Source organism: Eretmochelys imbricata, chromosome 8, assembly GCF_965152235.1.
Source record: "Eretmochelys imbricata isolate rEreImb1 chromosome 8, rEreImb1.hap1, whole genome shotgun sequence".
Taxonomy (NCBI): domain Eukaryota; kingdom Metazoa; phylum Chordata; order Testudines; family Cheloniidae; genus Eretmochelys; species Eretmochelys imbricata.
The window spans coordinates 45,530,977-45,675,155 of NC_135579.1; the positions used below are offsets into that span (position 1 = coordinate 45,530,977).

Consider the following 144,179-nt stretch of genomic DNA (forward strand, 5'->3'; position numbering starts at 1 on the left):
TTAGGAAAGGGTTAAAAGAGTGGCAGAGGGGAGGGTTCCCATCCTCCATTCAGCCAGGTGCTGTGTAACCACATTAGAGCACAAACCTGCCTGCTCCTCCACCACCTATTTCCAACAGCCTACGCTGGTAGCGCTGCACCATCCCACCTCAGCAGCTGTTGACTTTGAAAGCTAGACATGGGCCTGGGCATGGAGCAGGAGCAAACGAAAGGCAGGACAGTCTGGGTTTTAAGGCACTGGGACCCACAGAGCTTGGTTCAATGCCTATGTGACCTTGCGCAAGTCACTTAACTGCCCTGTGCCTCAACTCCCCCAGCTGTAAAATGGGGATAACAGCACCTCCATTGGCTTGCCTAGTGTGAACACTGAGGATGGGGACTGTGTCTCTGTACAATGGCTAGCACAATGGAGCCCCAGTATCAGCTGGGGCTTCTCGGGGCTACCCCAGTGCTAATAAGATCAATACACCTGGAATAAGCAGCTCGCCGGTTTGCTGGCCTTCTATATAGATCACTGGTGCCATCATTCCACCTACATAACGCGAGCACAGCCAGTGGGTGAGAGAGCAGAGAAGCAATGAATTTTGAGGCAGGAAATACACATCTGTTGGAACAGAGATCCAAAGTCTCCTCTCAAACCATCCTTCCACTCCCACCCCATGCGACTGCTTTCATTAACTAGCTAGTGATGGGAGAACCCCAAAGAGTCAGGGTTGGGCAGCCAACAGCTAGGACACTTATTGTCATCAGCGTACTCAGCATGACCCCAGCTGAACATCAGGAGCCATCCAAGATGGCTGAGCAGGCTCCCTCTTGAATCCTACTGACCTGCACAGTTCGCAGCCTAAACTTTTGCCTCCCTGCTCTGTAATGCCTGGACCCTCAAAGGTAAAAATGACTGCAGCATATCTACATGATTCATTAGACTTTTAGGCATTCAGCACATTGCAGGGATCAAAATAGTCCAAACACACAGAGAGCATGATGTGAAAAGCCATGCCAGTTCTCCAGCTGCAGAGTGAAATATATTTCAGCAGCAGATGCAAGCAGGCTTTTCCCAGCCTTCTGGCTCAGTTCTACTTTCTACCACTCGAACAGTTGTCAGACTTGTCCTCAAAACCTTGACGCCAACCCCAGCAACCTCCCTGCCTTTTGAAGATGCTCACCACAGTCGTTCACTGAAGCAGTGCTTTGCAGTGAATGAGGTTTTGGAAACCCATGCAGGAACCCCTCATAACCTATATTTCTTTATATATAAAGACATAAAACCACCAGAACCCAGCGCTGTTTCCTTAAGCTCCTCCAAGTTCCCCCACCCCAACCACCCCGATCACTGAGGTCCTATCTACGCTGTTAAACTTGGCTGTGTCCCAGTGGAGTTCTGATGCTGCCCACATTGGTGAGCCAAGCTGAGGTCAATCATGTCAGGACTGTGTTCTCGTGTAGGTATGGGCCTCATTACAGCATGACATTATTATGGTGTTTGAACTAGAGAATGGTTTCACCCAAGCCTTAACTTCCTAGCAGTTCCAGGTGGTTTGGATCTGATGTTCTGGCTTGAGTCCACAGCTAGTAGTTTGGCTCTTTTATACCAAGTTTTTAAACTAAGCTGGTCAGCCATTGTAGATAGGGTCTAAAGCACACCCTGTTCTGCCAATACCCCCTAGGCTGAGAAAATAAGATCTGTCGCTGAAGAGGGACAAGTGGATTAAAAGCTATTTTCTTGGGCCAACAAAACTGTATCATAAACCTCCCATCCCCAAAAGCGCCCAGCCTGATTGGAGGCCACCCCTCCCCCACCTGAATTATACTTTATTTGACCATTGGCTTCACTGTTGGGCACTACCTATCTGTAAATACAGTGCATGCCCATCAAGATATGGAATGTTACTAACAGCCCTGAAGGAGGAGTGAATAAAAAACAGTTGGGAGATGATGCTTTGACCCACCTAGCTGTACCAAATGGAGCAGAAAAAAATCATCTCAAACTTTTGGAGTGTCATGTCCATTTCCTGGCTATTAGTACAATGGAAAGGCTAAATTTCCCACCTATATCAAAGCCAGCTGCCTACTTACAACCAACTGGGATAGTGCCGCAGATTTCCTATCAGCTGAGCCGCACCGCACTGGTTAGACGCGTTACTTCCAGCTCCCATTGATGTGACCGTTTTCATTTGTTTAATTGTTACTAAAGTACAAGAGAACCCTAGATGCAGGAAGGAGGGGAGAGAAAATGTTACTAGGTGTTATGCGGGTGCGGGTGCGGAGGGGGGAAGAGTTGGAGCAGGAGACAAAGGGGCTATTTTGGTCTCTGCCAATGATTGTGTGGGGTTCCTGGGACAAGTCCTTCATATTGTCTGTGCATCACCTCACCTGTGAGTAAAATGGATATTTCAATATTTACCTCCCTTCCAGGATGCCTGGAAAGTGCTCTGAGATCCTTGGATGAACTAGGCTCTCACTCATATTTATTATTGATCATTTATAAGCAAGACCACACACCATGATTTAAGCTTCCTGCATTAATATTGTTCTTCTACCCCGCATTCTATAACCTATGTTTTAACCCCACATGTTGGCTGTTACCAGGTTGGGTGGCACACTACTGAATGTATAACTGGTAGCCAGTATTATTTCATAAACCTTCAGACAATCAGCAGTTGCACAACTCAGGCTAAAGAGCACGTGCAACTATCCTTTTTTTCAGTGCTAGATACTGTGCTTAGTGCAGCGATGCTCGTTTGGGTGAGCTTGTGGGCAGGACAAAAGCACCGACAGCTTATCTTAAATGTCAAAAAATTGTTTGTTTGTCACCCACTGCTTCCTATTAGAACACATCTAATTTTGTTTGGGTGGGGCGACAGCGATAAGCTGATGAAAGCTGCTGCAGCTAAGCCCTTAGTGGGCTCTTGATCTGCAGTTGCAAACGAGAAGCACTGCAGCAAACACCACACAATATAGCTAGCTAAATCAGCTGATTGTTTTAGCATCAGGGAAGCTGTTTGCAGTGAACATTACCATCTCTTCTGGGCGCACGCTACCATGAGGATCACATCCCTGAGATGAGAGATCCTGGAGAATAATGGCAGCACGGTTGCTCCAAGGTACCATGCCACGAAGCCTTCTGGCTGCGAGCCTCCCTGGGATCCTGTTCTTCAATCAACTACACCCAGCGGTAGTATACACAGCCCTAAATAACTGTAGACTGAGCTCCTGAAGATGAGGCTGAGCCATGAGATTCAAAAGCGCAGGGCTGAATCTTTTCTGGTTTGGAGCCATTAGAAACAGGCCAAATACCAGATTGGTTCTGGATCCATTTGGGGCAGGCCCACAGCTGCCAGGCAGAAATGGGGATATAAAGACAAAAATGGGGGGGGCCCTCTTCTCTCATCAGGTCCCATCTACATTTGAACATCTGCCTGTGCTGGGGGACCCAGTGATATTGATTATGAAATGCAAAATTGAACAGAAGGAAATATCGAAATATAAAAATGTGAACAATAATTGGGAATTGTTTAACTATGCTTTATTAGATGCTCCAAAAAGACCCCAAAATTCCATAGATAAGAAAGGAGGATTATTTGGTTAAAAACCATCCTGGTTAAGAGGAAAGGTAAAAGCTGCAATATGAAAAAAAATTATTTTAATTTATCAAATGGAAAAAATGGGGATAGCCAGGAATACAACTCAGCAGCTGGGAAATAGAGACAACAGATAAAGGAAGCTAAAGGTATCAACAAAAACTCTTGGCCAATAGGGTTAAGGACAACTAAAAGGAAATCTTCAAATATATCAGCAACGAAGTCATAGCAATGGGATAGGTCCAGTTCTAGATAAAGACGATAAAATTATTAATCATGATGGAGAAAAGCCAACAAATATTTCTCTTCTGTGACTGGAAAGAAGCAGGATGATGTATTTATACCTTACAGTGACAATTATATACTTTCTATTCCATCAGTAACGAGGGGGGGATGTTAAACAGCAACCATTAAAGATAAATATTTTTAAATCTGCATGACTGGATAACTTTCACCCATGAGTATAAAAGAACCAGCAGACGCACTCTCTGAAATCATTCATGTTGATTTTTAACAAATCTTGGAACACTGGGGAAGTTCTAGAGGAATGGAAAATACCCAATGTTGTACCGCTGTTTAAAAACATGAAATAGAATGTCCCAGGAGCCTATAGGCCAGCTAGCCTAACCTCACTCCCAGGCAAAATCATGGAAAGACTGAAGTAGGATGCAATCAGTGAAGAATTAAAAGTAGGTAATGTAATTCATGCCAATCAATATGGTTTTATGGAAGATTGGTCTTTTCATACTTGAAGTTTGGTTAATTAAAGCAACGGTGGTGACAATCTACTTGGACTTCTGTAAGGCATTTGACTTAGTCCTGCATAACATTCTGATAAAAATAGCTGTATACAAAAATCAGTGCAACCCATGGATTCAAAACTGGCTAACTGATAAGAGTACAAAATGTAACAGTAAAAGGGGAATCATTATCTGCCAGGGGTGTTGCTAGTGGAGTCCTGCAGGGCTCTGTTCTCAGCTGACTGCTGTTAAATAGCTTTGTCAATGATTTGAGAGCAAAGATAAAATCATTGCTGGTAAAATCAGCAGGTGAAAAAAATTGGTAGAGCGGTAAATAATGATGGGGATAGATCAGGTATACACAATGACCCGCTTAGTGAGGCGGGTTCATCAGGACAGCATGCATTTAATACAGCCAGAACATACATTTAAGAACAAAGAATGCAGGTCACACTTTGAGGCTGGAGAGCTGTATCCTGAAAAACTGTGGCTCTGAAACCAATCGAACCTGAGGCCCTGGTGTTATGCTGTAGCTACAAGGGCCAACATGCTCCTTGGATATATGAGCAGGAGAATATCAAGTAGGAGCAGGAAGGTGTCTTCTCTCTCTACACACAGCAATAATGAGACCATTACTGGAATAGTGTGTCCAGTTCTGATATCTGCACTTCCAAATTGGAAGGGTGTTGATGAATTGGAAAGGGTTCAGAGAAGAGCCACAAGAATGATCTGAGGGCTGGAAAACAATCTGTATAGTGAGAGATCAAAGACGCTCTGTCTATTTAGTTTATCCAAGAGAAGGTAAAGAGGTGCCTTTTAACCTGGTGTAGAAGTACCTGTCGGGGGAAGAGATTTTGAACAGCTTTTACTGTAGCAGAAAAAGCCAGACTACGATCCAATAGTTAGTAGTTAAAGCTAGACACATTCAGACTAGAAATAGGGGGGCACATTTTTAACAGTGAGGGTGATTCACCATTGGAACAACTTATCTAGGGGTAGAGTCACTATCACCTGATGTCTTTAACTCAAGACTGGATGCCTTTTAAAGTATATCCTCTAACTCAGTCAGGAATTATGGGATTGATGCTGGGGTTACTGGGCAACATTCTCTGGCCTGTGTTATGTAGGAGATCAGTCTAGATTATTGTAATGGTCTGTTCTGGGGTATTAACTGGGGTGCGACCATGTTGCAACTCGGTCATCCACTGTGGAAGATTCTGTAGTGTAGAATTTATTCCTTTAACACATGACTCTTTGTCCCCCCTCATTCTCTCTGGTAGTCTCTCTACCTGTCGCCCCTCTTGTTTATGGATAGATGCCAGGAGAAGTGGCTGCGCGTCCCTAGCGGAGAGCACTCGGACCTAAATCTTGGAAAGAACCAGGCCTGAAAAGCAAAGCACCAAAGGGGGCTGCCTATTTCTGACATAGCACTGAGCTTGTGCTCCAGTGTCTAAGACTCTGTGGTGAGCACCACAGGTTAGGTTTTGTTTCGTAATCACAGGGGTTTTAACACTTCACTTTGCCTTGGCAACGGCGCTTCGTTTCCTGAAGTACTGATCATTGAGGCATATTAGTGAGCAGAAGTGACGTGTTTAGGGGGAACTTGACCCCCTGAATCAGCAGCCCTCCGGGAAGTCACACTTTTGACTCAATTGTGAAGCTCTTTTAAACAACAGCAGGGCACTTTGCCTTCCCACAGCACCTTTGCTGCTGCGAGCACAAAGCTCTTCCCTTACACCGCCCCCAGGCAGTTTGCTTAATGGTATTCCTATTTTACAGAGAGGGAAACAGAGAGAAAGGGGCAATGCCTACCCAAGGTCACACACCCATCAAATAGCAGAGCTATGAATAGAACTCAGAACCAACAACTACCAAGCTTACACAATGGCCACTAGCCAGCGCAGGCTCCCCTTTCCTGGGATGGCTATTGAGCAGCAGCACCTGCAGCTATCAGTGCCTCTTTACAGCTCAATCGCCTGCCTGCTGCCCTCCAGTTTCGACCACATTATAAATGATAAAAGAACAAGAGACTCCAGGCAAAAGTGAGAAAGAGGGTAAAGGACTTGGCAGCAGGGCCCATGCATTGCCCATTTAGCAACTTAGAAGAAAAGCAGAACCGGGGGTGGGGATTGGAGATCCACTCACATACAAGGAGTAACAATCAGGGGAAAGGAATTATTTGCAGGGACCCACAGCTTGAAAGCACAGGGAGAAAATAGATCTAGGCATTGCAGAACAACTGCACAACGTAAGGAGTTGCCAGGAGGGATTTAGAGGCTGCAGAAAGGGGGACTCATAAGCTGCATAAGAAAAGAAGTTTATCCGCTAATTAAACTTCATGGCTAAACTGCAGACTAAGTGGCACTTCTGAGATAGACCAGCTTGGAGACTCAGCAGTGGGTTACAGGCCCTTTTCTCCAGCTTGGTGGTTCCAATCCAGTCTAGTTCAGTGGGAATGGGATGCTGTTGCCAGCTCGACTCTTCGTTGGCCTATGGGAACTCACTTTGCAGGGCTGGTCTTAGCATGTTTTGCTGGGCCAGTCAACTATTTATGCCCCCACACCTAACAAAATGTACACGCCTGACTCTTGTCCACTCCCCCCACCCCCCACCCCGGGTCTGTAGGAAAAATCATAACATGATTACAAGCACAGTCATTGGTTTGCAGCCACTACCCTGCCTTTGCCAGATTGGAGTCAGGGACTATGCTTTCCTATGTGTTTGTAAAGTGACCATCTCCAGTTTGAAACCTACAGCAACCACTTACTTCAATATAAATGATTAACAATAAGCCAGGAGCTTCCATTAAAACAGTGGAAGACAAGATTCTCATTTCTACATCTTGCTCCCTAAAATGAGGTGTGGGGGGAGGGCAGGGTTTGCTGGCTTTATCTAATAAACTATATACTACAAACAGCTTGCCTGCTATCGTCATAACAACACTGTGAGTAGTGGTACCCACAGCTTCCAGGCTGTCTGCATGCTAGAGGGGGTGTTAAAAGAAGACAGGCTACAACCCTTAATTACGGAGCATTGCCCAAGGCATAGAGAGGACAAGGAATCTTTTGCTAGTGGCCTCATTTTTTTTAAATGCACACAGTAGGAAAACTTAAGAAGGCATCGTTCAACTTGCACTTGTCTTCAATGAGGCAAAGGATTTAATCCAGCCCAAGCTCTGTGAGCTTTCCAAGTTCTTCTGGAGCTGGAAGGACACCTCTCACTTCATTACACCGCACTGATGAGCTGACAACTTGAAACTCAGGGTTTCCAGATGATATGAGAGACTTTTCTTGATGATCTGCCCACAGCATTTTGTGGTCTGAGCTCAACCCTTCAAGTGTTCCAAGTGAAGTGGAACATACTTATACTTAACCAAGTGAAACCGATATTAAGCTGTTCCATATTATTTCACTGTGCGCAGTGAAATAATCAGCAGAACCCACTGCAAAACTGGTTGATATTTAAGATGCATTAGTCTCAATTCACAGCAACACCCACTGTCTGGATGGTTTGCTTCGCTTCTGATATTTTCAATATTTCTGCACAGTGGAAATTGGATATTTGGGTCTACACATTGGATGATTAAAATACACATATGTGGGGTGCATGTGATTGTGAATGGAGAAAAATACCACCAGCAGCACACTCGTCCATGCTGCATATGCATAGGAATACATAAGTTCCTACTGTCTGGTGCCCTGCCTTTGACAACAGCCACTACTCAGTGCATCAAAGGGGACCCTCCTCCTTCTACTTCTACATGCAGCTAACCTCATCAGTGGGGAATTCCTTCCTACCTGAACTCCAGCTGTGAACAGCATAGGCTCTGACTCATAAAACTTGGTTACTTTACCCTTGCTCACCTACGTACAAACATTAGTGATCAAATTAAAATCATCCAGTCCTTTTACAGTATAGCACAGCAGTGTCTGTATTACTGCCTGGTATGGTGAATTCCACAGCTTGGCTACATGCTGCATTTCAGTGGTTCTAGGGTACGTTTACATTGCAAAAAACCCTACCGCAGCGAGTCTAAGAGCCCAGATCAATTGACTCAGGGTCATGCTACATGGCTAAAATAGCCATGTAGATGCTCCTGTTTGGGCTGGAAACCATAAGAACATAAGAACAGCCTTACTGGGTCAGACCAAAGGTCCATCTAGCCCAGTATCCTGTCTTCCGACAGTGGCCAATGCCAGGTGCCCCAGAGGGAATGAACAGAACAGGTAATCATCAAGTGATCCATCCCCTGTTGCTCATTCCTAGCTTCTGGCAAACAGAGGCGAGGGACACCATCCCTGCCCATCCTGGCTAATAAGGCTCTGAAAGCTGGCAAGGGAGGGTGGGTTTCAGAGCACGGACTCCAACCCAAGCAGGAATGCCTACATTGTTATTTTGAGCCCCGTGAGTTGACTCTGGCTCTGAGACTCAATGCTGTGTTTTGGGGTGGGGGGTTTTGCAGTCTACTGTCATTTACTATCATTTAAATTTCATCAGTGCATTCTTGTTCTAGTGTAGTACCGGCTAAAAGTGGGGTTGATCAGTTTCCACTGTATCCTTGGTTCATTTTGAATGTTTCATACTCAAGGCCCCTCACAACTCTGTTTCCCGGCTAAATACTGGGAATTTTTTCCTCTCCATTCATTTTCTCTGAGATCTTCTGCACTAGTCCACAGCTGCTTGAGTTAGCTCCTCAGTGCTACGTATGAAGATAATAAACAGAGAAATAAATACCTAGCTCTTCCTTAGCACTTTTCATCAGCTAATCCCAAAGTGCTTTACCAGGGAAGTCAGCATCATTAGCCTCATTTTACAGATGGGACAACTGAGGCAGAGAGGGGTGAAGTGACTGCTGTGGGTTACCCAGCAGAGCCAGAACTAAAACACAGATCTCCTGAGTCCCAGTCCACTGCTCTATCCACTAGGCCGCAGTATATGGAATTAGGGCATGGACGTGATTCCCTTAACAAAAGAGGCTTGCTGGGTCACTAGTGTCAGTCAAAGATGTTGGAAACCCCACATTAGACCTGAACAACAACTTGAAAACCTGTATGTTTGAAAAAGGAATTGGAAAGAAAGAGACATACAAAGATGCTAACCTGAAAGTAGAGGGAGTCCAGGGGTTGTGATATGCAGGAGGTCAGACTAGATTATTAATGGCCCCTTAAACTCTATGGGGTGGCATAGAACATCTTAAAAATAGGCAGTCAGGTGGGACACTCTTCTAATTGTCTTTGGTTTGTGCCACACCAGATGCTTGGGGCCACCAAAGTCAGTCATGGGGCGAGCATCCCCCCACAGACTGCAGGGGCACCTTCAGAAGGCTGTGTCAGCCCATGCCTGAGCATTAGCCCTGTGAGCCTGACTCTGCCATCCCTAATCACACTGAGTTGTTCTTCAATCCCCAAGTAGGATCATTTATTTCGCGGGACTCCTGATTTCAGCAGGGGCCTTCCGCAGAGTAAATACTAGTCATGGTGCATAAGGCAGGCAGAATCCCACCCTGAGTGCTCAGAGACAGTGTGAAGTAGAGTTCAGGAGGGCACTTCACACAGAGAACAGAGATCACACTGAGAACAAACTATTTAGAAGAAGAGGGTTTATTAGTACATAGCTAAATTATGTGACACTTGGCATCACATGGACTTGGTGGGATAAATATCATGACTGGGATATTGGCATAGAGGGGTGTAGCTTATTCAGGAAGGACAGGCTGGAAAAAACAGGAAGAGGTGTTGCATTACACATCAGCAATATATAGACTGGTTCTGATGTCCTCAAGGAAGTGAGAGGCGGAACAGTTAAAAATCTCTAGGTGAAGATAAAAAGGAGGGCAAAAACAGTGGCAAAGTCATGGTAGGGGAGCCCTATAGACTATCATATCAAGAGCAGGAGGTGGATGAGGTTAGGTGTCTATTACAAGAGTGGGTGGGTGAGGTTCTATGGCCTGTAATATGCAGGAGGTCAAACTAAGGTCAGAAGGGACTATCGTGATCATCTAAAGTCTGAGTCACGAGGCATTTGTAGAACAAATCACAGAAATATCCAGAACACAAGACCTGGTAGTAATGCGGGACTTTAACTACCCAGACATCTGTTGGAAAAGTAATATGGCAAAACACAAAATGTCCAGCACGTTCTTGGAACGTATTGGGACAATATTTTGTTTCAGACAATGGAGGAAGTAGCCGGCAGGCACACCTTTTAGATTTGATTCCCACAGTGAGGAATTGGTTGTGAATCTGAAGGTCAAAAGCAATTTGTGTGCAAGTGATCATGACATGATCCATTTAATGATTGTAAGGAAAGGCAGGAGTGAGAGCAGTAGAGTAAGGACAATGGACTTCAGAAAAGCAGACCAACGAACTCAGAGAACTGGCAGGTAAGGTCGCTCAGCAAGAAAATCTAAGGGAAAAAAAGGAGTTCACGAGAGCTGGCAGTTTGTCAAAGAGACAATATTAAAGGCACAACAGCAAATGATGCAAAGCAAAGATAGAAAGAATGGTAAGAGGCCAATATGGCCCCATCAGGAGCTCTTTAATGACCTGAAAATGAAAAAGAAATCCTCCCAAAAGTGGAAACATGGGCAAATTGCTAAGAAGGAGTACAAAAGAATAGCACAGGCATGTAAGAACAAGATTAAAAAGGCTGAAGCACAAAATATGTTATACCAAGAAAGGCAATAAGAAGAGGTTATATAAATACTTTAGGAGCAAGAGAAAGATGAAGGAAAGTGTAGGTCCTCTGCTTAGTGTAGAAGGAGAGCTGATAATGGATGACACCAATAAGGCTGAGGTGTTTAACGCTTATTGTGCTTCAGTCTTCACCAAAAAGCTAAATTGTGACCAATACTTATCATAAATATTAACATGGATTAATATTAAGGAACACAAGCCAAAATAGGGGAATTACAGGTTCAAAATATTTAGATAAGTTAGATGTATTCAAGTCGGCAGGACCTGTTGAAATTCACCCTCAGGTACTTACAGAACTAGCTGAAGCAATCTTGAAACTGTTATCTTTGAGAACTCATGGAGGAGGGGTGAGGTCCAAAAGAACTGGAGAAGGGCAGATATTGTACCTTTAAAAAATGGGAACAAAGAGGACCCGGGGAATTATAGACCAATCAGACTAACTTTGCAGCCTGGAAAGACACTGGAACAAATTATTAAGTTTGTAAGCACATAGAGGATAATAGGCTTTTAAGGAATAGTCAGCACGGATTTGTCAAGAACAAATTGCTAAGAAGGAGTACAAAAGAATAGCACAGGCATGTAAGAACAAGATTAAAAAGGCTGAAGCACAAAATATGTTATACCAAGAAAGGCAAACGAATTTCCTTTTTCAACAAGGTTAATGACCTAGTGGAAAGGGGAAAGCAGTAGACTTGATATATCTTGATTTTAGTAAGGCTTTTGACACTGTCTTATATGACATTCTCATAAGCAAATTAGGAAAATGTGGTCTATGTGAAATTACTATAAGGTGGGTACACAACTGGTTGAAAGACTGTACTCAAAGCATAATTATCAGTGGTACATTGTCAAATTGGAGGGACGTATCTACTGGGACTCCACAGAGATCTGTCTGTGGTCCAGTATTAAATTTTTCTATTAATGACTTGGATAATGGAGTGGAGAAGATGCTTACTTACTTTCTGGATGACAAGTTGGGAGGGAATGTAAGCAGTTTGGAGGACAGGATTAGAATTCAAAATGACCTTGACAAATTTGAGAAATGGTCTGGCAACAGGAGGAGTTTTAATAAGGGCAAGTGCAAAGTACTCAGTACTTCACTTAGGAATGAAAAATCAAATGCACAACTACACCATGGGGAAGAACTGGCTAGGTGGTCATACAGCAGAAAAGGATCTGGGGGTTACAGTGAATCACAAACTGAACATGAATCAACACTATGATGCAGCTGCAAAAAAGACTAATATTCTGGGGTGTATTAACAGAAGTATTGTATGTAAGATATGAGAGAGAATTGTCCCATTCCGCTTGGCACTGGGGAAGGCCTCATCTGGAGTACTGTGTCCAGGTCAGGGTACCACACTTTGGGAAGGATGTGGGCAAATTGGAATGAGTCCAGAGGAAAGCAACAAAACTGATAAAAGGTTTAGAAAACCTGACCTGTGAGGAAAGCTTAAAGAAATTGGCCCTGTTTAGTCTTGAGAAAATAAGTCTAAGGGAGGGGGGACCTGATCATTTTCAAATATGTTAAGGGCTGGTATAAAGATGACAGGGAGCAATTGTTCTCCATGTCCCCTGAAGGTCAGAGAAGTTGTAATGGGCTTAATCTGCAGCAAGGGAGAGTTAGGTTAGGTACTGTATTAGGAAAGCTTTCTAACTGTAGGGATAGTTAGTTAAACTCTGGAACAGGTTTCCAAGGGAGGTTGTGGACTCTCTGTCATCAGAGGGTTTTAAGAATGGGTTGGACAAACACCTGTCAGGTATGGGCTAGGTTTACTGGGTCCTGCCTCAGCATGCGGGTGGGGGGGGAGGGGGAATGGGACTAGATGGCCTTTTGTGGTCCCCTCCAGCCCTCCCTTTGTGTGATTCTATATACAGAATGATTTCTGAGTGAGAGCGTCTTAATCAGATACAGGCACAGAGTGTATTGGCAAGAAAGGAAGTGGCTGGTTTCCCACCTCCCTCCTGCACCCGAGGCTCTCCTGTGTGGGCCCAGTTTTCCATGACACAAGGAGTGCCAAGTGCTCAAACCACTTATTACCAAATAGAGGGCTGCAGAAAAAATGACATAAAACCTCACTCCTTCTGAAGAGCATTTTCTGACCTTCAACCCCTCACTCCAAACCCATTTTGGCAGCCCTTGCTAAGCCCAGGGAAAGCAGCAAGGCACATGCAATTTTACTCCCAAAGTCCCTCTTGTTCAGGTGTATAAAAGTTCAGTCCCAGACAGCAAGTCAGCCAGCTCTCTGGATATTAACTACTTACTTATTCTCCCTCTTGCTGAGATACAATAGGGAGAGAAGGAATGTGGGATCACCATGCCCGAGTGCTCACAATTATGACTCAGCTACCACAAATCATGACACTGGCTTAAAGATCACAGGATTATAAGAAATAATACATTTAGAATTTGGTGGGGGAGGGGGGAATGTCTGCTTGTACAGTGACTAGCACAGCAGGGTACTGGGCCAGGACTGGTTGTCCTCAGCACAACAATTAAATAATTCTGGATTTTGCACCTTTAGGTTTTCTAGAATTTCTCTGCAACCATGAGGGCTAGAAAGTTGGGGGGGGGGGGTGGTTTGATTTTTATAAACAAAAGCTGTGATTCTGAAGTATTCACATGACTCCAGGGTCTAGGACTTTACAAACACTAAATATTTCAAGACTTGTGATAAAAATCACAAGAATTGGCAACATGAAGTTAGAGCTCACCCCAATGCAGCATATTGGCATTGTTGGGCGTCCCATCCAAGCCTGTCCGTGCTTAGTTTGTGAGACATCACCAGATGAAATGAGACCCTTCTTTTACAGTAATTTCAGGTAAGACTCTGTTGAGCACTTTGAATGAAAGATCTATAATCTCTATAAACTCGCATTATGATCAATTTGAGAAAAAGGCCTAGAAAGAAACCGACATTTTGAAATACAGCATCATGTTAATAAAACTGTGAAATAGGAAATGAAAGATGACTGGGGAGCCCACATGAAGAGAAAAACTAAGCAATGAGGGAGCTTGAAATTCTAAGAGGTTTTTCATCAAAGAGGTGTTGCTAATAGTAAAGAAAAAACTACCAGCACAGCAAAAGAGGAAGCTGTGGTTCACTCTGTCCTAGCTTTCGCTGAGAGAAGGCACTGAACGACTATCAGCAAAGTGGTCTCACATTTGAAAGTTCTTCGAGTGCTGGTCCTTCCAGCCAAAGCAGATGCAAGGTATACCCAAGGGACTAAAGGGGCCTACATTTCAAAATTTTGCTGCCATAACTCTGTTGATTAGGAGTGTGAAAAAAACAAAACAAAACAAAAACACCCCTCCTAAAACTGCTTGGAAAAGTTCTCTTGTAGACAACCTTGCCAGCAGAGCTTATTTTGTTTGGGAACCTGGTATAAGCTACACTGGGAAAAAAGGTCTCTCTCATTGGTATAAAATGTGTCTCCACTAGGAGGTTGGTATAGCAAACTCTTTCTAGGGTAGCCAAGGCCTTTGTTCTTACATGACACCAGTTGCTCAACACACACCCACTCAAGTACATCATGCGGTCAATAGTTATTGAACTCTCCAACGGGGCTGCAGGCCTCTGCTTCCCTGTTTCAATGGGCTGAGACTCCCAACAAATAATCTGATTACCTGACTATCAGTTGGTGGAGCGAGGCAAGAGCTAAAACCCATTATCTTTTGTAGCCTGGCATAGACAAATCACTGACAATGCTTCATTAAAGCAGTCCGATTGTATCCTGTGCCCTTCTAGCTCAAATTTCAGATGACACACAAGCTTCTGAAAAAACAGGGAATGAAGAGTTAAGATACCCACCAATGCACCTTAACTCTGCACCCTGGAGCTAGGAACAACTGTTAGAGCAGCTTGTCCAAGCTGTGATTGGAGTCTGACAACGTCTGTGGGGCTTTTCGCCTCTGGGTGGGTCGAACCCTTCCTCATGTGATCAGAGGAGAGATGTGCATGTGTGATCCAGGCTGCCTCAACTCACTGGTGAATAGTGTAGATTTTGTCAGTAGCGGAGCACAGGAGTCTTCTGGCCTTGGAGATTGTCAGCAGTGAGGTAGGAAACGAGAGAGGGCTGTGGAAGAGGAAGTACACTGTTAGATGGAATCCCCTAGGTAAGAGCAATGGGGCTGTCAAATTTAGCAAGAGAGGAGTTATTGCTGTGTTATGGGTGTACTGAGGCATTGCTCAAAGAAGGCAGAATTAAGGTTCTGTGGGCAGGTACCTTAACTCTTATTTCATGGTTTTTAGAAGTTAGAGTTCTGGAAAGGCACAGGACACTGCAGGGCAAACTTAACTCAGCATTAACAATGCTTTGTGTCAGTGAATTGCCCGATTTGTTTGGTATTGTTTTTGTTTTTTTTTTTAAAAACAAAGATGTTTTCTGTAGGAGTTTGTGGCCCTTCAGGCTGTTATAGTTATCACATAGGTTTGTGGTTGAGACACTGCTGAGGAGAGGTAATCAAACCTAGCTCTTAATATAGCACTTTTTATTAGTCCTTCTCAGAGCACTTTACACAGAAGGGAACCATCATTATCCCCATTTAACAGATGGGGAAACTGAGGCACAGATAAGTGAAATGACTTACCCCAGGAATAGAATGCAGATCTCCTGAATCCCCATCCAGTATTCTCTCCACCCAGGCCACATGGCTGCTCAGTGATTCCTAAACGCTCCTCCCCCCTCCTATAAACTGTTGTAGTGGAACAGGGATAACGGTCATGCTTTGAAATGTTCAGAGTGTGTCATTCCTAATGGGCAGGAGAGAAAGCGCCAAACATGGTCTATGGCACAGAATCCTGATAAAGTTTTTGTTTGTACTAAACTAAGCACATCCGAGAAGACTGGAATGTCTCTCCTTCTCCACCTCCCTCACCATTGCCCAAAACATATAGCCTCTCCTGCCACTTGCCAACATTTCCAGCTTGCCCTCCTCTTCCTCTCCCATTAAGCTATTGGCATGTGAAGAGTTGTGCTTGGCTATCTGGCAGTGTATACAGAAAGATGGTTACCCTTCCCTTTATATTTATGACACTCCCCCCAAATCACAGATAGGGTGAAACACTGGCTGTGATTTCTTCCTGGAGCTCTAAGAGAAAACAGAGTTAATAAGATACATGCACCTCTAAATATACTACTAACTGTATAAAGAGTAACAATATTTTCCACATCTCAAGGACGATTTTAACCAGTTGATTCTGGGAAACTTTCATGGGAGAGTGCATCAGCCACTTTGATAGAAGCTCCTGAAACATGTTGTATGTCGAAATCAAAATCTTGGAGAGCTAAACTCCACCGAAGATTTTTTTTGTTATTTCCTTTGGCAGTATGAAGCCACTGTAGTGCAGCATGGTCGGATTGCAGGTGGAAACGCCGTCCCCAAACGTATGGGCGTAGCTTTTCCAAAGTGTAGACAATGCCGTAACATTCCTTTTCACTGATTGACCAGTTGCTTTCCCTTTCAGACAGCTTCTTGCTGAGAAATGTGACAGGATGGAATTCTTGATTCGGTCCTTCCTGCATTCAGACTGCTCCCACACCATGCTCGGACGCATCTGTGGTTACTAGGAACGGTTTGTCAAAGTCTGGGGCCCTTAGAACAGGGTCAGACATGAGTGTCACTTTAAGCTGGTTAAAGGCCTTCTGACACTCTTCAGTCCACTGAACGGCATTTGGCTGTTTCTTTTTGGTTAGGTCTGTCAGCGGGGCGGCAATTTGGCTGTATTGCAGTACAAATCGCCTGTAATATCCGGCCAAGCCTAAAAAGGATTGAACCTGTTTCTTTGACTTTGGGACAGGCCACTTTTGGATAGCATCCACTTTGGCCTGTAGGGGGTTGATAGTTCCTTGACCCACCTTGTGTCCAAGGTAAGTCACTCTGTTGAGGCCTATTTGACACTTCTTAGCCTAACAGTTAGTCCTGCTTCCCTTATGCGCTCAAAGACTTTTTGTAGATGTTCCAGGTGTTCTGCCCAGGAATCTGAAAATATGGCCACATCATCAAGGTAGGCGACTGCATATTCTCCTAATCCCGCTAGGAGACCATCTACAAGTCTTTGGAAGGTGGCGGGTGCATTCCGCAGCCCGAAAGGGAGTACATTAAATTATACAGCCCGACATGTGTGGTGAAGGCTGACCTTTCCTTGGCAGATTCATCTAGCGGTACCTGCCAGTACCCCTTGGTTAAGTCCAAGGTAGAGATGAACTGGGCCCATCCCATTTTCTCCAATAGTTCATCTGTGCGTGGCATTGGATGGTTGTCTGGGCGAGTTAGAGCATTTAGCTTATGGTAGTCCATGCAAAAACACATCTCCCCATCTGGTTTGGGAACTAGAACCACTGGAGATGCCCAGGCACTGTGGGAGGGGCGGATTACACCCATCTGTAGCATATCCTGGATCTCCCATTGTATAGAAGCTTTAGCTTGAGGAGACACCTGGTAAGGTTGGGCTCTAATTGGGTGAGCATTACCTGTGTCAATGGAGTGGTATGCCCGTTCAGTCAGACCTGGGGTGGCTGAGAACGTCTGTGTGTAACTAGTGCACAGACCCTTGATCTGCTGTCGCTGCATATGCCCAAGGGTCATGGAGAGGTTCATAGAATCATAGAATATCAGGGTTGGAAGGGACCTCAGGAGGTCATCTAGTCCAACCCCCTGCTCAAAAGCAGGACCCATACCCAATTAAATCATCCCAGCCAGGTCTTTGTCAAGCCTGACCTTAAAAACGTCTAAGGAAGGAGATTCCACCACCTCCCTAGGCAACGCATTCCACTGTTTCACCACCCTCCTAGTGAAAAAGTTTTTCCTAATATCCAACCTGAACCTCCCCCACTGCAACTTGAGACCATTATTCCTTGTCCTGTCCTCTTCCACCACTGAGAATAGTCTAGAACCATCCTCTCTGGAACTACCTCTCAGGTAGTTGAAAGCAGCTATCAAATCCCCTCTCATTCTTCTCTTCTGCAGACTAAACAATCCCAGTTCCCTCAGCCTCTCCTCATAACTCATGTGTTCCAGACCCCTAATCATTTTTGTTGCCCTTCACTGGACTCTCTCCAATTTATCCACATCCTTCTTGTAGTGTGGGGCCCAAAACTGGACACAGTACTTCAGATGAGGCCTCACCAATGTCGAATAGAGGGGGACGATCACGTCCCTCGATCTGCTCGCTATGCCCCTACTTATACATCCCAAAATGCCATTGGCCTTCTTGGCAACAAGGGCACACTGCTGGCTCATATCCAGCTTCTCGTCCACTGTCACCCCTAGGTCCTTTTCCGCAGAACTGCTGCCTAGCCATTCGGTCCCTAGTCTGTAGCTGTGTGTTGGGTTCTTCCGTCCTAAGTGCAGGACCCTGCACTTATCCTTATTGAACCTCATCAGATTTCTTTTGGCCCAATCCTCCAATTTGTCTAGGTCCCTCTGTATCCTATCCCTGCCCTCCAGCGTATCTACCACTCCTCCCAGTTTAGTATCATCCGCAAATTTGCTGAGAGTGCAATCCACACCATCCTCCAGATCATTTATGAAGATATTGAACAAAACCGGCCCCAGGACCGACCCCTGGGGCACTCCACTTGACACCGGCTGCCAACTAGACACCTCTGGTTCACCTCTTCCACACCACCATCACTTTTCCCTTCGTAGTAGACACCTTCAGGCCACTCGGTGTAATCTTCTCCCCGGGCTGTAAACTGACAAACCTTTAATTCTCTGGAATAAAAGGGCTTTAGAGAATTAATATGGTACACCTTAGGCTTTCGGTTTGAGGTGGGGAATGCGATGAGATAATTATCAGCTCCCAGGTGCTCTTGGACTGTGAATGGCCCTTCCCACAAGGCTTCCATTTTATGGGCCTGGAGCACCTTTAAGGCCACGACCTGGTCCCCTACTTTGAAGGAACGCTCTCTGGCATGTTTATCATACCATGCTTTTTTGCTCTTTTTGAGCATCTTTTAGGTTTTCTTTAGCAAGGACTAAAGAGGTTCCGAGGGTGTTTTGTAGATTGGTTACAAAGTCCAGAATGTTAGCTCCTGGAGAAGGTGTAAATCCCTCCCATTGCTGCTTCACCAACTGTAATGGCCCCTTAACCTCGCGGCCATGTTGCCAGCACCCAGTACCCAGAGGCAAACAACAGCAGGGGTTTGTTACCCGGTGTGCGTCACCCAATAAACACAACGGGGTGGAGAAGCAGAAAAGTTTATTTGGAATTCCAAAGAAAGGTAAGGGAGAGAAATCTCAAATCCTGCACATCAGAGCAGGTAATTACACACACTTTTATATTCCTTAATGCTACTGCACTACACATCAGCCAATCAAAGCTTTGCACAAATTCTCTTCCTTCCTTATATGGGTTACAACAACGTTTATTTCCTGCAACCTCTAACAAGCATTCCTAGCAACTTAAACAACCAGCACATCCTGTCTGGCCTTGTAGCTGTCTCTCCTGTTATCTTTAACTTGGCATCAGCAAACCTTACACTATGAGGCATTATCTACAACTGCAACATTGTTTTAAGAGCAAAAGAGCTTACTCAAACTAGCCAGGCCTGAGTTCTATTAAGGGGGGTTGAAAAGAAGCCCTTAGGCCTTCAGCAGGGAGACTTCCTTGACCCTTATGGCCTTCCATCCCCTCAACTTAACTAGTGGCCATGCCCTGGAGTCTCCAACAGCCATATACAAGTTCAAATGGTGAAAACCCTAAACTGGGATGTGGTACAGCTCTGTAGGCAAAGAGCAACTGCTGCAACACTAGGTCCCAATCATTGGAGTGCTCATTTACGAATTTACATATCATGGCCCCCAGAGTTCCATTAAATTTCTCCAGCAGGCCATTTGTTTGATGGTGGTAAGGGGTGGCAACCAAGTGATTCACCCCATGAGCTTCCCAAAGGCTTTCCATGGTTCCTGCCAGGAAATTAGTTCCTGCATCTGTGGGGATGTCGGAGGGCCAATCTACCCTGGCAAAAATGTCTGTTAGTGCCTGGCACACACTTTTAGCCCTGGTGTTGCTTAGAGCTACTGCTTCCGGCCATCGGGTGGCAAAATCCATGAAAGTCAATATGTACTGCTTTCCTCTGGGTGTCTTTTTCAGAAAAGGACCCAGAATATCCACAGCTACTCACTGAAATGGAACCTCAATGATGGGAAGTGGCTGGAGAGGGGCTTTGACCTGGTCTTGGAGTTTTCCCCACTCTTTGGCACGCCTCAAGACCGGACATAGGTAGAAACATCCTTGCCCATTCCCTCTCAGTGGACCGACTTTCCCAAATGGTCTTTGGTTCTGTTCACCCCAGCATGGCCACTAGGATGATCATGGGCTAAGCTTAAGAACTTTACCCGGTACTCAGTTGGAACTACCAACTGTCTCTGAGGATGCCAGTCTTCCTGGTATCTACCAGAAAGAGTTTCCTTTTATAAAAAAGTCCTGTTTCTACAAAAAACCTAGATTGATTAGAAGAGCTGAGAGGCGGTGAGTTGCTCCGTGCCGCCATCCAAGCTCTCTGGAGGCTTCCATCTGCTTCCTGTTTGGTCTGGAACTGTTCCCTTGATGCTGGAGACATCAGTTCCTCATTGGATTGTGGACCTGGGTTTGGTCCCTCTGGAAGCGATGCAGGTGATGGGGCTGTTTCCGTTGACTGTCAACTGCTCTCCGCTGGTGCACTATGTTGGAATTCAGGCTCCGGCTGAGCCTCTTATGTGGGGTTATCGGCTGCTGCCAGTGCAGGTTCGGTGGGGCCCTCTGGTGTTGGGGTTGCAAGCACTGGATTCAGCGCTGGCAATGGTTCTGGTGCTGGTTGTTCCACCGGTTCCGGTTCTGGGACTGGCTCTGTCTGGGTCTCTGGGACTGGATCCACTACTACTGTTGCAGACGTTGGCATGGGGTCTGGTTCCATCACCTCTGACCAGGTCCTGGTAGAAGTCTCCAGAACAGAGCTAAGTGTGACAGCTTGCTTAGCCTGGCTGCGGATGACCATTCCCACCCTCTTGGCTAGCTTCACATGATTGGCCAAGTCTTCCCCCAAACAGCATGGGGATGGGATAATCATCATAGACTGCAAAAGTCCACATTCCTGATCAGCAACTTGGCTGTAGGCAAGTCAAAAGAGTTTGACTTGAAGGGTTGAATCATCACTTGGACCTCTGGGTTGATTAAATTGGGGTCCACTAAGAAAGTGTGGATAGCCAACACTTGTGCTCCGGTGTCCCTCCATGCTGTAACCTTCTTCCCGCCCACACTCTCAGTTTCCCTCCACTCTGAGGGTATCTGGGAGGCATCTGGGCCCGAGGACCTTTGGTGGGACCCTAGTGCAATGAACTGTAATCTGTTGGGGTTCTTGGGGCAGTTGGCCCTTACATGCCCCAGCTCATTACATTTAAAACATCGCCCAGCTGACTGGTCACTGGGGCGAGGTGGGTTGCTGGAGAATGGTGCGGTGAGAGGATAAGGTGTTTGGGGTTTTTCTTGGGATGTACTCTGAGGGTGTCACTTCTGGTATCCGCTCAAACTGTGACCAGGGTTGTTTCTCTCTCCTCCCTCCACTTGTTTTGTTCCGGTTTGCCCCCGCCTCTCTGGCAGTCTGGGATGGCTCGTATTGATAAGCATAAGCAGCAAGACTTCCTGCTGAGTCCATTTTCTTATCCCATAAACACTGTTTTATATCATCCTTGGACATATTCAGGAATTGCTCCTGTATCATCAAATCCCGCATTCCTCCAAAGCTAGTTACATCCCGTCCTTTGAGCCATTTATCAAACAGATCTGTCATCTGGTTTACATAAGCCACATTACTTAGTCCAGGCCCTCTCTTAAGGGTTTGAAATTTTATTCTGTAAGTTTCAGGTGTAACTTGAAATTGTTTCAAAACCAAATCCTTGAATTTATCATAGAAGCCTCATCAATAGGCATCTTATTGAATATGTCCAGAGCTCTTCCAGTCAATTTTGTGACCAATGTGGTCATCTTGTGAGCATCAGGAATTTTATGGAGTGTGCACAGTCTCTCCAAGGTGAGAAAATATTCAGCAATATCACTGGATTCATCATACTGTGGACATAGTCGCTCCCTTTTGTGGATTGTTGGGGAAGGATTGTTAGGGTTATTCGGTATATTCTGCTGAGCCTTTGCCTTCTCTATCTCCAGTGCATGGTTCCTCTCTTTTTCCCTCTCCATTTCTTTTACTTTTGCCTCCATAGCTCTCTGGTGGGCAGCCTCCTGGGCTTTCTCTCCCTCTCGAGCTGCCTCCATAGCTCTCTGGTGGGCAGCCTCCTCCTCGAGTCATTTTAATTCAACCATTCTCTTCCACTTTTGCTCTGGCTAACTCCAGTTTCTGTTGGGCATTGCTTTCTGTCATCTTAGCCCCTCTGTTTTTAACCTAGCTATACCCAAGAGTTAGAAAGAAAAAAAAACCTGGCTTGTAAAATTTGCTGTGCTGTAACCTGATACCTTTGTCTCGGATATCTGTTCCCAGCCTACAGAAAAATCATTTTGTTATGGAGCTGCTCTGTCCCCAGGCAAAGAGACAGGACGTGCAGCTGTAATCACCTTTTAAAAAACCTTTTAAAATCCTGCTGTGCTTCTGGTTCAAAATGATCTCTGGTTCAAAATGATCCCACCACTCTGCCACCATGTCAGAGTTCCTTCCCCACTCTGAAGTCTAGGGTACAGATGTGGGGACCCACATAAAAGACCCCCTAAGATTATTTCTACCATCTTAGGTTAAAAACTTCCCCAAGGCACAAAGTCTTTGCCTTTGGATTAGGTAAAACCCTGCCACCACCAAGTGTTTTAGACAAAACAGGGAAAGGACCACTTGGAGTCCTATTCTCCCAAAATATTCCCCCAAGCCCTACACCCCCTTTCCTGGGAAAGGCTTGATGATAATATCCTCACGAATTGGTACAGGGGAACACAGACCCAAACCCTTGGATCTTAAGAACAATGAAAAAATCAATCAGGTTCTTAAAAGAAGAATTTTATTAAAAGAAAAGGTAAAAGAATCACCTCTGTAAAATCAGAATGGTAAATACTTCACAGGGTAATCAGATTCAAAACATAGAGAATCCCTCTTGGCAAAACCTTAAATTACAAAAAGACACAAAAACAGGAATACACATTCCCTCCAGCACAGTGAATTTACAACCCAAAACAAAGGAAAACCTAATGCATTTTCTAGCTGGATTACTTACTAACTTTAGAGGAGTTGAATTGTTTGCTTTCTTGATCTGTCCCTGGCAGAGGCATCGCACAGAGACAGACAGACAAAAGCCTTTTTCCCCCCCTCCAGATTTGAAAGTATCTTGTCCCCTCATTGGTCATTTTGGGTCAGGTGCCAGTGAGGTTACCTTTGCTTCTTAACCCTTAACAGGTGAAAGGATTTTGCTTCTGGCCAGGAGGGATTTTATAGCACTGTATACAGAAAGGTGGTTACCCTTCCCTTTATATTTATGACAGCATGGCTGTAGCTCATGTTTAATAGCCACAGCAAGTACTCTCAAGCCATCCAGGTCACGGACAACTGACTGGCTAGAAACCCTGTTGGCTAGCCTTTCTGCACATGTGCACTGTAATGTATTTGGCACGCACCAAGTCAGAGTGCCTAATTTTTAAAATCACATTTTCAATATTGCGTCCCCAAAGGATGCATTAGCTGGGATAAATGATGAGTAACAGATCAGTTGGGGGATGATCCAAGCCATGGTTTGAGTTCCAGGTGAATGCAATAAAATAAAATAAAATAAAATAAATAAATGGTGATAGATTGTGTCAACTTTAAGAAAAGCTTTGGGGGCTGGGGGGGACACGACTCTAGTGAACCCCTTGCTAGCAGATCACTAATTCGACCCCACATGGTACCCCAAATTTCAAGGCAAGTTAACATTCTGAGTAGACATGGAGATTTTAGAGCACTTAAAAGAGTCAACTTTTATGTAGTGATGGCTTCTCAACTTCAACTATAGTGCAGCTGGTGCTCCACTAAACTATGAACTTGCCAGGAACAAACCTTGAAAGACCACGATGTGAGAATTTTTAAATGAAGGAATTCAGTTGTAGCATAAGTAATTAATCCAGTGATGAGCCTCTTGTTGGTCATATGCAAAATCAGGGGATTAGTTGATCAGAACTAATTCAGAGTTCAGAACAAAGATTGCAGACCAAATTCTCCCAAGGATGCTGGTATGAACTGTGCTGAAGCCCTTGTGGTGGGTAGACAACCAGGTGCCGCATAAAGACTCCAACTTTAGGGTGGCGAACAACAGGGTGGTTAAAAATCAATGATTAAAAAAGTTTAACAAGCTTTATTTAAATTGAATTTTTATTTAAATTAAATTCATTTTTGTTTTAAAAAGTAAACCCATGTCAAATTAATTTTGAAATTATGACAACCCTACAATAAGGCCTAAATTGACTAATTACATAAAAAAATTAATATTACACAGTATGTTTGCTTCCAAACCTTTTTAAAAATAAATCAAACCACTGAAAACAGTGGAAGTCACTGGCCAAGCACCTAAAACCAGAGTTTGCTGAAGTCTGAAATCAGCTTTTGTAGCAGTGGCCTTTTCTGCAGGTTCAGTGAGAGTATTTTCTTAATTTCAGTTTATTCAACTTGTTCAGTTCAATGCTGAGTTCATTCAAAGTTAAGAAGCCAGCTGGGAGCTGAACAAGCAGGAAAACTTATTTTCCTCTTCCAATTTATGAATAAAAACTAGGTGTGAGATTATGAGACCTACTACTTCTAAAATCTTGAAGGACATGGCAACCAGAAACAACCAGTTCAATTCACAGTCAACACTTTTTATTAAATCAGTTTTAAAAAAAAACGTTTGGATAAATATTTTTCTTGTGTATTCAGCAATTTTAAGAGTAGCTTTATTTAATAGAATTAAAATGCTGTTTTTCTAGATTTTTAATTGAATTTGAATTTCCACCCAAAGAGCTTGACACAAGTCACAAATAAAAAAAATGAATCGTTGTTGGTAAGAAATGCATCATTCAGCTTTTTCTAACATAATAAAAAAATGTAAAAACTAAGATCTGAACGTACGTTAAGCTATATCATTACTTACATATGTACAGATATAGCATATTCCCCTAGTTAGCAAAAAGTAGAACCAAATTTAGCATAAAGACTAAATTATTTAGTTGCAAATCAACATGTTTTAATGGTTACTAACCAATGAGAATAAACTTTTCTTTAGGAAAATAGCCAAAAGTACAAATGCAAAATAAGATTAAAATCAATGATGTAAATCAAGGTTTCTTGCTTGCTGATTTAAATTGTTTTGATTTAAAACAATCCACACTGCTGACTAGTCAGACCAGTGCAGCCTGCAGAATAGTGACACTGACCTAAAAGGGGACATAGCCAAAGCTTCTTGGTGGTGGAACTCCAAATGAGACCTGATGAAACACGCAAACCATCCTCCTACTGGTGGAAAAAATAGGGGAGATCTGTTGTCAGTGGTGACAAGCCACTTAACCTCCCCTGGATAAATCCTCCCTTACACAGGTGGTTTTAGCAGGCACACAGACCTATAATGTGTGCCTGATGCCAGTTTTTCTGGATCTGGCTCAGTGTCCGCAACATTTAGGAACTGAAATCCTGACCATATCAGAAGTGATCTACCCACATATTGGGAAATTCAGATTTTTATCCTGCTTATACTATTTAATTAGAACATTCTACATTTTCGCTTGGACACCAGTTTGGAATAGCAGAATGAGTTTAACAGCTGTTTTTCAAACTACATAAGGAACCGTTACTCACCCTGTGCAGTAACTGTGGTCCTTTGAGATGTGTCCCCCTGTGAGTGCTCCTCTAGAGCACCTTCATCAGAGATTTCTAGGTAGCAGTGTCCATTTGGCCTGTGTATGCATCCTATGCCTCCTCATGGCGGACACCGAGGCTATATATGGGTGCGCAGGTGAACCACCCTCAGTTCCTTCTCTACTTGGTCATCCCCTTGGCCTAGGGAACAACCAAAAAAGAAAGAGAGGAAAGATGACAGATAGTGGAGCACTCATAGGGACCAGCATCTCAAAGAATTAGTTACAGCACAGGGTAACATTTCCTTCAAGTAGGGTCCCTATGGGTACTCCGATTCAGGTGACTTCTGAGCAGTATCCCGAGGAGGAGGAAGGCACTTCAGAACAGGTTCCAGAACTGAAGACAGTACTGCAAAGCCAAATGTTGCATCAGATCTGACGGCACAGAGCAGAGCATAATACACTGAAAACCTGTGGACTGAGGTCCATGTAGCAGCTCTACATAGCTCAGAAGTTCCCCTAGATCTATCTAGAAAGTCTAGATCAGAGGTGGGCAAATTACGGCCCACGGGCCACATCCGGCCCACGGGACTGTCCTGCCCAGCTCCTGAGCTCCTGGCTGGGGAGGCTAGCCCCCTCCCCCGCAGCCACATCGCCGTGCGGACAGCGCACCAGGCAGTGAGGCTGCACACTTCTGCAGGCCAGCGCGGCGGCGGGTCTGGCTCCGGCCAGGTAGCGTGGCTGCCAGACATGCCGCTCTGAGCGGTATGGTAAGGGGGCCGGGGGGTCGGATAAGGGGCAGGGGGTCCCAGAGGCAGTCAGGGGACAGGGAGCAGGGGGTGGTTGGATGGGGCGGAGAGCAGTCAGTGGATGGCAGGGGGAGCTGGATAGGCGTGGGAGTCCCGGGGGCCTGTCAGGGGGTGGGGGTGTGGATAGGGGTTGGGGCAGTCAGGGGACAGGGGGGTTGGATGGGTCGGGGGTTCTGAGGGGAGCAGTCAGGGGGCAGGGGCCAGGCTGTTTGGGGAGGCACAGCCTTCTCTACTAGGCCCTCCATACAGTTTTGCAACCCCAATGTGGCCGTTGCCCACCCCGTTCTAGATCTTCTGAACTGCTTAGTCCCACCCAGGTAGAAGGCCACAGCCTTTCTAACATCCAGAGTATAGGAATAGGATTCATGCTGAGAACTAAGAGGTTTTGAAAAAAAAATAACTGGTAGATAGATTGGTTAAGATGAAAATCCAATTTAGCCATTGGGAGGAGCTTATGATGTGAATGTAGAAACGTTATTAAAAAACATGGCAAATGGGGGGGGGAGAAGAGAGAAGATCTGCCCTCAAGTCTCCAATCTCCTTGACCCCACCAACCAACATGTTGGCAACTAAGAAGGCCGTCTTCATAGATAAATGGACCATTGGTTCAAATGGAGGTCTCATGAAGTGGCTGAGAATCAGGTTGAGGTTCCAGGATGGGATGGTGTTGGGGACACTGGGCACTACACTAGGTAACTCGGGAGGGTGGAAGACCATGAGTGTCGAGGAAGCCCTCCTGCTCTAGGCCCAGATAAACCAAGGCCCCTTTGCTTCTTGAACCCTCTGTGATCCTGCATAACACTGAGGAAGCTAGCACACAGACAGACAGGTTTGCACACAGCTCGCCAGCCAAGGCCAGCTTCGGCCTGGGAAACAGATAAGGCAGAAATGTTTAGCAAAAACCAGTAACAAATAGGACCAAATAAGGCAAGGCTCGGGCAATGCTACTGAGGAAAAACACAATTGGCTGCTTTAGCTGATTGGCTATGGTATTGTACGGGGCCACATGTAATTGGTTGCATAAGCTTATGTAGTGAAGTAGGAAAAGGTATAAAATATATACTGGAATCTGCTACACTGCTGCAGGATTTGAGACAGCTCAGTCTCCCTGCGCCCTATTTGGAGCTCCAAATAAATCTCTCTGCTTCTCCACCCCGTTGTGGTCATTGGCGCAACGCATACCGGGCAACGAACCCAGTTGTTGCTTGCCTCGGGCACTCTGTGCCGGCAACAATGGGGTGTCTAATGTATGGGAAGAGATTACCCAGACCCTTAATAAATCTGGACTATACTGCATGAGCAAAAATATAGAATCCATTGACCATGGATGAAAGGCTGATATGGCAGTCAGGTGTACCCTGATGGATAACCCAGGTGTCTTCCGATCTAGCAGGTAATGAGGGAAAGAGGAATGGATTCTGGTCAGAGGGAATAATGATCACACCAATAGATGAATCTCTTCCATTTCTTCAGGTATGTAATGTGCATTCATGTTTTTCTACTGTTTAATAACACCTGCCGCACCTCCTTAGAGCAGGAACCCTGCGCATAACTACCGCTGCAGAGACGGATCTGGCAGCAGTGTCTGCAGCATCTAGGGATGCCTGGAGAGCCATTCTGGCCAAGAGTTGGCCCTCCAACTATGGACTGGAATTACTCCCAAAAGCCATGTGGCAGCTGCTCAATAAAGGCTGTGAGCTTGTTGTGATTCGTAAAATTGTGTTTGACCATGACCACCTGATAGTTCGCCATCTGGAACTGCAGGGTTGTGGATGAGTAAGACTTTTGTCCAAAAAGAAGTCATTTTTGGTCCTTGTCATATGCTGTAGTTCTTGAGAAGTCCTACAAATTTGGAGTGCCTGTGGCTTACCATTACAGCCTCCTGGCAAGAAAGGCAACATTTGAAGACTGATAAACCAGGCATACCCTGCCAGGAGAAGACCTGTCTCCCCGGGGAAAAGAGGGGGAAAACAGTCCTCTCATCTAAAACAGTAAACAAAACTAAAACTACAAACTAACTTTGAGAAAGAGAAAAGGCAGAGTATGCTCTAGGAAGACGTGCTAGTGTTCTGTTTCAGGTCGAGGCAGTAGAGAAGTAACTGAAGGTGGTTTGCACATAAATCCCTGTGACACTGCACCTCATATTCTTCACAGTGATATTATGATGATGATTATGGCATAATTATGATGCATTTTGTACAAGATGGATCATGTGAGGTGTCATCAGAAAAGTTATGATTTGCTGAATATAATTATCCTATTTGTATGCATGTATCATTTTTGTATCTAAAGTTATGAATATTGACTATATATCTGTATTCCAATATGCTTTCTCTGGGTGACCCCCACAACTAGCCTTTCAGGTACAACAATGAAGAAGCCAACCAGTGGTGATGGCCCATCAGCAAAGACAATGGACCCTGGAAAAACTTAACCTTCCTGTAAGCATTCCAGACAGCTTGTAAGCAATGGTTGCTATGACTCAGCAAAGTATGCAGGGGCATGTAACAAGGCCACATGACTCTGGACTCCATTTTGGGATAGTCTGTATTTTTCCACACATTGGTCTGGAAACTCGTTTTGGAACAAATGGTTCCCGCCATATGCTAAAGCTATATAAGGCTGGGAGTGATATCATCATGTTGTTCTTCACTCCCCACACAAGACGACTCCTGGAAACACCTGAGGAACAAAGACTGAACTGGGGGAAGTGTCCAGTTTGCCCAATGTAATCACATCAGCCATACTATCAGAGGCTTGTTCACCTGCACACCTACTAATGTGATATATGCCATCATCTGCCAGCAATGCCCCTCTGCCATGTACATTGGTCAAACTGGACAGTCTCTACGTAAAAGAATAAATGGACACAAATCAGATGTCAAGAATTATAACATTCATAAACCAGTCGGAGAACACTTCAATCCCTCTGGTCACTCGATTTCTGACCTCAAAGTGACTATGCTTCAACAAAAAAACTTTGAAAACAAGACTCCAACGAGAGACTGCTGAATTGGAATTAATTTGCAAATTGGATACAATTAACTTAGGCTTGAATAGAGACTGGGAGTGGTTGAGTCATTATACTAAGTGAAACTATTTCCCCTTGTTTATTCCTCCCCCCACTGTTCCTCAGCCGTTCTTGTTAACTCCTGGAAATGTGCTGGAAATGGCCCACCTTGATCATCACTTCAAAAGGTTTTCTCTCCCTCCACCCCACTCTCCTGCTGGTAATAGCTCATCTTAAGTGATCACTCTCCATACAATGTATATTTTTTCATGGTCTGTGTGTATATAAAATCTCCTCACTGTACTTTCCACTTTATGCATCTGATGAAGTGAGCTGTAGCTCATGAAAGCTTATGCTCAAATAAATTGGTTAGTCTCTAAGGTGCCACAAGTACTCCTTTTCGTTTTGCGAATACAGACTAACACAGCTGCTACTCTGAAACTTGTTTTATATTTTCATTTAAACCCGGTGTGCCTTTAAGTGAAAGGGGCGGGGGGGGGGAGGGAAATTGCAGCTTGCTTTAACGCAGGCTTGTTGCATTTCCTCTGCCCACTGAGGGGGAGGCAAACTGGATGATAAATTCATACTGGTTGGGATATGGCCAGGGCAAGGTGGTACTGCTCTGCGGTCCTAGGCTAGGAAGCTAGTGGTTATTTTGGCTGTAGCCTCTCTATTGTTGATTCATGCAGTGGCTGGTCAGAGAGCTTGCACGTAACGGCAGCTGGGTGTGTCCCTGCCTGTGTGAATGCTGGTGGAAGTGTAAGGCTGGGAGCAGGTCTGCAGCTTGTCACAGCAGCACAGTGTGAGAGAGCACCCAGGCTGATAGGTCAGAGGGCTCAGTGGCACCCCAGTTCCAGGTGGCACCCCAAAGGGAACCCATCACAACCCCCATATGGCTTGTGTCTGCCATGAGGAGGAAGAGGGCACAGGTGTGGGCCGAACAGATCCTCCTAGCTATATATCTCCAATCGAGGGCGAGAAGTGCATGTGCATCTGAAGTGAAGCAACCACAGACACTATTTGAAGATGATGATGTAGTTACGTGAGCTCTCCTCTAATGGAAAGTCACTAAGCTGCCATTCTCTCTGGTTCTTTGAATCAGCGCTGCCAACTTTCACTCAGTCAAAGATGCCCTTTTATAAGAAGTTTAATGCAATTTTAAAAATCTTTATGAAGGATTTTGTTCTATTGCCCAAGGATTAGATATGGAACCCATCACTATGGTATCTGAGCACTCCCAGTTCTCTCTCTCTCTCTCTCTCATATATCGCTTTCGGCTTTAGGCTGCAGTGGGGAATTATAAGAGCCACACTGTCTTTAAAAAGTTTCCTCCATTCAAGTTAACTTGATAGCTCTGTTCCCTCCCCATTGTTGTGTATTACCTTTGATGCCTGTGCTCATGGAATGACCACAATGGCAGGTCAAATTCTGATGCTGCTCTTAGTACAGTACAACCAGTAGTATGCAGTGACTTCATAAAATATTCCAATACTGCTCATTTTAAACTTACCAGGAAGGCAAGGATCTTATTGTAGAAGACTCCACAGCATGGCATGCAATACTTAGCTTACCTGGATATTTATAAGACGTGCCTATCACAGTCTCTAGAGATGCTTAGAAAGGTAAGGACTTGTTTAAGATGAACAGTTAGTGCACGGCAAGCTAGGGTGTAAATCTACAGTACACCACCTGTCCACGTTGACCCTGCTGCCATGCACAACAAGTTCTCTAGTGCAATTTGATCTACTCTGCTTTGATACAAGGGTAAGTCACTATGCACTAGGGAACTTTTAGTGTGCAGTAGCAGGGTCCATACAGAGAGTGCACAGCATGCTAGTGCACTGTATATTTACACCCCAGCTTGCTGCACACTCTTAGTCTAGACAAGAGCTAAGACAGTATATACCACTTATTGAGAAGTGTCAAAGACTTCCACTCAAGAGTAAAGGTCACTGTATTCCTTGCAATTCTGTTCTCATGAAAGAATGTCCTGTCCCTGATGTAGAGAGAGAGTATAAATAAAACAGCCCCCACTGTCTCACCTATCATGATAGCACAAAGGCAGAGACTGGGCTTCTTGGACAGCTAGGATTTGAGTCATAAGGAATTTATTGATAATTTGAAATGCATCCAGAAATAGCTAGTGCTGCCTTTGGAGAACAGGTGTAATATGCTCCATGTGGCCAAAACAATTAAGCAAGCAATTAGCAATATTCTTCTCTAGCTGTAGTTTCCAAGTTCAAGGATAACCTGTTTGCACTTGGCAGTAATATTACAAAAAAAGAGAAGGCTATAGGAGACAGGGCAATAATTAAAAAGATGTCAAGATCAAGACTTTTTAAACACAGGCCTAACAACCTCTTGCCTGTGGAAATGTGACAGTATGCCCACTTTGTCTTCAAATGATGCTCCGGGTAAATTACAATTAAAGACACTGAACAAGAAAAAGTTGCACAAATTAAGTTTCTTACCAGTGAAGTTGAAATGATAAATCAAGATAGAAGTGGTAAAATAGGTTATTTATATTACAGCAACATCTAAAGGCCCTGAGATCAGGGCTCCCTGATGCAGGGTGCTCTTCAAAACAAATAAGAAAAAGTCCTTGTCCCAAGAGTTTACAATCTAATTAGAGAACACAGATGATGGGAGGGTAAACCAAAGCACAGAGAGGTAAAGTGACTTGTCCAAGATCACACAGCATATCAGTGGCCGGGCCAGGATTTAAAAAAAAAAAAAAAAGGTTACCTTTCGTAACTGTTGTTCTTCGAGATGTGTTGCTCATGTCCATTCCATTCTAGGTGTGTGCACGCCCATGAGCAGAGTTGAGACTTTTCCTTAGCAATATCCGTCGGGTTGTCTGTGGCGCCCCCTGGAGTGCCGCACTCACGCATTGGTATATTAGGCGCCACTGACCCTATGTCCTCTCAGTTCCTTCTTGTTGGCAACTCTGACAGAGGGGTAGGAGGGTGGGTAATGGAATGGACATAAGCAACACATCTTGAAGAACAACAGTTACGAAAGGTAACCTTTTTTCTTCGAGTCCTTGCTCATGTCGATTCCATTCCTGGTGACTCACATGCAGTATCTATGGAGGCGGGCTCGGAGTTCACAGTTTTGCGGCTTGCTATACTGCCCTGCTAAAGCCAGAATCGGCCCGGGCCTGCTGGGTAAGCACGTAGTGGGACATAAATGCATCGACAGACGACCAGCTGGCCGCCCTGCAGATGTCCTGGATAGGCACCTGGGCCAGAAAAGTTGCCAAAGAGGCCTGCACACTGGTTGAGCGGGTGGTGAGAATTGCTGGGGGTGGCACATGCAGGCAGTGATCCAAGAAGAAATTCTCTGGGTGGATACGGGGTGCCCTTTCATCCAGTCAGCCACCGCGATGAACAATTAGGTAGACTTACAGAAGGGCTTGGCCCTGTTGATATAGAAAGCTAGCACCCTCTTAACGTCATGCAGGCAAGGCATGCAGTGTATGTTCCTCCTCTGACTACTATGAGCTATGTACAGATTAGGTAGAACAAAAGACTATGAAGAACTGCTAACGCTCTTGCTAAAGGCAAGACAAGGCACTCCAACCCCCTATCATGGGCGGTAAGAAGGAACTGAGAGGGCATAGGGTCGGCGGCACGTAATATACCGACGCATGAGTGTGGCACCTACGGCTACTGCTCAGGCAAAAGTCTCCGAAAACTGTGCACGTGGACGCATATGCGCCTAGAATAGAATCGACTTGAACAAGCACTCAAAGAAGAGCCAGCCTAGTGCCCAGTCTAGTGCCCTATGAACTAAGCCACACTGCTTCATGAGTTTGAGCTTCAACCCATTAACATGTGATTTATAAAAGAAAAGAAATGCCACTAAATTTATAAGACAAGTGTTCAGATTTATTTGGAAATTCACAGTTTCTAAGGGCACTACAGCTCTGTAGTTACATATTCTTGTTCCACAATGTTGTATGCTGCACTCAGATAGTATAACATTTTTTCTTCATTCTTGTTTGGAGCCCTTTCTGAGAACATGTTCTATAAATCAGATCCATGTGTGCTGAATGACTAATTGTGCAGACCGACTCTAAAAGTCCATCATCTTAAAGTATTTATAAACTAACATGAAAGCAGCAAAAACAAAGGCTTTAAATAAGTCACATTACATACAATACCCAGAAAAGGCATTCGATCTGTTTTAAAAAGGGTACCACTGAAAGTGCTCAATAAGTTAACTTAGTTTTACAACATGAACCTATAACACCTCTCAAAAAGGAAGAACCTTTTGTCCCATTCACTCAGCTACACATTCACAACGTTTTATGCAGTCACACATTCTATTTTATCCAAATATACACTCATGGTCAAAATAAAAAACACTCAGATATGAAAGTAACAAACATACATACATACACACACTGCACATGTGTTAGCCAATACAAAAGCAAACTTTATGGAAATATCCACTTTTAAATAGACTTGAGCTGTTAGACTTCAAGGCTTGGCAAACTCACTTTCATTTGTCATGTGAACTTGTACCCAGCACTGGTTAGGATAGTGATATATTCAGTTGTACCTAGTCACCCTTACATTTCTCCTTGTAGATAGTCCCCAGTCTCCAAATTCTTAGAACAGAAAACAGAGTGACCAAAATAAAGCATCGATCCTTTTTGGTTAAATATCGTAACAGAGAATTCCAAAAGTCAGTCTGGGAAACAAAGGCATGTTTGTCAGTAGGAGACCCGTCACATACAGTGAGTGTTACTGTACAGCGGTCACTAATGTAACGCATCTAAATAAAATACACATCTGAAATTGATTACAAATGCAATTAATGGCATTACAATTCCTTCTAACAAGGTATTTTCCCCAAGTGAGTTTTCAAAATGGAGATCTAATCAACAAGTCTACCATGTTAGTATTTCTACAGTATGCAGCCCACATTACTGAATCCAGCTGAACGCCAACAAGTCCTTTTACAGCACTGTAGTGTTGCATCCTCAAAAAAGAGAGAAGTTACAAAAGAAATCAAATGACAATTTTATCTTTCTCCCTCTTCCAGTGGCATTATAAATAGACAAAAGGCACATAAATACGGGAAGGTGCAAGAAGTAGGAACAAAGCTAAAGGAAGAGGATTAAGCTTTTATCCTATTCCACCCAACAAACTGGGCTTCAACAATCTTTGCCCCAGTAATTTTGAAAAAAGCTTTATAAAATGATCCCTCCCACCCCCAAGCTGTCCACATAGAAAGTCTTCAGCCTTGTAAAGCTGAAACTCATAACCAAGATTGACACAATCCCATCTATTTAAAAAAGGCAGAAACCATAATTTCTGAATACTTTCCAGTTAGCTCATCTCTTCTCTCACCACTCTCCCACACGATACAACAGACTGTTCTCAGATGAACAAAAACTCTCCTGTATGAGAAGTTCGACTAGTTTTAGATTTGTCCAGAAACAGCTGTGACACCAAGTGTTCCCACTGTTATATCCTTGTTTCCTTTGATTATGTCATGTAGGCTTGGCATTGACCCAGTCTTAGTCTGTATTAGAGTTTTTATGAACTTCCCTTGGTCTGGAACTTTAGACTGCCTTCGTTTTAAAGCCCTCTTCTCCGTTTTTGTCTTTTGCGTCTGTCCATTGCACAGACTTGTGCATGCTGAAATGCCACAAAAATAGGATTCCTCAGATTGTGATGAGGTTTCGGAGCTTCCTTCAGATGGAGGACCCTTATATGAGGAGTGATATACCTCTCCAATATTCGAGAAATCTCTCTGGTTCGTAAAGGGTTTCCTTCCTTTTATTTCCCCATTGGCTAATGGCTGCAGAGGCTCTGATGCTGGTTTGATAGTCTCAATCTTTTCACTTTTATATTTGCAACGTTTCTTCTAAAGCAGAAAAAAGGAAACAATTAGCTTGTGCAATGCAAACAGGAAATAATATCCAGTATGAATACTGGTAGGTCATACATAGGCTGGGCAGAACTCTTGTAACTGATAGATAACACTGATGTTTATTTTTAAGCAGTTTTTAATTTTTAATTAAATTTTCACAGTTGCAGGAAATTGTGGGGAGGGGTTAGAATTATTTAATGATTGTAGATGCTGAAATTCAAAAAGTTAAAAAGTTTTAACCGTTAAATTATCAACATCACATGGCAAAATACACACAGTAAATATCTTTAAATCAAACTAAAGTTCTCAGGCAGCATTTTTCTTATTGTCCCTATCTGTAAATTTTTATCATTGATGTAAATGTTTATCATCAGCTTGTGTGTGTGTGTGTGTACGGTGAAGTCAGCATTTACTGACATTTACCGATAAAAACCTAATTCTTTCAAGACTGGTTGTAGAGAAGTGACTGACAAAAGCACCATCTACTGGTCGTGTTTTCAGAACACTTTCCCCTGGCAGAAACCGGAAGGAAGCTACTGTACCTTTTTTTCTGGTGAAAACTTTAGCGGTTCTACAATGTAGAAGTCATCTGGATCCACTGTAAGAAAAGAAAGGATACATATGAAAGGACAATAAAAATGTAATTGAAACCATAGACAATTTCTAAAACCATGAAACTACACAGGATATTTCATTCCTCCTCCCCCCAAGGACTATTCGTCTGCTTTCCATGCAGACATCTTAAGCTCCTATTAGATATCAACAGGATGCATGTGCATGGAAAGTAAACTCATCACAATGTTCAGTATAAAGTTCTATCTCCAGAGTAGCTAATTTCTACCCAATTATATCATTTTGCAACCGCAGATCTCATTTAAGGGATTAGACCATAGGCAACATTTGCAAAATACATTTTCAGAGGGAAGAGAGGGGAGTGTTCAAGGACCCTGTATTTGGGGCAGATTTAAGTATTACCTTATTAAATAAAAAAGTGCTTTTTTCTGGCCTCCTTGTACAATTCTCCTTAGAAGTTCACTGATCATCATCCTAACAAGCTCAGGATTAAACAAACTTGCTTGTGCTGAAAGACCATATAACTAAAGATTCTTCTGCAGAAATATTTTGGAAAAGGCTACATCACAGAAAGCCTGTCTACTGCAGGATATAATTGGAGGCATCACAATGTGTACCTAGGGCTGTAAGAAACAGACTGACACGACAGCAGCGTACCATGCCTTCAATATTTTCATAATCATGCTTCCAAGCACAAAGGTTTACCCCACCAAACATGGAGGATATTAGTAAAGAAAGTAATTTGGGCATTAGCTGGTCTCCATAACTACACTTTTGAAATTAACTCTCACTTTTGTTTGCATGGTTTCTTTTGGCTCACAGGTAGAAAAAAATCTCAAGTGGCAAAAAAAAGCATAACTTCTTGGTTAATTGGCGATTAGCAGCACTTCATTTATTTTAGCTGGGTGCTGACCTGAGGAAATTGGATTCAATTTTCCTTTAACATGAAAGCTGGAAAAAAGATTTTATCTGTGAAAGAGGCAAAGTCACTAGTGAATTTGGATGCTTTAATATTTTGATTGCTCAGCTTGTGCCACTTTAAGACAGGTGTTCACCGTCAGAGAGAGTTATGATCTTTTTTAAATGGTCTCAAGCTGGGCACCCAAAATGTTGAGGGAAATGTTTTTGGAACCTAAACCCCTTCAGGGTTGTTACAAATCAACGTATTATAGAATGCTAAATTTCATATTGGATTAATTTTTTTCAGATCTCTCACACACACAAACTGTAAACATACCAGTGCATAGAGAGTTGTGGATACTGACAAGTGTAAATTAAAGTTAAGGTCAACATTCTATCAGACTCAGATTTTTCCTTTCAGAGTTCCTCTTAGCAAAATATGGCTTAGTTCTGGGCCAATTCCCCCGACTTTAGAAGTGCTAGAGTGAAAATACATGGTCTAGGGAAGCGATCCTCCAAAAATAGCACAACTTACCAGCAGATTCCACAGCTAGGTGCAGATGATGTTAACCCCTTAAAGACAGTGACCCCAAATTTACAAGATATGAAGTGTAAATCTAACTATGGCAGTCTTCTTGGTATTTAGTATTATATTGTTGAACGTATCAAATAAAACATGTTTACAATATTTTTGCTTGGCCATTGCTGGTTGGGAGTAATGGAGGGGGTTGTAAATGTATAGTTAGTGTCATCAAGGACCTCCAAAAGAATTAAAAAATACTTTTTTATGTATATATTACTGTATAACAGACTAAAAGTCTAGCTAGCATAGCCATGGATAAAGGGAGTTCAAGTTTGCTAGAAACACCAGAGATTATTTTAACATCAATCAACAGCAATCTCTCAGAACATTACTTTTTTGAATTTAGTATCCCCCAGTTTATATAAACTCAACCAGATGCCTGATTTAACAAACACACATTCTTCTCTGCAGAGCATGGGGTACTGTAAGTGCACATTTCTGATGACGTATGGATTGAATGGGAGCTGCTGTGCGCTCACTTGTTTAGGAGCTTAAATTTAGGCTCACATTTCAGAAAATCTTGAACTTTGAGAAAAAAATTAAGCTTCCACCAGGTATAACAATACTCAAATTCAAGTTAAGTCTATAATTATACACAAGTTTTATATAGGAGTTCAGTTTACATATTCTGTGCCCTCATTTCATTGAAAAATATTTGGCAATATTCTTTGAACCGCAATTCGTTTATTCAAAGTTGACAAAACTATTCTAAAATGAACCCAGTTTCTTAAGACTCCCAAATATAAAAGTGCTCTCCATTTAATTTAGAGTAAGAATTCAGCCCAACAATGACTGATTTCTACCCCCACTTGATTGTTCTCAAGGCTTGGTGATCGCCAACTGGACTCTCCTGATTTACTCTTTTCTCTTCTGAAACTCTGTTCCTGAAGCAGGAAGTAGTTTCCACATAGGTTCATGTGGACTAAAATGGGGGATAAAAAAAGAGACTGGAAATATAGTTGCTGGCCAACATCTATGCTGACATAGAAAAACAGACAAGACAAATGAGAATTTTTTTTTAAATCTAGTCTGGTATCAGAGTATCCACTCGCTACCCAAAAAATGGAAATCCAACTCAGTGTTAATCTAGAGCAGCAAAAACTTAAGTATTATATTTCAGGATTTACAGAAAAAAAAATTTTCATGACTTCCTTAAAGAATAGGCTTGTCTATCTCAAACTCCAAATTCAGCTGTGTAACTCATGCCAAAAAGGTTTCTCTCTCTCTCTCTTTTTTTTTTTTTTTTTTTAAGTAAAGCATGCAGCATTCCTTGTATTTCTTTTAAAAAGGTCCAAGATTAAGGAGTTAAAATTTTTGGGCTTGCTGAGGAGTCTTGTATTAAAGTGAGCATATGGTGCAGTAGTATCACATAGCACTCTGACCTCCAATTTCTAGCTAAACAAGGTCAGGCCAAGTGATTACTGTGCTACGGGCTTCAAATGCTGCATGCGCTCAGTCAGTTTTGAACTAATGCCCCAAATGTACAATGGTGGAGGAGAAATTAAAACCAAAGTCCTGCCTATTTATCTTTATTGATACCAAAGTATTTCTGTAAGAGTGTTAGACCCTGTGTCTTAACCAAATTCCAGCTTTATTATATCTTGCCCACCTAAAGTTTCCCTGCAGTTTCAATGGTTTGCTATTCTCCTCTTCTTTCCTAAATAGTTTAGCATTACTGTTTGCTTTTAAAATATTAAAATAAAGTGCTCTTACTCTTGATGTGGCTGACCATGTATAGTTGGCATTTTGTTTAAGTTTGTAAAATGTTCTAGGATTCCCCCACCCCATGAAAGCTTTTGTTAATTCCACTGTAGTAACCCTAAACTATTTTGATTTTTTGCACTGAACTCAGAACTTTTATACATTTCTGTTTTAGAGACTATAAAAAAAAAAACACATTACACACTGAACTACTTCAGTTCACTATTTCCCAATGTACACAGTTATAGACTTCAGTAGCCTACAAGTAGAGTGCTTCTGGATTACCTTTTTTGAAATTGGTTTACAAACTACATGATCATACATCTACAATACATAACTCATATGATACAGACTTTACAACCACCACTAGGAAGAATTAGCCATACATAAAACATACCTTCTTTGCTAGTTAGCTGAAAAGACTGGGACCTGACAAGTGGAAAAGAAGTTCTTCTTTTTAGATTCATATCATCGTAGGAGGAAAAACACCTGTAATGACAAAAAACACAATAAAGTTCCATTTCCCAGAGTACTTTTGGGAGATACTCTCTTCCCCCATTACCACTCTTTATAGTTCTGTAACCCACACACCTCCTGGGTGTGGTGCTCTGCCCCATCTCCTGGCACTGAGACGAGAGAGAGATCAACGAGTCAGCTCTACAGCCTTATCCAAGGGCCATGTGACTTTTAGCTCATGCATTTAGCTCCAGAGGTCCCAGGTTCAATCCCACCCACAGACGACCGGGCTCTGTCAGCGTTACACCTTCGCACTGCAGCAAGCCTTCCCCATGGCAAGGTTTCTCAAAATTGCTCTGGACCTTGCCAGTGGTGCTCCTCCTGAAGGCCAAAGAAAGTTACTGGAGAGTGAGATGCAGTGTTCTCTCTTCACATCCAGGATCTGATCCCATTCCTACATTAGTGATGTTAGACCCTTTTGCAAATAAAAGGCACTACTTTCTCCAAACTCCTTCACAGGAACTATTCTTATATAGAAGTCTAGATGTTAAAAGGTATGTCTTTTGCTTATCAGAACCCAAACTTCTGAACTTACAGAAAAGCATAGACTGGTATAATTAAAATTGACGAACAATTCAACTGGATGGAAACAGAATAAGCGAGCAACTATCAAATGCTAGATAAAAATTATAAATATAAAGTTGTAAGAACTGATTAAAATGTCAGATATATTACCTTTTGGGGCTTGGGTAGTGATTACTTTTGGGGATTTTTGAGAGGTAATCTTCATTGAATTGAGATGTATTTCTGCAACGCTGCATACAAAGCATCAAACCCAGGATGACACAGAGAACCAAAGAAATCACAAGATAGCTTTGTCGGTCAGACACCTGAAAAATAATTGGATTTTACAAATAAAAAATCCGAAGACTAAATAAGAGGAGTTTAAATACAATGGAGCTAGCAGCTGAAGCCGAACATGTTCAGCTTCATGTAAACTTTAATGAATAGATCAGTTTTCAAATCAACTCTAGGGATTTTTCACTGTTTCACTTTATAATATCCATTTCTCAAAGTTAAGTAGTCTGCTACATAGCCAACAGGTCAAGTCCCAGCATTTAATATGCTGTAAGTGTATCTGCCAGTGAAGTTTGACAGCTATTAAAGCCAGTATACCCAGCATTTTCTAAGGACGTTTTACAGCATTAAGATCAGATAAAAGTTCAGCTGCATTAAAGAAATGTTCAAACACGTTCACAGTCATACATGGCCTTAGGGTTAGGGTTTGCCAGAAGCTGGGAATGGGCAACAGGGGATGGATCGCTTGATAAATACCTGTTCTGTTCATTCCCTCTGGGGCACCTGGCATTTGCCACTGTCGGAAGACAGAATACTGGGCTAGATAGATCTTTGATCTGACCCAGTATGGCTGCTCTTATGTGCTTCTGAATTTCATTACAACTTTGAAGAGGTATGCGAGTACACTGCCTGGATTACAATGACTTCTCATTAGTATAGAAAATGAGTACATTTCTGTTAAACAAATGCTTATTTTTCAAATTGTGCTGGAACTCACAGTAAGTTAGGTGATTTCTAAACAGATGGAGTTATAGTTTCTCCCATGAAGAGCATATAAAAATATCTTAATTTAGGTTTCAGATACACATGTAAGAACATTTTTAATAAGAAACTATCTTCTCTGAAGAAAAACTGTTCTACTCCATGGAACCTGGATAATCTTATTTTATATAAAGCTGATCTCTTAAAAGGTCACTCATCTACGTTGAAGGGACACGTCCCTTACCACGCCTCATCTACGTGGGAGGATTTTTTTTTTTTTTATGTATACACATTATAAATAGTGCTTGATTCTGAAGATCACTGGCTGACAAACTTTATTAAGCTTGCTATTATTGTAGCAAAAAACTGAAATCCAAGGGCATTACTTTACAATCAAAGTAACTTTCAAAGGGGAATTATTCCAGCTTTTTTTTTTGGGGGGGGGGGGGGGGAGCTCTAGCTACACTTTCCATGTTTATTTTTAAAAAGGTTTTTAGAGTTTTGTGCTAAGCCGTTCATATTATATTAAAAAGCACAACAAGCTATTTCACAATTCCCAACCAAGTGAATGTACAACAACATAAGGCCAAATGTCGTCAGCTAATCAGAAAAAAGCAGTATGCATTTTATTTTAAATTACATTTCTTTAGATTTAAAATATAAAAGATGCCTGTCCAAGGCTCTAGATGCCCTGATACAATAAAACCTCAGAAGCATTAAAGTAATCATTTTAACAGGAACGCTGCCAGCCAGCCACTTACAGAAACTCCTTTCTATTCCTTTATTGTTGTTGGAAACACTCCCAACCCTTTCCAAACACCTTAAAAGATGTCTTTGGCAGCATGTTCAGAAATTCACCAATCTCAAGCTATTTTGGACCCTGGGGATTGAAGCAAGTTCCAGTATCTTGAAGCCTTCACAGAATGCCCTGCCCACCTTTCCCACTCTTTAACAGGGATCCTGCTCAAGTGCCTCTGCTGACCACAGCTGTGGCAATATGGCCCTTGAAGACTGCCAATATTAAATATCTTTGAGGGGTGTTCCATGGAATTTCAACTTTTTCCTTCAAAAAGCATGTATTTTTGGACCTGTTAACAACTGATAAATTAGGACACCCCAACACTTAAACAGTGAAAGGAGTTGCATTCCCTGCTTTACTGTTTACTATTATATCAAAGTGACCTTGACTGAGATTGTCCTAGGCACTGTGCATACACACTGTAAACTCAAGGCACAGACTGTTTTACTAACTAAATACACAAGACAAACAAGTGGAAGAAAACATTCCCATTTTACAGATGGAGAATTGAAGAACAGATGACACGATCTAACCAAGGTCATACACAGGAAGCCTGGAGATTAAACCCAGATCTCTCAACTTCCAGTCCAGCACCTGAAACAAAAGACCAACCTTTTCCTCATGCAAGGTTTAGGTGCTTGAGTTTCATCAATTATTGCAGGAGAAACAAAATTCCACTCTTGCACTTTATGTGAGCTACTTACTTTTTAAGTGAATTTGTAATTTTTTTCTAAGTTTTCTTTTTTTTAAATTATTTCCACAGTGGACTATGTACACATTTCACACAATAATGCAACAACAATTTCAACTCAAGATCACAATATGTATTTACTATAAGGTACACCATTCTGTACTGTTTAATTTATTTTTCTTCAGCGGTAACTACAAAGCCATATTCATTGATCGAGAAATAGCATGTTAGTATTTAGAATTATGTTCCTTTAGTACTTCTGAATATTAGAGAATTTTCATTTAGCTTAGTTAGGCAAATAAAACTCCACATCATCTTTACACATTGTTGGTCTGCTTCATATCTGACTGTGTCTTTATGCTGCATGTCGTGTCTCACAGCCTTAATTGTTTAGTAAAGCATACCAGTTGCTAGAGAAGCCACTGTAAGTACTCCAGGACTAGAACCCGCATCTGTGGAGCGTGCAACGAGTTGTAGTCCCACAGTACCACTGGGAGGCCATGAAGAGGCACAGCCAGGGAGCACTATCGAAAATAGGTGCTGCAGGAAGTGCAGCCCAAGCCATCCACAGTGACAAAACCCTGTAGCCCTCTGATCTGCCCCTATTTAACCCTAGGGGTTGATCCAGGAAGTTATCTGGGCAACACAGACTTCAGCCTGCTGCAATATCCTGACACTGCTTGATCTCTGATCTCCAATCTTTGACTCCAGCCTGACTCTGATCCTGATTCATGCCTCTTTATGCTAACATGGCACTGCCTCTGATCTCTGGCCTTTGATCCCAGCCTGATCCTGACCCTTGCTTATGGAACCTGGCTCTTACGATTCCTCCAGCTCCTGTCCGGAGACTACCATCCAGACCTCAGCCCAGCTGTGACAATTAGGCCAGACCGCATATGCCTTGGTCCATTACAGAAACTTTATATGTGGCTCAGTAATTCTGCTACACTATAATTTATGGGAATCCACAGGATAATTAACAATCCTGAATTCTTGGCAAAGATTGGAGAACAACAGTAAATGGTTATTTCTTCTATCTTCTTGTTCATTTACCACGAAGCTGAAACATTAGTCTTTTGTTTATCCTTAGCAGCACTATGATGAAAAGGTAAACTAACATTTTTCCACTTGTCTCTATGCAGATTTAAGAAATACCACGCATACTTCTGAAAGTCCCTTTCATTCTTTTGATCCTGCAAATCAATGACTTGATACTCAATAACCAAAAATGAATAGATAGTGTTGGTTTTAAGTTTAGTTATGACATTTTTATTAAACGGCTTTTAATTGCTTTTGTTTTTGCTCTTTGAATCTGTTGGTATTCATATAGACAAATATTTAATTAGCTGCCTAGTCTCATTTTAGTTTCATTGGAGGCACCATGCATCAGAGAGTGAGCTGCTGCTGCTTTTCCATCTCACTTGACCAAAAGCCCTCACCATTAAGGCATGAACTCCAGGTATTAGGTCAACCTGACTAGAGCCTTTAATTTTCTACCCATTACTACATTCTATACTCCTGCAGCCCCTTGTCCCCATATTTCAGCAGCTATTTTTATTAGCAGTCCTGCTGTAGCCAAGAAAACTCTCACTGATGACTAAATACTTGGCTGGCTGCCAAAGGGGGTTGAAAGCAATGCTACCTGCATCTCCTTGCAGATTAAGTTTTACCCCAGCAAGACTCATAGAATCATAGAATATCAGGGTTGGAAGGGACCCCTGAAGGTCATCTAGTCCAACCCCCTGCTCGAAGCAGGACCAATTCCCAGTTAAATCATCCCAGCCAGGGCTTTGTCAAGCCTGACCTTAAAAACCTCTAAGGAAGGAGATTCTACCACCTCCCTAGGTAACGCATTCCAGTGTTTCACCACCCTCTTAGTGAAAAAGTTTTTCCTAATATCCAATCTAAACCTCCCCCACTGCAACTTGAGACCATTACTCCTCGTTCTGTCATCTACCACCATTGAGAACAGTCTAGAGCCATCCTCTTTGGAACCCCCTTTCAGGTAGTTGAAAGCAGCTATCAAATCCCCCCTCATTCTTCTCTTCTGCAGGCTAAACAATCCCAGCTCCCTCAGCCTCTCCTCAGAAGTCATGTGTTCTAGACCCCTAATCATTTTTGTTGCCCTTCGCTGGACTCTCTCCAATTTATCCACATCCTTCTTGTAGTGTGGGGCCCAAAACTGGACACAGTACTCCAGATGAGGCCTCACCAATGTCGAATAGAGGGGAACGATCACGTCCCTCGATCTGCTCGCTATGCCCCTACTTATACATCCCAAAATGCCATTGGCCTTCTTGGCAACAAGGGCACACTGCTGACTCATATCCAGCTTCTCGTCCACTGTCACCCCTAGGTCCTTTTCCGCAGAACTGCTGCCTAGCCATTCGGTCCCTAGTCTGTAGCGGTGCATTGGATTCTTCCGTCCTAAGTGCAGGACCCTGCACTTATCCTTATTGAACCTCATCAGATTTCTTTTGGCCCAATCCTCCAATTTGTCTAGGTCCTTCTGTATCCTATCCCTCCCCTCCAGCGTATCTACCACTCCTCCCAGTTTAGTATCATCCGCATCACTCAGCCACCAACAATCCAAGAAACATTTCATACAAGTTTCTCATGCCGTACTGTTGAGTTCTAATTACCTCATGTTTTAGTTCAGCCACAGTTGTTGACAGATTGGAAACCAGCTGTGTCATGTTGGTCAACTGTGCTTGTAGCAGTTGGATGGCTTCTGTTTGCCGCTGATCCTGGGTTTAAAAAAAGTTGGTTTACCCCCACTTAGTTCAGTATGTGGGATTCTGCTAACACGTACCATACTATTTATCAAATTATAATTCCATCTTATCCACGAAAGCAACAGACACTACATAGCCAAAGGCTTATGAAAAATTCATTTACATGCTGACTAAAGACACAGAAAACATTTACAGTAGTTAGGAGATCTTATTCTATAATACAGAAAGCTATTCTCTACACAGCACCTGAAACAGAGTAAAAGCAACATTTTAGCTGTGTCAGATTTCTGCATGAAAAGCTTTATTGAAAATCTTTAGCAGTTCTAAGAGCCCTAACTACATCCAATAATCTTTTGTAATACAATACCAATACATCCCATTATGATGATTTCTAACTATTCCCTTCTGTAAAGTGCATAACAAAAATGAAACCAATGTATCTTATGGTAAGTTCATTAAATGGGATTTATGTTGTGTTCAAAAAGCAGTAGTTGAAAGACTTCCAGTGAAAGTCTGAATGCAATAATACTTGTGATATGTTGTTTAGAACAGTTTTTCCCCTGAATTTCAACAGTTACCATAGCAATATAAATATCCTATCCCTGATAAGTCACTTGTCAAGAACTATATGTCACTACAAGAAGGATGTGGATAAATTGGAGAGAGTCCAGCGAAGGGCAACAAAAATGATTAGGGGTCTAGAACACATGACTTCTGAGGAGAGGCTGAGGGAGCTGGGATTGTTTAGCCTGCAGAAGAGAAGAATGAGGGGGGATTTGATAGCTGCTTTCAACTACCTGAAAGGGGGTTCCAAAGAGGATGGCTCTAGACTGTTCTCAATGGTAGCAGATGACAGAACGAGGAGTAATGGTCTCAAGTTGCAGTGGGGGAGGTTTAGATTGGATATTAGGAAAAACTTTTTCACTAAGAGGGTGGTGAAACACTGGAATGCGTTACCTAGGGAGGTGGTAGAATCTCCTTCCTTAGAGGTTTTTAAGGTCAAGCTTGACAAAGCCCTGGATGGGATGATTTAACTGGGAATTGGTCCTGCTTCGAGCAGGGGGTTGGACTAGATGACCTTCAGGGGTCCCTTCCAACCCTGATATTCTATGATTCTATGATATTTTGATGAGATGACACTTAAAATGCTTCAGGACCTAGTGGAAACAGGATGTTTAAAAAACCTTGCATTTAAAGTCTGGAATTGCTTCTATTACCTTGCATTGCCAATTGCTCTGCAAACTACTTTAGTACATTTGGGGGAGGGAGATTACTGAATTAATTTAAAGCATGCTCAAGCAGTTTCAATCTTCACCCTCTAAATACATTAAGGAAGGTACAACATATGTTAAAAAAAAACCAAAAAACAGAAACACCACAAGTCTGAGGCAAAGCCTTGTCTAAAGTGGCTGCTCCATAGGACTTCCCAGTATACACAAGGAAGATGGATGAAAAAAAGTATTGTGCTTTCTGAAGGCACCAGTGTAGCAAACAAAACTTTTGCTTACACTTTCTAAACAGAAATTTCACTTTTGGACCAAGACCTAGCCTGTAAGATTTCAGCTCAAATAAGTTTCAGTTTCAAATAAGTTTCAAATAAATTACTGAAAGCAGGGAGTTGGAATGGAAACTCTTATGCAAGCATGACTATCTACAGGTGGTTCCCAGCCCCGCGAACCTCTCTCACAGCAGCTGTCAATTCATTCATTTTCAAAGTAGGGTGACCTACATTTATAAGGGTTGAAAATAAGAGTTCAAAAGAAGCAAGTGATCAGGTATGGATCTGTATAAACACAAGGTAAAATTTTCAAAAATGCTTATGTGATTTAGAAGCAGAAGTGCTTAAACGATTTTTGAAAATGGGACTTGGAAGCCCTTCTGGAAAATTGTATCCATCGCCTTCAGATTACTTATACCAGTTATTTATTTTTCTCAAAAAGTAAATTTAAGAAATTAAGATAGAAGGGAAAAGAGTCAGCTTCCCATTCATTTACAGAAAAGGAAATCACCTAAAATTTAATTAATTACAAAATGGAGAACAGGAGGACATTAAATAGAAAAGCAATCCTTATCAAATATGCAGCTTTTACATAACTGTTTCAGAGTAACAAAACATGGACTATTCCTAAAGATTTGTGCTCAATACAGTCACTAAACAAAAAGTTTTAAAATACTGACATTGTCCTTGTAAGCTTTTACACATTATTGAGAATCTCTTGGTTAAGATATACCGTCACCTACTTCTAAACAGAAGCAATTTGTACCTGCTCTTCTGCTATTCTTGAAGTGTTCTGAAGTTTGACTATAGTCTTATTGAAAGCCTTCTGCATTTCTTCCATTTGCTTTCGGTACCTATAAAATGAATTGGGTTCCATATTAAAGACTACAATTACACAGATTGTCACCACAGCACCTTCCTCCATTCATCTAGTACTAACTTCCTCTCTTCCCCTTCCCACAATCTAACCAGTTTTAGGGGGAAAACCTCTCTCCTTTGAAGTTTCCCACCCTCTGGAACAACTCTGCTGTTTTCCTGTCTTTACTCGTTTAATTCTCAGATAACTTTTAACACTGTTTAGGAGCCAAATTAAAGCCTATTTAATGGGTGGGTGAGATTCTGTGGCCTGCATTGTGCAGGGGGTCGGACTAGATGATCATAATTGTCCCTTTTGACCTTAGTAGATATGAATTTATTTTAATATTAAAAGAGTTAGCAATGGGTTGTATGCCAGAAATGTTTGGAGTGGCAAGATGTTTCTGCTACTTACTGTTGGTGCTGATTAATAGTGACTCACAGGAAGCAGCATTAAATAGCACTAACCAGAAGATTGGAGTCGATAAGCATGGTTATGGGAGCTACATTAGGGTGAATGCACTGCAAAAAGCTTTCAGTGTTGAGGCAGCAGCAAATAGGAGAAATGCAAACATTTACAACTATAGCCTTTATTAAGGAACGATTCTGTAATTAGTGTATGACGAGAAGATTAACCAACCTTTACTCCCATGCATGCATCAAAAATAACTATTGAATAGTTATACTAACTTCATTATAATCTGCAGGTTGTGTTTCCCCTCCCTATCCTTCTCTTTTTAAAAACACAAACACAGGAGTTTGACATTACTGTATTAACCAAAAAAGGACTACATGCCACCACAGATTACCATAGATTGTCGCACTTAGTAAGGGAAATTACTATAGGCCTGGATGCTTCTGCAAGTGACTTAAGAGACAGCAGAATCAGATCCTATACTGGAAGGCTTGCAGAAGGATTAGCGCACATCCCAAGGCAATACATAAACTCCTTAAAAATGGAGCACTGTGTATTCTGCAGTAGAATATAAAATTCAGTGGCAACCTGAAATACATAGGGAAAGATTCAGATACAGAAATCTAAACTTTTGGCAGCTTCTACTAATGGTCAGTTATTTCTCAATTGTCTGAAAAAAAGCTTTACACTGCTGATCGGTTACGCAAATACACGTTGCCTACAGATTTTTCTAATCATTGGCTGTGTCATGTTAAACACATTTTAAGACATGATAAAGGTAGATTTTCATAATTTATTAGGAGTCTTACCTTTGACTAAGTTCTTCTAGATAGCGGCTGCTGAGAGACATGTTTACTTCCAGGGCTTTAATACGATTATTAAGTCTCATAAACACAGACTCCTTTTGATTAGATCCATGAACAAGATTTCCATTAGTATAACCTAGATCTGTGGAATTCTGCAATTCAGCATAGAAGTCTGTAGCCATTCTCTGCTGTCCACCAGAAACGGGAATAGCTAGAAAAGCTTCTTCAGCTGTTTGCTCATCATATTTTATTTCTGTTGATGCAGAAGATTCTACAACAGGAGACAATACTTGCTTCTGCATTTCTGAAGCACTCACTTTTGCTTCCCCAACATCATTGCCTACTGTAGCTATTGTGTATTCAGGCTGTGGTACAGTCTCTGTAGGTTTTGAGAGGATTTGGACAGAATCGGTCTCTCTTGTGCTGATCTCCTTGAATTCACTGACAACGTTTGTTTCAGAGACCACAGACTGTTTCTCAAAACCAGAGCTCTCAGCTTTCTTTTCTGTTTCAGTATGTATCTCAACAGCATCCTCTTGGGGAATTATCTGGGAAGTTAACTGTGCTGCCTCACGTTTTGTAGGCTCCAAGGAGACCTCCATTGTAGATAATGGCTTAATTTCAGAAGTAACTTCTAAAGGGAGAGATTGAGAGACAGTCTGAGGATGACTGGGTTCCAATTCAATAGAATCTATAGTATGGTTAGTGATATACTCATGGAGTACACTGCTTAAGTCACTTGCAACAGTAGATCCAGGTGCTCTCCCTGTAATTTCACTGTCTAGTTTCTCAGGCAGAGGTTCATCTATTGAAACATGTAAAGATTCTGTTGGAACTGGCTGTGAATGCTGAATGGTAACAGAGTAATCCCCTTGCTTGCTCTCAGAAGTTTTGCTACGTTGCCGATGAACAGCTTCTGCAGCTGAACACCACTTATATAGATATTCTGAAAAGCTAGAAATACAACAAACCGTCACCAGCTCATAGCAATAGATTTCTGTCTCAGATTCAAACCATGTTGATGTTTCTTCCTCTTGTTCATCACTAGGCAGCAGGGTCACTGTTGATTGACTTGCTTCCTCTTCATACTCTTGAACTAGCTGAACAATGGGGCTCTCCTTCGTTAATTCCAGGACTAATTGTTCCTTGACTAGTTGTTCCTTATCTATTTGTGGTATCTCTGTAGTTACAAGCCTACAAACAGAAGTTAAAATAAACACAGCATATACCTTTGTAGGATATGGTGGTAGTTGTAAAAAATGAATGCATGAAAGTGATGCTCAGGAAAGACTAATATCAGTTAATAAATGTCAGAAATAATGTAAGCAGGAGCCATTCCAATTAAGTAAATCACTCATTTATCTCAGCAATACATCTCAATCCTACTTGGTTTAATATCCCTGACTATCCCAGACATAGGTTTCTCTTGAACAAAAATTGACAACTGTGCTTTGTGGCTTTGTACTATGGACAAATGTCAATTTGGAGATCGCTAAATTTATTTTCATGTATTAGGATACATATTTTCTAGGTTGGTTCCTCAAACCCAGAGACCTATAGAACAGAGTATCAATTACACAGAACCTATAGAACCTAGTCTTCCCTTTTAGAGCCAGTTCTACATGGGACTGAGTAGCGGTACCCTGCAACAATAAAGGCAGAGCAGAAATCAGATCCCAAGAAACTTGACTAAGGCCTGTGAAGAAAGAGGAGGAGAAGAATTCCAGGCTTGGTTCCAAAGCAGAACTCAATTCCAGATTGTTGTAATTAATGGAGAAAGAATAAGTTGCCTGTGGTCTGATTAGTAGTGTCAATATGCCAAGGAAGTGTTAAATTCCTTAACATTCAAAACCAAAAACCCTCAACAATGGCCTTCCTAGCCTCCAAAATAGACAAGTTTATTTGCAACAATAGCCAACACGATACAGATTTATGAAGTGCAATTCACTTGTGACAAGTTAAGATATGAACCCAGGGCCCAGAAAAAAAGAAAATGAATTAGTCCAATGTGTTGCCTACTCTCTCTGGGTTGAATTTTTAGAAATTTTATATTGCCTAAGAATATTGTCCATTGTGTGATTAGATTGTTTTACAAAGCCTGTGTATGGTTTTGTTCAACTGATTCAGTGGTCACAAAAACCAGTTTGACCCAGAACCTTTGACTTCCTGTTTTAAAAAGGTACAATACAATGATTTCATTGAGTCAAGCAAGAAGTAATTTAGCTTTTCCTGGAAAAATCACTTTACACATAGTTTCATGCAGTGAAGACCATCGCAATACACAGTAACTACATTCTGAAAACTATCAACAAATATGAGAGACCTGAACCTCAAGTATGTTAAAGTCAAGCCCAAAGTCAACCTGTATAGACAAGGTGTCAACCAATGCAAGTGTGTCTACATTTGGGTTTTCTAGTATAAACGAGGGCTGAGGTCTAGCAGTCTGATGCAGAAGATTTCTAGTGATGGCCACGCTCTACCTCATTAGCACTAAATTTAACACACAATCACTTACTCTGGTGAAGGAAGAAGGGTTGGTTCCGGCAGTTTTGGTGCATCTGTCGAAGTGGCAGCAGCAGCAGCAGCAACTGTGGTATTTTCAGACATACTGTTATTTCCTATTGAAGTATATGGAACCACAAATCAAATTAGTATAAGAAGCTTCCTGAGAGCTGCATGAATACCACAGAAGTCAACAGGAAGGAAGCATAAAAATGGGTGAGAAAACAGGAAACGTTAATACAGCATGCTAAAAAATCTGAATTCTCATTAACCAGGCATATTTATTTTCCCTATAAACATTTATTTGGTAGCATTAAGAAACAAACTACACTAAACAAACAAGATACAGAATCTCAATGTTTACATTTAGATGAATTGGACACCTATTGGTGTTGTTTTGCATATGAAAGATGTGCTGAAGTATTTCTATGGAGAAGGAGGGGAGAAGAAAGATAGTATTTTAGTCTCTATAACTAAGGTTGTGTAAAGCTACAGGCTAAAGACCGCATCAGGCAGAGTTTGACATGGAAAGAACAAACTGGTATGCATAACCCCAGGCTATTTAATCCATCAAGAATAGTTACAGAAATCACAGTAGTATCTTTTCCCTAATCAGGAGGGTGAGTTTATGGTGGCAGCACTATGGGGAAAGATATCACAGAAAAGGAGAGAAAACACAGTTAGCCTTCTGTAACTGTTGTTCAAAATGTGTTGCACATGTTGATTCCACTCTTGGTGTGAGCACACGCTGTAGAGTCTCATTGGAAAATTTTCCCTCAGCAGTACCCACATGGTAAACTGGTAATGAGAGTGCTTCATTATGAATCAGATATTTTCTGGGATCTCAATAAATTGCCACATGAGAGTAGACATCTTAAGTCAAGGGCAGCATAGCAGGATCCAGGGAGGGAATAACGGAAGCCAGAGTGGCCATATAAAGCTTTAGCTTTGAGATATCTGTTGAGTTAGGGTGCAGGTCTAATATTAGACCTCCCTTGGCTTTCAGGATTAGAAAAACAGGAATAGAACCCCTTCCCCGTGAGACACCACAGCGCCTCCTCTGTGGCTCCCACCCAAAGGGGACAACCTACTGGAGGAGGAAACCCTTGAGAGAGTGCTCCCTGAAGAGAGAGGGGGAGGGAGGGGTAGAAATAAATTGCACAGAACTTAAGACCCATTGGTCTGAAGTAGACCAGGATCAAGCACTAAGAAGTTGTAAACTAGTATGGCGTCCTTGAGCCACCCATCAAAATGCCTGTTTAGCAACCCCTGGGTGTCTAGGTGGAGCAAGCATTGATGTAGAAGCCAAAAAACATAGCCACCTGTGTCTATAACCTCTACTTTTCACTCTTTGCATGTCCTGATGAGCAGCAGCAGAGTAACGGTGGGTCTGCTGCTGGAGAAAGTTTCCTGGGTGGGACAGGAGCACACAACCCCAAAGACTTTAAAGTAATTCCAGAATCTTTCCACTCATGGAGCTTAAAGTCTGTCTGCTCTAAAAAAGTGAGGACCCTTCAAAGGGCAGGTCTTGAATTGTTTGTTGGACCTCATGTGAAAACCCCCAGGGACTGCAGGCAAGAGCTCCTGTGCATGGAAACTACAAAAAAAACAACAACCTTAGCAGCCAAGTCTGTAACATCTAGTCCAGCCTGCAGCAAACTTCTCAGCATGGATTTCCCCTCATCAACTAAAGAGAACATCTAGCATCCTCCAGGAACATGTCCTTAATCTTTAAACAAGAAGTCTCAAAATGTTAAAATCATAATGTTCCAAAAGAGATTGTTGGTTGGCAATCCTGAGTTGCAAAACTCACAGAAGCCCACAGCTCCTTGTGAACTGCCTCTGCCTTGCCTGGTACTAGGCCTAATACCAGACTGAGGACCAGGCATCTCCTTGCAAGTAGACTCCCCATGCCTCTCCAAGTACACAGAGAAGGAACAACTTGTGTAAGACCTAGAAACTGGGGGGAATCCCCCCAGTTTCCAGAAGGACCACTGAGCTGGTAGTGGGCCTCAGTGACTCCCTGGCCAGATGCTCAATCCCATTCCACCCAGAGGATCTCAAAGGCAACCCAGGGGAGTAACACCTAGGTGGGGAATACAGTGACTGGTTCCAAGGTTAGGAAAAGAAGAAGCCAGTCTCTCATTCAGAGGACAGCGAATCACCCTCTGCTAACCAAGAGGGGTGATGCTCACGATGGTGTCAAAGACCAGTGCTGAGTTGGCAAAGAATGTACAGAAGTCAACACTGCAGGCTTCCCCTTCGACCGTACTGATGGGTAGGAAGTCTGAGGCACAGGAGGTTGTTGCAGTACCAAGTAATGCACCAATGATATTGGCACCCCTCCATTTGCCAGTACCAGGAGCGCCGTCTCCTGCACTGCCGTGGATACTGGTATCAATAGGCTCAGCAGATCTCTCACTGCCACAACCACCTCTGGTTTAATCAGTACCAAGGTTGTCTTAGGTCATTGTGGTACTGCAGAAGTAGAAGGGGCCCTTTGGGTCCTGGACTTGATGGTACCTGCCTTGGCACCAGAGTCAATGGTGCCAGTTTCAGCTGTACCAGAGCAGAGGAGTGCTTAGGTTTCAGCTGTACTCTACTCCCTATACTTAGGGGATTTGGTGCTGATGACCTTCCTCTCTCAGTGGTCTGTCTAGTGGTCTTATGCCTCTTTTTAGGTACTGGGGAGGGTGAGCAGTGCTGGGTCTTGGGCACAGTAAGAAGTGCATGACACCGAAGCACTCAGTGCCGATTCAGGACAGCTAAGCTCCAGCACAAAAGATACAGGGTTTGAAGCTGGGTGACAGGCATCCCTCAGTACTGAGAAATGGAAACCCCAAAACTGGGAACTGAAGGTAACTAATCATATCCACACTATGAAGTATGATCAACTATAAATCTAGAAACTATTTACTGTTCAGTGAATTTACACTGAACACACAGAGCATTTGCTAAGGCAAGCCAAGCAATTCTAACAACCACCACAGGCAGTAAGAAGGAAGTGAGGGGTCTCCGAGATATGCTGGTATAAAGGGCCCAGCTGTGATGGCAGAGGGTGCTCAAGGCGCCTTGACTGATACCACTGAGGGAAGAGTTTCTGATGACTGTGCATGGGGCACACGCATTCCAAGTGATTGCACATGTGCCTTCCACTCTTTAACTACTCTGCACTCAGATCACCCAGGTCCTTAGGAGAAATGAAGGTGGGAAACAAGGAATCTACAACACGTTTAAAATCCTGTATCTTTTAATAAATTAACAAATTATGCATCTAAGGAAACAACATTTACCTTCAGCTTCAGAAATCTCTTCAGTTTTTGCTCCAAGCATATTAGCAGCAATATTCACCATATTTAGAATGGCATCTGAACAAAAAACACGACTTATCAGAGAGGACATGATGAGAAATCCTCACAGAAATTTGTACTATTATCTACCCATTCATTTGCACAAACTAACTTTGGATCCATCAATTTTTTTTTCCTCCAGTCCAAACAAGTCATCTATTCCCTCCTACTTCCTCCTTATGGGTCTCCTCATCTAAAAAAAGGTTGGGTTTTCTGCCTGACATAATTTCAAACACAGGTTTCCAGGTTATTTTGCAAAATTATGCCAAATCTTTACATGTGGGGCTCTCAGCTAAAAGGTTTGTGCTGGCTTCCAAACATACTTAAAATAGGAAGTTGTAAATGTACATGTTTTATTTCAAGAATATGTTGGCAGAAAAGGCAATTAAAATTTTTCCGAAACAACATGCTGCTAACATATTTCCTGCACATGGTGGTGGCAATAAAGGTCTTACTACAATTGAAGCAAAATGTTCCTCTTCCATCTGAACCGAGAAATATTGTTCTTCACTTTTTCCATGAAAGCAACTATCAAAGCTGGTGGAAGGTTATAGATCTTTTTGTATTTCTTGATTCAATACAGGTCTACAATGGATAAGAGATCTACTGTAGACTGCAGAAAAGTTCAGAGAAGCAGGATTCCAGGTGAGAATTTTTGCTATATTAGTATTGAATTGGTTTTCTACTCTTGAATCTTGTATTTCTAGCACAAGACAGGTGGAAATCCCTCTAGCACTCAAAAAAAATTCAGTCTTCTGAGTCAACAGTAGATTAAGCTCAACTGTCAATGCCTCAATGTCCTCTAGAACATTTTCAGCTCCTCGATGGGACAGAAGGAAAAAGAGTTCCCTGAGGTGAAACCATAAATTAATGGCCCAAGTAGTCTAGAACAATAAATAAAATAAATAAATAAAACTATTTCTTTTTTACTCTGATTGCCTACCCATCCTATCAAGTGATATCTTTACAGAACCAGAATTACTGAAAAGTGTTTGGGTTTTGGTAACATTGATTAGACTAGTACTTCTGCAGTCTAAAAAGCTCAAGAGAGCTACACTCCTGAACACCATGAATTTTATCTGTTCCTCTAGGTTTTTATTCCATGCTTATCACTGTAGTTTCTGAATGCCTTATAAGAGATCATAACCAACATAGGTCAGGTCTGAAATCTGAACCAGATTCCTTGCTGCAGATAAGACACAGGAAAGAGAGACAACTAAAGCTGCTCTGTGAATCTTTCAGATGATGAGAAGAGAAGGAGTGAGGGCACAAGAGCTACCTGCACTGGTCAATATGGCAAGAAAAACTGCAAGACAGCTCTTAAGATCATCCAAATCCCTAATCAGATTTCTGAGGTTTCCCTCCTTACCCTTCATATAACTTAGGGGTTCTAAGATATCTAATATCTTACATAGATATTAGCCTCACTACTTGAGATTAGAGATGGCATTGTACTAGATTGACTAAATGGAGGCTGCTTTTGTCCCTCTTACATTTGCCCAAGCACAGCCTCACAAAGGTTTTCGAAAAAGGAATGCAGATTATCCTAGAGTACTGGTCAAATGGCTCTCTCAACAACAGACTACTAGCCAAGGCAATGTAAGAGTTAATGAATGCTTAATGGCTATATAGTCACTGGTTTCTAAACAAACTTTGGCATACTAAAGACACTATAAAAACATAGTGTCAAGTATCGGGGGGTGGGGGGGAGGGGGTAGTAGTGTTAGTCTGTATCCACAAAAACAACAAGGAGTCCGGTTGCATCTGAAGAAGTGGGTTTTTTACCCACGGAAGCTTATGCCCAAATAAATCTGTTAGTCTTTAAGGTGCCACCGCACTCGTCATTTTTATAAAAACATATTTGACATCCATTAAAGAAAGTCACTGCACTTCTCACACCACCAAAGTTGTGGTCATATTAAGTTACATACACTTGTATTTGCATATATAGCGTCATATTTTAAAGTACTTTATCAACACTATTCTGGGTATGGGTAGCTCAAGACTAACGACTGGTAAAAGGATAAATGGGGCATCGTCAGGGAAACTAACACGCTGCTTTTTTGAGTTGAAAGCCCAACATATCTGGCACTTTACCATTTATTAATAGACTGCTGTTTGTTTGAGAATTTATTCCTTCCCACTAAGACATTGTGCAACATTCCTGGCCATGACCTTTTCATACTTAAGCCACAGCTATACTCTAGTTTGCTTTCAGTTTTTCCATTTCAAACTTGTACAGTGTGGGATTAAAAAAAATGCTTGCCTATGCAGATACAAGACTACTAACCTGTTTGAGCACTATGCAGAAGTAATATTCATTGTGTATGCAAAACCTAGATCACTAGCATTGATAAACAGGAACAAGCTCAATGAGGCAACAATTATTCTAGACGGGCTGGATGACTGGTGCTATCTTAAATAATGCAGTTGAAGTCGAGGACTCCCATTAAAACTGAAGTAGTGCCATGACTAGTCACCTTAGTTCACTAAAACTCACTTATTTTCAGAAGGTTAGGTACAGTCACCAAGATTAAATGAAGTTGGTTAAAGAGGAAGAATGTGAGAAGTGCCTGAACCATCAGCTCCCTCAAAAGCAGACTGGTTTAAGAACGGATAAAGAAGCTATGCTATGCACAAAGATTTTGGCTCAGAGATGTACAGTGCTTCTCTATCCTTTCCCTTTAGCCAGGTGCTCAATAATCAAGGTTCTACTGCACTGTTAAACAAAACAGTAAATACTTTAAAAAACAAACAGTCACATTTAACTTTTCACTTATTTAGGTTAACATGCTTATTGCTCTGATGCTAAGAGAAAAGGACCAAGTAAAATTTTCAAAAATGCTTTAAGTATTTTAGGAGTTTTAAGTCTTATTTAAAAAAGAGACTTAGGCACTTTGTCTCAGTCTGCTCCTAAGGCATTTAGGAGTTTGAAAATTTTGCCCTAAATCTGAATTATTACAAAAGCATGATTTTTCCCATTATTCAATGAAATAAATGTGTCACAATAAAGTGGAATCTCACTTTCACGTAAAATAAACCATTTTATTACTGGACAGCATTATGAAAGTGTTCTGAGAAACATGGAATTATACTCACTAGTAGCAGAACCAAGGAGATTTTTTGAAGATTTTTCTTCCCCTGTATTGTAATCCAATGGATAATCTGTTTAAAATGGAAGAAAATATTGTTGCAATAATAGAAAGTTACAAGCCTTATGAACAGTGAAAATACACCTCAAGGTCCAGTGTTGGAGTTATATGCAAAGAGTCTCACAAAGTAAAAATAAATTACAGTATCTAGGACAAACTAAAATTGAAAATCAGGGTTAAAAGTACATTGATACTGTCAATGAGCCCACTGGAGTATCAGGTTGTAGGCACTGAAGCCAGAGGAGTCTAGAACCTCAGATCTCTCTCCCCCGTAACCCAGGGAATAAAGGCACAGCAAACCACAAATTTGGTTAAAAAATTGGGTTTCAACAAGACACGGGAAGCACAAAACATGGCTCATCCCTTTCAAGGCTGACTACAAGGCAAGAGAAACACCTCTTGAGGTCTTTGCAAGCCTCAGGGCCTGAGAGTCCTGGTAAGGGACGGTGGACTCTGGGGACAAGGGAGCAAGCTATTTATAGTACATTAGTGATTTATAATAAATCTTCATCTAGGATTCTAGGCTAAGGAAATGCTTATGCCTGAAGACATGACAGGATGAGGTCCATTATCTCTCTGCAGCGACCAAGAAGGAACTGAGACAGTTGAGGGATGAAGCCCCTTTATATAAACTACAGACAGTACTTTTTAAGGCAGTTCTGCAGGTTCAGAAGGAAGCTCTTGCAGGTAACTCCTACGAAATAAGGTGACTAGATTTTCAAAGTGAAAAATTTAAACATTTCTGATGAGGGAGGGGGATGAAAAAGCCGGAGCTACTCCCTGCATGTTTTGGAATCTGGGATGTAGGAAGAGAAAGCATGCCCACACTTTTCTATCTTCCTCAGCCCAGCAAAACCTCTTCTACACTTCTCTTCCCTTTAAGAATGAAAATGGGATGCTTCAGCACAAGGCTGAGTGAAAAGTCCATGTTTACTCCAAATACATTCTTTTTATTTTGTCCAATTTCCTTCACTGTATGTGCAAGGCCAGCTTTGTGTCTTCCTTCCCTCACCGTTCTATCTTTCTCATTTACGTTCCTGTGTCTCCCCTCCTTTCAAAACTAAACTCACTTTTGTTCCCCTCTGTCCTGCAAGAAGCCAGGGCTTGCATCTGAAGCAGAGGTAATCAGAAATATGGTTGCCAGCTCAGGGTGGGTCAGTAACCACCTGAAGACAGAGCATGTCTGTCACCATGTGAATCTGTGTGTGGATGAAGGATGGCTTGAGGATTCACAAAGGGAGAAGCATGCTCACAACATCCAACGTGACAGGTCTGGGGAGGATGGCTGAGGTGTATATATGGTCAGCCAGCCTACTGTAGTTCTCACCAACTCAGACAGTAGTGCCCCCAAGTGAACAATTTTCAGAGGTTTATAACAAAGAACAGTAGGTTGTATAAGGCCTAATGGGATGTTCTAACAGCCCTTGAAAACAGGCACATTACTCAGATTCATAGACTAAGGCCAGAAGGGACCATCATATCACAAGCCACAGTACCTCACCCACCCACCCCTGTAATAAGCTTATAACCTCTAGCACATTCCTAATTTTCCGGCAGATTTTATCACTGTAAGGATGAAGATAACTAAAATAATCCTTAACTTCAGAATAAAACATTCAGCACAGAGAGGAAAAATACTAGCTAATCACCAAGTACAGAAAGTATGTTTGATGACTAACAAGCAGCAGTTAGTTCTGTTTGCTTACCATAGTCTTCATCAAACAGCTCTTGTCGTTCTGATTGGTATTGGGAGTCAGCAATTTCTTCATATTCTTCAACCATACTAGTGCCAAACACCCTATAAACATTTAATTAAAACTGAGTGCAAAGATCTAATTGCTGTACTTTCTGCCATAAATATGTATTAACTAAGCAATGCTTGTCCTTTGTTAGCCAGTCAGCAAACTGACACCTTCCATAAGCTGACCAGACTCCCTTCCTTTGAAACAAACGCACTTCCAAAAAATAATTTGTTAGCACTCTGCAAGTGTTGCATTTAGAACCTGCTGCTAACTCCTCCAAAACATTTCCAAAAAATTTTTCCAAAAAACTTTTCCACATCTACACAACTGGAACTTTCATTCAGACCCTTATCCTCAGTCTTGATTACTGCATCCTCCTCCTCTGGCCTCCCTGATGCACACAGTACCATCCTCTTCCCCACTTCCATTCAAAATGCAGATTCTAAGACCACATTCTTGGCTCAACAGTGACCATGTCATTTGATCTTTGAATCCCTCCACTGGCTCCCTGTTTTCCTACACCACCTTCTAGCTTCTTGTCCTCATGTTCAAGGCTAGCTCAAAGGCCATGGGGTACGGTTCTGGCTTACAGTGCCAGAGGTCCCAGGTTCAAAGCTTGGGAAAATGAAAATCCTAAGGACGAGGAGACTTTAAGGGGGTGTAAGGGGCTGTTGCTTGTACCTCTGAATTACATAGGGTGAGATTCACAAAGAAAAATTCATTGGGCAAGAGAGAACCTGAAAACATGTGACTGACTCTATAGACTGGTGGTTAGAACACTCACCTGGGAAGTGGAAGACCCAAAATCCAGTCCCCCTGATGAAATTACTTTTTAAAATTATTTATCCATAGTGGAACAGCTTCAACAGGAGATATTGAGGGAGCCCCATATCAGAATAACCTACAGCCCCGCAATTATGGCATGCACCTGAGAGGTGGCAGATCCCAGTTCAAATCCCTTCTTCCCCTTAGACACAGGGGGGACTTGAACCAGGGATCACTCACATCCCAAATGAGTACCGTAACCAGTGGGCTAAAAGTTTGAAGGGATCCTCCTCCTCCTTGCCCCTTCAAGTATTTTGTGTAAGCTCACCTACATGGCCCGAGCTGGTAGGCAAGGGCTGAGCATGCTTAACAGATTGGGCTCTGCAGGTGAATAAGTGGAGGAACCCCTATCTTTCCCCGGTCCATGCGTTGTTCTAGGGTTTAGACGTCTGGACGCCTACTGTAGGACTGCAGAGCAAATGATCAGAGGCATAAACATAGGCTTCTAGGGAAACTTAATACACAAATTTAGGCCCCAAGTAATTGCAGGTGTCTACAAGGTTCAGGGGCAGCTGAATCAGGGTTTTGCAAATCCTAGTGGGGCCTGACTCTGGGATTTAGGTACCCAAGGTGGCCATTAGGCATTTAAGTCCTTTTATGAATCTAGCCCCTAATACTGGCCACTATCAAAGACAGTATGATACTGGACTAGATGGAGCTCAGGAACTGCCAGACTGATCAGACCTATGTTTCCTAAGGCCTTTCATAGTCCTTCCCCTCCTTGCTTATCCACTCACTTGTTTTATTGTATTGCACTCCCCATGCTTTGCTCTGACCATTATGCCAGCCTTGAATGCCTTTGTCCACTTCTACAAACATCTCTGCTTTCTATCATGCTGCTACTTAATATGGAACACTTGAATTAGTCCATAAGGCTACCTTTTTTAAATAAAAAAGCTTTCAGTGACTTGGCAGCATCAAGCTATGCAGCAGCTTGTAACTTGATCTTATAAGCAAACAATACACTGATGAATTGCAAAAGGAATAAAGCTACTAAAAGCTCAAACTTGTGTTTTCCAGTTGGCACTAGAAAACATTACTGCAGTGTTGCAAAAGTAACTAAAGAAAACTCTCAGCTTAAATGTTTCATTCTATATTACCTTATAAGGCTTAGAGGACAAAAGTGTTCTGATCCAAAATGTGATACCAACTCCACCTGAAGAATAAGAAGTATTCAAAATGGAAGACCAGCAAAGAAACATCAAGTTAAACCTCCATTCAACATATCCATACCGTTTTCAATCTGCAAGTTAGGTTTATGTAAGTGATGTGCAGATTGCTCATTACAGAAAGGTTCTTGGAAAGCTTTATTCTTGCCATGCATTAACATGCCAAGCCACAGATTATACCCAAGCCTTATGCATTCAACATTCAGAAAGGAGGTTGCTAACCTTTATGTACTTGATGAACATCTGAAGCAAGAGAAAGGAAAAGAAAAAAAAAAAGATATCAGTACAAAGGCCATGCCACAGGCAACTAGAATTTTTTTTTAAATAAGTACCATAAAATGCACAAAGAAATAAGACGTGAAGGATAAAGCTGCAAAACTACATAGTTTGCTTTAAGTAAACCTAGATTTACTTTAGCCCTCAATTTGCAGACAGAAAGAAATAACATGCACAGAAATCTTTGTTTCTATTAATCGAAAGATATAGTCAGACTCTACATTTTCTGTTATAGAATGATAAAAAAATTTGATATGCCAGACACAGAATACTGAAATGAATTAATCTTAATAAATATGATTATTATTAAGTTGGGGATGGGGGGAGCATTAAACAGCCTACTGAAAGATGAGAACTTTTAGAAGAAACATTTAGTATGAACTTCATACATACTGTAACTGTTCTAATTTCAATATAACATGTTCTGTTTTACAGAAATATTTCTAGGGGAAGATAGGTGATAGAGCAGCTGAAGAACCAACAGGAAAGTTTTAGCCACTACTATTTTTATAACATGCTAGCAAACTATATTCGATATTATAAAAGCCAATACACTCCAAGAACAATTAGCACTTTTAAGATTTCATGGTTTTTGGACCATAATATTTAAGGCAGATTATATATACAAGAGATTTTAAAAATTCTATAGCATCTAGCACACTTTTGGTACTTTACTAACAGATAAAGTCACAGTTCTGGCTATACTGATTAGGCTATTAATTCAGCCAGCAGGCAGAGCAAATAGAAGTCTTTATCTTGTCATTTTACAGACTCATGCAGGATTTTTTGGGGTGTAATTATGCAATTAAGAGTTGAAGAGTAAAAGATCTGGATAGTTATTAGCATAGATTACAAGTTAAATCACTCCCACATCATTAGGAAAATAGATTGCTTAATTTTATGGCACAAGACAATTTTTACAGAAATTCAGCAATTTCAAGTGTTTACGTTTCCTTGGACAATGCCAAAGTTTAATTTCTGTAAAAAATTAACCAGTATAGTGATAGAATTTAAAGAAGGGTATAAAGTAAATTACCATGATAACATTAAAAAAAAGATATACTACAACTTGAACCAACTATAATCTAAACACAGGTTCAAAGGAGAGAGAAAATGCTCAACAAAAGCTAGTATGCTGCAAATTATTTTTTTTAAGTGGGGGAGATTAGCAAATCAAAATCCGCACTGTTTCCATTCAAATTGTGTTACTCCAGAAACCACTGCAGTGCAAGTATATTTGAATTGCAGTTAGGGAATGAAAATGAAATGAAATGAAATGAAATGAGAATGAAAATAGAAAGCTGGCCTATCTCAGATTTAAGGTTTACTTATGGCACTGTTACATGCTCACTTTTATTAGTGAAAACAAACATTAAGCATGCCAATGCATCAAATAATGTGGTTTTGGATGCTCAGACGAGATGTTAACTAGAGAAAGAAATTGTTCTCTAAATAAACAAATAAATAAATAAATAAATAATAAACTCAAAACGCAAGTATTTGGAAGCAAAAGTATCCTTTTCAGAACAAAAGCAAGTTGCAATTGTACCAATGCATTCTCTTCATTAACTATGAGAGGATTTCTAAATAGGCTAGATTTCACACGTTTTCCTGAAATCTTAAATAAAGTATTCTCAATGCAAAAACAAGCCTTTGTGAATTTATCAATTATTAAATTGTGGCTCCAGCAGCAAGCCTAACTAATTCAGAGGAATTAGCATATGTGGCAGTTACAGCTCAAGAACTCCACTATGAATACTATACTAGATATCAAACCTGATGTTCTAAAATTTTCAGATTTTAATGCATCATTATTTTTGTTTGAAGTTGTGTAGCAATATAGAGTAAAAAATACTGAGGAAGTGTATAACTGCTAGAGAGTAGGTTACACTGTAGAGATACAGAATAAACTACCGCAGGTAATATGAACCTGTGGAAGTGTGCACCACATGTGTATTGGTATATATTGTACACCTCTACCCCGATATAACGCGACCCGATATAACACGGGTTCGCATATAATGCGGTAAAGCAGGCCTCTTCCCCCACCCCACCCCGGGTCTGGGAGGCAGGAGCTGGGGGGGGGGACTTTTGGGGGCCCTGCAGGCCCAGAGTGGCCTGGGTGATTAGCGGGGGGCTGGGAGCCGCCCGCTCCGCTTCCCCAGCCCCAGCCCTGTCACTCAGGGGAGGGGAGGGAGAAGGGATTCCCTCCCCCGCACTCACTGGTGGCGGCGGAAGCAGAGACGCTCGACCCCAGCCCACTCCACTCCACCAGCTCCCAGCCCCAGTGCTCCACTTCCTGCCGCCGGCGAGTGCAGCGGGCGTCCTTTCCCCAACCTCCTTGCACTCACTGGCGGTGGGAAGCGGAGCACCATGCATTTTACCGACACTCACTGTGCTCCACTTCCCACCGCAGCTGGTGAGCGCCTGTCAGTAGGCAGGGTGTCTCTGGAGGGGGCACTCAGGGGACAAGGAGCAGGGGGGCCAAAGCAAGTTCGATATAATGCGGTAATATTTTTTGGCTCCCACGGACCACTTTTTATCGGGGTAGAGGTGTACTTATAAAGAAAAAGGTTCTGAAAATGTTTTGCTTCATTAATCCTAAAAAGCAAAGTAAAACACTGGCAGCCAAAACCAAAGTTACAAAATCAGCTGCAGTTGAGAAAATTAATGCTAAAGTTATCAGCCTCTCCTTAATAACCTCTTGTATTTGAATTAATCATGGTATGTCAGTAAACAAAAATTCAGACTGCTAACTGAGCAAGAACTTTTTAACCGACTCTCAAGTAACATTATATTGGTGACTCATGCGAAAGTCATTCTTCAAAATTCTTTATTACATTGAAAGTGAGAATGGTTGCATTCAGTGCACATTAAAAATATTACCTTAACGTATTTCGCATACATCTGTTCATCCAAAGGAAAGCTTTGGACAATTCTCTCATCTCTTGCATGAAAAGTACCTAATTTAATCCATTTATTAGTTGGGTACCTGGAAAATATCAAAAATGTTGACTTCTTTAAAAAGAAGTAGAGAATCATCAAGACTTTTTTTGCATAATTTTAATATTCTTTGAATAATTAAGGTTAATTAATTTTTTTTTAAATTGATATTTCATTTTTAATATTTTTCATAATTCTTTTTTCATAACTTCAATATTCCCTGTTTAGCCATTCTAAGAAACTCTAAAGCAAATATTTTTACTGAAATCAATCCTGCTTCCATAATGCCTATACAATTATTAAAGGATTATGCACAAGGCCTGTGTTGCTGGGCACTGATTTTGAAATCCAAACAAAATATATTGAAGTATTTGCTTTGAAAAGGAAAAATGGTCTGGATGTTGCAAAGTAAAGAAGTTTGTCAGTCCCAAGTTCAACAGAACATCAGTATTGTTCTTTTAACAAAAGAGACCCTAAACCATTAGATAAAACACTGCTGTTAAAGTATCATACTCAGTGATAATAGAATTAGTCCTAGTTCAGTTACTAAATTACTGAGATTCCAGGCATTTCAAAATGCCTACAGTCTAGAGCAAAGTTTTTTTCATGCTCAGGGATGATTTTAGCTAAGGACTTGCTAACTTAAGAACAAGTTAACTGAATATAAAGTTTACAAACATGTTAATACCTAGTTTAGTATTGCAATAAGGTGTGTGCGTCTGCTTCTTACTACAGACTGCTTTAGATGAATATATAGCTATAAGTGTTGCCCACGTTTAAGTAGCTGGAGGTTAGGGGACAGAGAACATGACAGCTACAAAGTTTGGAATTTTGAAATATGACCAGGCACCCATAGTTTCTGAGCCATCAAAGCTCAAGAGAAGATAATGTCCTTCACAAGTTACTGAGGAGGAGTGATCAGTAGATCCCCTATGCCAGGGTTCTGAACCTTTTTCTTTCTGAGTGCCCCCCCCGAACATGCTATAAAAACTCCACGGCCCACCTATGCCGCAATAACTGGTTTTCTGCATATAGAAGCCAGGGTGGCGTTAGGAGGTAGAAAGTGGGGCAACTGCCTGGGGCCCCAATGAAACTACGCTGCTCAGGCTTCAGCTTCAACGCCAGGTGGCAGGGCTCAGGAACCTGGGCTTCAGCCCCATGCAATGGGACTTCGGCTTTCACACACACACACACACACACACACACACACACACACACACAGTTTAAAACAGTGATTTTAGTACAAAAACAATGTGATAGAAATGTATGATTAACAACTTCCAGAGGGTGGGAAAGGGCAATAACGCCTAATGGTGTCATTTCTTCCGTTTTGAAAATGGTAAGTAAGAAAATAAAAGGATTTAAAAAGCAAAAAAAAAGGGGGGGGGGTGGGAATATGGGATCTACTAGAGTTAATATTTTACTTTAATGATAACATTGGTTGGGAGTTCAAGATGTGGGCAACTGGTTTTGTACCACTGGAAGGTAAAGATGTGGGATCTCTTAAAAGATGTTACTTGCTTTCCACAATTTAGAATGACAAAGATTGATCTAGAAAGTACAACAGGATATCAAGGTAACAGTGTAGATTAAGTTATTTTGCTTTTTTTGGGGAAAGCTAAATAGCTGATCTACCTATTTTGAAAAACACCTGTTACACACACATGCAGAGTAACTCTTCCATATTATTTCACACCATTTACATTAAGCAAAGGAATGAGCCACACAGTAGTATTTTGGTATTCAAATTCTATTAGTTATGAGATCATTGCAATTGTTGAGTATTATTCCTGCTTTATGTTGAGCTTCCTGAACGCAAGTGATCACAAATTCAAATTCTTATTATATGACATACCTGTCGCTAATGGACACTAGGAAGTCTTTAGGAGTAGATGAAAATAATTCATGATTTGCAATGTCAAGCTGCTTTACTTGAATTGGTTCACAGAGCTCAATAACAAACCTTTAAGACAAAAAAGGGATATTGGAAATAAGTGACCCCCAGCAAACACACCATTTCATTACACAATTCAAAACAGTTAGTGCTTTCATTCACAATGGAAATGTGCCACAAGATAGCTTTACAACAATACAGAGGCACCACTCACTGCTACCTTTAGAAAATCTGTCAAAAAAACTGTTCCTCTGATGTGTGGGTGGGTTGCAGATTATTCTGCTCTTAAATTCTATATACAGGGAATGGAATAAAATGTTAGCTCAAAACATCCATTTTCTCAAGGTAAAATAATGCAACTCTTGTTTCTTTCAAATTAAGCTCGACTCGGAAAAGTGACATCTTATCCCACAGATCTGCCCCCTTTGAGTATTCAGGGCCATATCCATTTATTTCAGTAAGTACCTACTACTGTTTATTCCTGATAATATTCCAAAGCCAATACAACTCCAGAAGAGCAAACTAGATTCTATTCTGGCTTGCTCTTTATTAACGGAAATTATTAATTATTAAACCCCCACTGTAGAAGGAGCTAGATCAACAGAAGAATTCTTCCATTGACCTAGCTCCCAACTCTTGGAGAGATGGATTACCTGCACAGATGGACCAATGCTTTCTGTCCGTGTAGACACTGCACAGGTGCCACGTTGTAGCTGTGCCGCTGTAGTGCACACACACCTTAAGTATGCAGAGGGTGTTTTTGGACAGTTTGTGGATTTGGTAGTTTGGAAAATGTATTGCTTTAAGGACTTGTGCCCACCACATGTACAAATTTGAGAACTGAACTATTAAAACAAAAATTCACACCATTTATTAAATAAAAAGAAAAAAGGTAGTGAGTTAAACTGTGAGGAAGATGGAGGGAATTGAAGAGGGAACCTGCATAAAGTTGTCTGTAGTTTATAGTCTCACATTGCCATAGCAGTTCCTATCACCTTCTGAAGATCCAAATTTCTAAAGATCACAAAGGAAAACAGAGCAGCACTCCCAATCATTGCATTTCCATGTAATGCACACAGGAAATTAAAAAAGTTTTATATTAACTTCTCCAGTTGTTCATGCAGCCCAGAGTACGTAGTGTATAAAGTTGAGACAGCATGCAGGAAATGGTAGAACCTGCACTTACTCCACAATACAGCTTTCTACCAGGTCTACACTACAATCTTACATCGGTATAACTACACCACTGAGGAGTGTGAAAAACCCACACCCATGAGATATAGTTATACTGACCTAATCCACAGTGTAGACAGCACTGTCAAGGGGAGAGCTCTTCCCATAGCTACTGCATCTCATGGAAGTACATTAACTATGCCGACGAGAAAAGCTCTCCCGCTGTCATAGTAGTGTCTTCACTAAAGCACGACAGTGGTGCAGTTGTGCCACCGCAATGCTGTGTATGTAGACAAGCCCTATGACGATAAGGACAACCAAGGGAATTATAAATCATTTCGCTTAACTTCAGTACCTGGAAAGGTAATGGAGCAAATGATCAGTTTGTAAACACCTAGACGATAAGGTGACAAACAGTAAACCTGGATTTATTGAGAACAAATTATGTCAAACCAATCTAATATCCTTCTTTGACAGGGTAACAAGCCTTGCAGTTAGGGGGCAAGCAGTAGATTGATATCTTGACATTAGTAAGGCTTTTTATACGGTCTCACATGACCTTCTCATAAGCAAACTGGGGAAATATAGCCTAGATGAACCTATTATAAGGTTGGGTGCACAACTGGCTGGAAAACCATACTCGGAGTAATTATCAAGGGTTCACAGTTAAACTGGAAGGGCATACTGAATGGGATCCTGCAGGGATCGGTCCTCTGTCCTATTCTATTCAGTATCTTCATAAATGGTTTGGACAATGGCATAGAGAACACATTTAAAAAGTTTACAGATGATACCAAGCTGGGAGGGATTGCAAGCGCCTTAGAATTCAAAATGATCTTGACAGACCGGAGAAACGGTCTGAAATAAACAGGATGAAATTCAATAAGGACAAATGCAAAGCACTACCCTTGGAAGGAATATGCCATTTGTGCAATTGATTATGACTGCCTAGGAAGTACCGCAGAAAATGATCTGGGAATTACAGTGGATCACAAACTAAATATGAGTCAACAACGTAATACTGTGGAAAAAAGCCAACATCATTCTGGGATGTATTAGCAGTTTTGTAAGCAAGATACGATAAATAATTCTTCCACTCTATTCAGCACTGAAAAGGCCTCAATTGGAGTACTGTTTCCAATTCGAGACATCACATTTCAGGAAACGTGGACAAACTGCAGAACATCTTGAGGAGAAGAAGAAAAATGATTAAAGGTCTAGAAAATATGACCTACACAGAAACAGTGAAAAAACTGGGTTTGTTTAGCCTGGAGACGAGAAGACTGAAGAGGGACACGATAACAGTCTTCAAGCATGTAAAAGATGGTTATAAAGAGGAGGGTGATCAATTGTTCTCCTGATCCACTGAGGATAGGACAAGAAGTAATGGATTGCAGTAATTAAACTGCATCCAGGTTAGACATTAGGAAGCTTCCCATCTGTAAGGGTAGTTAAGCACGAGAACAAAATTACTTATGGAGATTGTGGAATCTCCCCCACTGGAGGTTTTTAAGAATAGGTTAGATAAAAACCTGTCAGGGATGGGACTAGATAATACTTAGTCCTGCTTCTGTGCAGGATACTGGACTAGATGACCTACTGAGAGCCCTTCCAGTTCTATATTCCTATGATTCTAACCAGATACCTGAATATTTTTATATATGCTATCTGTTTAGAAGAGAAGCAGGCTTGTGCAGACTGCTAATTGTTACTTAGAAATAATAGTCCGAAACAAGAGCACTGCCACCAACTGAAGATGCATAAGAAAATTTCAAAGCATAAAGGATTAGCAAAAAAGAGCCCACATCAACTGTCAAGTGACAAGCCCAGTGTAAATAATGTAAATTCTTCAGATGACATTTATTATGAATATTCAACTTTCAAGTTCACTACTAAGGACTCTGTTAATTAGTCACTCCCAGGCCTCATTCCAGGTTAAACATTTCCCTTTATTCGTTTCTTCAGTGCGCCTCATCTTAACTAGCCTGTATTTGAAAAGGACTTAATATGCTAACTGATTTAATCAGAGAAGATACAGTACAACAATGAAGAGAAACAGCTGTCCTAGTCTCTCTCCAGGATTCGAATAAATTTGTTTCCATGGTGCTCCCAGCCCAGGAGAGTTAGAGCCCTGGGTTACTGTCTAAACTCAGAGTTTCAGCACAGTAACTCACTGTGCTACAATATCAATCAGTTTATTGAAAAAATTATAATCCTGAGATACATTTAATACTGTACAAGTCACAATTTGAATTAAAAGCAGACTTTCAATTTTTATGCAACTGGAACAGATTCACAGCATATATTCAATAGCATACTGATAAATGCCATATGCGCCAACATCTGATATACCTAGGGTAATCCATCCTACATACAGACCAAACTAAAAATCACCACAAACCTGGAAAAAAAAAAAAATACGATTCAAATCAGTGTTTTAAACTCCTTCAAAAGCAACTATACAGTTGTGGAAGATTCACTTAGGTCTTTACAAAAGCCAAGTTGATGCACAGGTTTTTCTCTTCCCTAAGATCATAGATTTCACAGAAAAAGCTAAATAATAGTGTGTCATGAAAAACATCAGCTCTGTTAAAAACCATGGTACTCAAATGTTCTGCTGGTTCATGTGTGGAGAAGATTCAGAATTATGGAAAAGATTGGGCAATCAATCTTGAGCTAAGTGGCACCAGCTCTTGGACTCGGAAGCTGAGCTTGCTGATTACAAAAGAACTGATCATGAAGAGGGCTCCTGTGACAATGGTGGGCATGGTGTAAGAAGTGTTAGACTGAAGCAGGGGAGAAAGGAAAAGAATATAGGAACTTTAGAAGAGAGATCTGACTCCCAAAAAACCCCACAGTACTGTTTTCTTTGAGGTGGGAAGGGCTAGAACTGCCTTCTGTGTTTTCTTTTCCCTTCTCCCTATGCTGCTCTCCTTGGTTTAGTCTGCAGAGCAACCTCCTTGTTTCAGATGCCATGGGAGCAACTAAGCTACAGAGACCAAGCACAAAACTCAAAACTTAGGTGAACCCGTCCCTCTATCACCATATCTCAACACCACAGAGAAAGTAGTACTACCACCAAATTGGGTTTTCTCTGCAGTGGAGGAAATTAATGAAGGTCCACCTTCTTCTAAACTCTTGAGTATTTTCCCTCTCTACCCCACTCTGAACAGTTTAGTGTCACTTAAGGCAGGCAGATTCTGATCTCAAGTAAATGGACCAGTTTGCACATATTCCCAGCAGGATGGCAAACCAAAAAACCCTATGCACAGTGCTACATAACTTACCAGATTTTAGTACTGCATGGATTTAGCATATAGAGGTCCATGTTTTCTATCAGAATTGCTGATGTACTCTAAATGGATAATAAAATTCTTAAGTTATGACAGGTAATAAAGAATTAAAATAAAGCAACATTTCCTTTAACATAAATGGCCTTTCAACCCATACTTCTGCATTTAGAGTGCACATATAATTCTAAGAGTCAAATACCAAGTTATGGAACTGGTTGAACAGGACAGCATGCAGAAGATAACACATCTCAGATTACATATACCCCCAGAGGATTAGTCCTTATTAAATAAGCTGGCAAGATTTTACAGCACACAACATAACTAGCTTCCATATAGATTCCTATGCTAGGTAGAGGTTTTCACAGAATTCCAGTATTTCAAAAGCCAAAAAAAAAAAAACCCACTGAAAAACGGTTAGAAACACTGACTTGGAAAACCAATGTTTTGTTTTAAGGTAAGTGTGGCTAGAACACAGTACAAGATCATATTTAAAATATGCACACATATACATTCATAACTCCAAATTAGTCAATAAAATTACCTTTGCTTCTGGATTAGCTGCCAGTATTTTGGCACCACACTCTACCGAGGCATAGTTATTTCTGTTTTTCTGAACTTTTTTTGTGGCATGTTGTCCTCCATTAGAGGATGGGTGCATTGATTGACCTGCACACAACATACATTTTATTGTTAACAAGGTAACAAAAGACCTGTATGGGCTTAATCTTTTCAGATCTGAAGAAAGTATTGTTATTCAACATTTGAGTAACAAAGCTGCAAGCTTCAACATAAGTGTACAAATTAATTCACTGTATGTGATAAAACTGTGTAAAAATAATGCTCTTTCCATAGAGCTGCTTTTAAGGTTCCTCTTTCATTTTTTATGTAGAACTTAATAGTTAACTTAAATAATTTATCTTGTTCCCATGTTAGCACTTCAATTTGCCAATGCGGGGAAGCTTTCATCTATATGAAACAAGAATTTGGGCATGATTTTTAAAGTGTTAAATTGTTGACAAACTCCCAAAAGGGAAATTAATTGCCAAAGTGCAAGAGGCATTCAATTTGTTCTCTCTTCTCTATCAGAAGAGAGCACAATATTTCAAATAGATTTCAGTGACTGGTGCTCTGTAAATAAAACACAATGTAATACGTACCTTGTGTTCTTGACCAGTCAACAGCTGTACAAATGTCTGATGTGACGCATGTATGACAAGGCTTAGGCAACAGTGATTACCATTACTCAGAATTCCCTGACTTTTGTGGAATAAGGCCACAAATTTTTTCTTTATGTAATTTGTAGTAAAGTTTTAAATATTATAAAAACCAAGAAAGAAACAGTAGATATCGGAATGAAGATAATGGCCCACACATCAAAACTTTTTGGACATTTACAGACACAGCTATGTAATGGTGGGATAGACATGTTTTAGTAGCATTCATTCAGAAACTTCCTTGTACTCACAGGTGACAAAGGAAAAGAAAGGTATGCAGGGCATCCTAAATCAGTGTTGATAAAACTTTGCCATCATGTATTCTCTATATGCCATCTCTTTTACCAAAGTTCAATAATACAGACACTTGAGTTTTTAAAAATGTCACTAAGACTATTTTTTTGTAGACCTCCACCTAATGTCAAGTGTCTTAATTATTGAGTGAGAACAGCACAAATCTTAGGGAAACCCATAAAAGCCTTTAAATATTAATTTGTTTAGATTTACTATATATGCCATGACTTTAAAATAGTTATTGTAGGACATTTCTGGGCTCGAAATAAGCACCAGATTCCATGGGAAGATGGGGAAATGTTCCCTTTCCCAGCTCTATAGGACTGCAGGATTACTATCTTTAAAGTCTGATATTTCTATGTTCAGTTAAGGAGATACTTGAGCAGGACTAGCTGCTTCAGCATCAGGGTTTCTTCTGCAAAATGGAAGTCTGCCTAACAGTTTGCAATGAAATAGCTGCACACAAGTCCCAGTTGCTTTAATTAACGTTGAAATTCTTGCAATTTTGATGTTTATGAAATACTGCCAAATGCCAATGCCTTGCCATATTCTACAGGGATAATATTTTGACAGACAACTACAAAAGGAAGTCAGTTGCATTTCTGTATTATGTATTTTTAGTACAGAAGTGGACTTTTGGGCTGTATCCTAATGCATTTACTTGTACTATTTAAATTTTAGACAAAGTTAATAGAAGAGGAAACACTAGAATACGGAAGTGGCTCATATTTAGACCAAAGGAATTAACCATAGAGAAATTACTTTTTTCTTTTTCTACTTCCATAACCTTCTTCTTCCACTCGTCAAATGTTGGGATGTCTCCTGGGTCCTTTGGGGTTATTACTGATGTAGGGTCAATTTCTCCTGCTTTTTTATAGTCTTTCTGCAAAACAACATGATCAAGCAATATACAGGATTCAGGTTTTTAGACAGCAACATTAAATCAAGAAAATACAAAGAACTGCAGTGCTTTTTAAAAACCAAACAAATTCCAAATCAAAATAATATTAAATGGACGAGGTGGAGGAGTTAATATCTTTTATTGGACCAAATTCTGTTGATATGAGAGAAGCTTCTGAGCTTACAAAGGGTTTCTCTGCAGGTTTGGGAAGAGGAGCTCTTTAAGAGCATAAAAATGGCCATATTTACTCCTGAGGGCATTCTGCGCCAAAAAATTAAAATTGTATTTTTAAAATTAAAGTTTTAAAATTAAAAGTATTTTAAAATTCTGCAAATCTTGTCAAATAAATGCGGAGGCTCCAGCAAGGCATTGGGGAGCACAAGCCACTAGCTGCAGAGGTGGGAGATCACTGTGTAGCTCCCGCCCTGGGACACGGACTCAGTGGTGAGGCTGTAACCAACCCTGACATAGCGTAAGGACAGGGCCTGCCCCAGAAATACCCTAGGGCCCTGCCCCTCCATGCCAGGTGCACCAGGTGTGGGCAGACAGGCTCAACAAGGCAGGAGCCAAGTGTGGAGGGGCTTAGTGTGGGGGGCTCCAGGTGGGGGTTGAGGGGGGGTCTGTGTGGGGCAATCTGGGTGCGAGCTGCTCAGTGGGGGGATCTGGGTGCGGAGGGATCTGGATACCCAGAGGCTTCTTGGGAGGTAATGGGGGCAGCAGTAATGGGACTCTGCAGGGGGATCCAGGTGAAGGTGGTTGGGGATCAGTGCGGGGGGGATACAGCTCGGCAGGGGATCTGGGTGTGGGAAGCTCAGTGGGGGATCCAGATGCTGGGGGAATGGGACTCAGTGAAGTGGGCAACCAGGAGCAGTGGTTGGGGCTCACTAGTATGGGAATCTGGGTACCTCATTGGGGTGGTCCAGGTGTAGGGGGAGTTGGGCTCAGCAGGGGGACTCTGAATGGGGCGGGGACGAAATGAGGCTCAGCAGGGGGATCTGGGTATGAGGGGGTCTGGATGCACGGGGGTTGGGTGGATGGGGGAGCAGCTCCCTGTACAGTGATCCTTTCCCCTGCAACTGAGGAGCCATGGGTGCAGGAAGTGGGTGTGGGGGGAGGGAGGCTTTGCAGAGCTTCCTACAGCTGGGAGGGAAATCTGGGGGTAAGTCTGATCCATCCCCCGATGCCGCGCAGGGAAAGAGGAAGTCCTATCCTCCCCAGCCCAGCCCAGCCAGGTCTAGCAGCTGAGCCCGGCATAGGTAGGAGCCACCAGCCAGGTCTTCCCCAGTCCTGCCTCCTGCCCCACAGCGATTTATCTCTCTACCGGCTGCCCTGGGCATTCAACGCATACTGCTAGGGAGGATCATATGACCCCTCTTGTGGCTTCCTTTTGCTTTCCCATCAGTGTCATTTTTCTGCGGGGAAGCAAATAAATCTGATGGGCATAAATTTTGTGCATGCGCAATGGCGCAGAATTCCCCCAGGAGTACATACTGGGTCACACCAAAGGTCCATCTAGCCAAGTACCCTGTCTTCAGACAATGGCTAATGCCAGGTGCTTCAGAGGGAATTAACCAAACAAGTAATCAAATGATCTTTGGATTACCTATTCAGGTAAATATAAGGTGAAACAGCATAAGTAGTTAACACATTCAAGGGACCATTCAAGGCGAAGTCGCCAGTTAACACCTCTCCAGTCATTTTGGGGGAGGGGGGGAACTGGAGGGAATGTTAAGTGGGTTATAGATTGTCGTAATAAACCATAAATCCAGTGTGTATATTCAGTTCATGATTTTTAGTATCTACCAAAGTTATGAATTTAAGCTCCCAGGTTTGTCTTTTGAAGCTGTTGTGCAGTTTTCTTTTGTGGATGAGAACGGAGAGGTCAGACAGATGGATCACTTTGTGAAAAAAAGCTGTTCACCCACGGGTGATAAGGTGTTTGTGTCTCATTTTTCTGAGAGTTCATTTGAGAGAGAGTGTAGCAATTGACTTGTTTCACCCACCGTTATTTGGACATTTAGTGCACTGGATGAGGTATACCACATGTTGTAATAGACATATGTAGAACCCATGGATCTTGAGAAGTGTATTATGGGGGTATTGATTATTGCAGAATAAAGATGTTTCTGCAGGTTGCGCATCTGTTCTGGTAGCGTCTCGTGCCACTTTGAGTTGGTGTGTCCTGGTCTATGGGGAGCTTGCTTCTGATGATGAGCTGGGAGAGGCTAGAGGGTTATTTGAAGGCCAGAAGAGGGGGTTCAGGAATGATCTTTCAGGAGGGGGTCCCCAAAAAATATGGATTACAGTTTATGATAACCTGTACAGGTTCCAGTGTGCGCTGGTAGGTGACAGCTAGAGGTATGTGGTCAGAGGAGGTTTTTATTTCTGTATTGAAGCAGATTCTCTCAGGGTATTTGGGTGGCCTGTTCCATGATGCAACTACTTCTCTGGTGGAATGTCCTTGTTCGGTGAAAACTGTTTTAAGTGTGAAGTTATATATCCCAGACTTTCAACTTGAAGCATATTCAGTGGTATCTGAATGCCTGGCTGTAGATAGCAGATTTCTTGATCTGTTTGAGGTGCTTACTGGATCTATAAAGGCAGATGTGGTGATCTGTGGATTTCTCATACATAGTAGTCTGGAGGGTTTCACTGTTGAAGCGGATTGTGGTGTCCAGGAAGTTGATGCTAGTGTGAGAGTGTTCTACAGAAATTTTAATGGATGGATCATGGTGGTTGAACTTGTGGTGGAAGTCTGAGGGAGTTTAGGTCATCTGTCCAGAGGATGAAAACATCACTGATACATGTGAAGTATATCACTGATTTTGTGGTGCATTTTTCCAGAAATTCTTCAAGGTGACCCATGAAGAGGTTGGCACATTTGGGAGCCATCCTAGTACTTAGGGCTGTTCCCATGGTTTGGGCAAAGTATTTGTTGTTGAATGTAAAACTTATGGGTGAGTAGGGTGACCCGAGGGCAAGTGTGAAAAATCGGGACGGGGGTGGGGAGTAACAGGTGCCTATAAAAGAAAAAGCCCCCAAAATTGGGACTGTCCCTATAAAATCGGGACATCTGGTCACCCTATGGGTGAGGATGAAAATAGATGAATTTGGCGATGTGCTGCGGGTGGAAATCAGAGGGTTGTCCATTATCTTGTAAATATTTGAGGCAGACACACATGCCATCATTGTGAGGGATGTTGGTGTATAGGGAGGTGACATCCATGGTGCAAAAAAGACGGTGGTCTGAGCGAGGTTACTAATGTTGTGGAGTTTCTGGAAGAATCGGTTGTGTCCTAGAGGAAGGTGGCTCTTTGCATGGTGAATGGTTTGAGGATGGTTTCTATGGGTCTGCCTGGATTCCCTGGTTTGTGTATCTTGGGAACATGTAAAAGGTGTGTTGGTTGGATTTGTGGGAGGATGAAGCTGTGGAGTTTCTCTTGGAGTAGTTTGGGGAAGAATTTCATGATATCCTTAATTTCCTAGGTAAATTGGGGTGTACAGTCTTCTTTGACTTCTTTGTAGTGGGTGGTGTTGGAGAAATGTCAGTTGTCCTCATTAATGGAGTCATGGTTGAGGACTACGATAATGCCTCCTTTGTCTGTTAATTTGAGCACTATTTGGTGGTTGGATTTCAGGGTCTGTATACCTGTCCCCTTGGCAGTGGAGAGATTGTGGTGGATGTGATGTTTGTTAAGGATTTCACAGTCAATTTTTTTCCTGAAGCAATCAACATGATCAAGAGCGTGGTTTTGTCTTCTCTGTGAGGTCCAGTCAGACGATTCTTTTTTCTTATGACTGTCAGTCGGGACATGGTAATTGTGGGTGGTGTCGCCATTGTTGTGAAAAAATTCTTTGAGGCAAAAGGCAGCAGAAGAACTCTTATAGTTCTCCCCATGTTTAGTATGGTATCAGGTTCTGTGTCATCGCCGAAGTTCAATCCCTTGGAGAGTACAGACAGTTCAGCTCTGGTTAGAGATAATCTTCATAAATTCATGATGTTGGGGAGTTGTGTAGTGTCCACGTGGCAGGTCCTTGTGCCATGGTTTCTCCCAGAGATGGCACTGTGTGGGCTCTGGAGTTGTAGCTGATTCCACTTTTTGTGTTGGATGGCTGTCATCAGGGGTTTTTTTAATAGTTGTTTTGGGGTTCTTGCATTATTTCCAAGTAAGTTTTGTGACTTTTTCTCTTCCAACAGAAACTGCCCATTTTACACAGAAGAATGGGGCAGTACAGGGGAGAGAAACCATTTTTTTATATTGAAAAGAAAGTGCTTTTTCTGCTGTAAATCAAATTTGTTTTTTCCCTTTACTGTTCTCCCCACTATGAGATAAAAGATCCTCGTTTGCCACCCTCCTGGTCAGCTTTCTACAATTTTTTTAGATTTAGAATATCAGCCCTTCCTCCTCTGTGATGAAGGATCTTGGCAAGATCATTCAATGACCTAACTAGTGAAATCACATCACACAAGGCAGTAATCAGAACTACAGATCAATCCCCCAAATGAAGGGAACACTAATTCTTAAAGCAAGAGAGAAATGAAAACCTGATACTTAAAACTGAAAAAAAGCAAGGGGGGATATGAGTTTTTGAAGAAATCTTTGAGGCAATGTACATATCAAAGCAGAGGAAAAGGCAAAAAGATAAGTTTACAATTTAAACACAACTCCTGGATAGTTTCTTAATTCTGTGTGTCCTGCCAGAATATTTCAAGTTATATTACATACCTCCCTTTTCAAGTTATCTGAAGCATTCAAAGCAGATTTCGCCTTCTCTGGCCCATTTTCAGTTGCTGCAACCTTTGACTCAAAGTCAGATTTAGTCATCTTTCCCTTGCCATGTGAAGAAGAGATGTTCTCTATATGCTGACCCACAAGGCTGAAAAATACACAAGAATATTAGAAGCTATAACAAACACATTAAGCAGTTTTATAATCTTCATATAACATTTAATATATACTGCATATGAACTTGTACATGAACAATGGATATAGAAGCAAGCAGAGCAGGTGAATGACCATGTTGCAAAGCCAGCATAGCAAAAGACATTGAAGTTATTTAGGCTCACAACCTACTTCAATACTCACCTCTCTGGTGGACTGACAAAAGAGGAAGGCTCACTCTGAGGGTCAGCCTCAAGTGTCCCACCAATATCACAGTCAGGTTCTGACTGCTCAGCTTCACTAGAGCTGACTACAGGGATATCAGCACGGGAATTTTCTATTGCACTGAAGGGAAAGAAATAACATGCTTTTTACCCTTCTGATATTAGAAGTACCCTGCTAATCAAAAAGGTAAGTTAATGAAGCTATTTTGATAGAGAAAAAGAGAGAACACATATATACGGTACCATGGAAATGTCAGTCATGGATCTTGTAAGTGGATGAAGAAAAATATGTAATGTTATGCCACTACTTTGGAAGTGTATTGCTCACATCAAGGATGATCTATTTCCCATCTCTATTCCATTTGCCATTGTACAAGTAGCAGCACACAACATCTGTCTTATAGACGGCCCAGTCCCCCACTCTCAAAAGTCTCCATTAAGACATCTTAACACTCTTGCATTAGTGAATTTTCCATTACTATTACAAAATAAAGAGGGAAACTATCTCTTCTGTCCAAACTTTGCTTGGGCTGGAGGAAAGGGCGCTGTAACAAGCTCATTTGTGAGATTCTCAGGGTGAGCCTTAACCAACACAACTTGGAGCTGCCTGACTGGCTGCAAGTTGCACCACTGATATGGTCTATGAAGAATCCTACACATCAAAGGGGAAATGTACAGCTGAACAGAGCACTGTCATGCCTCTTATGCCAGGAGGGGGTGGCATGAAAAGACACAGGGCCTGGCAGCAGCACCACATGTGTGCTAGCAGGCCATTCCCCTATACTAGGGGAATTCTCTGCTGACCAAATGATGCTGCATTACAGCCCCTTTGTGCCACTGTGTAAAGGGGCCACAACTGTGCTAAAGAATCTGTCCTTGTGTCTTGATTATTTCCTTTCCAGAAAATTTGAACTTGCTAGGTCAATAAAAGGCCATGGCTGCCTTTCATCAGAGATGAAGCAGAAAAAAAAATGGAGAGAGAAGAGGGAACAAATGAATTTTTGACTGGTTCCTTTTTGCCTACATTCATACAGGGTAAGAGTACACAATGGTCTATAACAAGGGTCCTCAAACTTGGGGTTGGGACCCTTCAGGGGATCGCAAAGTTATTACATGGGAGGTCAAAGGCTGTCAGCCTCCACCACAAACTCCGCTTTGCCTCCAGCATTTATAATGGAGTTAAATATATAAACAAGTGTTTTTAATTTATATTGGGGGGGGGGTGTCACACAAAATTAGCAGAGCCGTGCAGGCGTGCATACTGCACTCAGGGTTGTGGCCATAGGCGGGCCTGGAAGATGGCTGCTGCGGGACGAGGCTCCTCTCCCCCAGCCCAGGTGCTGTTACAGGGAGAGATGGTTGCGGGGAGTCCTCTCTCCCTGCTGCAAACCCGTGGCAGCCTGCATCTAAAACTCCTCATCCCCAGCCCTACCCCCAGAGCCCTCACCCTCTTTACCCCAACCCTCTACCCCAACCCTGAGCCCTCCCCGCCAAACACACACACGGAACCCCTCGGCCCCACATCACCTCCATATTGGTGCACATAAAATTAATTCCACAACGGATGGGAAAAATTAGAGGGAACATTATCTATAAGGGTGATAAATCAGAACTAAGAAAGCCTTTGCTCTGCCTCTCATATCTCAGCACTAGCAATCTTCACTCGAGGCAATACAAACATTGTCACACCAATATGCTGACACTGGGCTGCAAAATGCTGTTCCCTCCCTTACCCCCTCTCCTCCAAAGCATAACAGCAGGTTACCAATCTAAAGGCTGAGTCTTTCAGTTTGCCATCTGGTGCTACTCCTACAACGGAAGCAGCAACAGGAAACAAACATTTAAGGAACTAATTTTGGCACCTTTCAAATGGAAATACTAAATGGGAGAAAAAACCCAGACATTCAAAAACTTATTCTTGATCATGCAGCAAAGGGATCTGTCTATCCCTGCGAGTACAAAAGGAGGACTACTTATTATCCTGTTTAAGAGACTGATTTTACCAGACAGGTTCATTTAGGATTAGTGTTAAATATGAATCTTGAAAACCAGTGGTTATAATTACCAGTTATTCTGTCCATTAAATTAATAGCTGTTTCCTTTAAACCCCTTTTGGTGGCAGAGCTAGGTGAATCATGCCTTTGCATTAAACCTCAAATTCAGATGCCAACGTGTAAAACCTAACTTGAACGTATTAATATTAAATTGCTCTGCACATTCTTGACCCTACAAGACCAAGAAGATGAATGAACAGGAACAATGTGAATATGAATAATCAGTAATTCAATAAAATATGGTGCAACTATTAACTGAAAAAATCTTAGGGTATACCTTAACTTTATTAGCCACAATGAGAATTTTTTTTCACAGAAGATATACATGTGTAGTTTACATATATGAAAGAGTAGCACGAACACTAGGCACATGTACTTTGTTCTGTTTAGTCATTTACAAATGTAAATTGTTAAAAAAAACACTACTACAAAATATGTGCACATCATTTGTTCACACTGAGCGCTAACTGAAACTCAAGTCAGAAAATAAAGTTTATATAACCATAAAATTTCTCCTCTTAGTCAGATGGCAACTGATTTTTCTGAAAGGTGTCTTTAGGCAGAGATGAATCATGAGCCGTTTCAGGTCCAAAAGGAACAACTCTTAAGTTATTACAGAGTAAAAACAGGAGTTTAGATGGAATGAGTCAGGTATGTTTGTGGTGGTTCTAATGTCTCATACTAACAGAGAAGGCAGCTAAACAGGAAGTTCACAACTCAATGCTCACAACAACAAAATAAGATAGCTATACAACTTTTTCTTTAACATCTTGGACTATAAAAGTGTTTGTTAAACTTCCATATGTTGTCTATGATTGAACACATGCTTCTTAAAAGCATCTATATAGAAAGAAATTAAAATAGTCATTTTCTGTTGATTAAAAAGATTTCTAAGTGTAAAGAAACATTCACCTTCTCTTGTCACCCTGTTCCTTCTTCCCTTATTTATTCAGGGAAGCCAATCCAAATCATTTGAAAATCATGAATCAGGCCCCATAATATCATTGACTAGCCCTAAAAATCACGATTTTAAAAACCATGTGTTTTAAATTTGCCTTCTCGTTTCAGCCTTTAGAGCTCACTTTTTCCAGCTTTTCCCCAGCCATGAGGGCTAGAAATGTTTTTAATGAAAGGTGAAAGTCTCATGAAGTTATATGACTCCATGAACTAAGGGGTTAAGAAGCCCACTAGGAGTGCTGCCAGCTCTTGTGATTTTTACCAGGAGTCTCTAACATCACTGGCATAGAAGAATATCAGTGAATGCATCAGGATGCATAGGGCAATTAAGGGACAAAAACTGCAATGGAGGCATTTGGGTTTAGGATGGAGCATATGCTCTGAAACTCCACGAGGGGGTGGGTCTCAGAGCCTGGGCTCCAGCAGCTACACTGCAATTTTTAGTCCCACAGCCCGAATCAATCAACCCAGGCTCTGAGACTCAGTGCTGGGGCTTTTTTATTGCAGTGCAGACGTATCCTCGGACTTTAAATTTTTTTTAACTGATTACATTTAATGAGTCCAATTTATTCTGATTTTTCTTTAATCTGTCAATTTAATGATAGTGAGTCAGGCTTAATTTGTTCGGTTCTGCCTAAGTACTGCAGCAGAGATTTTTCAGCAAAATGATTAGCTGAGCATTGTTTTAAGACCCTGATGTGTCTGTGGGGACTGAGGGGAACTTTGCAAGAGAAGCCTAAATTCTTATGCTAGGGCTTGGTGCTCTGGAATTTTACAGAACTTGAATTCTATAGCGACCTTCAACTTTTTCTTGTTATTTTCCTGCATGTTGTGTCGTTATAGAGTGGGCAGCAGAGTGATCCCTCTATGTCCCAGGAATGCCCTTTGAAGAGACTGCTTCAGAGCCACGCAGCCACTGATAACCTAGACTATGATCCACTGGGATCATAAGCAGTACAGGTACTGCTGAATTCTTTTAAATGAAGATGTTTTGAGATCCCATTTAAGCGGGGAAAAAAAGTCTCCTGCTATCAGAACAGAGAGTTTAGGACAGCCCTGTTGCTGCTGCCTGGGAATAACAGAATTCTTAGAGACTTATCTCCTTAAGGGAAACACTATAGCCCAGCAGGGAAACAGTTCTGGTGCTACCCCTGCCCTATTTTCTGGCAAAGACATGAAAGCCTATTTGTGAGGGCTAGCAGCCTTTAACAGGGAACAGATAAAGACATGTATTTTTCAGATATACTATGCAGTGTATATCGAATACAGTTAGCAAGCTTGCTATTGTGAAATGAAAAAAATATTTCAGTTCTCAGTACATATCACTGGTTTGATAATCAATATTGACACTTCAGGCAAACAGTGCAGGACAGGTACACTGCAGAAGTGGTACAGTCTATTGGAGTAGCCTTGCTATCATAAATCAGTATGTAGCAAAAATAGTAAGAGTGTGGTAGGCTGAAGTTTGCATAATAGCAACAATAGTTTCCGCCACTGTAAATCAATGAGTAACCTGTTGCCATGGAGATTTTGAAGAACTGATTAAATACTTTCAGGTGGCATTCTCTAACAAAAACATATAGCTATGAGAATGCAACGGTACTCTAGGCAAGCAAAATCCCAAGATCTACACATTATTACAACCAATTCCTCATGCCTAAAAATTTAGAAGGGCCTCCTATTTGGGAAAATACTATTTATTGCAATAAAGACCAAAATGGTAACAAAATAAAAGGCTTACTCAGGCTGCGAGACTGGAGAGATCTCTGAGGTAGATGAACTGGAAATGTTTTCAATGCTTGCAGCTACGCTAGAAGAAGCTTCATTTAAGTCTACTGAAGGTAGTGTCTCAACCTGAGGCAGACTTAATTCACCCATTTCTGTAGTCTGTTTAAAATATTAGAAATCAGTGCAAAATTTGAATGACTTCTGATAAGTGAGATGTAATGTACATTTCTCCTGTACTTACATAAAAACAGACATCTGAATTACTGATCTCTTCGAAAACCGAATACACACACACGAAAGTGAGAATCTGACACCATAAAGGAACATTGCATGCTTTCATTCATAAGCAACATACGTGATACTAAATGCTACTTTGGGACATATTTGCAACTTTTGTTTTATACCCAACAATACAATTGGGAAATTTTTCCTATTAATGCTATATTTCTAAAAATTGTAACATTTCCCCAAACCAAGAATGTATACCACTTTTTTTTAAACTAATAATGCCATTACAAAAATAAATAAATGTTTAAGCAACGGAATTAAATTATATTGGAACAGGAATATGTTTAAGGTCTCACATTAAGAGCAAAAATAATTTATACTACCTAATGCTTTCATCTCAAGGTTTCAACACATTTTACAAACATTAACCTTGACAACATCCCAGTTGAGATGTAAGTATTTTAGATGCATTTTTCATACAGGAAAATAAACAAAATGAGGTTCAAACAAATAGCTTACCATTGGTTTTAACTCCTAGTCTTCTATTTTAGCTACCCGATCACATTGACTACAACATGCAAAACTATATAAACTGCAGAATACATTTGCAGATGTGCCTGTGGTAAGTGCAAAACAGACCAGAGTATTTCCTTCAGGAATGGAAAGTACTCTTAACCAAGCGCCCCTACTCATCAGTTGGATTAGCTTGCGTCATTACACTAAACACAAAAAGGCTGGGAAGGATTTATGATGGAATTATATCTATAACCTGAAATGCAGAGTTAAATATGTTAGCATACTTTGTCTTTTGACCCCTAGACAGTATGGGGTATATTTTAACAGAAATCAAATAACTTCTCTCTAAACTTTAATTTTTATACAAAGTTCTCAAAGTACATTATTATGCACAATCCTGCACTCTCCATTGAAATGCAGCCACCTTAAAGATGGAATGTAAGAGCGGTTTAGAAAATGAAGAATACTGCATTTAGGTAGGCAAAAAGTACTACAGATTCATAGATTTCAAGGCCAGAAGGGACCAGCACAATCATCTAGTCTGAGCTGCTACATAACACAGGCAATAGAATACTACCAAGTGGCTCCTGTTTCTAGCCAAACAAGTAGTTATGTGTTTGAGCAGCTTATAGAAAGACATCCAATCTTGATTTAAAAGCTTCTAGTGATGGAGAATCCACCACATGCTTGGTAAGTTGTGCAATCGTCAATTACCCTCACTGTTAAACATTATACGTGCTGGAATTTAATAACAAAATGTGTTGGTCCTTGGGTTTTTTTCCCCATATGAAAAGTGACACCTCCAGCAGCTCTGTGCCCAATATCTCCATGCAAGTAAAATGCAATATAAATAGTTATAAAACCTTGAAACAAAAGTGAAAAGCTCAAACCCATTAAATGTTTGAAAAATGCACCAAATGAAAAATGAATGAAAAAGCTTGCCTGGCGATCTTTTGTGCAGTCATCAAGTAAATCAGTTTCTCTAGGATAACTGTGTATATTTGAGTCCACATGTTCTAAAGACTCCATTCCAATGGGTCTGCCTGTTTCCTCCTAGTACATTACAAAGTAAAGAAACAATTGGATAATAAATATTCATACCATGCTTGAATTTAAACCATGTTCTACTAAAAACACTTTCCCACTATTGATCTTGATGCAAACCTTGGAGTATTTTACCTTTCTAGACCTGAATAACCAACAAAAGAATAGCTGAGTTATGGAACATCTGAAGACATATCTTACACACTAATGTATATAAGCTAAATGCTCTTAAATCGTTGTCTGTACAAGAAAAGTCACACCAGTTTAAATAATTTTAGTTCAATTAAGGGGTTTGCACTAAAAGAAACACAAACCAATTTAACATTTCCTTAAGGCCTGGTGTACACTTAAGATTTAGGTTGACACAGCTACAGCACTCAGGGCTATGAAAAATTCACATCTGAGTACTGTAACCATGCCAACCTAATCCTGGCGTAGATCCAGCCAGGTTGACCGAAGAATGCTTCTGTTGATCTAGCTACTGTCACTTAGGGAGTGGTGTTCCTACAGTGATGGAAAAACCCTATTTGCTGCTGTAGGCTGCATTTACGCTATGGAGTTATGCCAGCACAGCTATGGTGCCACAGACATGCCACTATAATGTGGCCTAAATCTGTTTAGCTTAATTTGACTCAAGATAAACAGTCTTAACAGTTCTTAAATCTATGTAAGTGTGTCTGTTAGGGGTTTATGTCAGTTCAACTAGATAGATTTAAACTGCTATAACTTCTCATACAGAAAATAATTTAGGGACTGTATATGTGGGAAGTTACACTCTTGGCTGGATCAGCGAAGGATATCTGAGAAATTGTTTATCTATAGTTGCAGTTCTTTGAAATATAGTCTGTATATATTCACAAGCTTGAGAAATGCATGCCTTCATTGTATATGCCCACTTGAAAAATCAGTGGTTCTGAAGGCTAAACATGCTAAATGTTTGAATACACAAGGAGAAGCAAGGCTATATAATGAACTGTATCTCCTAACTAACCCTCAGTTGGTTAAGACAGACTCCAAAAAAGGGGGAAAGCAAGCATGGATCTGCATATGAAATTAATCTTCCACACTTTCAGGTAAGTGACCTCTCTTTCATGTATTAGCCGCTCAGATCCCCACTCTTGAAAGATTAACTAGCAGAAATTCCTCTAAAAGGAGGGTTAGTCAAACGCTGCAAGATTGCCCTCCTGAATTGAGGAGTTCTGAAAACCCAGTCAAGAGTAATATGGTAAAGAATCAACAACTCTAAATTGCATCTTCATACACAGAGTCATTTCTAAAACAAGCTACAAAAGATACTTTGGATCTGGTGGAATGAATTTAATCTCTAGGTTTAAATTTTAGACATCTGCTTCTGAAACAAATCAGCATTCTAAGGGAATAAGGGTGAAGGTGGTTATCAGAAAATCAGTACAAAGCGTACAAGGGTGGTTTCACAAACTCAAGCCCCACTACAGATCACTTGGCTCCTTCTTTGAGTACTGTGCGCATATTACATTAGCCTAAAATCAAACTGGGGCATGAAGGGTTAGTGACAAGTCCCATTTTTTATGATTGTGTAGTTTTGTTCATTTTAAACTTTATCTTGTATTCTTCTAGCTGAGGTCATCAGAACTGCAAGGTTGCGCACAGAGTGGATAAAAAACCAATGATTTAAAAGAAAATCGGATTTTTTTGAGAAAATGCTTTTTGAGGAAAAAACCTATCTAAAAATAGTTTTAATTAAGATACATTATAGCTCAAAGATATCTCATCATGGAATAGGGATTATAAATTCTAATTCTATAGTATGAGACAATATATTCATGTAATATTTACGAAAAGTTTTGTAAATGAGCTCCAATAGTACATGGATTAGAGAGACCCAATTTTATGGGGTTCCACAGCCTTCTGTATAGATTTAGGTTAATCTACACAATGGGACTCAGTGCTCAGTCTAGCAGATAGCATCAGAGATGTTTAGTTTTGCAGTTCTCAAACTAGATGCGTCTCCCCAGAGGTAACATGCTTGTTAACAGCAAAAATGTTTTTAAATAAATAAATATATAGAGGTGAGAAATAACAGACCTCAACTCTATTGTCCCTCTGCAAATTTGTGTACACAGAGTTAATCCCTTACCTCTCCCTAAAAGTGCAAAGTTTCAGAAAACTCAATGAATAGCAGATTGTTGGGGGCAGAATAGATCTGGACAAGAAGTCTGGAGATAAATGTGAGACTCGAGGGACATATAATATTTTAACAAAACAAGCATATGTTTGCTGTTGAAGAAAAAAATCCAGAATACTTAAAGTTGTTGTGGTAGTTAAATAAAAACAATTTAAATGTCTGTCTGGTGATGTTCTCCTCCTAATACAGCATGGCAAGAAAATTCTTCCAAATATTAATGATTAACCTGTTGAACTGGAGATAGTTCACCTCCCACTGACTTCATAAATATCTGCTTCAATTACCTTTGGTAAATGAAATCAAACAAGCATTCATTTTCTGATACAGCTGTAAAACTTATCTGAAAAGTTTTCAAAATAAATCATTGTTTAAAAATGTACAGTGTGTACATTCTAAAAATGAAACCTACATCTATCTCTGAGTTGTGAAGAATATGTTTTCACAACCAACAAGAATGCACTTTTATGTACAAAACCATGCTTAAAGCGAGTCTTCCTGACTAGTGATTTAAATCAAATCCACCCTGATTGTGCATCACTTAGAGCACAAGCTGGCAAAACTACAGTGAGCCTGGACATTGCATGACCTAAGAGACAGGGACACGGTGGAAGTTAAAAAAGAAGATTTTCTAGATGACTAGCCCTAGGACCTTAGTTAATTGGAGCATTCAGTACATATTTTTTAAAATCACTGATTGAGAACCAATCTTAAAATGAGGACCACCACTAGCTTTGCAATTAGTCATGTGATATTAAGCCCATCTACTGAAAAATATGCAAACCTCCACTGTACCTTTTCGTGGATGTTCTCATCCTCATTTGCCAGGGCATAGTTATCTGGAGAGTACTGTGATGTAGATGAAGGGCTCTCATTACAAAAAACATGCCAGCTGGGAAGCCTGTTAAACAAAACACAGACAAAACAGGAACTAAAAATTGAAGTCTTATTTTAAATACGTACATTAATACACAGATTATTTCACTCAACCTTATTTTTGTTTGTTCCTATAAAGTACCTGGATATATTAAAAAAGCCCAACACTTTGTTAGGCTAACGATGATCCTTTGCAAGCAGTGCTAGGAATCTCACTTCAGTTTTACGAACTAATCTCATAGCAGGATGGACTGGGAAGTTAGCTCTGAAATGTACTTTTTACTGACTGATTTGTAATTAAGAAGTGTAGTCTATATAGGCCAAAATTCACTGATTTCTTGTGCAGTGCCATCAGTGTGCTTAGTGGCTCAGGGTGTTCTATTCATCTTAGAAATAGACAATGCTTGGGCATGTGGGATATTACATTCTAAACTAGACTGACAATAGTCAAAGTCTAAGTTTCCCCCAAGCCATTGGCCCATCGGGCTGAAACAGTTAATTTCATAGCCAACAGTACACAAGGGAGTGATGTGGACAGCATCATGTCCGACCACCTTTGACTGCCCCAACCTAATGGATCAGGTATCCACTCTGCAGTTGGGTAAACTGGAGGTGGCTTTTCAGTATGAGATTGAGTAACACTCGAACCCACGACCTTCAGGATTGTAGTCAAGGGATGTGGCATTGACAGACGCAATCTCACAGTAGTACAGAGTACTACTTGCCCGCACAGAACATGCAGAATTTTTCTGATCAAGAGATACAAAGCCTCTCATTAGAAAGTTCAGATTTTTTTATAAGTAGTTCTCAAAAGAACATTTTAGTTTATTATCTGTAACTTACTTTGTCAGAATGGTAAATCCAGTGATTATGGGCACCATGCAGTAGGGGACTCCTACCCACCTGGCTATAAAGGCATCTGATATTTTTTAATATTTCACAGAAAAATACTCCCTTAGCACACCAACTGCATGATATCACAGCCTAAGGAGATGCCTTCAGAGCTGAACACCGGAAAACAAAAAGCACAGAATGGAAGTTGACAAGATACTGACTAGCTATCATTAAAAGGATACATGCCTCTCTAAAATTTGAGATTTCTTTACCTTTTAGTCACAGGTCAGAAACCAAAGTTTTCTCCGTTGCCTATGCACAGATCAACTGACGATACTGTACCCTTGGGCAGTAGCAAACAGTAACGAGCAATAAAGATAACTACCATACCTAAAAACAGGCTCTGTTGTCCCATACAAACTGAAAATATAAACAAACGTATTTAAAGTATATATTGTAAGTTGAGAGCAAACTGAAGGATGCTAACAAAGCTCTGTCAGGTAAAGAAAAGCCCAAGTTTTATAGTGCTTCGTGAACAAATATATGGTAAACCAGATAGTAGCTTTACATATGTGCTTGTATATGGCTTTTTTTTTTTTCAGGGGGTGGGGGGACGGCGGTTCATGAGGGAGTTGCACCTTTGGCTCCTTCAGGAGGAATTTTGTTAGTTGAGGATATGATCAATAGCTGTTCTGATCCAAGTAGATAAAGAAAATTTGATGTGCCCTTCATGCTATATTTTCTAGATGTAGAAATGCAAATTGCCCTTTAACTTGCTTGGTAAAGAAAGATATTTAGGCTTGGATACCAAAAGATAGATATGATTTGGTTTACACAAAATTCTATATTTATTTGAGGGACAAACTCAGGAGCTAGATGGAGAACCTATTAGCTCAGAAAGAATTGAGGCACTTAAAGGTGAAAGTGGCTATATAAATGCCTAAACAGAGTGAAAAATGTTCTGAAGTGGTACGGGGAATGAGAGCTGCCTGAAGACCAAGCAGGGCCTTAAAGCAATATGTAATGACAGCTCAGTTTCCATGTTATAATAGAAATGTCCTTTTAAAAGTTGGCTAACATTGTTTCAAATGATTTTTTAAAACAGCACTTTTTAGAATATTAGTTTTATTAAACAGTTTATACTCCCAATGATACCTCTTACTTCAGTGAAAATGAAAAGTCCAATTACGCCACTAGAAAGTAAAAGTTTATTTTGGACTATTTTCTGAAACGTACATTAAATAACTGTCAAGTAACACACTGAAACACATCATGCTGTACTTCAACTACAACTTATACTTCAGTTTCCAAACAAACTATTTCCTCTAATTATTCTAGTATCATCGACTTTGTATACTCCAAACAAAAAAGTTAATTCTAAATGAGCATGCTGGTAGACAATGTGACAGGTTCAGTCACAGAGATCCCCTTGGGATTGTCACCTGATGTGCTGAAATTACCTCTGAGCCCATTTTCCCTGCCAGCTTGGGACTTCAGAACCTGCCTTATTGAGCTGGACACACTAGCCTGCTGCAACACAGACCCAAGGTCTGGGCCACGCCCCCAAAGCTGCAGACTAAGTAAAAACAGCTCAGCAGGTTACCTGTCTCCAGCACCCAGACATCCAAATCCCAATGGGATCCAAACCCCAAATAAATCCGTTTTACTCTGTATAAAGTTTATACAAGGTAAATTCGTAAATTGTTTGCCCTCTATATGAACTACTGCAACTAGATATACTTTTTATCTATGTAAAAGTCCAATCCTCCTTTGAAATTTGCTAAACTGGTGGACTCAATGACATCCTGTGGCAATGAATTCTACAGACAGACAAGGAAATGTGTCTACGCAATGGGTAATTAGTTTTCTATTTGCTGCCCTCAATTTCATTGAATCCCTCCCCCTTATTCGTGGGGTGAGAGGGAGAGAATGGAAGATCACTTATAACTCCTCTATACTATATTCATTACTGTAATGTGAGCAGCAAGTGATCCCTATATTTAGGTTGCCTAACACTCTCCATTATAAAAGATTTTTGTGATCTTTGACAAACCTTCACACCTCTACTGTTTGTTCTTTGACTTACTGAAATTTTTTTTTTTCTGTGACAGAAGCTGCTATCACCACTATCACTTTTCTTCCCCTTGCATTCCTAAAGAAAAATGTTGGCACGGTGTCAGAATAATAGACATTCAAAGGCAGGGGTGGGCAAACTTTTGGCCCAAGGGCCACATCGGGGTTGCGAAACTGTATGGAGGGCTGGGTAGGAAAGGCTGTGCCTCCCACCCCCTATCCACCCCCTCCCCACTTCCTACTCCCTGACTGCCCCCCTCAGAACTCCCAACCCATCCAACCCACCCTGCTCCTTGTCCCCTGACCAACCCAGGACCCCACCCCCTATCCAACCCCCCGTGCTCCCCATCCCCTGACTGCCCCGACCCCTATCCACATCCCCGCCCCCAGACAGGCCCCCAAGGACTCCCACGCCTATCCAACCTCCCCCGTTCCCCATCCCCTGACTGCCCCCCCCGGGACCCCTGCCCCTTAATTACACAATCATATTCTTTCCACAGGACCCTTGCATCATTCAAGGGAGAAGAATTAAAGCTGCACTATACATCTGGCACTTCACAACCTGTTTGATTTTTCAACCTCAAATTGTTTTAATCTGTTAATCAAGTCCCTTCCTATTTCTTCTCTTTTTTGAGGTAAGCACTCAATACATTTTCTCCCAGGATCCTAATCACTGTTGCCCTTCTCTGAACCCCCTCCAATTCTGCCACATCCTTTCTGTGATGGGTTGACCAGTACTTCACCCAATACACTAGGTAAGGGTGAACTACTGATCTATATAATCACATTCTGTATTTTCCATCTCATTCCTTATACATCAACAGTTTGCTTTTTTGACTGCAGATGCAGATTGAGCTGAAGTCTTCTGTGAACTGTCAGAATGAAAAGCAGCAATTTTCCTACTATAGTTGTGGCCTATGTCTCTTAAATTAGGGTGTAGTAATAAAAGTAGTGTCCATGATGGCTTGTGCTTAACAAAATAGACAAAGCATAGCAATGTAAATGCATTACTCCTTGGGGAATTCTGCAACAAAAAAATAAAAATTCTGCACATTAAATTTAAAGATTCTGCATATTTTGTTAAAACAAAAATATAATCACACCAGTTTCAATTATTTTTGGTCATTTATTTCAAAATACCTGTCAGCAAGTATGTCTGTAACAATATATACCACAAAAAAGATTGAGGAAATGTTTTTTGACAAATAGAGTCCTTACTAGGCATATTAATATAGAACTCTGAGTAATAATTCATTTAAACTACAATACTTACACCCCCCCAGAACCAGTGCAAAGGCTTGAAAGAGTCAGGGGTAACGGAGGAGCTGAGGGAGAGGGAAGTAAATTGCTGGGAAGGAGTCTGGGTGTGAACTTGGAGGGTTGTTGAGTATGAGTGGGGAAAGTATGGAACAGTGTTTTGTTTTTTTATTATGGGGGGGAGGGGGGAGGAGAAGGGATTGTTAGGGATATTCCCCCATACAGACCCTGGCTGATCCCTAGCCTCTCCCATTCAGTCAGTCACATCTGTCCATGTTCCCATGTGTCCCTCCACCCCCACTCAGACACCCACTTCCTCCCATCCCCTTATGGCTCTGTACCTATGCGGCTCTGTACCCACACCCACCCACTCCCCTGTCCCTATGTAGCTCTGCACCCTTCCCCCATCACGATGTCGCCCTGTGGCACCACTCCCATTCAGCTCCTGTCCCAGGCTGTCCTCCCCCACTAGCCCTTATGAGCCCGTCTGACCCCCACAGCATACCATGCTGTCTGTCTCCCCATAGTCCCTGTCTCCTGACCTGGCCTGACAGGTGCTGCGAATACAGCAGACTCTTTCCCTTCCTTATCTTGCTGGGAGCAGCTGCTGTGGTCTATCACCCCAGTGCCCTCTGGTGGGCAAAAGGTGGAACTGCAGCAACATTTCGGCAGAAGCTTTTTTCTGCGCAAATAAAAATAAAGATGTGCCTGGCTCGTTAATTATGCACACAATAGCGCAGAATTCCCCCAGGAGTACCGCATCTATGGAACAGATTTTTCATAATGTGCAATCAGCTTTACTAACCAGGGCTGGACATTTTAGTGCCTAAGCTAAGCAGCTCGATTTCACTTCTCATGAAAAAAAAATCACAACCTACTTTTTCCTCCCTCCACAAGAGGTAGGGGAGAATTTAAAAAACAAAAACAAAATCACCACATGTACATAAGCCACGGCTTTGACCTCCGTAAGCTAGAGAAGCTAAAAACCAGAGAAAGGTGAATATAAATGGGTGACAGCCAACAGAACAAGTTTTACCAAAACATTTTCATGTGGTTTGAAATGATTACGATTCTGTGGTTGAGGATTAAGTTTATTCTAAAAATAGTACTAAAACCTTCAACACCACAATAGACAAGAGTAAATAACACAAGTGGTGTTTAACTTAAAGTAATTTACAGAAACAAAGATCGAAAAGAAACGATTCGGAAAATATTTATGTTCCTAACTATTGCTTAACTATATACAATCACCAACCTCTGCAGTTTTGACATTTCAGTTCTATTATCACCACCACAATATTATAATTCAGGCACGTCAAACAGGCAGAATCATTCTTCTAATTTGAAATTCAGAGTCATCTTGCCTTCATGTTGCAGATATTCCCTACTTCCAATCTCCCCCCCACCCAAGAATCCAAAGAAGACCACCTAAAAAGACACGCAGAAGAGTGTTTTCAAATGGGGCAGCTATTTTACCCTCCTCTAGTCTCTAGCCCCTTCTTGGCACGTCTTCATCTGTTACCTTTCTCCTCCTACCCAAAATTCTAACCTATACCTCTCTATAAAAACTCTAATTTTAAGCATCCATTCAAAAACAGGGTCAAGTAAAGTCTGCAGCCTGCTGACTTGGTACAATATGCCACTAAACCAGGGGTGGGCAAACTTTTTGGCCCGAGGGTCACACTGAGATTGCAAAATGGGGGTTGACTCCGCAAACAGCCTGGCCCCTGCCTCCTATCCACCCCCTCCCACTTCCTGCCCCTTGACCGCCCCCCTCAGAACCCCCAACCCATCCAACCCCCCGCTCCTTGTCCCCTGACCGCCCCCTCCCGGGGTCCCCTGCCCCAACTGCCCCCCCCCAGGACCCCACCCCCTATCCAACCCTCCCTTGCTCCCTTTCCCCTGACTGCCCCAACCTGTAGCCACACCCCTGCCCCGACAGGCCCCCCGACCCACTCCTTGTCCCCTGACCGCCCCCTCCCAGGACCCCCCGCCCCTAACTGCCTCCCTAGGATCCAACCCCCTATCCAAGCCCCCGCTCCCTGTCTCCTGACCGCCCCCCCCCCCAAACCTCCATCCCATCCTACCACCCCCTGACTACCCCCCGGGACCTCCTGCCCCTTATCCAACCCCTCCTCCTCCCGTCCCCTTACCATGCTGCTCAGAGTGGCAGAACAGGCTTATTGGAAAGTCTGGGAGGTGGGCGGGCACAAGCCGCATTGCCCGTGCAGCTGCAGTGGAGGAGGGACAGCGGGGGAGGGGCCGGGGGCTAGCTTCCGCGGCCGGGAGCTCAGGGACCGGGCAGGATGGTCCGTGGGCCGGATGTGGCCTGTGGGCCGTAGTTTGCCCACCTCTGCACTAAATAATGCTCGTATAAAGAAAACTAAGCAGATATTTCTAAACACTGGTTAACAGATGTTAGACTTGGAGATAGAGTATATTTGGCATATAATCTTATACTGAGAGTCACCTTCTGCTCTAGTAATCAGTGGCAAAATTTTATAGAATCCATTTGTGCAGGGAGTTAATTGTTTTGTTTGACCAAAAGGGAATCTTGCCCTTTTTTAACATGCTAACTCGTATAATATTTGCAGCTCTACCAGTCCAAGATACAGCAAACCCATTTAAGTAGTTCCTTAATGCAAATGCCTCTTCAAATGTTAGTAATTCCTTTGCCTCAGGCCAAACATGCCACACTATTGTTTATAATGTATCAGTGTGCAGATAGTATCAAACATATATTTCCACACTGATCGAGGAGTAACAAAATATACCTTGTACTTGAGTGAGAATAGCTAAAACAACTACCAGTCTTTTTCAGAATATCTGGACATTAAGGCTTTCTAGTCAATATTAAGATTTTATCATTCCCTGTCCTTGTTATTATATATTTCTCTTTTGGCATTAAGATTTACCCCCTCTCTCTGAATAAGTCACTGTTTCTAAGAGTCTCCGACCTTGCAGAAATTTTTATATGACAATTCAAGTTTGCTACGGATGGTTCAATGACGACAGCAACAGAAACTATTTAAATCTGATAAAGAACAATGTGGCATTTTCACTGGTATATTTCTACACATGACTTTCCTGGATGCCCCACTGGATTCCTAAGGTTAAGAAGAGATACAAGTCCAAGTCTTGGCTGCTAGCCCAAGCTTACAAGATGAAAACTTTACCCTTCATATGATAGGCATGTGCTGTTCTCCTTTACTGAAGGGGAAGGAAAAAAAACATCTGCTCACCACTTCTGAATAAAATAGTACGTGTGATATTATGATTTAGCAGTGTTCCACTGACAACCAGGCATCCATAACAAACCAAGCTGTATTAGAATGTTATGATTGTAAAATCTGAGTGACTTTGAAACTGATGCTGATCTAGTAGACTGTCCAGTTTTGTTTTTTTAAACGTAGCTCTTAATAAGTTCCGCATTGTTTAAAGTCATTTAAAAGGTAGCAGTTATTCTTGATGCAGAAGACTATTATCTGAAGACATTATTAGAATAATAGTAGTTTTTGGTCAAGGACCAAAAACTGAGTTAGCACCAAGTGAGTAGCCAGTGAAAGAGTGAATTAGACAAGTTAGCCAAAAGTAAATTGAACCCCTGTAAACATAATTATCTGATGGCATCCATGATGGCACATGGAGATTCATCTGGTACATTATACTACAGGGACCTCCTCGGCAAAGAAAACCAGAACTGTTTTTTAAGGGATATTTTCTTATGCCAATAAATTGTGATATCTACCCATAAAACATGAACCACCACACCTTGTTCCAGACAATTTTTTTCCACTTTCCCCATAATAAAATGGCTTCATTTTTGGAAGCATATCAGATTGGGAACTTAAAGCATGAACTTGTTCAACACAATTTAAAATCAGACCTATGTTCAGGGGCAACTCCAAGCAGTGAGCAATGAAGCACAGAGTATAATCAAGGATAGCTATCAGAAAACGCTTATTTCCAGCGTCTTCCCACCTACTAGATAAAGGCATAAGCCCCTAAACTTTGCATCAGTTCAACCTAAACCCACCCAGTGTTAAAGATGATGAGAGAGGTTTTGAAAAAACACCAATATCAGGTAGGCACCTAACTGCCACTGGTGTTTTCAAAAAATCTGTCCCATAGTCAGTGTCAGTTGTTTGAGGTTTTAAGAAAAACATCCTTGAAGGTCATAATAAATAAATAAATAAATAAAAGGCTCCAGAGGTGATTCTGGCAATTGCAGGCCGGTAAGTCAGTACCAGGCAAATTGGTTGAAACCATAGTAAAGAATAGAATTATCAGACACAGACGAACACGATATGCTAGTGAAGAGTCATTGCTGCTTTTGTAAAGGGAAATTATGCCTCAAATCTATTAGAATACTTTGAGGGGGTCAGCAAACATTTCGGCTTGAGTGATCCAGTGGATATAGTGTACTTAGACATTCAGAAAGCCTTTGACAAGGTTCTTCACCAAAGGCTCTTAAGAAAAGTTCTCCAGTCATGGGAGAAGAGAGAAGGTCCTCTCATGTATCAGTAACTGGTTAAAAGACAAGAAACAAAGGGAATAAATGGTCAGTTTTCACACTGGAGAGGTGCAAATAGCACGGTTCCCCATGGACCTGTATTGGAAGCAGTCCTGTTCAAAACTCACAAATAATCTGGAAAAAGGGGTAAATGGTGAGATGGCAAAGTTTGCAGACAGTAAGTATTCAAGTAGTTTTGTAAGTCCAAAGTTGACTGTGAAGAGTTAATGGGATCTCATAAAACTGGATGACTGAGCAACAAAATGGCAGATGAACTGAATGTTGACAAATGCTAAGTAATGGCATACTGGAAAACAATCCCAACTATACAAACAAAATGATGGGATCTAAATTATCTGTTACCACTCAAAGATCCTGGAGTCATTGTGGATAATTCTCTGAAAATAGCTGTTCAATGTGCAGCAACAGCCAAAAAAAAAGCTACCAATATTAAACATTAGGAAAGGGATAAATAAGACTGTAAACATAATAAAGACACTAGATAAATCCATGGAACACCCACACCTTGAATACTGTGTACAGTTCTGGTCACCCCATACAAATATATATATTAGAATTGGAAAAAGTACAGAGAAGGGCAACTAAAATGATTAGAGGTATACAACAGTTTCCATATGAGGAGAGATTTAAAACACTGGGACTGTTCAGCTTAGAAAAGAGGACTAAAGGGGGATATGATAGAGAAATATAAAATCATGAAGTGTGGAGAAAGTAAATGAGGAAGTGTTATTTACCCCTGCACGTAACACAAGAACCAGGGGTCACCCAATTAAATGAATAGGCAGCAGGTTTAAAACAAACAAAAGGAAGTACTTCTTCACACAATGCAGAGTCAACCTATGGCACTCATTGCCAGGGAATGCTGTGAAGGCCAAAAGCAGGGGCAGTCAACAGGTCGACCATGGGTTAAATCTAGATTGCCAGACGCTTTTGAACAGACCCCAAAAATAATTTTATTTACTTACTATCATTATTGGGATTTTTTTATTATTATTATTTTTTCTGGAGTCTGGATCTTGACTAAACCTTGATCAAGAAATTCAGACACTGACAAAAAATAATTGACCACCCCCGGCCAAAAGAATAACTGGCTTCAAAAAATTAGTTCTTGGAGGATAGTCCACAAATGGCTATTAGCCAACATGGTCAGGGACACAAACCCATGCTCCTGCTGTTCCTAAACCAGGACTGGATAACGAGATGGATTGCTCAATAAATTGCCCTGTTCTGTTCATTCCCTATGAAGCATATAGCACCAGCCAATGTCAGAAGATAGGATTACTGGGCTAGATGGATCATTATTATGACCCAATATGGCCACTTATGTTCTTATTAGGCCCTTAAACTTTAGAAAGTCAGGAAAAACAGTTAAATTGGCAATTCTCTTGCAGTTTGTTGGCAATAACTATCAGCTCTCCCTGCTAGCATGCTTGAATTAAAAGGGCTATGGACTCCATACAAGATAGATGCAAAAAGATGTGCAAACAGAGAGTATGGATGCCATGGCTGCTCATAAGGCAATGGAGGAGAATCTGAAGGCCCCCTTAGACAACTCTTGAGCTTCCAGTCTACCAAAAAAATTAAAAAAGAAGGTTATCCCTCCATCCAATGAAATTAATATCTTACTATGCTGGCAGCAGACCTGGACGAGATGAAGGAATGAAAAATTTTGGTCCCAATGAAAATTTGACCAACACATTTAGTTGCATATGGAATAGCTTTTAAATGTTGTCATATTCATAAGGGTTGTTGGTCTCAAGGAGGTTCAGGTGTTTTAAGAACATTAAACAGCTACGTGTGGTCTGGCTTTTGTGTGAAGTGAAGCTTCCTATTCCCATTGTAACAACCATCATAAAAGTCCTTTGAAATGTTTATCAAACACAAAAAGCAAAAAACAGTTAAAGCATTTGAAACATATAAGACAGACTTCAATTTCCATCTTCCCTCTGTAGAGTCTTTAAGGAGAAAATCTTGACAATCTTTTAGATGGTATTAAATGCCCTTGTTGGATGGCGGGGTCGGAAGGGAAGGGAGAGTTATCAACAGCAGCTCTGGGTTAAAAAAAAAAAAAAAAACCAACAAAAAGCACAGAATCAGATTTCAAAAAAAAAAAAGTACTCAAAAAGGGGAAGAGAGAGGTAAGATGCTGCTGCTTCTGTCAATGAAGTCTGAAGTTTAGCTGCTGAAAAAAAAGTGTCACAGGGAACAAAATACCTTAGATACACTCAGATTTGCCAAAAGATTTGCCAAACTTTTGCCAAAAATCGGGATAAAACATAGTTTTTAAGCTTTCCTTCTTGGTTAGAGCAAAATATTTCAAAAGTAGATTGGTCCTGGCTGGCTAAAAAGCCTTGGAGAGAAAAAAAAACATTAGACATGTTGTAGCTGCAGGAATCCCTGTGCTCACATCCAAGGTGGCGTTCAGGTTTCAGCTGACTCAGTGGGGAGGGTGATGTCCTGATCAGACTAAAGGAGGAGACGGAATCAAATGACCTCTTTCAGAGTCAGGAAGACAGTGTGATGGAAAACCCTGGGGTCCAGCTGGTGGTGGAGAGGGCAACAGCCAAGGTGATGGAGGTGGTTTGTGTTCCATGTCATGCATAAGACAGTCTTTTCCAGGCCTGCAAGTCCCCACAAAAGAAATCCCAAAAGGACATTATCCTTTCAAAATTAACCTATCAGATAGTGCCATCTGAAATCCTCAACCTATTGCCATACAATTCTGTGACTTCACCAAAAGCCTTAAAATTATTAAATAGTTTTTAGTTTGAATTCATCTAGTTGGTATACTTTCACTACAGCTTGAATTTAGTTTTATGTAACATGACACAGTCACCTTGACCTATAAACATCTTTCACTCCGTTTCAACCCATGGTTCATACTCAAACTGGCATTAATGGCCTTACCAGTGGACCCATGTGTGTCTGTGGACTCCGAGTGGTCCAACACAATCTTCTCCAGAGACTCTAGAACAAGGAAAAAACAAACAGTCTTTCTTCCTTCATTTTGAAATAGTCCTAATCTGGAAGGAAGTGGAGTAAGATCGATCAATTCCAAGTTGAAGTGAGACTGATTCAGAGAGTTTGCCCTCCTCCAATGACAATGACTTGGAGTAATGTTTGTGATGATTAGTCAACTCCTCAGAAAAAAAGGCTATTTAGAGCTCTCTGCTTCTGATGTGGTCTTGGTAGAAAATGAGGACTAGGAGGATTAAGGTGTCTAAAAAGAAATGAGAGATCACCACATCTGTTCGGAGCTTTATTCAGGGGTGAGGGATGGAGGAGAGGGGAACACAAGCTGGGTATCCTACGAAGTTTCTGGACATTAAGATTTTTGCCTGAGGAACTGGAAAAGATGGGTCCCTCAGAGTCAAAAACATTGCTTAAATATAGAATTACCTGGAACTTCATGGTTGAGTGGCAGACAGCACTTATTCAAAGGAGAAAATCCCTGGCTAAGCCCTGAAAAGAGTGACTAGGAAAGGCAGCAATCTAGATTTCTAACTTCTATAACAATCACAGAAGCAGATAGAGGGGGCAGAAGGAGTCTTACAAATTGGAGATTTCCTTACAATTTGACTCATCTGTTACTTGAATCTTGAAACCATGCACAGCTTGTTTAGCAGCGGCAGGAAATGGATATGGAAAAACTGTAAAGCCAAGTTCTGCTTTAAACTGGCCCCCAAAGGTCCACAAGCTACTACTACCAGCACCACTATTAGAGGTGAGAGTCTACAGGAGTGACGAACTAAGCAGGCCGAACAGAGGTCCACATGAGCTCAACATTCCATTTCAGTGTATTGAGAAGACACTAAATAGGGAAATACTCTGGTTCCCCTCTAGTCCTGTCCAATGGACCATCTCTCTATTAAAGTTGTTTGGCAGAAGCAGAGGAGTGTCATAAAATTGTACCTGAAAAGGAGGCCCTCCTGAAAGACCCCTAAGGAATCTACATCTGCCTACACAGAGGCAGAAGACCGGGCTCTCAATGTGGTTGTAGCACTTCAAGTGTGCCAACAAAGAAAGACAGCAATCAATTTAAAAAATGTAAGAGGTACTCTGCTTACCTCTGAAGCATGGAACAAAGACAGTTACTCCCAGAGGAAAAAAAAAGACCTCTGGTACTATAAATGGCCATTAGCATCATCCCATCTCACCCAAATACAATGAGACACAGCATTCTCTTATTTCTACAGAGGTGTTTTGGCTTTATCCACCCTTCATTTCTACCACACAATGGAGAAATGTTAAAGCTAACTTTTTGACTGACTAAACAATTTTGAATGATTTAGAAAGCTAGTTGCTACTATTAGAGCAGGATGCTACAACAAGAGAATCAGTTTAAATGACTGCCTTTGAGAGAAAACAGTAAGCACAAAATATACAAAATCAAAATGAGTAAGGATGCTACAAGATAAGAATCTACACATATTGCCTGGAGTAAAATCTTTGTTTCTTACCACAATGTATTTCACTGTTTGTTTTGAGAACATACAAATATTTCATTACTTTCTCACTTGAAACTGATGAAAAATAGATCAAAGCAGAATACACTTTTTGTGGTGTCTCTCAACTATGCTTTTCTTTTGCAAAAAGTTTTCATATTTTAAATCCTGCCACCCAGAATGTTCAGAAAGTAAGTGATTTCTTCATTTCATTTACAGAACTGGATTCATATGCACAAAAATAGTGAGCATATCCTGTTTCTGCAGATCAGATCTTGCAAATCAGTTAAGTTTGCACCAAGAACTCTCAATCTTAGCGTAGCTTAAGTAAAATTTAAAAAAAAAATACAGAAAGCTACTAGACAAATTAGACTGCATATAAATGGTAAAGACAAAACAAAGGTCTGCAGAGGAATCATGGAAATAATCAGTCTTCATTCACTACTAATATCTAGTTTCATCATGTTCAACACAGCTAAATTTACTGTGATGTAATTGAGTGTTAAGTGGGCTGGTCTCCTGTGTGGACTACACCAATACAAAATTAGAACCCTGTTATGAAATAAGACTAAAGCCCTGTACCTTAGCTTTCAAAAGTGTCTATAGTGTTTCGGTGTTCCACTTCACACACCTTAAATGGGCCATATTTTCAGGAAGTGCAGACCACAGGCCCTCTGAAAACCAGATCCCCCTTAAGGTGTTTGAATTGTGGCACTCCAAGTCTCTTGTCACTTTTAAATATATGGACCCTAGTCTTCACAGGTCTTTACCACAGTGCCCTGACACTAAATGTGACACTGTAAAGAGGCCCTACCTGACCATCTTAATAGAACAGTTTGTGGATGGATTAAATTAAAAATACATAAATACTACTAATGCATTCTGACTGGAAAAAACAAACAGCAAAGCCTCATGTGAAATGTGCAGAACACAGGAAGGTAATAAAGCACATGGCTTTGATGCTTACTCCCCCGCATCTCCCACACTGGGGTTTTTAAACACAAGTTTGTGCAAACACCAGGTGTACATTCAGCTGTGATAACTGTTAAATATTTTTAAAGCTCTTGAAATCTAGTAAAGAACAGAGTTTCTTGTTAAAAAGATGCTTCATTCAGCATAGCTGTGGTGGCAGAAAGTTCACACCTATGTTAAAAACAGTCCCCTTACCGGGGGGAAGTTATTTTAGAACAAGGCTAGAACAAATACAGTCTGACAGCCATTATCTCTGTTCAGTGCTGGCCACATGGGAAGCAGAAATGGCAAAGAGCAGCAATGTTAAAACATGGTTGTTAGCAGGATTCTACTATCAACCTGTATGAATAAGAAATTCTGTCTGAAAACCATTATGCTGTATAACAGCCAGACACTTTATATAATAGATTTACAACAGGGGTGGGCAAACTTTTTGGCCCAAGGGCCACATCTGGGTATGGAAATTGTATGGCAGGGCATGAATGTTCACGAAATTGGGGCTGGGGTGCAGGAAGGGATGAGGGTTCTGGCTGGAGGTGCGGGCTCTGGGGTGGGGCTGGAAATGAGGGATTTGGGGTGTAGGAGGATGCTCCAGGCTGGGAGGATGCTCCAGGCTTCGGCTGGCGGGGATCAGGGTTATGGCTGCCAACTGATGTGCTGAGACTACCTCTGAGCCCGTTTTCCCTGGCAGCTTGGGACTTCAGAACCTTGCCTTGTCTGAGCCAGACACGCTAGCCTGCTGCAACACAGACCCAGGTCTGAACTACGTCCCGCAAACTGCAGGATTAACTGAAAACAGCTTAAGAAGTGCTCCTGTCTCCACTACTCAGATGCCCAGCTCCCAATGGGGTCCAAACGCCAAATAAATCAGTTTTACCCTGTATAAAACTTGAACAGTGTAAACTCATAAATTGTTTGCCCTCTATAACACTGATAGAGAGATATGCACAGCTGTCCATCCCCCCCCCCAGGTATTAATTAACCCAGAGTATGTATTAATAATGAAAAAAGTGATATTATTAAATACAAAAAGTAGGATTTAAGTGGTTCCAAGTGATAACAGACAGAAGTAAATTACAAAAAACAAAACAAAATAAAAACACCCAAGTCTAAATCTAATATAGCAAGAAAGTGATTACAGAAGAAATCTCACCCTCAGAGATGTTCCAATAAGTTTCTTTTACAGACTAGGCTCCTTCTAGTCTGGGTCCAGCAATCACTCACACCCCTGTGGTTACTGTCCTTTGTTTCAGTTTCTTTCATGTATCCTTTGGATGTGGAGAGGCTCTCTTGAACCAACTGAAGACCAAATGGAGGGGTCTCCAATAGACTCTCTCTTGTGGGTGGAGACCCCCTTCTCTCTATGCAGAATCCAGTTGCAAGCTGCAGTTTTGGAGTCACATGGGCAAGTCACATGTTCATGCATGACTCAAAACTTTAGAGGTGGCAGCCATTGTTCACGTGCTACCTTGAATGTCCCAAGTAGACTTCTTATGTGGATTGGAGTCTTCCAAGGTTCCATAGTCCATTAAGTGTTTCTTGATTAGGCACCTAACTTGCAAATTCCTTTCTTAAGAAGCTGACCAAATGCCTTACTAAGGCTACTTAAAATAAAACAAGTACACAGCCAATATTCATAACTTTGAATACAAAAATGATACAGGGTGCAGGCTCCGGGCAGCGCTTACTTCAAGCGGCTCCCGGAAGCAGCAGCATATCCCGCCTCCGGCTCCTATGTGGAGGTGCGGCCATGTGGCTCTGTGCACTGCCCTGTCCACAGGCACTGCCCTTGCAGCTCTCATTGGCCGCAGTTCCCAGCCAATGGGAGCTGCAGGTGTGGTGCCTGCGGACGGGGCAGCGCATGGAGCCCCCTGGCTGCCCCTAAACGTAGGAGATGGAGGGAGGACATGCTGCTGCTTCTGGGAACTGTGGCACGCATGTGCGGAGCAGCCCCTGACCCTGCTCCTCGACTGGAGCATGGGAGCAGGGAAAGCCCCAGACCCCGCTCCCAGGTGGGAGCTCGAGGGCCAGAATAAATCAGCTGGCAGGCCAGATGCGGCCTGCGGGCCATAGTTTGCCCACCTCTGATTTATAATAAACTTCCTGTCCTGAAATGGCCTATTGTGATATCTTATGGGGCTAAAAGCTTTTAGACTAAAAAGGTTCCCTTTTTAAGTGATGTAAGCTTAGACAGAAAATAGTCTGAAAGAACAATGCCAAGTTAAAAATTGTTTATTGAACACTCCTAGATAAATATTTTTAATATGTTTACCATTAATGCTGATTTCTTTGACTTTTGCATCTTGGAAAATTAAGATTGATTAGTGAGTTTCATTTTTGTTTATACTCAGTTTCATGTTTCTAGTTCTCCTGCACTAACACAATGCTGCAGTGTTCAAATCCTAATGAACTATTTTCAAGAGATTTTAAAAACATGGGAATGTTTTCCTACAATCTCAGGGTTGGAAGGAACCTCAGGAGGTCATCTAGTCCAACCCCCTGCTCAAAACAGGACCAATCCCCAACGAAATCATCCCAGCCTGGCCTTAAAAACCTCTAAAGAAGGAGATTCTACCACCTCCCTAGGTAATCCATTCACCACCCTCCTTGTGAAAAAGTTATGGATTTCACAGATTTCACCATTTCACTAATTTCAGGTTTTAGAATACCTTGTTTTAAACTAAAAAGCATTCTAGCCTGCATTCTCCAAAAGCCACTAACCTCTCCAAGCAGACAACCACCAAAGAGCACCAAGAGCAGAATTTGAAATATTTTACTCCAGGCTAATAGTTATAGTCCATTTCAAAAGAAACATGGCTTTTCTGAAGGACAGATTAAGAATAAAGTACATGTATTTTTCCTTGGGCATTACGTGATTTCATTGGAAAAAAAACAAAAAGGAAAAAAGATTACAATAGGCAGAATAAACAGCAGCTTAAAGAATTAAGGAGCAATAGACCACCTGCAGGGAAGGAGAAAGAAAAGTAAAAAAGCCAGAACTGGAAGACAACATGTCTTTGCAACAGGTAGGGTCTCACAGAGTAATGGCAGTGACTATAATTACAGGGTTGCATTTCCATTTAAGTAGGATTCTCTCACACCCTGAACAAACAAATTTGAAGTTTCTAGGACAAGCCACTGTTGAGATATGACATGACACAGAGGTAGTTGAATAATTTTCGAAGACAACTTAAAAAAATAAAATAAAACTCAATACATCAGAAACTGTTTGTCCAATTCATTTCAAGTTTCCATAAAAACCCACAGGAAACACTTCAATTCAAAGGACCTCCTTGAGGGATTTAGCGTGGAATAAAAATAGGGCTTACAGTGAAAGCCTACATTACTTTTTTCTCGAAAACATAAGCCAAAGTAGATATCAAGAGATAAATTCATATTCTAAAAGTATGCAAATCCCTGCTTTAATTGAAAAATACTCATCTTTAGCTACAGAGCCACAATTCACACCTCCACAATAAGATTCTCTATACACAGAACATGCATTTCACTTAGAAGTCCGCAGATGGAAAAAGAGGTTTTGAATATATAAAACTGAGTGCCTAAGTCTGTTTCTTCACAAAAAGTTTCTTCACAACAGGTATGAAATAATTTTATTTTGATTTATTAAACATTTTAATGCCACAGCAGAAAGTTTTATGAACAGATTTAAATGAAATACAAAAAAAAGTCCTGAACCCCAATACCATTTAAAATGTTAAGATCTCTATGCAGAAGAGAGACCAGCCTGCTGCAAAGACTGCCTATTCCAATTCATCAACAAAAAAACAACAACAATGAAACGGAACTGTAGAGTTGCTTTGTACACTCCGGAAAGTGAGCTTCCTATGATCCCCTATCTTTGGTCTGTCTCTTCTTCTGACAGCCTCTCATACACTGAGGCACTAAGCCTCAAATACAGGGTGGCACCGAGTCTCACAAGGGTATGTCTACACTGCAATAAAACACCCATGGTTGGCCCGTTTCAGCTGACTCGGGTTTGTGGGGCTCAGGGTGCGTGGCTATAAAACTGCAGTGTAAATGTTTGGACTCGGGCTGGAGCCCAGGCTCTGGGACCGGCCCAAGCCTGAACATCTACACTGCAGTTTTATAGCCCTGCAGCCCAAGCCAGAGTCAGCTGACACAGATCAGCCACCAGTGTTTTAGTACAGTGTAGACATACTCAGAGGGTGGCACTGAGCCTCGCAGAGTGCATCCCTAACTCAGGACTTTTGAGGGGGAAGGGAAGAGGACAAATGAGAGGAGAGGAAAAATCGATGCGAGTTGTATTCACTGAATATATGCAGCAAAATCTCCTTCTGCCATTGTTACCCAGCCTCTTTTCCAATCACTGATGCAGAAGGAATAATTTCATCCATAGTACATGGGGGGAAAGAAGGGCTTCCCTCATCCCTACAATTTAGTTTGCAACAGTTGAGCCACTAATGGAGACTGCCCACCACTGTGGTAATTAGTTTGGCTAGAGCCTGATTCCATCTGTGGCAAGAGGGCAAGTTTGAGCTGTTGTACAAGAAAAAACTAGCAAACAACAACTGCTATGCAGGCATTGCAGTGTATCCTCTTGGGAAAGGAGGACTTGGTGCAGCATCTCTGGAAGCCTCTGTGACTGGCAGCCATAGAAGGAAAATTTGCAATGTTTATTATTTAGACGATCAAGATTTGAGATTTTTTTCCTCTAACAGTTATTTCAGTCATGAAAGCTTGTAATAAACCAGCAAACATACAAATCCATGTAACCTTATATAATTTGTGCCAATAAGACTGTTAGTATAAAAGACAAGAAAACTAGGGAGGAAAGTATTTTAGTTCAACTTTAATGTTAAGGTTCATTATGAGTTTTCATGTAATTAATTTGTTACAGGAAGGGAAGGATGAATTATCTTGTATTTAGTAAACAGGACTGGGAATTAGGACACCTGGGTTCTACTCCAGGCTATGCCACTGACCCTGAACAAGTTATTTCAGGCTTTTACACATGAGAGATTTTGGCACCAATGTAGCCACTCTGATTCAATTCCCCAGCATAGATATGTAGACGTGCTTCCATTGTGCCCTACTGAATAACTCACAGGGGGTGAAAGCCCTGCTTTCCACTAGTGTAGCACAACTGCAGTGGGGATTCTGTACCAGCATAGCTACACCAGGACCAAAATCTCTCGTGTCGAAAAGCCTTTAACCTCTCTGTGCTTCATTCTCCCTCTCCCGACACCTGTGAAATGGGGTAATACCTGCTTCATAAGGATTTGTAAAGCTAAACTGACATGTGAAGCACTTTCAGATACTGGGATGGAAGGTGCTATAGAAGTCAAGATTACAAAAGTCATTTCATTCATCAACCTGAGGTACAACAATGCTTCTGAAAATGCTAGTAGTAGTGGACAAAAGCTGGATTCAAAACAATTTATACCATTTTATTTAGTGTTTAAATAGCCATCAAAAATAGTCTGAATTCAAACAAAGCAGCAAATGCTATGCAATTAAGTATCAAAGAATCCCAAAGTGATCTCAAAGCTTCCGGGGCTGCACCATTTAATTGGCTCTGCAGAAAACCAAAACTATTAAGTGTTAAGTTCAGCATGACACACACTGACTGTTTCCTGAGGTTACCACCGAGGGCCGAAGAACAGTGTTTTGCAAACACACAACATCCTTTACACATTTCCCAGGTCCCTTAGGACTGCCTGACAAATGCTTCATGTAATCGGAACTCTGACCCATATCAACATATATATTTTTAGAGGAACGTATTCCTAAAGCTTAGTTCCTTAATGTTGCCCTTAATTACTGATAGGGCATGGAAGCCTGGCATCAAAAGCAGTTATCTAAAACCATTCACACATCCCGTTCTCATCAGTTACCAGGGTCAGTATGTCCTTGATCCAGGTTTGTTTTTAGAAAGATGTGGTTTTTCTGTATTTTAGCAGTACTTTGTGCATTTTGTCTCAAAGTTTTACGTCCAGATGAAGTTCCAAAACATAACGGTTTAATCCAAAAAATACAAGAAAATTAATGATACACCTGTTTTAATTGCTGTCCCATAAATTATGGACCTTTATTGCTCCACTGACTTAATACAGGTTTCAGAGTAACAGCCATGTTAGTCTGTATTCGCAAAAAGAAAAGGAGTACTTGTGGCACCTTAGAGACTAACCAATTAATTTGAGCATAAGCTTTCGTGAGCTACAGCTCACTTCATCAGATGCATATTGTGGAAAGTGTAGAAGATCTTTTTATACACACAAATCATGAAAAAATGGGCGTTTACCACTACAAAAGGTTTTCTCTCCCCTCACCCTACTCTCCTGCTGGTAACAGCTTATCTAAGGTGATCACTCTCCTTACAATGTGTATGATAATCAAGGTGGGCCATTTCCAGCACAAATCCAGGGTTTAACAAGAACGTCGGGGTGGGGGGGAGGGGTAGGAAAAAACAAGGGGAAATCGGTTATCTTGCATAATGATTTAGCCACTCCCAGTCTCTATTCAAGCCTAAGTTAATTTTATCCAATTTGCAAATGAATTCCAATTCAACAGTTTCTCGCTGGAGTCTGGTTTTGAAGTTTTTTTGTTGTAATATCGCAACTTTCATGTCTGTAATCGCGTGACCAGAGAGATTGAAGTGTTCTCCGACTGGTTTATGAATGTTATAATTCTTGACATCTGATTTGTGTCCATTTATTCTTTTACATAGAGACTGTCCAGTTTGACCAATGTACATGGCAGAGGGGCATTGCTGGCACATAATGGCATATATCACATTGGTGGATGTGCAGGTGAACGAACCTCTGATAGCATGGCTGATGTTATTAGGCCCTGTGATGGTGTCCCCTGAATAGATATGTGGGCACAGTTGGCAACGGGCTTTGTTGCAAGGATAGGTTCCTGGGTTAGTGGTTCTGTTGTGTGGTATGTGGTTGCTGGTGAGTATTTGCTTCAGGTTGGGGGGCTGTCTGTAGGCAAGGACTAGCCTGTCTCCCAAGATTTGTGAGAGTGTTGGGTCATCCTTCAGGATAGGTTGTAGATCCTTAATAATGCGTTGGAGGGGTTTTAGTTGGGGGCTGAAGGTGACTGCTAGTGGCGTTCTGGTATTTTCTTTGTTACGCCTGTCCTGTAGTAGGTGACTTCTGGGAACTCTTCTGGCTCTATCAATCTGTTTCTTCACTTCCGCAGGTGGGTATTGTAGTTGTAAGAATGCTTGATAGAGATCTTGTAGGTGTTTGTCTCTGTCTGAGGGGTTGGAGCAAATGCGGTTGTATCACAGAGCTTGGCTGTAGACAATGGATCGTGTGGTGTGGTCTGGGTGAAAGCTGGAGGCATGTAGGTAGGAATAGCCGTCAGTAGGTTTTCGGTATAGGGTGGTGTTTATGTGACCATCGTTTATTAGCACTGTAGTGCCCAGGAAGCGGATCTCTTGTGTGGACTGGACTGGGCTGAGGTTGATGTTAAGATGGAAATTGTTGAAATCATGGTGGAATTCCTCAAGGGCTTCTTTTCCATGGGTCCAGATGATGAAGATGTCATCAATATAGCGCAAGTAGAATAGGCGCGTTAGGGGACGAGAGCTGAGGAAGCATTGTTCTAAATCAGCCATAAAAATGTTGGCATACTGTGGGGCCATGCGGGTACCCATAGCAGTGCCGCTGATTTGAAGGTATACATTGTCCCCAAATGTAAAATAGTTACGGGTAAGGACAAAGTCACAAAGTTCAGCCACCAGGTTAGCCATGACATTATTGGGGATAGTGTTCTTGACAGCTTGTAGTCCATCTTTGCGTGGAATGTTGGTGTAGAGGGCTTCTACATCCATAGTGGCCAGGATGGTGTTATCAGGAAGATCACCGATGGATTGTAGTTTCCTCAGGAAGTCAGTGGTGTCTCGAAGGTAGCTGGGAGTGCTGGTAGCGTAGGGCCTGAGGAGGGAGTCTACATAGCCAGACAATCCTGCTGTCAGGGTGCCAATGCCTGAGATGATGGGGCATTTACAACACACACTTTGCTTCTCTACAAAAGAAAAAGGACACTAAACTTTCTAAACTACTACATGCCACAAGGGGCCACAGCAACGGTTCCCTCAACCCACCCAGCAATATTGTTAACCTATCCAACTACACTCTTAGCCCAGCAGAAGCAGCTGTCCTATCTCGGGGCCTCTCCTTCTGCCCCTCCACCCCCACAAACAGTTCTCTGGTGACCTAGAATCCTATTTTTGACGTCTCCGACTCAAGGAATATTTCCAACACACCTCTGAACAACATACTAATCCACAGAGACCACCCTACCAACACTACAAAAAGAAGGATTCTAGGTGGACTCCTCCTGAAGGTCGAAACAGCAGACTGGACTTCTACGTAGAGTGCTTCCACCGACGTGCACGGGCTGAAATTGTGGAAAAGCAGCATCACTTGCCCCACAACCTCAGCCGTGCGGAACACAATGCCATCCACAGCCTCAGAAACAACTCTGACATCATAATCAAAAAGGCTGACAAAGGAGGTGGTGTTGTCATCATGAATAGGTCGGAATATGAACAAGAGGCTGCTCGGCAGCTCTCCAACACCACTTTCTACAAGCCATTACCTTCTGATCCCACTGAGAGTTACCAAAAGAAACTACAGCATTTGCTCAGGAAACTCCCTGAAAAAGCACAAGATCAAATCCGCACAGACACACCTCTGGAACCCCGACCTGGGATATTCTGTCTACTACCCAAGATCCATAAACCTGGAAATCCTGGACGCCCCATCATCTCAGGCATTGGCACCCTGAGAGCAGGATTGTCTGGCTATGTAGACTCCCTCCTCAGGCCCTACGCTACCAGCACTCCCAGCTACCTTCGAGACACCACTGACTTCCTGAGGAAACTACAATCCATCGGTGATCTTCCTGATAACACCATCCTGGCCACTATGGATGTAGAAGCCCTCTACACCAACTTAGAACAACGCTTCCTCAGCTCTCGTCCCCTAACGTCCCCTACTCTACTTGTGCTATATTGATGACATCTTCATCATCTGGACCCATGGAAAAGAAGCCCTATAACTTCAAAACCAGACTCCAGCGAGAGACTGTTGAATTGGAATTCATTTGCAAACTGGATACAATTAACTTAGGCTTGAATAGAGACTGGGAGTGGCAAAGTCATTATGCAAGGTAATTTCCCCTTGTTTTTTCCTACCCCTCCCCCCCACCCCGACGTTCTTGTTAAACCCTGGATTTGTGCTGGAAATGGCCCACCTTGATTATCATACACATTGTAAGGAGAGTGATCACTTTAGATAAGCTGTTACCAGCAGGAGAGTAGGGTGAGGGGAGAGAAAACCTTTTGTGGTGGTAAACACCCATTTTTTCATGCTTTGTGTGTATAAAAAGATCTTCTACACTTTCCACAGTATGCATCTGATGAAGTGAGCTGTAGCTCACGAAAGCTTATGCTCAAATAAATTGGTTAGTCTCTAAGGTGCCACAAGTACTCCTTTTCTTTTTGACTTAATACAGAAGATAGCTGTAATCTTTAAAAGAGGAACTATCCCTATAAATATATATGTTTATAGGAGGATCACAAATGTAAAGTTAAGTGCATAATGAGTACCCAAATGGCCAAGTTACAAGAAATATGGGAATACCAAAGTTGAGATTTTTCTAGATTCTTTTAGGTTTCTTAGAATCCACAGCTGGAACAGGTAAAAACACTTTCAAGTAAAATTTACTTTGGTTCAAACTCAGGAATTATCTAGCTGACCTAGGAGAACTAAGGAGGTCCAATTAAAGAGTGAGATTAAGAGTCTGAATGGCTGCAAGCCACATCTACAGGGGCTAAAAGTATTATAACCATGGTAACAGAAATAGAAGAAGAAGATCTTTCCTAGTTTCCTTTGTATATCTGATCATTTCTTGTAGTCTGTTTCATTGTTACTTTCCCCTGTAGAAACAGCCATGCCGTGTTAGTGGAGGTTTTTCATCGAAAAAACTTTAATAACAAGGAAATGTGATTGCAGAGCCACAACATTTGTCATAAGAACTCACTGGCATGTGTGCAGACACTTGAAATTTAGTCATATTTTATTGAAGTCTAAGCAGGTGTCCCTTAAATATTAGAGGATTATTTGGTGGCTAGTAGGAAATGAGAGTTAGTATTCTTGGACTTCTTACCCATCATCAAGTGTCCATACCACAACTGAAAGTTGGAGAAAGTTGTGCTGCCATTCTGTAGAGAGTATTTTAATCTCTATTGTTGCCCAACCAGCACCTTCTACCAACACAAAGTTCACTTTAGAGAACTATTTTAAAAGAATGAGAGTTGTACCAATTTCCTTACCACATCTAGACCAGCAGTTCTCAACCTGCAGCCTAATCAGCACAGGGCTGTGGTCCATGTCACATCCACAGGGAAATACAAGTACTTTTGAATGCAGCCCACAATGGTAATTAGGTTGAGAACCACTGATCTAGACTATTTAAAAAAAAAAGAGACACCAAGAAGAGTGTTGGAGCAAGCTGGGATAGTAAAGAGTCTGCAATTTTACCGCTGAAGTTGACAGAAACTACAGTACAACCTTGCCTGACAGAAGAATGTGTCCATCCTTGAATACTTTAGAGATAACAAAAGGTAACAAAAAAAATCTCAGAGCAAGTTTCTCTCAAACTAAAATCGAGTGAAATTTAACAGTTACCTTATGATACAGAAACAGCACATTTCTTTTCAGTAATCTGCAGAAATTGGCACTCTTATAACCAAGAAGAAGGGATCCTAACTTTTCTTACTCTACCATGGAACAGATAAAAGTTGCTGTGACCTTCTGTATAACAGTTACTAATAAAAGAAGCTAGTTGTATTCTTAAAATGCAGGGAACTTAAGAGGACAACCTGTTCCATTATTAATGAATTTCAGCTTTGGAACACTTTATTTGTTATCAGTCCCAAACACGACACTGAGGAGATTAATGCACGTATGCAAGAAAGAAAGAAGAAATTATTCTACTTTTATTAAGTATCTTAATTGTTTAATGGATAAAAAACCCTTGTGGAAACCATCAAAACACCCCAATACAGTTTTGCTCAATAGGTTAAATCTGTGTATGAAAAGCTAATGGCAACTAACTGTTTAAACACGGGTTATAACAATTCTCATCTTCCAACAACTTGAACTATTTGCTAGATTCTTCCTGAATCCCCCCACCCCCCCACACAACCTTAAAAAAGGGATGAGCTGAGAGATTTGTGCTAGAAATCTTTAAGCCAGGGATAAGCAACCTTTTGCACGCGGCCTGTCAGGGAAATCTGCTGGCAGACCAGGGCGGTTTGTTTACCTGCAGCGTGCGCAGGTTCGGCTGATCGCAGCTCCCACTGGCCGCGGTTTGCCATTCCAGGCCAATGGGGGCTGCAGGAAGCGGCAAAGGCCGAGGGTTGCCGATCCCTGCTTTAAGCTATTAGTACAGTTTGCCTCAATGTTTTCTGGTAGAGTTACAAACCTTGAGCCCCAATCATGCAATTGACTGCACAGGCTGACTCCCATGCCCCCGGGGAAATGCAATTCAAGGAGCTACTCATTAGTCCACCCATATGGAGTTAACTGTAGGATTGGACCCTCAGCTATTAATCATAGTACACTGTCCATTTACAGATACTTAAAAATGTTTGTTTTCACAAGCAGCAAAATATTTACAATGTTACAGAATGAAGTACTCTGCGCACAACTCTCTTACAACGTTGAGGGTGTTCCTTTAATTCTTGCCCTCTTAATTCTCTAAATGTTTGTAGTTTGTTCAAGTGGAGAATCCCCTTAACAGCTTTAGTACAAAAATGTTATATTGATTTTTTATTCTAAGATTTTTCAAAAAGTCAAGTTCAGTGGTTTAAGTAGTAATTTGTTTTTAAAAGAGAATCCCGCATCACCAGTTATCCTTCAAAAAAGTAACCAAAATTAAATAGATTTCAGAGGAAAAGGAAAGCAATGATCCACTGGCAATAACTTTCAAGAGCTCATACTGACAGTAACTGTCTACAAGATTGACTGGTAACAAAAATATATACAGAGAGAAATTCTCTTACTTCAACATAAGTTTGCAACTTCTTTAAGAACTTCTAACATGTGCCTCTTGGGTGTTTTGGGGGCACCAATCTGAGGAGGCTACAAAGTGACACTCCTCTGGCAGTCATACGTGAAATGTGACAAGCAAGCAACTAAGTCAGTTCAGTGATTATTTATGAAATTGGAAAGGAAGACATGGAAATATCCCCTCCCCAAATTCTCTCACTTTCCATTAACATTCAAAAAAACCCCACATGGAGTGTGCATTTACCAACTTCCCTCTCCACAGGTTTCTGTGAAGTCTATACCATTCTCTCTCTAGATGTATTATTACTTCCTATTTACTTCTGTTTGCAGCTTCAAGATTATTTTATCTTCTACATAGCAATAGCACTTCAAAACGGCAGAAGGACAGCCCCTGCCTCAAAAGCTTACAATAATTTAGAAAAAGATGCCACTGTTGGAATAACAGAAGAACGAGGCCAAGGGAAACAGCAAGATCACATTAACAGGCCACATATATATACACAGCTTTTAAAAATAAATTTTAAAGTCCCTTTGAGTCAGTTGTCTAGTCATTATTGGTTGGCACCTTATCTTAGGCATTACAGCATAAGTAGACCTCAAGGACTTGGAAGGTAACAGAACAAGTTTTACAGACTAGTTCAGGGAGTGCATTCCATGTGTAAAGAAGCAAGCACAAAGGTGTCTGTGGGAAAAAATAGAGGCTGGCATAATCGAGAGCAAACTGGTCTTCAGATCTGCGTCTCACATCCTGGCCTGACAGGCTATGTTGTGCATAATTTTAAAATTTAAAGACAAGAAGACATTTGATGTGATGAAGGGGGTGACATGATCAGAAAACAAAACAGGGTTATTTTAGCTGCAATGTATCTGAAGAGTAAGAGGGCACACAGTGGGAAATGGGGGTCAGGAAAACCAGAGGGGAAAAGGCTGCAGTAGCCTGGATGGAAGATACAGACCTCGATGACAGTTCTAGTAATATGAATTTAGAAGAAAGCCTGGATTTCAAAAATATTAGAGAAAGAAACTGGAAGAATTTGAAATGGCCTAAATGTGCGGTCTAGAGAGGCAGCAGAGTTGAAGAAGACACTAAGATTACGTGCCTGAAAGGATGGTGGTGCCATAGGATCACAAAACTCTTTACAAACAGGCTATGAAGAAAATATGTTAGCCCTGTCAAAGGACATGGTCACCACAATGATATTCAGCCAAAGTGAAAAGTGAGACAGCTAAATGAAAGTTAATACAGTAAGTCAGTGTTTCTCAACAACCGGCCCATAGACCGGTGCTGGTCTCTGAGATTTTTCTGACAGTTCAGGAAGGCAGCAAGCCGGTCCCTGATATCAAAAAAGTTGAGAAACATTGCTGTAAGTCATCCCCAGGATTCCACGGAGTTTAAAGACACCCCAACCGTCGTCTACTTCACTAGGGGTGATGGTCCTGGTCACCTCAAGCACACAATGGGTGGGAGTAGAAGAGATATTTCCCAACCAAGGATCTTAAATCACTTTGTAAACCATTAAGCTCAGCCCTGGCTGCAACAGAGAGACAATCCCATTCTGTGATTAGACAAGGTCTTCCATCCTAAAAGGCCCCATAGCACTTTCCAAATTACACTAACATTGCTTCTCCTGCCACCGTGAATGCAGCATACATGGGAGTTGATTATTGGGATTTGCTTGCTGGTACAGCAATTTAGATGCAGTGTCCCGCAGAAGGGAAGTCAATACACCTGTCACTGGAGGTTATGGGGGCAGCACCGGATCTTTGTGGGAAGAGGTATCTAAGCCACAGGAAGGAGATACTAACTGGAAGGAAATCTCCTCTGGAAAGTTGGGTGACTGGGAGCAGGAGAACCCACCACTCACAGCACGGGGGGGTGGGAAGACCACCCCAACCCTCCAACACCCAGGGCTACAGGGTCCCACAGGAGTGGAGAATCCCACCAAACAGCACAAGGGAAGACACCCCTAATTCCCAGGGCTATAAGACCAGGGAAAAGCAGGGAAAGCCCAGCACATAGCACAGGTGGGGAAAGACAACCCCCATATACAGGGCTATAGGGCCCCATGGGGGTGGCAGAGCCCGCAATACACAGCATGGGTGAGGGAAGGCACCCCTCATACCCAGTGCCATAGGGATCCATTGGAGTGGGGGAGCCCGCCATACACAGCACAGGTGAGGGAGAACGTGCCCCACAGCCAGGGCCCCATTGGAGTGGGGAGCCCGCCATACACAACAAATGCGACCCCCATGCTCCATTTGGGAAGGGGCTCGGGATGGGGGAGTGCTCGGAGTGGCCACGGAGTCCGGCATGAAGAGGGGTCGGTGAGACCACCGCCCCTACCAGCCCGGGGCAGGGCTCCCCCCGGCTCAGCCCCCTGCCCCGGGCTCAGAGACCCACTCACCAGAGAAGGGAGCAGAAGAAGAGGCAGGAAGCCAGGGCCAGGAGCCGGCGGGGCGGCTTCCTCATCGTCTCCCCCTTCTACCTCCCGCGGCAAGGAGGCGGCGGCGCATCCTCCCGCCTGCTGCCGAGGGGGACGAGAGCGTCGGGGCTGGCGCGCTGGGGCCGGAGCCTCGCTGGGGGTTCAGACACTTCCACCCGCCTCGCGCCGCTGCCCCCGTCTCGGGGCGATCTCCAGGTCAGGTCAGCGCAGCGCGAGCGGACCCAGCGGAGCCGTTACCCTCCCCCCAAGTCCCCCCCTTCACGCGCTGAGCTGGAAGAAGACGCGTCACGTCACCTCCCCTCACATAAACCACGCCTCCACTCGTCGCCAGAACACAACTGGGCCTGCACATTCGATGGCTTCCTCCCACCCCTCACAGTGATTGGCTCAGAGGGACCACTGACTGGTACCATCCCCAGCCCGCAGTCAGAACTCCCACTGTGATTGGACTACAAAACGGAAGGGCCTCTTCAAAAGACCCTCGCACCCTGGGAGTTGTAGTCTTCTCTCGGCATCGTTTCCTCTCAGAGAGCGGCGAACCAGGGGTGCCCTCCCCAAAGCCAGGACCGATTTAAGCGTCTTTAGAAGAATTAATAATAGAAGTAACAACAAAAATATACAGATAAGCGAAATGAGTTACAACATAATGATAAACGTTTCCGGGCGACTGGTAGCAGACTAACACGGCTAGCACTGAACCCTGTCAGTATTGACCTAGCTATATTCAGGCTTCCTGTGGGCGCCGCCCCGAGAGAGCTGAGCCCTGATTGGTGGGGGCTGAGGTCCCCGAAGGTGAAAGTTCCTGAGCCGGGGCAAACTAAAGGGGCGGCTTATGGAGAATGGACGGGGAGGGAAAGTGAGAGGTTTTGTGGCCCAAGAATAGGTTGGGTGAGCAAGTCCGCGGGACACCGTAGCTCTCGGCTGGATCCCAGGATGCGTCGCTACAGCCCTAAGGCTGGCAGCCATTGGCCAACGCCCAATGAGGAGGCTGGGGGTTGTAGTTTTCCAGGGCCTTGATGCTGTTCTAGGCATAGGTCATAGACTATCAGGGTTGGAAGGGACCTCAGGAGGTCATCTAGTCCAACCCCCTGCTCAAAACAGGACGAATCCCCAATTTTTGCCCTAGATCCCTATATGGCCCCCTCAAGGATTGAACTCACAACCCTGAGTTTACCAGGCCAATGCTCAAACCACTGAGCTATCCCTCCCTTCCAAGGTCTGAGGGACGTTTTACCCAACCCAGCCCATGCTCTGTTTAACCCAATTTTACAAATGGGGAAACTGAAGCACAGAGTGGGGAAGCAAGGCACCCAACAGACCAGTGGCAGAGCTGGGACTAGAACTAGGGTTGCCAACTTTCTAATTGCACAAAACTGAACAACCTTGTCCCCATCCCTTCTCTGAGACCCTGCTCCTTGTTTGCTCCATCCCCTTGCTCACTCTTCCCCCGTCCTCACTCACTTTCACCGGGCGGGGGCAGGGGTGCGGGATGGGGGTGAGGGCTTCGGTTGTGGGGGGGGGGGCTCGGGGCTGGGGCCAGGGATGAGGTATTTGGGGTGCAGGAGGGGGCTCAGGGTTGGGGAAGGGGGTTGAGGCGTGGGGGGTTGTGGGCTCCAGGAGGGAGTTTGGATGTGGGAGGGGACTCCAGGCTGGGCAGAAGGTTGGGATGTGGGAGGGGGTTCAGGGTGCGCGGTCCTAGCAGCACTTGCAGGAGCTCCTAGGAAGTGGCTGTCAGGTCCCTATGGCCCCTAGGCCCAGGGGCGGCCAGAGAGGCTCTGCATGCTGCTCTCGTGCCTGCAGGCGCCGCCCCTGCAGCTCCCATTGGTTGCAGTTCCTAGCCAATGGGAGCTACGGAGCCGGCACTCAGGATGGGGGCAGTATGCGGAGCATCGCTGGCTGCCTATGTGCCTAGGGACTGCAGGGACCTGGAGACGCTTCCGGAAGCCATGCGGAGCCAGGGCAGGTAGGGAGCCAGCCTTACCCCAGGCCCGCACTGCGCCACCAAGCAGACTTTTAATGGCCCGGTCGGTGATGATGACCAGAACCGCCAGGGTACCTTTTCGACTGGGCGTTCCGGTCGAAAACCGGACACCTGGTAACCCTAACTAGAACCCAGGTCTCCTGTATCCCAGGCACTGCGCTACCCCTTAAGGCAGTGTTTCCCAAACTTGGGACACCACTTGTGCAGGGAAAGTCCCTGGTGGGCCCGGCTGGTTTGTTTACCTGCCGCGTCCGCAGGTCCACGCACAGATGAACTATTAGAGAAACTGGGACGGGCCCAGTTCATCTCTACCTTGGATTTACCCAAGGGGTACTGGCAGGTACCGCTAGATGAATCCGCCAAAGAAAGGTCAGCCTTCACCACACATGTCAAGCTGTATGGCCGCGGTTCGCAGTGCCCAGCCAATGGGGGCTGCGGAAAGTGGCGAGGGCCGAGAGACGTACTGGCCGCTGCTTCCCACAGCCCCTAGTGGCCAGGCACAGCAAACCGTGGCCAGTGGGAGCCGCGATCGGCTGAACCTGCAGATGCGGCAGGTAAACAAACTGGCCGGGCCCGCCAGGGGCTTTCCCTGAACAAACGGCGTCCCAAGTTTGGAAAACTCTGCCTTAGGGAAAGCTGCCTAGTAAAACACCCTCAAGCAGCAGGGGTTGGGGGCTTCCAAATCCTGCCACAAACGAGGCAGACAACAGACTCCTTCACTGCACAACCCTCCTTCATCCGCAGTACACTATCCAGCCTGTCCATTGAATGGGGCAGGGTCCTGTGGAAAAACAGAATGTGATCAAATAATTAAAGGCTGTATCATAATGCGTATGCACCAGGGGGACAAATTAAGGAGCACAGGAACATCTGAAATGACTGAACCATTCTGGTTAAAATGCTCCCTCAAAAAAATCCAGCCCGAGGCATTGAAAAGTTCAGCTTAAACTATTACAGTTCGGCAAAGTTAGAAGTACCTAAAAATGGAGTCTTGTAATGGAAAGTGTCAGGCAACCAGGTTCACCTATAATGAGCACTGGTGACAAGTTCACAGTAATTAAAGGTTGCACTGAAGAGTGCAGTTACAGTGAGGTATAATGTTTCTTTGGGTCCTCCTGGTTAATAACAACTTTGTCCGAGATCCCTAGCTGATGTACATCAGGGTAGATCCACTGGCATCTAGGGTACTGTGCTGATTTATCCCAGCTGAGGATCTGGACAAGCATCTCCAGGAGGAGACAGGTGTTGCATCTGATACTTACATGTTTCTCCATAACCTTCTTCATTTATGCCATTTGATGAGGCGTGAATTTTACCATGACCAGAGAAGGAATTTTACTACATTGAAGTTAAAGGAGAACGCATGGATACAGGGCCATAGCCAAGATTTACAGGCCCTCGGACAAGATGTCAAAACAGATTCCCTCTGCAGCCTGGCCACTCTAGTGACTGCCCTGGCATAATCCATAGCTGTATCCCGTCCTGATTGTGGTCTCGATCCCCTCCCTTTGTTTCTGTCTCCTCCACATGGGTGTTTTTAAAGTCCAGCCTCTCTCCTAGAGCCACAGGGACCCACACTCAGGCAAGGCAAGCTATGCAAGTGCTGCCGTGGTGACAGAGAAACAGAGCACCTAGCTGTCTGTCAGGGAAAGATGCAATGTGCCCAGAATGGGGCAGTATCAATGGGGGACAGACTGCCTTTACAGCCTTTTTACTTCTCCAGTAAGATCCTAGGCTGACTGCATGCAGGGCTGACTCCCTGGTAGAAGTTAGAGCAGTCTACGGATTGGGCTGATATTTGACTGGAGATCACCAGGTCATACAGAAGCTTTGACCATGCCCCCTTTTCCCATGGCCCCTGCTGGGAGGATCTGGCAAATTCTCACCGCTGGAGGATCTCCCTACACTGGGGTGATCCTCCTGCAGGTGGATATGCTGGCTTTAAGACCCCTCCGTGCTGGCATATCATGATGTAGATCAGCAGCAATGCAGCTGAGGATCAGGCCCAAGTGTCTCAAATCTAATCTTGTAGCAATTAGCAGACCTTATCAGTAGTGCTCCTAGTGATCCCTGGCAGGACACAAAATCTCAGTGGCATCGCAAGTAACCAGGGACTACCCCCCCCCCCTCCTGCAATGAGCCACTCCTCTTTTACTTTCAACAGGCGTATTTCTTCCCGTCATCATTATACATCTTATGTCTCCCATTAACTTCAGACATCCTCACGTGGATAACTGTTAATAGCAAGGAAAAGATCTCCAACAGAGTACTAATTCCAACCTCTTAGGCATTGATCTATAGCAGGATTAGCTGGCCAAAATCCTCTATTGATCTTCTTAAGCATTATACTCCTTACAAAATCCCTTTCACATGGACTTTAATATTGAAGCAATTAACTCAGGTGTCTAAAAAAATTAACACCTTCAACATTTTTAGTGTATGCTGTTTGTCAGATGACCAGCGGGTGGTTCTGTGAATGGATTTCCCATTTTACTGTCTGAAACACAAAGAGCTTTGACATAAATTAACCCAGACACACAGGGCCAAATTAATCCCTGGTGTCTCTTTCTAGAAGCCTGTGGTGTTTCACCAGGGAGGAATGTGATCCACAGGATATGAAACAAAATGTGCCACTCCAGAGCAAGTTTCAGCTTGGATTTGAATTTCAAGATTAGTTAGTGGTTGATTAGGTTGGGTGGGGAGAAATTCTTCTTTAGAAATTGGAAAAACACACTGGATTCAGCATTAACTTGCATTACAAAAAAACAAATTAATCTTCCAGAAATACAGATTATATTTGCCCTCAAAGTGACCACTGTGAAGCTCTGTGCTCGATGCCTATGAAAAAGACAGACATGCAGTATGTAGGTATGTATTAGGACTGATTGAACATTTTCCATGTAAACCGCTGTGGATGGCAAATTGCATTTTTGACTCAGCAATATTTTTTGCAAGAAGTGTCTGAAATTTTTGATTTGCCTTTGAAAAATGGAATTCCTGAAACATTTTAGATGTTGGCCAAAACTTTTCAGTATTTGAATTTCTGCCAAAAAAATTGAAATTTTCCACATGGAAAATACCACTTCTGACAATCTCTAATAGCTCTATTATGTATGGACTTCTGCACCAATTACTTTTAGGGTCAACAGAAGGTTTCAGGTACGTAGCTGTGTTTTGAGTGCATACTCTTTACAAGAATGTCACAGGTGAAAAGGAGAACAAATAGCAAATCTTAGAAACTCAAGAAATACAGAGGTGAGTTTATACTTTGGAACAAAGGCAGCCTCTTTCCTTCCCCTGTCGTGTGTAGGAAATGTGCACTACAGAGCCCCAGCTTTTGTGATTAAACATAGCTCTACTAGTGGAGGACCTGGCCCCCTGATTTTATCAGTGGTTTCATACATACGTCTGTGTTACCAAGTCTGATGATTTCTTGCCACACTAATTTCTGTTCTTCTTTCGTAAGTGCTTTAATAATGTGCACTGGGAAGAGGACTTTGATACAGGGGCAAGCCCTAACTCTGGATCTAATGACACTTGGATAATTGGAGGTCACACTCATAGTACCTGATCCTGTAAAATGCAGAACATCTTCTGTGAGGAGCAGAGTGCTTTTCTGTGAGAGGTAGAGTGAGGAATGATTGCCTTCAGTGTGCTTTTCTAAGGTCATGTCTAGATGAACAGATCACTTCCATAGCAAAGGTAAGGAAGCTGCAATTTGCTCAATTTTTTTTGCAAATTAGGCTCCTGGGAAGTTGGCCCCTCAGTTAGGAAGTTTGAGCACCCCTGATTTGGACTACACCAGATATAAATGGTTACTGTACACCATATTTCATAAACTCTGCTAATGGGACCTATCCTTATACAAGGTAGCACTGGTCTTCATGTCAGGACAATTAGTGTGCAATCCATTAGAATGTGTAATCATTGCCCGGGCAAAGAATGAATAGACCCAGTATAAACAGAAGTCAGGCAAAAGCTCATGTAATAAAGATATGCTTTGTTAACACTCTGTAGGCAGGACTGTGCACTGCATTTCTACAGTACCTTTCCTACAAGGAGCTCAAAGCTCGTTACAAACCACAGGGGCCCATCTATAGTGCGGCTATCATAGTGATTTTGTAACTAGTTACAGGCACAGTCATCTTAACCAGTTACAAGAAACATGGGTCAGTTTGGCCCAGGCCCTCAAAAGTATTTAGGTACCTTTCTTCCATTGATTTCAAATAACTAAATACCTTTGAGGATCTTAGCCTGTGTGTCCACACAATGGCTTGTCTGTGATTGCAGCTGTGTTTGCATGTTTGAACCCACCGGCCTGCCTAAACCATGTGTGTATGAGTGCATTGTGGGAAGACGCTGGATACCTACCCCATAATGTGTCAGTAGGATGACAGAGTGCCTGGAGGACATGCACAGAGTGTGGCATTAGCGGGACTTTGGGGATGTCCTACTACACAGAGAGCTGGAAGGAAGAACAGTTGGCCAAACCGGTTCCACAAACATGGTGAGCTCCTGCCCACACTACAAAACCAATCTGTGGAACCCATTCCAGGAGACAGCTGGGTGCTAGCTGAGGCCTCCAGGGTCTTGGCTACACAGAGAAATGTAGGGAAGTCCCCCTACCATTGTGTCAGCACTGATACAGCTCAACCAGACCTAGCACAGACTGGCCACTGGTATTTGGATCACCATGTTCAGCTTACCCTGCTTAATATAATTCATGAGAGACTGTGTTGCCTAGAAGATATAGCAGGATGCCTGTATTCCATTACTGACTTGCCATATGGTCCTAAGGTCCCATTGCCCCTGGGTCCCACTACTAACTTGCCACATGGCCTTTGTCAAGTCTTCTCTACACTAGACTTTTTTCTTAAATTTGCCCACCATTGCTACCACTGGTACAGCTCTTTGGGCGAGTGCAACAGCAGAGGCCCCACCACTCTCTGCAGGTTTTTAATCCCTCTCTCATCTAGGCCTGCTCTGAGTAGAGTTTGACCACACCGTGGTGAAAGTCTGTCTACACTAGTGCTCTCACTATTGCTACCACCAGGGTAGCCGCAGCAGGACTAAGGCACTGGTGGGAGAGTCCCCTACATTTCCTCACTCTATGTACAACCTAGCAAGCGTGAGAAAACAACTCAGCTGTGGCAGCAAATTTTAACTGTGTAGCTACTGGAGGCAAACCTTGCTGCTCAATGGTTAAAAGCCATAATACAGGCAAGACTGAAGTCCTGCCACCCCTGTGAGGTAGAGAAATATTCTTATCCCTGCTTTACAGATGGAAAAGCTGAGACACCCCAGGCTAAGTGACTTGGCCCAGATTGTGCAACATGTCAGTAATAGAACCCAGGAGTCCTGACCCCCAGTCTCCTACTAGCATCTTCTGGGCAATGTTGACTCATGGGTTACACTGTTGTTCCTAATTCATGCACCTGGGGGAAGTCTGACAGTGAGCATCTTCGCACATAGTCTACAATATTCATCTCTTTCTTACAGGAAATAACTCTGTGATATCAGTCACCTGGCAGCTCCCTGTTTGAGTCAGAGCTCTCTGTGAGCACGTGAAATCCCAGCCAAGGCAGTGTCAAGGCGGTGCACCCATGCACCAAAATGCTAACTCCTTTCCAACAGCAATGCCAGCTCTACCCAAGCTGACAAAGCAATCCTGAATACCTCGAGAACCTCGTCAAATAGAGAACACTTCCCCGAGAGATCGTTTGTGTTCAGTGGTTTGTGCTTCTGACAGCTTGACTTCACTGGTTCCAACAGCTTTATCCTCCCAGTAATGCAGTGGGTGTGACCATAGGTGCCAACTACATGGGTGCTCTGGGGTTGGAGCACCCATGGAAAAAATATGTCACTTGCCAATCAGCTGCTCTGCGGCAGGCAGGAGGTGTTGGGGGGAGGGGCAGAGTGGGGGTAGGGCCTCCGTGAAGTGGCAGAATGCAGGGGTGGAATGCCCACCTGAAAAGAAGAAAGCCTGTGGCTCTCGGACATAAAATATAAGGGGGACCAGATGGCTCAGGAGCACTAGGGAGCTTATGGAATCTCCATCCTTGGAGGTTTTTAAGGATAGAAAAACACCTGTCAGGGATGGTCTAGAATCTCTAGATAATATTTAGTCCTGCCTCAGTGCAGGGGACTGGACTAGATGACCTACTGAGGGCCCTTCCAGTCCTACATTTGTATGATTTTTATGAAATACAGAGAGACTTTCACATCTGGGCTGTCTGACTCCAGACTGAAGGTTGTTTCTATATGATGCCTGTTTAGTAGCTTCTGTGAGAGGTGTTGGTGGCCTCAGCCCAAAGAGTGGACAAGTATCCACATCACAAAACCAGCATAAGCAGTGGTTGGCAGTGTCCACAAGGGCCAAGAACTGAATGGGAATTGAGGCCAAACTGCTCTCTTCCCTATAGATGGTACCTTCAGGGCAGTGTTGGAGCATGTTGATGGGGAAGATTCTGAGTCAGACTTGTTCTGCCGCTGCCCATACCATATCTGCCCTGTTAGAACAGACACCATGTATCCTGGATATGGCTCCAGGGTACAACAGCCTGATACCTTTCACCCTCCTCAAATGAATCGATGACATGAATACAGAGACTTGTGTCCTGCTAACTCCATTGCTAGGAGTGCATGCTCTTCCTTGATGTCTACTGTCCTATCAATAAATAGGGGACCTTTGTGTGTAGCACTCAGTTGAGTTCCCCTTGTTAATCCCTCACTGAAGGGAGTGTAACCCTTCTGCCAAGTGGAGCCAGCAGCAAGCAGGGCCGGGTTCAATTTCTAGAGGTTCCTGTTCAACAATACAACACAGAACTGGCTCAAGCCCCCACTCACTAACCTAGGACAATTACACATCACCTCTGGGCACCTCTAAGAGGCAATACTTCCCAACTCACAAGCACAGAGTCTGAGTGTAGCAAAGAAACTTTTAATGAAAAGAGGGAAGTCACCCGACATTAATTAGGGAAAATGCCACAAGCAGGATTCACAATCATATAGCTGTGAGCAAGACACCCACCCCAGCGTGCGTGAGGCAGAGTCTTCTGCCTCATGTTCTTGAGTTCTACAAGCAAAAGTTCCTTTACTGTGCTCCCCTCTGCTCCCTCACCATACCCCACTCACTGTGGTTGTCCTTCATCAGTGAGGACCCAGGGTTCAGAGGTGCATCTGTGAGAGTTCACCTCCCATCCAGGGAAGAAGGAGGCACCTTAACTGCTCCACCATCTGAGCCTCCTAGCCAGCCACTCATTCCTCTCCGCTGTCCACCCCACCAGCCACTGCTCTGTTCCGTTCCACTCTGCAGGCCGTCCTGCCAGCCACCGTTCCATTCTGCTGGCCACCTTGCCAGCTGCTGCTCTCACTGGCCACCCTCGTCAGCTGCCAGCTCACCAGTCACCTTTTGCTTTCACCTGCCTCTCTGCTGGGACCTCTGCAGGTCAGTCTCTTGATGTTCTACCCAGTTCTTAGTGACTGTCAGCTCTTAGTGGGGGAACCTGAAGAGGCTGGGCAGAAATGCTGTTCCACTACAAGTGATTTCAGCTCTAGTGAGCACTTAACATAACAAAAGACTCCTAATGGAGCCTATTTAGCGCTATCTTTGAACAGTGGGGAGGAACAGGTTAAACAAGACTAGGGACCCTTATGCAGAGTCCACACCACCTGGTTAGGACATCTCTGCCCACCCCTCTTCACTTTCATGGGGATCTGGCATTTGAGCCCCTGGCTTAGTGAGTTCCTTTCAGCTGAGGGTAACCCCTCCAATCAGGACAGATTAAGCACAGTTCTGCTCACCTTTACTCATACAATAAAGATAACAACATTGATAACATTTCACTACCCCTGCATTCAGTACTGAAGTGGTTTGTAACTCAACACCAACCAAAGTTGATCACTTTGAGCAACACAGTTCCACGTGTTGCTGGATACCTAAGCAGAGTAGACGCAAAAAGAAAAGCTACAGCTCACATCGGATGAAGTGAGCTGTAGCTCACGAAAGCTGATGCTTAAATAAATTGGTTAGTCTCTAAGGTGCCACAAGTACTCCTTTTCTAGTGAGCTGTAGCTCACGAAAGCTTATGCTCAAATAAATTGGTTAGTCTCTAAGGTGCCACAAGTACTCCTTTTCTTTTTGCGAATACAGACTAACACGGCTGTTACTCTGAAACCTAAGCAGAGTAGGTGTGTTCATGTAAATACAGTTTGCTCCTGAAGTCTCTCCTCCTCCCCAGTTAGCTATCAGGGAAGAGCTCATTCAGACCCTGCTTCTAGGAGAATAGTCCCTTTATGCCAGTTAGGTGGGTTTCAGTGGCTTAACTGTATCTGTGCTAACACAGCTGTTTTAATCAAATAATGGCCACACTTTATGTTATGGTTCCATGTATAAAAGGTTAATAAATGATTGTTGGAAGCATGCTACAGGCATGAGCAGTATGGATTGATGGTTAGGAGCACATCAGGATAAGGGGTTATAGCTGGTTATACGTCATGGTAATAAGCAACCTATTGACCTGTTGAACTTCATAACAAATCAATTAGCCATTTACTAAAATATCTATCAATCATTTGTTAACCCTTTGCAAAGTATAAGTAGAGCCTTAATATGAAATGTGACTGAAATAATCTATCCAAAAACAGCTCGGAGCAAGGGGAAAGGTTTCCTCTCAAATCAAGGTTAAGTGGTAGTTCAGCGGTATGGTGCTAACAGGCAGAGTGGAACTGGCTTGTTTTATAATCCCATAGTATTGCTCCAGAGATGGTGATTTCCTTCAATGAGGGAGGAGGAAGGTTTGGAAGCCAGGTTTGCTCTGATTGGGTGATTGCTCTGGAGTACCACTGATCCCATGTGTTGCAAGAAGAAAAGTATGGCCCTAGTACATCTGGGGATAAAGTGTATACAACTCACACAGAAAGAGTTATCATTCAAGATAGACATGTCTGTGAATTTTAAATCCTTACAGGAACAATGTGTGTTTTCTTTATGAACAGATATTTGGAGTTTAGGGCTGGTGAAAGGTCCCAGGCAGATGGTCCTGGAGAACAAATGCCTTTTGATGGTATCACAAGCATCCCTTGTGATGGTAGTTTTAATGATGTCAATTAGGAGCTGAACAAAGAATACCTGAAATTCATTTCACACAGACCACCAAATAGCCATGACATTGTAACTTATTTAAGCCACTACCAGCTCAAGCCAAATGTAACCCAGCAATCTAGAAGCACAATATCCCACCAGAAAGACTATGTGCCCAATTACCAATCCCTCAGCTCGGGCCCTGCTTCAGCAAGGTACATTCCAAACTAGTCCTATTGGGAATACTCGCATGCGTAAAGCAAGGAGTGTGTTTAAAGACCCTTGGTGAATCAAGAGTTGTACATGCCTGATGACACTATGTGGGTTATAACTGAGTGATTCAAACCTTGCTAAATCAGTTATACTTGGTTTTTGAGTACTGATCAGATGATGAACTATCATAGTAAAAATGATAGGTCATCAATCCAATTTTTAAACTACAGCCTATAATTGACTGCAGACGGAGAGGTTATTTACCTTATAGTATTAGTAACTTGAGTCCTTCCGGATGTTTTGTCCCTATAGGTGCTCCATCTTACGGTATGAGCATGCCCACAAGTTCTCAAATTAGCAGTGTCCACGGGTCATTGCTTATGCACTGCCCAACCTCGTGCTCCAGAGTGAGGGCATATAGGGAGATGTAAACGCTCCACTGCTCCAGTTCCTTCTCACCTTCAAAGCCTAGAATATCCACAGCAGAGGTGATTGAGGGCAGGAGGTGTAGCACCTCTCCTTCTTTGAGTAGATGTCCCTATGGGTGCTCCACCACAGGAGACTCCCAAGCAGTAGCTAAGCATGGAGGCAGGGGCTGAGGAGGCAGACCCAAGACAGTTCAGTGGATGGCATCACCAATTATGTCTGACTTGGATGCAGGTAGTATAGCATAACATTTGGAGAACACGTGAACTGAGGACCAGGTTGCAGCCTTGCAAATTTCCACTAGAGGAACATCCTTAAAAATGGCTATAGAAGTGGCCCGAGCCCTGCTGCAGTGAGCTTTCACTCTTGGAGGGGATGCACCTCAGTGGCCTCATGGCAGGGGAGGACTGAGTCTCTGCATGGAAATTGATTGTCCCTCATTCTTTCAGTGAAGGATACAAACACCCTGGGGGAATCCCTAAAGGTTCTTATTCTGTCCAGATAGAAGGCAAATGCCCTTCTATCAGTTAAGGTGCTGAGGCTAATGTCTTCTCATGAGGTGGCGGGCTTGAGATAAGATACCAGAAAATGGATATCTTGACTGATATGGAAGACCAACGAGACCTTCGGCAGAAATTGAGGATGGGGGCATAGCCTGACTGTGATGCTTTGGGGGTTCACCCAGAGCAGTAAGGGATTGTGTTGCTATCTGCGCTCTATCTCTGGGCGCTCCTGTGTGGTGCGGTTGTGGCTCAGAGCCCTGATACCAGCTGCCTGCTCAAAGCACAGTGGCCTGACCCTGGCTTCCACCAGCCTGATTACTCCTTGCAGGCTGACACCAACAGCCCTGCGTCTCCCCAAAAGAGGTCTCCCCTGCAGTGTCCAGTCCCTCTCATTGGACCCTCAAAGTAGTTATTAAGTTCACTGCCTTCAAAGAGGCTACTAGGCCGGTAGTTTGTCTGTGGATTTTACCCTTCAGTTTAACATATAGCACTGAGCTGGTTTTGTAATCAAACAAGAATAAGTTTACGTAGCAGACAAAAGTCTAACTCGATCCAATGGCTGGCAGTTGAAGCTGGACAAATACAGACTGGAAATAAGATATATTTTTAACAGCAAGGGTAATTAATCATGGCAACAATTTACAAAGGGTCAGTGATGATGGGGAATCCACCACAACAATTTTAAAATTAAGATTGGCTGTTTTTCTAACAGATCTGCTCCAGGAATTATTTGGGGGAAGTTCTCTGTCCTCTGTTGTACAGGAGGTCAATCACAATGGTTCCTTCTGGCCTCAGAATCTGTGAAACTACAAAGTCCCAATCCTTTTACTTCTGATGCACTTGCTGGCTCTGTACAACATGAACTCTGTCTGAAGTACAGTTTTCTCCAAGAACTATAGAAAGATTTCACACCAGAGATTAACTTCCAACAAGGATATTGACTTAGTTATCACTTGCAACAGATCCTGTTTGTAATAGATCATTGCCAAATCTACACCTGCGTGCCGTATAAGTACGTATATTAGTAATGCATGTGTACAGTCCTGAAATCATTTCCTTGCATGATGAGGTAGCTACATGAAAGAGAGGAACTGTATCTGGAGTTTACCTAAAGTCTGTAATGAGTCAGGTGCTGCTGTTGGAATGACCAGGTTCTGGATTTAAAACAAAGGTCAACGTGACCAGTTGATTAATCTGCAAACATGGGGCAGGTCACCAACCTCTGTCATGCTTGAATTTTCACTGCATTTTATTTAAATGCCTAATTGCACTGAGTTACAGAAAGTGAATATAGCTATAAATTGGCTTTGACTGTTTCCCAACCCTCCCATGCTAGGAGCTTATATATATATTCATTCTCCCCCACAGGGTCCCAGTCCCACCCATTTCACGCTTTCTAAAATTACAGCTAGAATTTTTTCAGCCTGCTCTTTTAACAACCATTATGCTGGTCTAACTGCTGTGATATTTTCTTTATAGAGCCACAGCTGACTGATGCATCAGAAACTGAAATTAAAATGGTCCCTGACACTAAGGTCCCTGCAGCCTAATGATTAGCCAGTGTTTGGGACCCTGCAGGCTTGTTTCTGTTTGGATTAGAAATCAGCGATCTAAATCAGGTGTATTCTTGGTGTAACCCCGTTTATGTACAAAGAATATACACAACATCAAAAAGCAGGCAGTTCCCTCACTCAGACACACCTCATGTCTGCCACTCCAGTGAGCTCTGTTCCCAAGAACCTCTGTCTCTGCTTTTCTCCATGTCACACACACAATTCTCTCTCCTGACTTTCTGCCTGTAACACACACAGCCTACAACCAACAGCCTAGTGCATGTGTTTGCAGCCAGAGAAACACCTCAGTCCACTCAGCTTAGTTCTGACCTGCTATGCACTTTGTTGCTCCCAGTACCTCCTAGCTGTTTTTCATTCTTAAAGGGGCTTGCTTGCTTGCACTTTCTGTTGAGCCTGAAGGAGTGCTCGGCATCCATTAGCTTTAGTGAGCTCTGTGACTGTCTTTGGATTCAAGCCAGCCGTTAGCACCTTTCTGTGTAACACAACTTTCAATTGTCACCAAGCCAGGCATGATGAGATCTGGTCACCTAGAAGCACTAGTGTTCCAAGGCCCAGATCCACAACGGCATGCAGGCATTGTGATGCGGAGTGTCACAGTGCCTACATTTTAGGCACCTAGAAAAAAATCACAAGAACACCCCGATGACCTCCAAAGCCTGACTTAGGCACCGAGGCTCCCTATATGAGTGGGGAGAGAGAGAGGCACCTTAGAATGCGATTCACAAAGCCAGCACGCTAGGTGGGGAACTGCCTCAGCTAGCCAATGGGAGATGCTGATGACAGGGGTGTGTCCTAAAACCTGCCCCCCTCATGGAGACGGGAGCCCAGGTCCAGGCTGTAAGGAAGCACCTAGCTCTGCTAGTGGCCCACGAACAGGAATTGCTTTCCTGGAGTGAGTTGGTGTTGGCGTCCAAGCCTGTTTTTGTGAGAGGCCTCCTCACTCCACTCACGGTGGCCAGAAGAGGAGGAGTCGTCGTCGTCAGGCCAGTGAGCATGATTCTGTGGTCTGGCATTTAGCCAGAACAGCTTCAACAGGAGAAACTGAGGGAGCCCCCCCGCACCAGAATATCCTACAGCCCTGTGGTCAGAGCACTCCTGAGAGGTGGCAGCCCCCTGTTCAAATACTCTCTCCCCCTCAGGCAGAAGGTGGGAATTGAACCTGGGTCTCCCACATCCCAGGTGAGTGCACTAACCACTGGACTAAAAGTTATAAACCATACACCAGCACCACTGCTCCACCACCACTTCCTCTGTCTCTTCCTGCCAGATTTTGAATGGGACCTGACCTGGTAGGCAGCCTCAGCGCACACCTACTGGACCAGGACCTGCACTGGACATAAGCGGGTGAATGCCTACCTTCCCCAGGTTCATGGCTCCTCTGGGGCTTTCGCAGGAGGCAGGCATCTGGGCGCTTAGAGGGAGGCAGCAAGGTGCATGTCCAGAGGCAGGAACTTAGGTGCTGAATGATCTCAGGTGTCTACAGCATTCAGTGGAAGTTTTGTGAATTGGAGTGGAGCCAAAAACTGGGATTTGGGTGCCTAAATCTCAGGTTTAGGTACCCAAGTACCTTTGTGAATCCCATCCCAAATCCTGTTACAAAATCCTTCAGCCCACCCAGCCATATTGGCTGGTGAGTGACCTGTATAGAAAGAATCTGTGGTCTTAGGCCAGCATCCTCATCCCAAAACCCCATCCCATTTAGCTCTACTTGGCCTTCTTGGGTATGTTTACACTGCACAGTAAGTCTGAGTGCTGACTCAGGATTGAGCCCAAACCCCACTTCCATCTACACACAAATTCAGGTCAGCAAGGACTCAGGACCTGGGTCCCAGGGCACTGCTAGAGAGTGGGTCAGAACCAGAGTCCTGCCATGACTTGGTCCAAGCCCAGTCATTTTTCAGCGTGGGTGCAACTCAAGCCACAGACTTGAGTCAGAAGGTCTGCACAGTGCAGTGTGAACGCGTTAGCACGGCTGAGAGACCCAGGCCCAGCAATTGTAAGCCCAGGTTTACAATGCAGCATAGACGCTCAAGAATGGATGTGGGAACACCAAGTCCACACGCCCAGGTCTCACAGACCCAGGTTTACAATGCAGTGCAGACATACCCCTTGTTTAGAATCTCAGCTGGGAAGCTAAGAATGGACAGGGACAGACCTGCTCTCGCTTCTCTAGAGGTGGTAACAGTTGGGGCATGTTGGCAGGCCAACGGTGCTTGTCCCTGCCATCAAGGTTCTGGGAGTCAAGGACTTCCATTTCCAGGAATCTCCTCCTGGCACTTTTCACCAGCACTAAATTCACTTAAGTAAATTAAGGTTAAAATATGCATGGACTCAGACACCTGGTTACTGGGTTTCCAGTGTTTGGGGCTCACCAACACCAGGGTTTCAGCTACTGGTTGCAATATAATACATGGAACAAATAGACTTGAGTCACCAGCATCAGGGCTTAGTGTGACCCTGGTGACGTGCTCCTGCAGGGCAATCAGGGAGCACAAAGCACTCTTTTACTCCCTTGCACAGACCACCTGTACTGCAGCCAGCAGCATGGCAGGGAGAGCAAAAGGGGAGGAGAGGGGGCTTCTACCCTATTGCATGGCAGGAAGTGTGCAGGGGAGGCTGGGAATGGGTGGCCAGGGGCAGGGAGTGAGCAAAGCCAGCACAGCAGGGGAAGAAAGCTGTGCCAGCTGAAGGGCTGGCACCGATTGTTTCTCCCCCAGAATAGCCAGGGACCAGACCGTGCCTCTCTGTCCTGCCCCTTACTTAGCACTTGTGACAAAGCCGCCCTTGAGCCCGTCAACTTGTACCTGGACACTGAACAGGCACAAACCCCTCAGTTACACAAAGGTCTGGCCCAGACAGGGGATGATTTCTAGCCTTCCCCATTGGCAGACAGGTGAATAATGCAACTAATGACTCTTGGCAAGGACTGCATGACCTCCCGTGAGCAGGCACTGTTCTAATTTTCAACCAGCTGGTCTGTAAAAAGCCTTGAAACCTGCCCTGAGCGGATTGTTACTCTGTGCTCATGCCCACATGGCTTTGTGAAAAGTGGACGAGGATTTTTCTGGGGCAAACTTCAGGAAAATACACAAAGCATCCCAGTGTGCAATGCAGCAGGCTCAGGACAAGTGCTTAGTGGCATTTACAGCTTCTCCTCTTGAGGAGAACAGCACCTATGGCATCACTTGCTGTCTCTAGTGAATCCACTGCCTAGTGCACGTGCCCAGGGACAGAGAGAGGTGCAAACTGCTCCTCGCTGCCCCTGGCAGCGTAAGTCTGGCTCTAAAACTCGGGCTGTTCTGGTGAAGAGGCTCCAGGAAGCCTGGTTACGCCAATCAGATGAGATCCAAGATTAGAGCTGGTCTGAATGTGCAGAGTCAAGGTGGGGGAGGGAATAGTTTTTATTGGACCAATTTCTGTAAGTGAGAGAGCCACACTTTCCAGCTGCACAGAGCTCTTCTTCAGGTCTGGGAAACGTTCTCAGAATATCACAGCTAAATACAGACAGATTCTGCCCTTTTCCTGCTTGCAAGTCACTGACAAACAGACTTAGGGCAGGTTTCAGAGTAACAGCCGTGTTAGTCTGTATTCGCAAAAAGAAAAGGAGTACTTGTGGCACCTTAGAGACTAACCAATTTATTTGAGCATGAGCATTCGTGAGCTACAGCTCACTTCATCGGATGCATACTGACCTAGGGCAGTGGTTCTCAAACTTTTGCATTGGTGACCCCTTTCACATAGCAAGCCTCTGAGTGCGACTCTCTTATGAATTAAAAAGACTTTTTATATATTTAACACCATTATAAATGTTGGAGGCAAAGGGGGTTTGGGGTGGAGGCTGACAACTCACAACCCCCCCATGTAATAACCTTGTGACCCCTGGAGGGGTCCAGAACCCCAGGTTGAGAACTCCTGACTTAGGGTCTGATTCAGTTACCTTCAGGCCTCTGTAGGACAGTCTGGCAACATAAAGGGGACAGAAACTGACCCCTGAGGCTATCCCCTATGCAGGGGCCTGGCATAGACCTGGTATAAGGACTCTACCCTGGCCCCAGCATAGGGGGTGTGTCAGATGCAAAGAGGGGGCAAAACCAGAGCACAGACTTCCAATGACTCTTTGCTACCCAGGGCTCAGAACTAACTTAGAGCAGCCTAGAGGTGATTGTAATTTATACAAAGGGCAGGAGCAGGGCTTTAAATAGCCACATAATACAGGGAGCATAGAGCCACCTTTACCCCACACCCTGATCCCATCCCAAGTGCAGGAACAGAGTAATTGAGAATCACAGTTTGAGTTTGAGGAATTTGTCCCCTATCTGAAATTGTTCCACTGAGACATCATGGAAGACACATTTCAACACACGTTCCGCAAACTATCTGCTTGAAATACATCTTGGATATTCACTATTTGTGGTGTGTGACTGATCATGTAGGTCACAGTCTATTGTTTCAGCTGCCTGACTAGATGAGAGGAACTTTATACCAAAGAGAAGCAGAAAGAACAAAGATTTCAAGAGAGTCACATGAAAGCTTCCAGAATCCAGCATGAACCTTCCTAAAAACACAAATTCCCAAGAGTAGTTATGGGTGTCACTTTCTGGAATCAAAACCAGGCTTCTCTGAGCATTCAAGGCCTTAGGGAAACAGGTCGACACCCAACTGCAGCTTTGCTGACCTGACAAATCCTCTTTACAAAGCACTTGTCAAAGGAGAGCCATGTCTCTTTGTACAGGCAAGTGGAATGTGAACACTTCTGAATGCCATATAATCTAGTGTAAAAAGTAAACTTCCAGGACAGGAGTAAAAGTCACATACAATGGAGCTTAACATAAAGGAATAGATGTTACATTCTTCATAGAATAAGCCAGGGCATGTTGTATAACTCACTGCAAATACATACCTCCATGAGATAAAGATACTGAGCCTTTGTAAAGCGCTTGGAGATCTACTGATGAAAAATCTCTATGCGAGAGCTAGGTATTATTATTAGTATTGAAACAGAGTCACGTACACATAGATCTAGGTGGCCTAACCACCCACCCATGATTTTAACAGATAAAGCCACGGTCTCCAGATAGTTAACATGTCAGCAAGAGTTTCACAGTGTGCAGTGCCCATTCCTTGGCTCTATCTGAAAAGGAAAGCTCTGCTCCTTTCCCTTGACGACAGTGCCATGGCACCAGTGTAGTTTCTGCATCTATTCACGCCATCCAAAATATTTCCCCACAGGGCAACTTCCCGTTTTTGCAGACGGAGATGAAATTGCCAACCTGTCCTGACATTCCATACAGGACACGGTCTTTTCTCCAATAACAGCCCCAAAGCGGAAGGCCTTGGCAGTGGTTTGCACAGATGGCCAGGAGGGGAATTAAGATTTTGTTTTCTCTCTTTCATTTTCATTTAGTTTGATTCCAAACTAAACCTTTGGAAATTGGCAGTCTTGTACATCAGCTGGTACATGCAACAGAGGACTGAGGAATACAGGTGACTCAAACATTTTCATCTTGTTAAAGGATTTATTACAGGCTTCACCTTTGCCTGAAGTCTACAAGTGGCCACCTGTCAGATGTAACTCACTAGACAAATTATCTAGGAAGCCAGATGTTTCTACCCAAACTTGAGATCTGTTCAAGTGAACAGGACTAGTACTCGTCTGACTGGAGCACGTCACTATGGGAAACTGTCCAAGCAGAGTGACTTGCTGAAAGGCATCCAGGCTGATGTAACTCACGTTATACATTACCTGAGCAGTTTTAACTTTATGTGTAGGTTGGTCATTTGGGCACGACCTGGTTACCCTGTTTCTTTTACTCAATGGAACAGATTCTAAATAGGTTCTAGCCCCTTTGCACTGCCTGCGGAGCAATGGATCCAGAAAGCAGCCAGATCTGCGCAGAATTCCCCCAATGTGGGGGAGATGTCAGCTGGTGCAGAGCCAGGGGAGCAAGCCCCTGGGTTATATCCTCTCCCCTGCTTTGCCCCAGCACAAGGGAGTCTTATGCATATGGCCAAGGCACAGCATGGTCAGGCTATGCTCAGCAGGTGTATGGTCCCTTAGACTCCATAGCCATCTGCCACAGGTTGCAGCCACCCACAGCTTGCCCTCACCTATGCTAGGGTAGCGCGGATTTGATTTGATTTCCACTACACACAGCAGAGAATAGGGTAACATTTCTAAACATACCTAAGTGACTTAGGAGCCTAAGAGGCATTGTAAGTCTATGGGACTTGGGCTCAGTCACTTAGGTGCTTAGGAAAATTCAACTCAATGTGGCTAAAAATAGAACAAAACTGTCTCTCAACAAGAGAATTCATACTCCCTCCTTGGGCCTTACCCTCTGTTCATTTTATTCCATTTCCTCTACAAAGTGGGGGTAATAGACAACCAAGGGGCTCTGGAAACAGACCGTGAGGGGTTCCATATTTATTCCCCTTCACTGATTCTAGATCAGATCAGTTCTGTTTACAAATTAAAAGATCTTTCTAAACAGCCACCGCCACAGATTCCCCCTGAAATCTGAAACCCCTGTGGTTGTCCTGTCTCTGGCTCATCCACCGACACCAGCAATTAAGTTTCTGCAGCGGGAACTTCTGTCAGCTCTGGTGATGTACAAGACAGAATGGAGCCCAGGTCTCTCTCACAGCTATAAGGGCTCTGCAGAGATGAGAGGAAGAGATGCTTGCTTGGGACACCAGTCAGCAGGCCTGACTCAGAAGATACACAGGGCAAATTCTTGACACACACACCCCCCTTGCACAGGGCTCCAGACATGATGAGATTTCTCTGTATAGGGATCAGGATTTCTAGGATGATCCCTTTCCGCAGCTGGGTGGGACTGGGGGAGAAGCAATGTGGATCCACCACCATGCTGCAGATCAACCGAGGGGCTAGTGCAATGTCTTCAGACTGCAAGGAATATTCTTCCCTGAGACAAGCCTGGCTGTGGGGGCTTGAAAAGAGCCTCAAGGGAACAGCAGCTGCTGACAAAAGTGTCATTCCAATGCCTCTCATCTATTACCACGCTTTCCAGGGCAAACCAGTTGGGCTGGAAAGGTTCAGCAACTGCTGCTGTTAGAGGAGTCAGCCTGCTTAAAGTGCCTCTCTTCATTTGCAATTGTATTAGCTGCTAGCTGGGAAGCTACATGATCTCAGAGGTTGCCCCTGCCACTGCAATCAGGCTTAGTTGTTGCACTGAACCGGAGGACTTTGACCCGGACCATCACCAAGCTACCTGTGTCCGACTGAAAGGATGTGTCACTGTCAGCTGACTGCAATGGCGTGGCAAGCTGTGTGTCAAACTCCAGCTCGGGAGAGCACTGCAGGGATCCACGCAGGCAGATGGGACAAGGTTTCTTTACGCAGCCACGGTTGGGTTGGTTTGTTTTTAAAGTAATTGATTCCGCATGTTTGGTTTTAATCCCAGTTTAACCAGGAACACCCAGGAAAGATGCTCCTCCACTAAAAGATTTTTGCATCCCAGGAGAGCCCAGTGAGGTTTAAGCCAACACATTCATGAACTATCCACAGGGATCACCTCTTAGCCCATTGAAATGCAGCCAGCTCTTCGGGGGGTGGGGAGAGCAGGCAGCCACTCTGCAGCACAAAATGACAGTTTAATGCAGGAAGAAAAGCCCAGTGCATCCAACAGAAAGAGCGGGGAATGGGAGGGGGAAATTAGAGGGTCAGAAAATAATATATTCCCGATGGGATTGGGCCAGGATACTTTACAGATAGGTGGCATCCTCACCTTGCTCCAGACAAAAGCTTGACTGGCAGAGCCAGACAGTAATCCCTCGTGGGGCTGCTGTCTTGGTATTACCTTGTAGGTAGTAACCGTGCACGAACCTCATCATAAGCCTTCCCTGCAAGCTGGGCTGCTTCTAGGGTTCCTCCCCCTCAGGACCGGTTCCTCCCAAGCCCCAGCACCTGTCTCAGAGGGCCATTCTCACTATCAATACAGAGTGGATCTAACAAGTCACAACTACCCCAGCCATGGACCTGCCACTCCCTAACACACCTGTTAGCACGGTGAGGTAGCTAGAGCATTTCGGTCCTCGGTACACACCCTGACTCCCACAAGCAGAGCTAGGAGACTTTGAACAATCACAGTTGGCTGAGACCTCTGATTTTACGTTCCCTCAGAAAGATGAAGCCCCTAGCAGCAGCCCAAGGCAAGCCCCCATCAGCCCTAAGATGCAGGTACCACAGCACAGAACCAGGTGGGATTCCTTAAGTGTCCTGTTTGCACCTTCTACTGGAAAGGACAAGCTCATTGGTATTTAGGTTTTTGGTTAGAAAGAGTGAGCCAGAGCAGAGTAAGCAAGCCATAGTGCAGGGTTCCAGTTGTTAGGAACATCCATGCACTGCAGATATGGGGTATCCTCCACCACTGGCATTTACCCAGTTGCAGAAAGGAGTGACTACAACCAGAACAATGCTGCCAACTCAGTCCTGCAGTTCCCCAATTCCCAAGGAAGCCAGAGGGTGGGTGTGCCCAATTCACCAAATGCTGCGTGGGTCAATGGCATTGCATGATGGAAGGCAGCACAGTGACCCAGCGGGGCCAAAAGAATGGCACCACAGTTGCATACAGGAAATTAATTCCAACTCAGTCTCTGTCTGATCCCCGGGTTTTCTCTCACACACATCACGATAATGGATTTGGAAAGTTTGCTGAGCTTGCGAGGAAGGGGATTCTGTGTGGAATGAAGTGATCAGTTTTCTGTAACCTAGCTCATTCAGGAAGGCATATTTAGTAAGCTGTCCCTCCCTCCGCCTGTTAGGAACACAAGACAGTAGCAGCTGACCTGCTCTGACCATCTGTTAACATCCTGCTGCCATCACGAGCAGGAATACCTACGCATACACACACAAATGAAAAACAATCTGGAAGACAGCAACCAATGTACAAGTTAGAAGTTAGAAGTCAGGGGAGCATGAGACTCAAGTGTGGAGTGTAACTTTGTTGTTACACAACAACTTGCCCAGTGGACTGATTCAGGACAAAAAATAATGTCTGGATTCTGATGATAACTGTAACATACAAACCAAAATAATCTGTCCCCCTTTATGGCTGATCTCTGGGGACAGCTGTCTGCTGCAGCTCCCAAAGGCCATAGCCCTTTAGCTCACATGGCAACAATCTGTGTTTTGGAGTTGGGCAGATCTTTCCTGCAGCTCTGCCCAGGTGCTGCTGCTGATCCCCCTCTCACCTGAGTGGGGCTTTCATCCCAGCCTGGCTAGAGGTAAGGTTAGAGCCTAGGTGCTGCTTTCGCTTGGGCCACTAACCCATCCGTTACTGCAAAGTGGGCATAGACTAAACCACTTGGATGCTGACTGTCCTCCAACATCTTCCCACCATTCCCCCATGAATGTCCAGGACAGAGAAATTCTCCCACAATTCACTCGGAAAGAATCACAGAGGGGAGGGACTCAGCTTAGCACAGCCCAAAGAACCAAGGGATGTGCCCCTAGAGAAGTCCTCATGACACACACAGAGAGTGTGCAGCTGCAGGGAGGCCTTTTTGCAGGGTGGCTGTTCACACCTGGGCTAGACTAACCCAAGGGCTCGCAGCTGGGTGCCAATCACCTGGGCTAACTCTGCAGTGAAGACAGTCTCAGGTTCAATTCCTACTGCTAACCCATCCAGGAGGTTGTTTAAATTTGGCTGATTATGAACAAACCAGGGCACCAGTAAGTTTGCTTCAGAGCTTTAGCACTTAAAGGGGAACTGCAAAACTAAAATTAAACTGTCCCTCTCACCAGGCTGAGGGGCATTCAGCAAATCACTTTAAGAGGTTTAGTAAAAAGATGGTCCTTAATTGAAAAGGGCATACAGAGAAATACCTACATTTGTGAGGACTTTGATTTGACAACCATAGGCCCTGATCCAGCAAAGTAGATACACACATCTTTAACTAGACACAGGAAGCGTCCCAATAATGTGTTTAAAGCTAATCACGTGCTTAAGCGCTTTGCTGGATCGGGGCCATAGGCAGTCCTGTACCCACACTGAACTCCAATAGCTTCAATGTGATGGAAAGGTTTGCCTGTTTAGATCAGGACTGGGGCAATCTGAGGTATAATGGAAGGAAGTGTTTCTTTTATACCACCAAGAATCTTATTTTTTTCTTTCTTTACAAACACTGTGAAGTTTCTCAAGTCCATTTGTGTATCAGGGCATTTTCTGATCTTTATTGCTGTGCGATGCGTAAAATTGCACAAGAAAACATCCAAAGACGACAAAATAGAAAGCCTTTCCCAGTTTTGTGTAGCTTTATCCAATTCCATATTAAATTAAGTATGTTAAGTAACTCAGAGTTCTCTGTATTATGTCTCCACCATTTGCTTTTTTCCCCCGTTTTGCATCATTTTGGATTCCAGTAAAGAGCCTGCATCAAGAAATATTGCTGTACTTCAAGTGTTGGATTGATTGCTACATTTCATGCCATTACACATGAATTCTCCCATTCTAACAATGTTACAGACATCGCTAAATACTGGTGGCAAATATTTATTTAGGAAGAAAAATCAGGTGTTAGGTTACCAAAAGAATTGAAAATAATTTGATTTTAAAAGATCAGCTATACATTGAACACCACCTATCTTGCAGCTCTTGAAATTCAAATTACCATGAAAGAGATTGCATTAAAGTGCTTCCAGGAGAGCGCTTTGCACTGGTGTTTTTTTAAATAATGTGTTCTTTGGGAAATCTTCCTGATATAGGCCCTGATATAGCACTATATCACTTACTGATTTACACCCTGATTCAACAAGCCATCCCTGTTCAGCAAAGCACTTAGGCCCTGATTTGGGAAAACATTCCTATCCAAGAAACCCATTGAAATCAATGGGCCTTAATCACAGCCTTAAGTTAAGCATGTGCTCAAGTGATTTGCTGAAAGGAGCCTTACTGGAGATATCCCAAAAAAACCCAATAAATTTTCAAAAGTCTCCTTGCCATCCATCTATCTTTGATATCACAGAAACATGCTTATCTTTCATAAGCAATTGCCAATGGTACCATAAGTTCATTAGCTAATTCACTTCACACCCTAAGGAGCAGGACATACAGATGTGTTTGCCACTCCTTATACGGCTCCTCACCAATCTTTATTTCAGCAGGATGTTCCTTCCTTTAAAACTGTTCAAACTTCTTTCCAAGAGAGGTTTTTAAAAGTTCAGTTTCTCTGCCATTTTTGGGGGCCGCATCTTCCTCCACACTGGTGATGATTAGGGCCCTACAAATTCATGGTCAGTTTTGGTCAACTTCATGGTCATAGGATTTTAAAAATAGTAAATTTCATTATTTCAGCTATTTCAATCTGAAATTTCACAGAGGTGTAATTGTAGGGGTCCTGACCTGAAAAGGAGTGAGTGTGTGTGTGGGGGGGGGGGGGGTATAAGGTTATTGTAGGGGGGTTGCAGTACTGCTACCCTTACTTCTGAGCTGCTCCTGGTGGCAGCACAGCCTTCGGAGCTGGGCAACTGGAAAGCAGCAGCTGACAGTCAGGTGCCCAGCTCTGAAGACAGGGCCACTGCCAGCAGCAGCATAGAAGTAAGGACGGCATGGTACGGTATTGCCACCCTTACTTCTGCACTGCTGCTGGCGGGGTGCTGCCTTCAGAGCTGGGTGCCTGGCCTACAGATGCCACTCTCTGGCCGCCCACCTCTGAAGGCAGCACAGAAGTAAGGGTGGCAATACCACAACACCCCCCCCCCGCCCCACTTAAAATAACCTTGGACCCCCCGCAAGTCCCTTTGGGGTCAGAAATGCTGATCTCCCCCATGAAATCTGTACAGTATAGCATAAAAGTACATAAAAAGACTAGATTTCACGGTCCGTGACATGTTTTTCATGGCTGTGAATTTGGTAGGGCCCTAGTGATGATTCTTACTATTTTAGAGTCTAGAGAGGACCAAGACAGGGATCAAGGTCCCATGACAACAGGCACTGTAAGCAACAGGTAGGATTTAGTTCAGCAAGTTGCTGAGCATGCTGACCCCTGTTCCAGAGAAGTACTGAAGCACATGTAATTTAAAGTATGTGAGTAATCCCATTGACTTTAATGGGTTTGTGTACTTTAGGACTGGTCAAAAACTTATCAAAACTTTTTTTTCTAGGGGCGGGGGGTGATAGAGAATTGGGTTTTCAACTGCAGGAAAATTTTCACAGAAAGTTTCCTCCAAAAATTTCAGTTTTTCATCAGTCAACTCCCAAACTGAGAAATGTTCAGTTTTCACCCATTCCCCCCTTAAGTGCTTTACTGCTCAGCGCCTTACTGGAACATGACCGTATAAAGGAGACAGTCACTGCCCCTAAAATCTTACAATCTAAGCATATGATGACAGACAATAGATTCATAAGACTCCCAGGCCAGAAGGGACCATTATGCTCATCTAGTCCGATTGAAAGCATCTTTAAAAAAAAAAGAAAAGAAAAGAAAATAAGACATCCAGCCTTGATCTGAAGACTTCAAGTGATGAAGAATCCACCCCACTGGCAGATGGAGGCCTGCTTTCTGCCTTGCTTCCTGAGCAGTGTGACCAAGTGGCTAGAGCACTGAATTAGGTCTCAGGAGATCTGGGTTTTATTCCTAACTCTGCTAATGGCCTGCTGGGTGACCCTGGGCAAGTCACTTGACCTTTCTGAGCTTTGGTTTCCCCATATGTAAAACAGAGGAAAAGACACTGACCTCATCTGTAAAGCTGCTCCCGGATCTGTTGGCGAAGAGAGCCACAGAGGAGCTAAGTGTTATAGTTCCAAAGGCCTTTTTTATACCCTTTTGACAAGCTGTGTGTGGGGCTTGGAAGCGAACAGCAGAGACTGCTGCAAGGCAGAGCTGAACGGAGCCACGGCCTGAAGTAGCAGGGGTGCTACAGGGCAGGCTCGACATACCTCAGCACTGCTCAGGGTATCAGTTTCTCACTTGTCCACTCCCACGAGCACTAAAATTAACCAAAGTTCCAGCCCCTTCCAAAAAAAGAGATTTAAAAATAGAAGAGCAGGTTACCGGAATCTCCGGGGCCTGGCACACTGCATTCCTCAGTGCTTGTGACTTGGCAGTATGATGGGGTCACTGCTCTTCCCCAGACAGGGGCCCTCCTGTCTCCAGCATCCCCTTTGGTGAGAGACATGCTGCTGGCCCGGGAGAGGCCACTTCACAGCCAGACCTTGTTTTTATCAATTTGTTGGCTTCTCCATTGCGCTCAGAGCATCAGCAGCTCCCCCGCACTCATTCCCACTCTCAAGGTGCTTCGAGTTCAGCATTAAGATTCACTGTTTGCAGGATCGGGGCTTA

General features: G+C 42.8%; 1 protein-coding gene across 1 annotated transcript; it reads right to left on the bottom strand.

Moving 5' to 3' along the window:
- Positions 1-33,476: 33,476 nt before the first annotated feature.
- On the bottom strand, positions 33,477-117,387 carry SUCO (SUN domain containing ossification factor). The gene is made up of 24 exons (XM_077824154.1): positions 117,060-117,387; positions 88,385-88,490; positions 85,327-85,437; positions 83,654-83,799; positions 78,882-79,022; positions 78,522-78,672; positions 73,656-73,776; positions 71,927-72,051; positions 71,380-71,447; positions 66,881-66,988; positions 64,969-65,074; positions 62,029-62,049; positions 61,738-61,793; positions 59,777-59,868; positions 58,018-58,083; positions 54,862-54,936; positions 51,582-51,684; positions 49,070-50,260; positions 47,757-47,844; positions 45,400-45,504; positions 40,443-40,597; positions 39,649-39,740; positions 36,037-36,092; positions 33,477-35,488 (listed from the first exon to the last, which is right to left on the bottom strand). The coding sequence occupies exons 1-24, from the start codon at positions 117,122-117,124 to the stop codon at positions 35,042-35,044; spliced, it is 3,795 nt and encodes a 1,264-aa protein (XP_077680280.1). The 5' UTR covers positions 117,125-117,387; the 3' UTR covers positions 33,477-35,041.
- Positions 117,388-144,179: the final 26,792 nt, after the last annotated feature.

Excerpts from the sequence above, each read along its gene's own strand:
- SUCO (XM_077824154.1), bottom strand. The coding sequence starts at position 117,124 with ATGAGGAAGCCGCCCCGCCGGCTCCTGGCCCTGGCTTCCTGCCTCTTC. Across the intron at positions 83,800-85,326 it reads ACTGCACAAAAGATCGCCAG|ACTACAGAAATGGGTGAATT; the intron begins GCAAGCTTTTTC and ends TATTTTAAACAG. Across the intron at positions 66,989-71,379 it reads CCATGCAGTACTAAAATCTG|GTTTGTTATTGAGCTCTGTG; the intron begins GTAAGTTATGTA and ends TTTGTCTTAAAG.